We start from the raw sequence: 121,857 nt of genomic DNA on the forward strand, positions 1-121,857 counted from the left end.
GCTTTCTTTATGTATGTACATGTATTAGATTGGTGCAATATTTTTTAATGTGATCGCTTTTGAGACAAAATGGTATTTTGTTTTGGGGAAATTCTATGCATTGTTGTCCACTAGCTTCTGCTTATGTAAAGTTTTTTTTTTTAATGTGTATGTTGGTAAAGAAGAGTTCAGGAAAGCAAGAGTAAAATCATGACTCATCAACACAATAAGAGAGGCAAATGAAAGTTCATCCGACCCGGTCCCTATTTCTCTTGTGGGTATTGAATGGAAAATGTAGATTCATGCCTTGCCAAAGGACATTAGTGCCGTGTCAGGGATCGAACCACGACCCGGCCCTTGATAATGATGTGTATGTTGTTAATGGAAACCGTTGCTATCTTGTGTGGGATACATTACACTGCATGGAGATTCCATGTATTGAACAGATAAATTGTTTCCATTATCTGTTTCATTCAGAAGATAATGTTGAATACATGAAGCCAATAATCAGAATACATCCTGAATTATTATGAGCTTGGTAATTTTAATTTTACGAGAGGCTGCTAAATCATGGTAAAGTTAATTGATTATTGTAATAATGATGTGAGAGCCAAGCTTATTCAATAGACCGTTTTGGTAATATAATCAAACTTAATGCATAAATCTTTGTTAAGTGCCATGTAACAAATGATATAATTCACCTGTTACAAATAAATGTATTTCAATAGTCATGTGAATGTGAATTGCATACATAAATTGTTGCTAGTTAGGATAAATGTTATGGCTTGTCCTACCATGGACCTATTACTAATGGACATTCATCGTTTTGTTAAAGAATTCATTGTGATTGTCTCCGTCAATGTCGTCTCAATAACATTCCGTACATGTTTCTTACCTTTGATCTCATGATGGTCACTGCCAATAAGCCGGGACAGAATCAAGATAGTGATTTTAAACATGTTAATCTACATACGCAGGAGATAATAAACCGCTTAAATCATGGGAGATCGATGTGCAATTGTGGTTAATAATTGGAAATTGTTGTTCCGTGTACTGTGTTCTATTTTTGAAAAACATGTTGATATTACTAGATAGGTTTTGTTTGGATTGTTTGTGATTTAAAATCCTGTTTTCCCCAATTTCCGCATAATATTCGAGAGTTACAACGCACAGGGTTTATAAAGATCATGGCCTTCTAATTGTTTAATAAGGTCATGAGGGTGTGCGAAAGTGTGCGAATCAGTAATAATACATTTCATATCACCAAAATCATCTGCTTTTCAATTTTGCTGCTCCCCATTGGGGATGTTTTTATTTAAGACACTTACAGAGCACACCATCCAAACAAAACCCAAGAGAGGGAAACTGCTCCTTTGTCAATGCCCGAAAATGCTTACGCAGTCGTTATTGTTAAAACAGCTGAATGTTCTCATTAAGATGCACATAATCAGAAGGCGGCGACTATCATAGGATCAAAGAAAGAATCACGTTGAATGTCCATTCGTAATAGGTCCATGGTCCTACCTAACAACAAGTAATATATGTAACTCGCATTCTGACTATTGAAATACAATTATTCATAAAAGGTGAGCGAAATGATTTGTAACAAGGCACCAAACAAAGATTTATTCATTAAATGTTAATACATTACAAAAGGGTGTATCCCCAATCTGCTGTTTGAGTACCTTGTTTTGCATTCCAAGATTTTGATATTTATTTGCTATATGACCAACTTCAAAGAACTTTTTTTGTATATAAAGTAGGCTTCAAATGATTTTTTTTTTTTCATAAATATATTTTGTGACTCCACTGAAAGTTCTTCAAGTCAATACCATACCTTTTGTTATTAAAGCCATACTGTACTAGAAGCACTACCGCAAAATCTCTTCTAGGGTCATCTCAGGTCACCTGAAGCATTGTGGTCCCGCAACTTGCTGCTTCCCTAGCTGCACTGTTGGTTCTCGCATCGAGTCCTCGATCTGGCTGCGAAGTGGGAATTAGGTATTGGGGTACACACTTCTTGCAATTGACCATGAGATGGTGCTGTGGAATAAACAGTACACTAGAGCAGAAAGCTAAACAGTTCAGTATCGCTTTAATATCAGATGACGGCATTGTAAATTATGGATACCGGTACAATTAAGTAGCAGAAGGTCTTGTGAAATGGCAGTTGTGAAACATAATTTTTTTCTGTTCTAAATAAATTACTCTTACAAATATATATATACACATTTAGCATTTTATAGATTTTACAAAAAGTGGAAATCTATTTAATTCAAAACCTAAAGCCTAGCTCATACTATACATTGTTTTTTGTGATTTTTCCCCATCTAAGATCAGAATACTAGTTCATTATCGTTAATCTTGTTCAGAATATATGATTTTGAAAATGCAAGTATGAACATACACAGTCTCAGTGACAAAAGCACTAAGGATTTTTAATTGTAGAATCATGATACATTTACTTTGCTTTTATTTATGATGCGTAAGCATGTTGATTCATCGGTGTTAACACATCGTGGGTCAATAAAGTGTTTTGCAACTCTTATGTTCGTGTTTGATTGCCTCTGGTTCAATTATGTTTTTCTCTTAATTAATCTCCTTTCCTCTTCTTATATTCAGTTTCATTATAAAATGTTTCCAGGTACTTATTTCTTTTTATTCCCCCGTTTTATTAAACTCTTTACCTTTATATTCTCATGTTAATCTAAAGAGAGCATAGCGAGGGGAATACATCCTCCCCTTCTTCCCTTTTGAAAAAAAATATACTCCCCACTTAGTTTCTCTGTGTCTCTCCCTTTTGTCCTCCTTGTCACACAATCTTTTCCCACCTCTTCCTTTTTCCTTTCTCCTACTACCTCCCTTTCTGCTACTCCATTCACTCTCTTTCACCCTCTGTTCTTCCTTTTTCCTTCATCTCTGTTCCTCCTCTTTCCTTCATCTCACTCATCCCTTTTTACAACCTTTTCCTCTCTTCTCATCTCTCCCACTTTTCCTACCTCTCTTCATATTTTATTTCTCCTACTTTCTCCCCCTCTTCTCTGCTCCTCCCTGTCCTTTCGTCTTGTGTGTGTGTCTCTCTCTCTCTCTCTCTCTCTCTCTCTCTTTCTCTCTCTCTTTCTCTCTCTCTTTCTCTCTCTCTTTCTCTCTCTCTCTCTTTCTCTCTCTCTCTCTCCCTCTTTCACACACACACCCTCTCACTGTTCCTTTGTCACTTTCTTTTCCTCTCTTCCTCACCATCTTTTCTTAATTCTCTTTCTCCTACTTCTCCCCTTCCCCGTCTTTTCCTCCACCTCTTCTCTCAAATTCCAATTTTAAAAACTTAGTCCCATTTCAATGCCGTATTCACTATACACTTCATCTCATAACATGAATTCAGTATTGCTAAACAAACATTGACAAAATATCACATATTGGTTTCAAATTATTTATTCACAAAATACTTTTTACCACATATACATATCCATGTAAGCATAAACATGTACACATTAAAAATTGTTAACTTCTCACAAACACTCCAACAAAAGTATCTATTTGGGTTAAACAACTACGTCTTCAAATAATTATAAAAGTTTGCATATGAAATATAAATTTGCGGAGGTAAATGCAGCTATTAGTTTTATTCATTGGCAAAAATAAATATTTTAATTTGATTCTCCTATCCTGCTACAGTGCATATTCTTCCTTTCTTTTCCAACTTTCTCCTCTTTTCATTTTGCGTAATTTGAAAACTATCTGTGCATTATATAAAATTTCCCTACACCTTTGTTAATTCAATTACTAATATACCATATACCAGTTAGAAATAGATAGATTACTTTACTAATTTTTCCCCTGTAAACAAATTACCATTATAAACTAAATATGTGCATCAGAAGTATTAGACATACCACTAGTTTTATAAATATAATTCTATTTAATCTGCCAAATTTACATCAGAATTCTAAATACCGGTACATGTGCATAAATGCAGAGATCTTATAAATATGCACTGAGACTTTATAAATAATATTTTAGTATATGTATGTGCATCAGATTTAAGATTTATGACTATTCAATCTGCCAACTTACATTGAAATTATAACTATATATATATGCAGAGATCTTATCAATATGTGTTTAAGATAAATGCAAACTCATACAAATTGTATTTCAAGGCACGAGAAAAAAACTGCGTAAGAAGTAAAAGCCTGGCAGTGCTTTAATAGAAAATATTGATTTTGACACGACCACATTCCATTACCATTGTGCTGTGCACCCATTCATATAAAGTCCCAAAAGCATACAAAAACACTGTGCATTAATTTTTTTGAATAATTAAAATAGGAGAAGTATTTGAGGTACTGGCATAACCTAAAGTCAGTTTCATGAATCGACTAGCTTTATGCTGCAAAAAAAATAAGATCAATCAGCTTTTGGGTATAGATCCGTGTCCATCTCATTCATAATGAGATTGATGAAACCACAAAAATACCACACACTTTTTGGCGAAATGCAATATGCATACAAATAGAGGAAAATCATGAGAATTCACACACTTTGATATCAAATTATATCAATTATCAAGTCAATTATGAATTTGTAAAGACTAAGAACCTTCATCATCTACATGTATGTACATGTATCTTCTGTTTGGAGTCGGGGGTCAGGGTGTTACCTCTGTGCTAGAGTGTATAAGTTAATGCCCTAATTTGGGCTCCAAACAGACAAACATAGTAAGCGATTTTCAAATCATGCAGTTTCAAAATTCAAATTTGGCAGTTTCACATCAAACAAGGGAAATTCTCAACTCTCAAACACATACCGTGCTGCTTTTCATGTAAAATGACAATTATGATGCATGTATTTTGAAATTACATAGTAAACCATTATTGAATTGAATTGAATTGAATTGTGCACTAAAAAGCCTTTCCCAGAGCGTACAGAGAGAAATAGTTGTGACACCCTTAAACGTGTATGCTTGAATGCCGATTCGTGGAGCTCGAAACAATTCCCTCCCACATACAATATATATGGAAGGGAACCATTTCAGACAATCTAAGCAATTTACTCTCACTGGTGAGAGCAAGATGAAGAGCTTTAGTACGTCTGTATTCAATGCTATTCTTCAATTTTGTATTACCAATCATCTCTTTAGGAACTATTTCAATACTCCATGAATTTGACCTATGAACAAGCATGACTTCCTGTGTTGCAACTATCTCTACTCTGTGAGCTATGGCTAAAGCATTTCCATAGAAAGGTTGCACATTTTGAATGACAGAAAACACCACAGCCATTGAATAATTCACCCTTGTCATCTAGGGCAATTGAGGTATCTCAGTGGTTCAGTTGCCTATTATGTGACCCTTACAGTGCTGTGGGTAATTGCATGTAAATGGCCCATATATTTATAGTATCTAATATTTTTGACAAAGTAAAGTCAACGAAGTTTGCAAATCTAATGAAACTTCTAGAAATCCCAATTACTGAAAAGCACAACTCACATCTAAACATGGTGAGGATGAATTAGATCAAATATCTCATTTTCTTTCCTCACTATGTGCTATTCATACTCTTTGACAAAGCTTGATTGCTGGATTTCATTTATTTGTTCTCTAGAGCATGTTGTGATTCTATGAAAATTTGCAATGAACAGAACTCGAAATGAAGCCTGAGATACAAGTACATGTATTTTACTGTGATTATTAAGATACTTTAAAATGATTTATGAAAATAATGTTCATATCATATTCATTCTTGGGAACCTACAAAAAACAATCTGTATGCTTTCCAGTAGGTTCCCGTTTCATTTCATGATTTTCAACTTAATTTGTCAACTATGTTCTTTATGAAATGGAATAAATTTGAATCAATCAATCAATCAAGGCTGAGATAAGAGTATGAAAAATGCAAGATGTATTAAGATGAAATCCAACAGATTAAATACAAAAGTCAAAAGGGACTAAATGAGAGCACTGTTTTTTCTTTGCAACTCTACAACCTCTTTTCAAACAAACAATTGCACATTCCTTATTCAAGGTCAGATTTCCCAACGTGGGCAAGCACATTCTCAATGTCGCATATCCACATTAAATTTATGTTGTTTTATTGCGGACTCTCACTGGATAAAAATTCATCACTTCTAATAACTCTCCAAAAAGAACAATCAAATGAGATATTTGACTGCATTATATTTCCTCAATGCTTGCATTCCAAGCTCAAACTTCTGACTATGATCCATGTTTTGCTCTCCCGAGCTACCACTCTCCTGTCTGTCCATAACAGTGCACTTCTTGTCAAGTTCTTCATCCATTCTTTATCCACTGCAAGCTGACCTTTGACCCGACACTCGCTCAAAAATCATTTTCCATACTCTCACATGACACAAAGATTCACTACTTATGCTTGAAGACACCACGCTCCTATGTCGTATATACAGCAAGGTTCTAGTCGAGTTTGAGATCCAGCACAAGGTGACATTTGACCCACGACATTAGCTCAATAATGATCTTCTAAACTCTCAGCTGCCAAAAGACGATTTCACTTCTTCACCTTGAAGATACATATATCACACTCCTTTGTGTCAATCATATTCATAGCAGGATGATCAAGTTGCTCAGCTGGCGCAAGCCCACATTTGACGAAAACATTTGCTCAATAATCAACTTCTGAACTCTTTAATAGTTGACGATGACAATTCATTGAATGCTCTTCCACGATACCCCTCTCCATTGTGTCGAGTAAAGCCAGATTCTCGCTGAGTTGCTCATCCAGCACAAGCTAACCTTTGATCTCACGATATACACTCAATAATCGTCTTCCGAACTCTCCTCCAATGTAGACGATTCACTACTGCTACTCAAAGATACATGTATAACTGTTCTATCAGGATGAGTGTCCTGTAAAGCCCGATTCTCGCCGAGTTGCTCATCCAGCACATGCTAACATATGACCTATGACCTAACCTATGACCCACGACATTCGCTCAATAATCGTCTTCCGAACTCGACTCCGATGTAGACGATTCACTACTGCTACTACTCAAATCTGCCACTGTCCTATGAGGGCGAGTTCTCCTAAAATTTGTAATTCGCGGCAGGCTCGACCTCGCCGTGCCTGAAGAGTTTATTCGACGCCTCGACGCATCGCTGGGCGCCCTCTGCGAGTTGGCCTTGCTCAGACTCTCGGTGTGTATCTTGCGTACATGAGTCGTATCCTGCTCGCGTTGTAATCCGGTGAGACGTTGCGGACTGGTGTTTGTTTTGGCGTTTTGATCGGTCGCGTTGTTGTTGGTGTTCTCAGACGGCTCTGTGGATGACTTGGCAGCCTTTGATTCCATTTCAACGACCATTGCGTCCTATGATGGGAGAAAGGAAAGGTAGTGGATGAAAATGTAAACACAACCAATGTCTATGAAACGTGTAGAGGATGAAGGGAACAGCCAAAAGTCACAATCATATGAGCTAGCAGTATATTATTTAAATGTTACTGTAAGAAAAAGTTAGGAATTGATTAATAAACTGACCAGCTTCACTTCATTGTCCTTTATCACATCCTCCAGTGCTTTCTTCCAGCCGAGAACCCGGGCAAACTTCTGGACGCATTCCACCAGGTCGCCTGTCACGGCCAGGTCGTTGTGACGACTGGACGAGGGGCGCGAGAACGGCCCCACCACCTCCCGATTGATGAGGAGTCGGGGGACAAAGGGGCGCACAGAGTCTACTATACCAGCAAAGGGGTACACCTGTGACGATAGCGATACGAGAAGAAATATGTCAGGGGAGTTTGAACAAAATCCTTAACTGCAATTCAAATATTGAGAAATCTGAGCGAAGTGAACATAGTGAGCAGAAACAGTATTCAAAACCCTACTTTTAAAGCCGATCTGCACTAGTTTGGCCAGGAGGGATTAGACCTCCCTCCCTGCATGGTCACTAACAAATGGTTATCTCATCAAATAAGCTCTCAACTAACATAAGAAAAAGAGGATCATGGGGGACCAATGGTCACCGCTTAGGCATTGTTTGCTATATAGAGGGCGCAAGTAGCTACAAGTAGTGCAGTGGGGCTTTAAGGCTGTGATACGTACCTCTAATGATGTCCCCATGACGATAAGCAGATCACAGAGCGGCATGTCCTTCATGTAGTAGAAGAATCTCTTGGGTAAGTCCTCACCAAAGAAGACAATGTTGGGTTTGACCACACCCTGGTAAAAAGAAACAGAAGGAATTGTTGACAGATAGTGATTAATGAAAGACGTAGTTATGATAATCAGAGACAAATCTGAACTCTTTTTGTGCAATTTCATTGTGAAATAAACTGTTTGAGAGCTATTTGAAAAGGTTCAGTTTGTAATATGAAATAACTGATGTATCCTTAGAGGATTTTGAATCATCAAGATGACAAGAAATTGATTCAATATTGCTTAAAAAGTCAATTAAAAGCAAAGTAAACAATAAGCCAATCCTCTCTCTCTCTCTGCTTAATTCCCATCATCGCACCCTACCCTATCTGTTAAACCCCTTTTAGAGGGATTGGACAGTACTCCCAAAGACGAAGAATAAGTAGACTACTTGATGCATCTGAACAAGCTCGCATAGAATAGAACCCACATGGAACCAAAGTCTGCATTATGCTCCGTGCAGGGTGTTTTATGTTTATTTTTTTCTTCTTCGTACTCCTTGTCCCTTAACCCATATAATGCTGCATAAAACTTTTATTGAGGTTGATTTTATGCATTATAGCTGTTTACAAATTGTTTTTTAGGTGATTGGTACACTTTAAGGACTTTCCGATTAAAAATTGAAAATAGGATGCAACTAATACACATCAACGTTCAGCTCAGAAACTTACCGTACATCTTGGTCTTGAGCATCTTGGTATTCTATCACCCAAAATAGTCCCCTGTAAACAGACAGACATAAAGAGCAACATGAAAGAAGGAGATATATTAAAAAGGATAAAATGGAATGAAATGATGAAACAAACTACCAGTATGGAAGAATATATGTAGTCCATCATTTCTATGATATCAATGCAAGGGAAATGTCTTTCATAAATGGAAATTATAAAGTCGCTTTGTAAGCGTTCTGCAAAATTCAAGGTTTCTACACCGCCAAAGAAATGTCTACAATTTATCACTGACCAGTAATATCTTGCGTGGATTTCTTTAATTTGCATAAGAACACAAAACTTTTTAAGCAAGAGGGCTCTCAAAAGAAAGCATAAGTATTCACACACTATGCCAGGGTCAAAGGGAGGTGGTAGTCAGTTTCCATATGCGGTAGGTCATCATTCGCTGATTCTAGACTTGGTGGAAATACCATTGATGGGTGTACAAGTCTTGCACACAGCAAACATGTGATCCTATCAAGAGATACCTCTAATCTCTTAGAGAGTCTTCGGATGAGAGAATTGTAAGATAATGACTTTTTTCCATATGGGGGATGGGTGGAAAATGCAGAGCATTACACGAGGCCCGTTGGTCATAAAACAGAAGGCTAATCCTGGTGATTGAAAACACCTATTATGGGGTAAACACCAGAATGGTGTCAAATTTTCAATGAGAGTCCACTAATATGTGTCTTTAAAGCCCATCTGTACTAGTTTGGCTAGGAGGGATTAGACCTCCCAGGAAGGTCACTGACAGGTGGTTATCTCATCAACTCAGCTCTCAATTAACATAAGAAAAAGAGGATCATAGGGGACCAATGGTCACCGATTAGGCATTGTTTTCTATATAGAGGGAGCAAGTAGCTACAAGTAGTACAGTGGGGCTTAAATACTACAGCCACTACTGCCTTGTCTAAAGGTTTGTCCAGTCCTGACCTACCTTCACGTCTTCTCCTTCGTGCTGGTAGCCACACTTGGTGCAGGTACACCTTGTAAATGTCCCATGAGCCTCCACCAGCTTGTCACCGGGGATGCCAGCCACTGTTAAAAAGGGAGTCAAAATAAAATGAAACCCACATCAGAATAAATGGGAATTATGAACTAGGTGCAGACAAGACTATGGAAAACCCTTACCCTTTTTGTTAAAGGTAAAGACCAGTTATGGTCATGCGATTGCATTGTGAAAGAAACGTTGTGGAATCGATCAGAAAAGGTTGATCATCTAGCATCTAGCATCTGCAAGGTTCTGGAATCATCAAAATGATAAGAAATTTGGCCCATTCTTCGTGTTACAAGCACTATACACAGAAAGATGTATATGGGACTACCCTATATCTCTCACAGACCATGAGAGAAACAAATTTACCAAATATATGAATTAGTAGGCGGTTTCCCGGCAAATTTGTTATCATCATGTATTAGTCAAAACATATTCTTTCACATGATTGGTAATGAGAGCTTCCATTTCATTTTTTTGAAATTTGGGCGTTTCCAATACTGGTCTTTACCTTTAAAGGAATTGTCGCCGTAGTCTTTATAAAATGTAAAAAATGTTCATACACTGTAGCTTATATCTTTTAAGGCCATCTTTTTTTTTTGCCACAAATACTTCATTCAGAATTTTTCTTGGCAACTATTGTTGTGTAAAATACTGTATTACTGTATTTTTGCCATAGCCTTCATAAAATATCAAATATTTTTTATAGCTTACATCTCTCCAGACCGTCTATATTCTGCGTGTACATCCGTAGCAGGAGCCCCTTCTCATAGAGCATGCGTACAAAGTAATGAACGTAGTTGGGACGGTACTTCCCGGATGGATACAGCTCCTTGGCCAGGGTGAAGAAAGGCTTTGGGTTCTTGCGGAAAAAGTCGATATCGAAGATGGCTTCGGGATAAGGTATCCTGTATTGCTGAAGGTTGTCGTATAGCCCTGATCCTGGAGACCTACGGTGGAAACACAACAAAATTATGAATACATGGGACAAGTGTTAGTATTCTTTTCTTTTCTTTTTTTCTGAATGATAAAAGAATGTCTGGAAGACTTTGAGAAAGAAGTCAAGATCGAAGATGGCTTCGGGGTAAGGGATCATGTATTGCTGAAGGTTATCGTATAGCCCTGATCCTGGAGACCTATGGTGGGAAAACAAACACAATTTTGAATACATGGGACAAGGGTTAGGGTTGTTTTCTCTTTTTTTTCTTAACGATGAAAGAATGTCTTGAAGACTTTGAGAAAGAAGTCAATATCGAAGATGGCTTTGGGGTAAGGGATTCTGTATTGATGTAGGTTATCGTATAGCCCTGATCCTGGAGACCTAGACCCTTGGCAATCGAAAAAGGAACATTTGTATTTATTTATTGATTGATTTATTCAGTCTTCTTTAAAAACACAGGGTAGCCCCATTCAGTGCCACAAGGCCTGCTTTACAAGAGGACCCTGTATCAAGTGGATACTACAAATGAAGTTAAAACACAACATAAAAACAAACAGATAAGTACATAAAATACATGGCAATTAAAGCATAAATGAACATCAGAGATGTTAACATACTGTTGTGAAATTCAACTGTACAATAATTTTTTTTACATGTGGTCTAATCAAATACCGTCTGTAGTCACACATTATAAACACATTTGTCTTCCCCCTTTTAAATAGCAAAAACATTTTACTCTAATGCCTCAGTCAGTCACACCTTTGCTTGCGTATTGCTTCATATTTATGGCAATTTATTTAACATTCATTCCTATTTCTTGATATCAAGAAATGAATACTTGGTAACAAGAAATCAAACTCTTGATATCAAGAATTACCATTGCTTTAACAGAAAATCATTTCTTGATATCAAGAACACGGCTTGCCACAAATATGCAGCAATACGCAAGCCAAATACGCCAAGGTGTGACTGAGGCATGACATCACAAGAACCTTAAAATATTCTCACCTGAAGTCTGGGATGCCGCTAGGTGTGCTGATCCCTGCTCCAGCCATCACAACAATGTTCTTGCTCTTCTTCTGAAGAATCCGCCTTGCCACGTCTTCAATGGTCTTAAAGGTTGAACTGTTACCTGCTGACGATGACTGCCGTCTCTTGGGAGTTGCACTGTGAAATTGAAAACAACGCCAGAATTATAACAAAGTCTCTCAAAGTGTAGTATTATACATGACATAACAAGGGTATGGACTGGAGACCAGGTTTATCATCATCATTATCATCGTTAACTCACCATCATCATCGTCACCATCATCATCATCATCAACAACATCAACATCATCGTCGTCGTCCTCTGTCATCATCATCATCATCATCATCATCATCATCATCATCAACATCATCATCAGCATCATCATCATCATCAACATCATCATCATCAGCATCATCATCAACATCATCATCAACATCATCATCAACATCATCATCATCAGCATCATCATCAACATCATCATCATCAGCATCATCATCATCATCATCAACATCATCATCATCATCAGCATCATCATCATCATCATCATCATCAACATCATCATCATCAGCATCATCATCATCATCATCATCAGCATCATCATCATCATCATCGTCAACATCATCATCATCATCATCATCATCATCATCATCATCAACATCATCAGCATCATCATCATCATCAACATCATCATCATCATCAACATCATCAACATCATCATCAACATCATCATCATCATCATCAACATCATCATCATCATCAACATCATCATCATCAACATCATCATCATCATCAACATCATCATCATCATCATCATCAACATCATCATCATCATCAACATCATCATCAACATCATCATCATCATCATCAGTCACCACCATCACCCTCTTCATCATCATCATCACCATCACCATTATATTAAAGTCAGCATTTCCTCTTTAACGAGGGGTTACTGACTTTCACGCCATGATGACATTCCCTCCCAGGCTCCCCCACTACTTCTTGTTGTGAGCATCCTCTTCTTTTAGACCAACATTACTGATTTATCTTTCTTTTCCATATTACTCATGAAATCTTTGGTCTTCCTTTTCCTCTCATTTATGCCATCCATTTCTAGATCCCAACTCTTTTCACAGGTGCATCACCTTCCCTTCTCAACGCATGACCCATCCCTTTCAACCCACTTCTCTTTACCACTTCCACTGCAGCTTCATCCAGATGCACCCTTTCCATGGGCTGATATTTTCTTTCAAATGGACACCAAGTTTATCATGTTGCCACCATAATTACAAAAGTGAAATTTGATTTCTTATAACAGTCTAATACTAGTACCGGTATCAACAGGATATAGATCGTTTGGTTAAAAATTACCCACAAAAGAGAAAAAAGAAATATGTCGTATTAAGAAAAACATTAAGCCAATATGGCAACAATTTAATTTGACAACGATTTGATATGGGAAGAGGACCCATCAAAACAAACATTGCCTCCAACTCACTGAGGGGTAGTTGCTTAACCTCTAACTAGATCTATGGTCATTAAAAGGAATTAAAAAGAAATTGCATGCCAATGTCCAAAAAAACAATGATTCTAATTTCGTACCTTCTAGGTGCTTTCTTGTCATCTATAGTCAGTTTCTTGAACGAATTGTTGAAGGAGCGTTCCGAGGACGCACTCCCAGTTCTCAGGATGTTGCGATTCTTGTTAACATTGCCCGCGCTACTGGAAGCAGGGGTCTTTCTCGGTCCGGAGCCTCTGGTAGTAGCCCCATGGTTCTTGGGTGGTCTAGGGGGCGGTTGGGTCACTTGGGTGGAGTGATTGCGCAATCCTGTCTTTCCACCGGTGGAGTGGGCATTGGGGGCCGATGAGACGCCGTCTAAAAAGTGATCACAATTTTTAAATGAAGCATTAAGGGAACAAAAAGGGCCAAGTTACAAGCCTATTTTATATGGCAATGGTGAATAAACCAATAGCAGAAACATTAAGTGAGTATTAACATTATTTTTTTTATAAATCAATGATATGGAGCAACTGAAGAATATCCCACCACAAAACTTGACCAGATGTCAACGCTTCACCAATGAAGCTAAATCAGTTTCTTACATGTAGGTAACACCAAACCTAATACTAACCCTACATGTAACTCTTGAACGCTCATGTGCTCCGACAGACCGACACCCTGTCAGACTCTACGTCTTAGTCTTACAGTAACAGTTGCACACTCTCTCTCTCTGGAAGTGGAACAAGTCTCTTGCTTTCCTTTAATTTTTATTTATTTTGTAATTTGTATAGGCTACGGTCTACATCTACATCATCATGTATAGACCCTAGGCCTAACTTTAGATCTAACTGTTAGATCTAGATCTATTTGTATTTTTGTCTTTGTTATTTTCACTTGTTCACCTTAACAAACAAATTGCAATCTATCTTCAAAATTGGTCTAGTAATGTATCAACCTCCCTCCCCTTCATTTCAACTTTGGCTCTAAACTTTAAATCAAGTTTCAAATTTAAGTCACAAAAACTCCTTGAAAGTGAACTTGAAGTTAAAGAAATTAGGCATCCGAATTTAACTTTATTTAGGCTAATCATTATCTAGCCTCTAGGCTATATTGACTTGATTGAGGTTGCAGAAAATCATAAGGATAAGTGACATAAGAAAGCATTAGAAACGGTCGGTAGCAAATTTAGTAAGTTATGTTTACCTCGGGAGCTGGAGGCGACCACATCCTTATCCTTGAGTTTTGGCTTGGTTTCTCCCCGCAATTTTCCCGGAAAGTTTCGGCCGCTTGTTGCCATCATCAACCGGCGCAGCATCATTACCCGCAAAACTTCCACGGACCGAGTCTTCGAAACCACGACATCTCACGAATTTCCGCATATATTCATGCCGCTAAATATATGTCCAACTGCAGTTAGATGAGAAAATGACAATCTCATTCGGTATATACCATTTATTGCACTATTAAAGGCCAAAACACAAACATTTTCGTCAAGATTCAGCGTCGGCGACCTGCGAGCACCCAAGGTGGAATTTGTACCGTTCTTCAACGTAGATGGCGCGTGCAGTTTATCAACAGACTTTCGATTTTCAATGTTCAACAGTTATTTCCAAATGTCCAAAATGATAGCGCATTCTTTATTGATTTTTATTTTTTTAATCAAGATTTTGTAAAAGGATGAGACACGATTCTTAAGATTTCTGACTATAAGAAAATTAATCAAGGAAAATTATATGAGATGAAGATAATAACAATTTAATGTGCCTGGGGGGGGGGGGGGCAATTCGGGGGCCACTTTTTGTTTTTGTGTTACACCTGAATGGGTTTATAGGCATATGTGCCAATCCCCCCCCCCTCCTTCCCCTCCTTCCACCAAAGCTTTTGATATTGCATTTGGTGAAAGTAAAGACGGACGATTGTTTTTCTTCAAGCATTTATTAGAAAATAAAATGTAAGGTACACCAGGGGCACCTGGGTACACAAGGAACATATAATATTGAAACCTGCCATATGGAATTGGAATCTTCTTTCTGTTTTTTAATCAATGTAAGTCTTTCTTGATAGGTAATACGTGTAACATGTTTATAGTCGCCAATTTGCCCATAGAACGCGACACGTTCCTTAACTGAGAAAAAGAAAAAGAAATATACCTCATTTTTAGATAAAGATTATATGCTAAAAGACCGTTCAGTCTCAAAAGGCACAGAACGTGGACACATAACAAAAAATACAATACTACGTAATTCAGAATCACCTGGGGCCTATTGATAGGTTTTTATGTTAAACTGAAAATTGAAATGTTTTTTGGGGGACAACAGATCAGTTCGGTTTGATAAAGCTAAGATCACCAAAATAAACAAAACTAGAATCTCAACTTATGATAATGACAAAATTTAGACAAGTAAGTAAGCTCTTACAAAAAAAGTACCATGGTAACCATGGTTTTTTGTCAAAATCTAGATTAAATCGATATACCTGATTTGAATTGACTAAATGCAATCGACCCACAAAGATTACAAACTATTCTGACAACCGTCACCTCTTATAAATTCGGACGTTGGGGTGGTGACATGTGCTGTAGTTTTTACATCCTTCTTATCTAGTAATATTTGATGATGAAATTACATTCTGAGGAAAATATATAATTGAGGGTGTAAATTGATATTTGGGCAATAGCGACCGTCATTCCCCTCGTGGAATTATCCTCGTATTGCCCATTTTTGAAAGAATATATTATGATAAGAATAAAGCTGCAATGTCACTTTCTGTTGAAATTCGCTTGCATCTTCGGAATGTGATTTTTGTTAACTGAAGTCAGAAGAACATCGACAAAGAAAGCAAATATTGGTTTCATGAATCATAATAAAAGAAGAATTCAAGTAATGACAATATTTATTGAATCGAATTAAATTGACTTTAAAAGTTTTATTGATAGAAAATTCAAAGTCACAGCTAAAAGCTGACGCATCTTGAATTTACTGATAAAATTGCAATATAATGAAATAAATGCAAATAGTACATTGTAAAAATGGGCAAATATGAAATCAATACATTCAGTAATTCAATTGGTATGTTAAAAGGAATAAACACGAAAATGAAGATTCTGAAGAGAAAGAAGAAAAATAATAAGAAGGAAAAAACAAAATGAAATGGTAAAAAATGAAACAAGACAAAATATATATATTTGGGGTTTTGCATCACAAAACAAATGTACCCTTTGTTTTTTAACCTTGCGTGAGGTTTAATTGAGAAAATAATGCAACTCAAGAGTGATTTCACTGTAACTTAACAATATTGACTCCTAAAGTATGTAGTATCTTTAGCTAATATTCATATTTTCTAAAATAGGAAACTCCAAACTTGTTCCCTTCGAATGTATAAAGTGCAATCTGATATGTCTGAGCCCGGTGTCTGAGACTATGAGGCCATGGTAATGAATGTCTAATGACATTAACAGGTTTTTGCAGTTAGTTTAGGTTAATTTGGTTTGGAAAATGATAAGCAAACATTAGTTTTTAATGATAACCGAACATGTCATTTCATTTAAATTGGCTCAAAGAACATTATGATTCAGACATTCAATGAAAGTCACTTCAAGACGCTTACTAGCTGTCCTATGACTTAACAAGAGAGGGCGCTATACAGAAAGCAGCATTGCTGTAACAGTTGAGAGTGAAAAGCAGTAGTAAAATACCTTTTCATCGCAATGCTACTTTGGGATTGAGAATAAATCTGAAGCATATATTATTCTTTTTTTGGTCAACATTGCCCTGAGAGCCTCTTCAAAAAGAAGAGATACCGTGGAGTATAATAGAGAAAGGGGGTCGGATAGGGCTGGAGAGGGGAGGGGGGGGGGGGATGGTGGTCCTCGTCAAATATTAGTTTGCACTTGCTAACTTTTTTTAATATAAATCATATGAAAATGCTCATCTTATTTTTTTTATCACTAGTTTGATGCTGTCTTTTGGGATTATTACTTTGTTGACTTTGTTGTAGACCTATTTGTGTAAGAATGCAGGCTTGAAGCCCGGTGAGGGATGATTGTCTAAAGATGTATAATAATTAAGCTCCCAAATGAGTCCCAATTACTAGGCCCCCCTAAAAACCAAACCAAACCAAAATGAAACGTATATGAAACGAAACGAAAACAAAACAAAAATAGAAATAGCCCTGTAAATTTCCTTATTGACAGGTGCGAGTTCGGTAGGCCTTATTTCTTTACTTTACTAAAAATGTTAAACTCGACACTTTTTGAATGAAGTTCATGTCTTCCGGTGTACGGGTAACTCAAGACTTTTGGCTTCTCCTCCTGAATTTGTTGGCGAGACAGAAGCCCACAATAATATTGAACAGATTCTGTACAGGCATTCGAGGAGGAAAGGTTACTCCAATTCTGGAACGCCCGAAGACGACAAAACTTAGTTAATTCTAGTCACAATTATATACACCATCTACGGTTACAGTGCTAGTGGGTGAATGCTTAGGCATTGACAGAAAACTGTCAAGTATTTACTTGAGGGCAGAGAAATACTGACAGTTTTTCGACTTCTATCTTCATTCATTCATTTCTAAAGCTGCTGAACTTTTTTTTTTACTGAAGCACTAGCTGTATGCCTTTCTTTCGCGAATAATTTTTTCTTCTCTCTCTATTTTATTTCTCTCCTCGATCGTTCATCCTTCATGTTTAGATTGCTTGGAAAAACAAACAAGTCGACTCAGAATTTTTTTCCGCTTCACTACATTTCTTTCCACCCTGGCTTAACATCCTTTATGGGTTTAGGATCAGACAAGATTAACAAAAGCTTCAAAACTGTCAATCAACCCACAGAAGTTGGAGCTTGAAATCTTTAATTGACACATGACCCAATTACCTTTAATTCAATAATGCACGTGCGCAAGAAAAAACAATTTTTTTTTATGTTGGTGATTCAATTACAAATATGTTCAAAAAATGTGCAAATTTATACGAATCGCAATCGGCTAAGAGCAATATTTATAATTAAGTAAAGACTTTGGGGTGAAGTATTTAATTTAGAAGATTTGAAGCAGTTTAAAAATTACAATATCTAGAGAACACACAGCGCGGATGAATATCCAGTATTTGCTGAAAGTAGTCTTAAAGGATTTGACCCGAGTTCACGATATACATCTCTCACGGTATACGGCCCGAACATATACAACACATTACTAGCGAAGATATTGTCCGATTATATATATAGTTCGACGAGAAAATACCTAGAATTCAGGATTACAAGAGCCTAGAAATTATTCAGGCTGTAAGGATTCCGTGCACCATGGTGTGTTGTAGATGATATTCAGTCAACGGCAGAAATGGGCTGCCTTGAAACCTTTCTAGGAATACTCTGCCTCCTGGCGTTCGTACGCGGTAAGTTTTGGCGAAGCCTTTTCGTGCGAGCCCCGCTCCGTAGCTATATGAACGTGTATGGTGCTGATGTGTGTGTATACCAATGCGTGCATTTGGGATGGCTATGTACGCTTTGTACATGACCCGTGCGAAGTGAATCATATGATTTCAGTATATAGTCTAAAACCAATTTAGTAAAACACTATTACTAGGCGAATGGTGTACTGTTAAGACAGAACAAATACATACCCATACATTTTATTTATTAATTTATGTGTATTTTCTAGAATTTAGCTGTATGAATGAATCGAAATGAAGGATTTAAGCAGTTTAGATGGTGTGTTTTTGTTTTGATGGTGACGGTGCTCAACGGGAAAGATACGGGCGAGAGAATAAGGCTGTGCTGGTGTATGGTTGCCCGCCTGCGCACTTACATGTGTACTGTACGTGGGCCACTCATGTGTATGCATGCTTAATTTCTAGTGGTTGATGGAATGTTTTATAAAAACAAATAAGGAAAAGCTATATAAATTGTGTCAGTGATATGATCATAAATCTAAGTTGGGTTGTAAGTTATGTACTAAAAATCTCAGAAACACATTGAAAAATTGGTCCAAACGGTAACTACAGTCGTTGATATCAGGATTCTGTGTAGACCCTATATGATTGTAATTTGCTACAATTTTGTTGCCATTCATTTGAAATATCACTTCTCTGACTTTGTGGGAAGATATGTATGCCTACATATTGTACTAATTTAATTCTTACAGAGCTAATTCTTTACAGAGTGGAAGGTAATTTGTATTGTGGATGGCAGCGGTGGGATGTGAAAATGTTTTTGTGTCATTTTTACAAAAATTCGTAATTCCGAAGGTTAATTAATACAACGATTAGGTTTATTGAAGGATCCTACACATGTACAGTCAAACCTGTCTATAGCAACCGCTCAAGGGAAACACAAAATGTGGTCTTTGTAGACAGGTTCCTTACATGTTTCAATGAGAAACCATTTTTGAGGGAAATTAAAAAAACATGGTCTTTGTACACAAGTTGGCACTAAAGCAGGTTTGACTGTATATGTTATTCCAAAAGGGTTGTAGAAATTAATTCATAATATTCAAGCTGTGGCATGTGAGCCTTGGAAATGGTAGCCTACATATTGTAGCTACATTGTATAAACTATAATACATGTATACCTTTACCTTTACTTGAGATTCTGGAAGAATGCTGTGTTCTCAGCAGTCAGGCTTCCAGTTCAATTTCATTTTCTTCCTTCAATGTAGAGAAGAGGTATAACATAATGTACTGTACTACACTTTCCAGTGTGCCCTGAGCACCTCGCATCGATTGGTGGATATGAGCGCTATAGCAAAATCCAATACTTTTAGTTTAATAACCCGCTAATCAATACTTACCCGTACATGTACATGTATTTCCTGACATCAAGATGTGGCTTAAAATGTAGAATACCCCTCCAATAGGGTTTGGGAGCATCCAACACCTAGGGTTAGAATTGTTTAGGGTAAGAGTTAGTGCCAGGATTAGGGTCAGTGTTACCTAAGAAATGCTAGTCTTTTGATTTTGTGTTGGTTAAAGCTTATCTGCCATAGTTTACAGGAGGGATTAAAGTTAAACCACTCTACAAGGTCACTGGACAGGTGGTTATCTCATCAACTCAGCTCTTAGTTAACATAAGAAAAGAGGATCATGGGGGACCAATGGTCACCGATTAGGCATTGTTTGTTATATAGAGGGCACAAGTAGCTACCAGAAGTGCAGTGGGCCTTTAACCTACAAACGTCCAGGGTAAATTTTTGTGGTGTGTGGTATTCTAGAGTTGCTGCCAAGATGTTGATACAATACATAGCCCTGCTTTACCCTAGCATGGCTACCGTGATAAGGGCGCACAAGCGTTTAAGATATTTCATCCTACTGGATGGTGGGTACCCATTTACCACACCTGGGTGGAGAGTGGCAAACATACAGTAGATTAATATCTTGGCAAACGAGTCAGGACACTGGTACCCAAGTGAGACTTGAACAGCGAATCATAAGATTCACAGTCCAATGACTTATCCACGTCCACTAGAGTACGTCTAGACAGTAATTGTATACCGGTAGTCCGGTACGGTACCATATAATGATACACGTACATCAGCCACTTAAGAAATTGGTAAGTACAAATGGCCTTCACTTAACATGTACATGTAGTTATATGTCCAAGGTAAAGTACATTAATTAGCATCCGCATTTCCCTTGAAGACACTTCATAAAGGTTCGAAGTACGAATTTCATAATCGTTTCTTTGATGAGGGCCGCTGTTTATCTTGAATAGAACACACACAAGTACATGAGTGGGATATTGATGTTTTCAGAAAAGAAATCCTGCCGAGAAAGTGTACTTCAATTACCTGTACAAGTATACATGTACTCAGAACAGAATGTCTGAACCTCTTAGATTATCAAGTAAAGAACTAAAATTGATTCTTAGTTTCTTGTCCAGTTTTTCCAGTATTATACAGGCAGGAAATTGATTTCTTAGATGTTTACCGTAGTCTAATGTCTAGTGTCTAGTCCATCTTAAAATTGAAATACTGATTCACTTCCAGTTTCAAGAATAAAAGAGGGACTGGAGTCTGGAGTGGAGAATATGAGGGCTCTTAAAGAGTATGTTTAAAAAAGATTAGAACAAAACATACATGTATGATGTACATTTGAGCAGTATAATTGATTTCTAAATTGCTTTATAGTCAAGTGTCTACAGTCAAGTCCTTCTTGAAATGCTAATTCATTACCAGGTTAAAAAAATAGGATACTGTAGTGGAAAAAGATGAAATGATTTAGCTTTTGGAAAGTCATACACTAAAAACATGCACATGATATACAAGAAAGAAAAGAATGAAACATACTGTACATGATGTAAGTGACTAATTAATGCTATGGTCACATTACCCAAAAGTAGCCTGCTCGGTGAGTTGTGACCATACATGTACATGTAGTTGATTTCTAAATTGCTTAGCAGTAGTCAAGTGTCTACTTTTCATTTCTTGAAGAAATACTGATGCAAGAATTTTGTCATGTTTGCTACCAGTATTTTCAAACTGAATAAATTTGATATTTATAACTTAATAAATTTACATGTACATCTCTGCAGGTATATGTAGGTTTGTATGTGTAGCAAACAAGTCACCAACTGTATAAATACATGTATGTAATGTCAGTGGAGTATAGGAATCTTCCTGCCGATTATTTACGCTGCAATAAAACTTCTGAACTTGAAGGATATAACGATCATATAAAGTTATTGCAATTCCATAAAAAACCTGGAACGTCTATTGAAGAATATATTTTAAAGAGAGGTGGCAATAAATATGTTTGCCTCTTAATCCCCGAGGTTGTAAATAAATGTCACCGAACTGGCCTGTGGTCGTTAGAAATGTTCACGAGCCGGGACATTGGAATGTGTACTGTGTGACATACAGATGCTTAAATTCAGGAACCTGGGGGGTGTTTCACAAAGATCCTAAAGTCGAACTTGACTCTAAGTTGGACTTCAAATTATGAAGAACTACATGTATTTGTAGTTTAAATAAAATATATTCAAAAGTGAAAATTCAAGTTTTTAAGACTTTTTATACATTCTCCATCAAGAACATGAAATATCCTTGATAATAGAAAGTATGAATGATTTGAATCAACATTTGATGCCTAAAATAACTTTTACAAAATATTTTCATAAATGCTAAGGCTTTCCATAACTCAACTGTTAAGTCCAACTTAGAGATAAGTTTAACCTAGGATCTTTGTGAAAACACACCCCAGGAACGTGTCATACTCTTGCAGTTTTTTGTTTTGTTCTCAGATGCTCTGTAAATTATGAAGTAAAACTACTCTAGAAGAAAGCAAACAAATCAGAGAAGCACATTAGCACACTGGTGAAAGTTTTATTGAAACTGGACCAAATTTAAAAAAAGTTATGAATTAAAAAATAGATGTAATCACTATACATGTATGGGTTCTTCAAATTGGCTGAATCGGTAATGTCTCTGTGATGTAGTGGTGGACAACATTCCTATTTATTTTAACACACAAAATGACTAAAATCTGAATTTTTCAAAACTTGTATGACTCTAGATGGTCTTTTCTTTTGATAAGGGTCAGGGGTCAAATTGCCCTTCAAATTGTACATGCATCTTTTATCAAAGTCCAGCAGTAATATAGCATTCAGTACTGTATTTGGGTGGTAAAATAGTGTTGAAGACTGCCGGTACAAAGAAATCTGAATGATATCATTCTTATCAAAAAGTTGTAATATATTTACCTATTTTTGTTTTCAGTACAGCTTCATAAACATGAAGCAAACTACATTTATGATATCAAAGTGTGGTGTCACATCATAACACTTCTAAATTTTCATCAGGTTTCCCTCTTCTCTTCTCTTCTCTTCATTCCTTTTCTTTTCTTGAACACAAATGGAAATGAAATTGAACTTGTCTACTGCTAATGGAAGTCATCAGTGCACCTTCTTGACAGCATAGGCTCGGCACAAAAGACTTGTAATCAATAAGCCTTCGTCAATGCTAGTATTATTTGGCTTGAATGAGCATCAAAAGCGAAAAAAGAGAAACATTTGATTTATAGTCTCCCCGGGGAAAATGAAGCTCTTTAGGAGTATTGTTCTTCGATAACAAAGTGAAAATAGAGTTTGAGAGGAATGGGGAAAAGGTTGCAAAAAGGAAAATAGAAAGCCAAGTGAACTGGAATTTTTTTGACAGTGCATTTTTTGTATGGGACCTCTTGATTTATAGTTTTGTTTATAAATTCAGTTGGTTGTTCGGTAAGTTTGCGGGTAGGCCTGTAGGGGAATTTCAAAATATGTTAAGTGTAAAGTGTAAGGCTCTTTTAAAGGAGGTAGGAGAGAAATGTTCAACTTCATGAAATTAATCTTGTGCATTCCTTTTTCGGACTATAATGATTTTTTTTCTCTCTGGGAGTTTATGCTACAATGATGTGACTTGCACATGTGATTGATGACTCTAATGTACGTTTTGGCTTTGTTACTGAATTATTTTATTGAAAATCATCAAAATATTCAAATTGGCAACACAAGGTCATCCATTTGCTTTTGGCCTGTTTCTGGAACAGATGGTGTCAGATGCATTTGATGATTTATTTATTCTTGTCCACAAATGTGGAAATAAGCTTTCCACCAGCTAACAGGCAATACAAGAAATCAAGACTGCAAAATAAAGTACAATAAAACACATACAAACAACCAAGAAAATATCTGTTCACAGTAAACAAATCCCCATGGTCTTCTCATGATTGTTATTCACCTACTCAAACTTCTTTCTTTATTAAAACATTATTTTGCTTCTACTAGGTATATCTTCTCTTAGCTGATTTCTTTATCTTTCTATGCTCATTTCTCGGGCCCCTATACATTTTCTACCAAAATCGTTATAAAAGCACATGTCATTTATTTGTACCGGTAATCTTAATCATCCAGTGTAAGTTTTGTTGGATTCTGTGAGAATTTATTTTCTATCATAACCAGAACTCGTAAAAGTACCGTATGCTCACCTACAATTTGTCATCTCAAGCTCAAAGATTAAGAAAGAGAAATTATAGACATAACACGTAGGATGATAATTTGAACATCTACTCCTCAGGACTGTGTATACGTACACAACTATCATGTTTTCCTTTCTAGTTTTCAATTAACCTTCGTGTATCTTTGGTGTGTACATCTTGTAATGATCGTGCAAGATGCATTAGCCGTTAATGTGAAATAATGAGGAATCCATGCAGATAGTGCACTAGACCTCCAGACCTGTTCATCATCATTTCTTCCAGCGAGATGAGAGGGGGAGGGAGAGAGAGAGAGAGAGAGAGGGGGGGGGGGGGGAAGAGAGAGAGTGTGAGAGAGAGTGAGAGATATATATGTAGGGGAGGGGAGGGAGAATGAGAGAAAAGGAGATGAGAGAGGGAGGGAGAGAGAGAGAGATGGGGGGGGGGTTGGAAGAGGGAGAGAGAGAGTGTGAGAGAGAGTGAGAGAAATATATGTAGGGGAGGGGAGGGAGAATGAGAGAAAAGGAGATGAGAGAGGGAGGGAGAGAGAGAGAGAGAGAGAGAGAGAGATAGGGGGGATGTTGGAAGAGGGAGAGGGAGAAAGAGAGAGAGTGTGAGAGAGAGTGTGAGAGAAATATATGTAGGGGAGGGGGAGGGTTGGAGGGAGAATGAGAGAAAAGGAGATGAGAGAGGGAGAGAGAGAGAGAGAGAGAGATAGGGGGGGGGGGAGGTTGGAAGAGGGAGAGGGAGAAAGAGAGAGAGAGTGTGAGAGAGAGTGAGAGAAATATGTGTAGGGGAGGGGGAGAGTTGGAGGGAGAGGGAGAGAAAAGGAGTGGGAGAGACACAGACTCAGGTGGGTGGAGGAGAAAGAAATAGTGATACAGATGAGATGGGGAAATCAGGTAGTGAAAGAGAAGGACAGCGCTGGGGAGATGGAAAGAGATGCAGAGAGAGAGAGAGAATGAGAGAAATTGAGAGGCAGGCCTGTAAAGGAGCGATAAATACACATACAAGCATTTTTTGTGGGGGGGGGGTAGGGGTGGGATGGGATGGGGAGATTTAAAGGCTCATTTCAATTGTGTGTGTGCACATACTTTTGCTTTGAAGAACGAACTTAAAGACAGCTGATCATTTTGTTCTTTGGGAATTGCAACCACAGTAGATATCTTAAAAGCAATGAACATGATTCTGTACTAGTACATGTCTACTCTTTTTAATGCCATGGATAGTTTTTTTAAAATCAAAAATTGCCATCGTGGAATACATAAGCATTTTGCTTCTTTATTGCAGGCAGAGCCAGAGGAAAGATAACAAATGTACATACATGTACATCCGGTAGCTTTCTTTTTCGTAAATAAGGTACTTTGTATCAGGCTGGAGCTTCAGCATTTAAAATACATCTCTGGTAGAGAAGTCATCACTTTCTCAAAAGGACGAAGTCTGGCCAACAGACTACACGTAGGCTCCACGGCGCCTACCGTCTCGGCTCGCGATATCTGCGCCACACATGTGATGCCTGGCTAAATCATTGCCGGGACCGATCACGCATACATGCATTTTGCATACATGCATGCCTCGAAAAAACATACATACATGACTGTACCCGGTACATTTATGACGGGCTGTCCTGACAGGCAAGTTCAGAGTACTTTTTGAGGCTGGATTTTTACCTGTATTGTACCGGAGATGTCGTGTTTTAATAATCACATGCGAGGAGATGGTCGTTGGTAAGGGAGGGGTGGGGGGGGGGGGGGTTGTTAGAAGATGCAGACAAGTGGATACCCATTCTAGGTAGTCCATTATTCCAAGATTCTGATTTACTTGCTGACATAATGAAATTACATCCATGTATCTGTGCATACATACATGGACACTTACAAACATGAACAGGTTGTACATGTATCTTTGGTTTTGAACAACTGAAAAAAGGTGTTCTTTTGTGCTCATTCTGGATTATTAATGTAAACAAAAATGATATTCCCTTTGGCTATAACGTTGTCGCTGTTTTCACAAAGTGACGGTAGTGAAAAATAATTGCATTCACTTTGCGTTACGATTTTCCTCACTACCGTCACTTCGTGAAAACAAGGACGACATGTATGTTATCCTTCCACGTTATGTTATCAGGTGATCAGCTGGTAGAAGGTTCAAAATTATTAACATAGGCACACTAATCAATTTGAAATTCAATTGTGACATACAACACAAAAATACAAATGCATGTACATGTACATGTAGCATAGGAAAATTACAGTATTTAACCATTATATATGATTATTTGCCAACATTTATCTTTAAAAGGCATTACACTTAAGATAAAAAATTTGTACAAGCACAACTAAAAAACTAAACAGATTCATGTATGATATAAACTGAAGGGTCCTGTAGCCCATATTATATTCTACAGGATACCAATTTAAAGGTAAAGACCAGTATTGGAAACGCCCCAATTTCAAAAAATTAAATGGAAGCTCTCATTACCAATCATGTGAAAGAATATGTTTTGACTAATACATGATGATAACAAATTTGCCGGGAAACCGCCTACTACATGTAATTGATATATTTGGTAAATTGGTTTATCTATTGGACTGTGAGAGATAAACGCACGTGTCGCGCATGTGTGCGTATAGTCCCATATACATCTTTCTGTGTACAGTGCTTGTAAATTTACGAAGACTGGACCAAATTTCTTATCATTTTGATGATTCCAGAACCTTGCAGTACACACCAATACTTATATGCTAGATGATCAACATTTTCTGATCGATTTCACAACGTTTCTTTCACAATGCAATCGCATGACCAGAACTGGTCTTTATCTTTAAGCCAAATTATGTGCTTGCATTGTACATGGACAGTAACTCTTCTTGATGTACAGTTTTATGCATGCAATCATATTTTGTTTTACATCTTACTGACCAAACGGCCCCAGACAATATGAGTGGTTTTATATACCATTTTGATCAGGGATTCAGATGAATTTCATCCAGCTTCTCTCTCTCTCTCACTCTCTCTTTCTCTCCCCCTCTCCCTCTCTCCCCTCTCTTTCTCTCCCCTCTCTTTCTCTCCCCTCTCTTTCTCTCCCTCTCTCCCCTCTCGTTCTCTCCCTTTCTCCCCCTCTCTTTCTCTCCCTTTCTCCCCCTCTCTTTCTCTCCCTCTCTCCCCCTCTCTTTCTCTCCCTCTCCCCCTTCTCTCTCTCTCTCTCTCTCTCTATTAAACTCTATTACTCTATTCTCTCACTCTCTCTCTCCCTTTCTCTTGTTTTTTTTCTTCTCTCTCTCTCTCTCTCTCTCTCAAAACCGTTTCATTACCAGTAGTCGAGATTACCTTTTAGAAGCTGCAGACGTGGAGTAATGCGGGGTGGATTTGCGCTGGCGCCCGGAGGGGTAATGTGCGCTATACTCCTGCATTAGGGCTCGACGGAGGAGGACAGAGAATGAGATAGATGCGTGGCCTGGGGGGGACTTAGCGTCATGTCGTTTGTCATGTAATGTACGACGTACCTGGCACATTGCCGCCGTCGTCCTCGTCGCTGCGAACATTTGCCATCGTCGTTGCCGGGCGTCGTGCATCAGGCACGCTAATGCGCTGCCGTCCAAATCAATATTTATGGCAGCAAAAGACGAGCGTAATATTCTGCAAGAGAGAGAGATAAAGAGTTGAGATTTGGGGGGATGTGCAAAATGTACATCGTGGCCGAGCTGCTGACAGTGTGTATGTGTGGCATGGTGGGGTTCCAAATCTTCAGATATATTGTAGATGCACATAGTATTTCACATACATGTGAGAAATTTATGCACAGACAAAATTGTGAGCTTTCTCTACTTATACTTTACATACATGTATGGCTGTATAATGTAATGTTACTCTATCTCAAGATAATGTCACCGCCAGCCCCCTTCCCTTCCCCCAAAATATATATATAATAATTAAAGACGAACTTATATATATATATAAACACTACTTTGTTGACATGAAATTTTTGATAGAGTACTAACTTTTGATTGATACAGAAGCATACACATATTGTCTGTTTGGAGCCAGGGAGACGTTAACTCATATACTTTAACACAGAGTCGATGCTCTTCTGTTTCTGAACAGACGATAATAATAATATAATAATAATAATCTTTAATTTTTTATATAGCGTTTACGGTAATACAAATGTCTCTAAGTGCTTTACAAATATACTTTGTAGAAACAAACAGTTTGCTCCAGATGTTATTATTTTCATTAAGGCCATTTTAGGATTGAAAGCATCTTCATTTTTGTAGCTGATTTCATTTCGATCAGAAAAAATTGTGTATTTCACAATGTCACAATTTGATGATGAACACAAAACAGTGTAAAAGGTATAAGATTTACCTCTTTAAAAATAAATTGTGACTAGAAAGTGATTAGGTGTTTTGTACAAAAGAGGTACATATCATACATGTGTAGGTACATAATGTAAGGTACTAATGGATATTGTAAACATAACAAGTCTGAAAAGCAAAGGATCATTGAGCGATAAAGGGGGTTGCCCAAAACTGCAAAGAAAAGAGGAGGAGGATGAATGCGAAATTGGAGAAGAGATTAGAAAGAAAAGAGAGAAAAAGATGTGGTAATAGATCTTCAGGTACTTCAATCATTCTCTGTACGGCCTACATGTGTATGAATATTAAAAATCATTTTTACATCCAAGATTTAATTATCTCCAAAAGCTGTTATTATATCCCAGATCCTAATTTCATTGCATCTCCACATGTGCATTTTCTCAGCCTATGGGTGCGTTTAATCGACACTTTTTCACCCTAGAATCACGGTTTCTAAAGACGTTTAGTTTAAAACACGGTTGCGTTCAAGCGAATTTTCTTCGGTCGTAAAAATAAACGTGTTTGAAAACACAAACATGAAACGCTGAAAAAGATGCGTTTTGTATCATGATTCAAAAGAATCACGGTCGCTAAAATTCGATTGAACGGACGGAGTTCTCAATCATGATTGCATGACGAAGCCTCTTCCGGTTTGGGAAAAACCGCGCGCCCGCTTTGCATGCAATTTGCGTTCACTATACCATCGTGGCCTGTTCCGTTATGTTATTCCTTGTTTTTCCTTCTATCATTTTCTCTTTCTGTCTTTCCTTATGTTATTCTTTGTTTCTTCTTTCTATTCTTATGTTATTCTTTGTTTTTTCCCTTCTATCACCTTTTCTTATGTTATTCTTTGTTTTTATCATTCTATCATTTGCTCTTTCTGTCTTTCCTTATTTTATTCTTTGTTTCTTCCTTCTATCACCTTTTCTTATGTAATTCTTTGTTTTAAGCATTCTATCAATTTCTCTTTCTGTCTTTCCTTATGTTATTCTTTGTTTCTTCCTTCTATTTTTATGTTTAAGTTTGTTTTTTCCTTCTATTACCTTCTCTTTTGTTATTCTTTGTTTCTTCCTTCTATTCTTATGTTATGCTTTGTTTTTTCCTTCTATCACCTTTTATGTAATTCTTTGTTTTAAGCATTCTATCACTCTCTCTTTCTGTCTTTCTGTCTTTTCTTATGTTATTCTTCGATTCTTCCTTCTTTCACCTTCTCTTATGTTATTCTTAGTTTTAATCATTCTATCGACTTTATCTTTCTGTCTTTCCTTATGTTATTCTTTGTTTCTTCCTTCTATCACCTTCTCATTCTTTGTCTTATTATTGCGATCTATGCTCAAAACAGCAGTCGACAGTCGGCCGTAAACAATTCCAGAAAGCGCGCGCCGAAGTTCCTGGGCCATACTGCGCAGTGTGATGCGCAGTGGTTTGGCTCGCAATGAGCTAGAATCAGCGTTGATGAAAAATCGCTTGAACGCAAACCGCAGTGACCTTGCTTTTTGTAACGGCGTTTTGAATTGTGATTCATGTTTGTGATTCTAGCTTCGAAAATTCGATTGAACGCACCCTATATCTAAAGCATAACGCGTGATATTTAAAAGCAATTCATTTAGAAAGGCCGTCACTCTTATTATAAACAATAATTCATTAAAAAGCACTATGAAAATCCATATTATTCATTAGTCAATATGGTTACCTACTTATAAATATACATTTCCTCTCTCCTTTCCGAGTTCTACTGCCACAAATCACAGACCAGCTGAAAAATAATAAAGACATCTCTAGCATTAAAGGGAAGATGTAGTCCATTAGTTATCAGTTACGACCCACAAATCTCATAATACACACAATTTTCGTCTTTTGTTATGAATACATGTACATGTAAATACCGTACATGCTGTATTTGAAGTCACCTTTTTCAACGACTTCTAGGTTTATATGTGTTTGTTGATAGTTTCTTCCACTACACAATCGCATGGTCAGTTAGAACACAACATTCTCTTTAATTCAGTAGTATAATAGACTCCTGTGGAGAGCGTATGAAATTAATATGGCTTAATTTGAAGGAGTATCGTCTTACCAAGAAGGGCTGCGTAATTGATTGATTGCGAAGCAGTCAGGCTGGGAAAATGGGAAGTCCATTTGTGAAGGCCCATTAGGCATGCGTAATTGAGAAACATTCATCAACGACTTGTGATGAAGTACATTGTAGATGGAAGACTCTGTGTTATATATTTATTCATTTTTACAAGGAGTTGCCTTTTTTTCTCAGAAAAAATAATAATGATATTATGACAAATGTTTATGAATCTATCTTGTCTGCAGCAACAATTTGCAGAAAAAGACTTATTGCATGATATTAATTTTGTGGGGATGATTACCATTCATCAACGAGGTGGTTTAGAAGAACAGGAAAACCTTCGTTTTATGTTTATTGTTTATCTTCATTTTCATTTTTAGTTTTTCACATGAAAGATCATAACGACTAATGTTCAGGATGATTTACATCGATCAAAAAGTATTTTAGAAGTAATGAAAAAGCTTTTGTGTGCTTTTTTCTTCATTTTTTTTTGAGGAGTCACCTTCTTTGCTCATGCAGGAGAAATCATAATGAATAATGTTTACGAATCCATCTTTGTCTGCTACACCGATTTGCAGAAATATCTTGTCTCTGCTACTACTAGTACTAATGATTTTCATGATTACGTACATTCATTAATGAGTAAAACTTAGAAAGTACACGTACCTGGAAGGCTGCATAACATTTTTTTTCTTATCTTATGAACGGATTTGCCTTCATTTTCTTCAGAAAAATCTTAATGCCAATTTCGTTCATAATGTATTTGCTTCATCTCGCTCGCTTCAGTGATGCTGCACTCTGTCTATTGATTTTCATGTAGTTACATGTAGCATGTTTGTTGTATTTTTCATTGTTCAGAGTACCGATATCCACGCATGTAGGATGACCTTGCATTAATGATCATGAAATGAAATAATTTTCTCTTGAATACTTGTATCAAATTTTTGTAAATATTTTTATACGAAGATTAAAAGTAATTAATGTGATCTGTGACTGAAAATGCAACTGGAGATTTTTGTACAGTAATTGTAAAAGTTACGCTATCCTCCTGTACGTCATACAGTGTACATGTACATGTGAATGTGTATGTATTGTTGTACATGTATGTAGTTCTAATAGGCCTATATGATGGTTCTCTACTTTAGACATGTAAGCTTACAATGTATGTACCAAGTAAATCCAGGGATCTACATGTACAATGCCATTTCCTGCGTATTCTGTAAGAGTGTAAGAAGGCTATTGTTGTGTAGTATTTTCTTGAGAAAAAACTTGAAAGATTGAGTAGCCCCATGCAGAGAGCACGGTAAGCTGTCTTCCTTGTAATCCCTTACTAATGAGCCTGGGCTTTTTGGAAGTGTTCAGTTGCCCCCCTCTTGGGACCAAGGGGGGCTATTCAGCACCCCTATACCCTATAATCAGGCCCCCATTATGACCCATGTATTGTTATAGGCAAGAAGCCAGCCAAGATTTGTGGGGCATGTACTATAACACTGCAGCATGCACATCAACAAAATGGGGGAGATTGTATATATTGGGTCAGTGTTTCAGAGCCCATTGTGATAAAATGGACTCACTGTGTATACACACAAATACCATTCTGTGTGTGTCCCCTATTGAATCTGGTGTGTGTGTGTGGATATGGAGTACATAGAGTGAGTGCTTGTGATTTTGGTGGTGTGTATACATACATGCAAAGATTGGTGGAAGATTGGCCAATGCCATGTTCACATTCACCAGAGTTGATGTATTTATTTGGGTCAATCAATGGGTAGCCTATTACCGGTATCTTGAATTCCTTGTGTGAGATTCATGGGTGCTTTGTTTATGAAATTTAGGAAATGAACAGCCCTTTGATTGCAAAATATATGACACACAAATTGGTAAACCTGGACCTTTATTTACATGTAGATCTGACCAACTTTGCATGCATTTTATGTTGCATATTTTATTTTACTCATATTCTGACAGTGGCAAAACACATATGCTGGGACTATATACATGTATGTACATGCATGCTCAGATATTTAGACAATCTAAATTAAATTGTTTTGAATTAACTAAATGTCTGACTTTGTCATTATATACTTTTTTTTAATGATTTATCAAACTGTCATTCTCTGAATTCCGAAATTTTTGAGAAAAATGATACATGTACATGCATAAAGAAAAGATATTATATTTCTAGTGAACCTACATGTATTATATAATATAACATGTACGTGTAAGGTGCTTATTTGCTTATATTTGCATTTATAGGCGATAATGATTATAGTATTTCCATATCAGGTCCACATATATATAAAAGTAACAGTAACATTATCGGTACCTGTATAATCTTTAAAATCAAATACAATATATTCATCTTTGTTACTGGGACCACCAAGACAATCCCAATGATAAAATCACTCATCTTTGAAAATGTAAACACACCAAGACTTCTGCATTGAGATGCATTCATGCATTGTGGGCATCTTTGGTAGAGGGTTCAGTTTCTCAAGAAACAGTCACTTTTATTACGTTCATTCTAAGAAAATCTACTTCGTCTTGGAACTTGCATCCCCTGCATCTAACGCATGTACAGTACATGTACATTATATAGGCCTATTGTGTATTTACATTGTAGCTCTATTGTGTTTACAATGTACATAACTTGATTTCAAGAAAAGTCAATGGTGCATAGTCAATGTAAAATTTACCTTCAAGCTTTAGATGTACTTTTAACAATTTGACATTGCCATAAACTTAGCTGTTTTTTTTGGCAGTTTTGACTTCTGCAAAAGAAAGTAATCAGGTCCTTATGAATTATTAGAAAAATTGTCATTGCCATTGACAGTGTGTAGCAACGATTAGTCAGTGAATTAACCCTGTTCATGATAAGTAAAGCCATTTCAAGTTTAATAGAGGAATGATTAAAATAATAACAATAATAACGAAATTCCAGACTTCTGTTATCAGCCATGATTCTTTTGGAACGATTTCTATTTTCTAAACTGTCTCGGCTCTTAATACCTGTACATGTACATTTAGAATTTGGGAGATAAATGTGTGTGTCCACGAGTTGTTACAATGTCATGAAGTACACTTTGAAAAATCTTTATTCTGCTGACGTTCTCTCCTTTACTCTCCCTCTGCAGCAAATACACAACTCCTCTTCGCAAACCGGCGCGATGTACAACTCCTCACCGTGCCCGCTTCCAACTTCACGCAGGCGTCTTCCCTCCCGGTCGTCGAAGGTCTCAAAGATGCGGCGGCGGTCGACTTCCTCTTTTCCGAAAACCTCGTCTTCTGGACGGACGTTAGCTTGGAAGCGATCAAAAGAATGTTTTATAACGGCTCAGAGGTCGTGGAGGACGTTATTACGACGGGGCTCGTCGCCCCAGACGGACTTGCCTGTGATTGGGTGAGCCGGAAATTATATTGGACTGACGCAGATACAAACAGAATAGAAGTCAGTGAGATAGACGGCAGCTCAAGAACAGTCTTATTTTGGAAAGATTTACATCTGCCGAGAGCAATAGCGTTAGATCCAGAACATGGGTAAGTTATAAACAATTTACGTACTTAGTTTCAAGATTAAACAAACTCGGCAGTATTTCATGAAATCGTCATAAGTACAAGTTCGTGGACAACCTATTTAAATGCGTGTATTAAGTTTATCGTGCGTTTCAATGTATTCAATTTTTACCTTCTATTGATATTTCCTGGTGCGCTCAAATAAAAACCATAAAAGTGTACTTTCCCTTTAAAGTATGAGGCATCTGCATGATTCTAGATGTAAAAACTCAAGGATGACACGAGTTGTTGAGACCGTCCCTATTGCACAGGAAACATTTTCAATATTCCTCCCTTTTTATGCCTCCGTTACGAAGTAGCCGGAGGCATTATGTTTTCGGGTTGTCCGTCCGTCCGTCTGTACGTACGTCTGTACGTACGTACGTCTGTACGTACGTACGTCCCGTTCTCGTGATCGCGTTATCTGAAGAACCGATTGATGGATTCCTGCCAAACTTTGGTCATGTATGTATCTTGCAGAGCCGATGAACTGATTAGATTTTGGGGTTACGATGTCAAAGGTCAAAGGTCACAGGGCTCATTATGTATGCAAAAACAGCTCGTGATCGCGTTATCTGAAGAACCGATTGATGGATTCCTGCCAAACTTTGGTCATGTATGTATCTTGCAGAGTCAAAGAACTGATTAGATTTTGGGGTCATGAGGTTAAAGGTCAAAGGTCACAGGGCTCATTATGTATGCAAAAACAGCTCGTGATCGCGTTATCTCAAGAACCGAGTAATGGATTGCTGCCAAACTTAGGTCATGTATGTTACTTGCAGAACCGATGAAGTGATTAGATTTTGGGGTCACGAGGTCAAAGGTCAAAGGCTACAGCGCACATTATGTATGCAAAAACAGCTCGTGATTGCGTTATCTCAAGAACCGATTGATGGATTGCTGCTAAACTTAGGTCATGTATGTTACTTGCAGAGCAGATGAACTGATTAGATTTTGGGGTCATGAGGTCAAAGGTCAAAGGCCACAACGCACATTATGTATGCAAAAACAGCTCGTGATCGCGTTCTCAAGAACCGATTGATGGATTCCTGCCAAAATTAGGTCATGTATGTTACTTGCAGAGCCAATGAACTGAGTAGATTTTTGGTTCATAAGATCAAAGGTCAAAGGTCATGGGCTCATTATGTATGCAAAAATAGCTTGTGAACACATTCTCATTAGAACTGACAGATGGATTACTATTTAACTCAGGACATCTTGCAGAGCCAATGAACTGAGTAGATTTTAGGGTCATGAGGTCAAAGATCAAAGGGTCATATATGTATATGAGAAATTGCTTGTAATCACGATATTCTGAGAACCTGTTAATGGATTACAATTGAACTTGAATTCGAAAAATGTCTTCTGTTTTGGTTTGTAAAATTGCTCTATGACGGAGGCATCATTTTCGACTGCGCGCAGTCAAATTCCATCTAGTTTTTAATGTTTATCGATTCATATGTTCATATAATTGTTTTGCTGTGGTAAACTCAATACCAAAAGGGTGGACTTTCCCTTGAAACTCATGGGCCTATTTAATTTTATTATGCCTCCGTTACGAAGTAGCCGGAGGCATTATGTTTTCGGGTTGTCCGTCCGTCCGTCCGTACGTCCGTACGTCCGTACGTCCGTACGTCCGTACGTCCGTCCGTCCGTCCGTACGTCCCGTTCTCGTGATCGTGTTATCTGAAGAACCGATTGATGGATTTCTGCCAAACTTTGGTCATGTATGTTACTTGCAGAGCCGATGAACTGATTAGATTTTGGGTCACGAGGTCAAAGGTCAAAGGTCACAGGGCTCATTATGTATGCAAAAACAGCTCGTGATCGCGTTATCTGAAGAACCGATTGATGGATTCCTGCCAAACTTTGGTCTTGTATGTATCTTGCAGAGCCGATGAACTGATTAGATTTTGGGGTCACAAGGTCAAAGGTCACAGGTCACAGGGCTCATTAGGTATGCAAAAAGAGCTCGTGATCGCATTATCTCAAGAACCGATCAATGGATTCCTGCCAAACTTTGGTCATGTATGTATCTTGCAGAGCCGATGAACTGAATAGATTTTGGGGTCACGAGGTCAAAGGTCAAAGGTCACAGGGCTCATTATGTATGCAAAAATAGCTTGTGATCGCATTCTCATTAGAACAGATTGATGGATTCCTGCCAAATTTTGATCATGTATGTATCTTGCAGAGCCAATGAACTGAGTAGATTCATGGGTCATGAGGTTAAAGGTCATGGGCTCATTATGTATCCAAAAATAACTTGTGAACGCATTCTCATTAGAACTGACAGATGGATTACTATTTAACTCAGGACATCTTGCAGAGCCAATGAACTGAGTAGATTTTAGGGTCATCAGGTCAAAGATCAAAGGGTCATATATGTATATGAGAAATTGCTTGTAATCACGATATTCTGAGAACCTCTTAATGGATTACAATTGAACTTGAATTTGAAAAATTTCTTCTGTTTTGGTTTGTAAAATTGCTCTATGACGGAGGCATCATTTTCGACTGCGCGCAGTCGAAGTTCCATCTAGTTTATTTAACTGTAAAATCTGTAAGATGACCTGGGTTTTGTTTGGCCCATCCCTAATGCAGAGGAAACATTTATCAATATTCCTCACACTTTTACTGTTCATGGATACGTTCATCTCATTTTCCGCTGCGGTCACCTTGAAATCAAAAGGGTGGACTCTCCCTTTAAAGAATTTGGCCTCTCCATGATTCTACATGTATTGTACTCTGTATGTTAAAACTTGAAAATGACTCGAGTTTTGTTGAGACCATCCCTAATGCACAGGAAACATTTTTTACTGTTCATCGATATGTTCATCTAATTTTTATTCTGCGGTCACCTTGAAACCAAAAGGGTGGACTCTCCCTTTAACCAATATGGATGCAAAAACTTGGAGATGATAGAAGTTTTGTTGAGACCGTTCCTAATGCACAGGAAACATTTTCAATATTTCTCACATTTCTACTTTTCATTGATATGTCTTATAATTTTTCTTCTGCTGTCACTTTGAAACAGAAAGGGTGGTCTTTCCCTTTAAATAATATGGCCTCTGCATGATTCTAATGTATTCTGGATGCAAAAACTTGAAGATGATAAGAGTTTTGTTGAGACTGTCCCTAATGCACAGGAAACATTTTCATTATTCCTCACAGTTATACTGTTCATCGATATGTTCATCTTAATTTTTCTGCTGCGGTCACCTTGATACTAAAAGGGTGGACTTTCCCTTTAACCAATATGGCCTCTGCATGATTCTATTGTACTCTGGATGCATAAACTTGAAGATGACAGGAGTTTTGTTGAGACCATCCCTAATGCACATCAACCATTTTCTATATTCCTCACATTTTTACTCTCCATCGATATGTTCATCTAATTTTTCTGCTGCGGTCACCTTGAAACCAAAAGGGTGGACTTTCCCTTTAAAGAATAAGGCCTCTGCATGATTCTAATGAATTCTGGATGCATAAACTTGGAGATGACAGGAGTTTTGTTGAGACCGTCCCTAATGCACAGGCAGCATTTTCCATATTCCTCACACCATGAACCACCACAGGGTACAACCCAGTCGCCCTGGGAAGACCGCTGGTGCCTCTTCGTAGAAAAACACTTCCCCATCGGCTCCACGTCGGTCCACTCTGTGTACGGCAGATTGGATTGTAGATGATCACAGCTTCTTAAAACTGAGTATGACATGCATGTACTAGTATGATAATGAATAAGTAGATTGGATTCCTTCTTTGAAGGCATGTTCAGTTGTGCAGAAACAAATGTATGATGTGGTAAACTGGCAAAATTGACTCCAAAAGCTGCTGCGGTTTATCTAAAAACTCATTCATATAATGATGAGATAAACTTTTCCTTTCAACTTCTTCTAATAACCATGTTGTTTCAGTAGACACTTCTCTTAGTTCACTGTGTTATCGGCACTGAAGCCAACTACAGATTACCAGCAGTAGACAAAGCTGCCACAAAAGAAACTGCCACAGGTTCTTTTAAAGAGAAGGTTGAGTTCTGGGAAGAGGTGAAAAATAATTTGTGAACTTTATCATTCTTATTATGCAAGTTTGGAAGAAATTCAGATAAGACATGTTCCCTGAAAAGCATGGCTCTTCAAATGCCTTCATATTCTAAATATGTCATGTTCATCGTAAAACTCGGGGGGGGGGGGGGTAGGTTTTTACGCCACGTGTTCGTGTAGTCCCATATACATCTTTCTGTGTATAGTGCTTGGAACTTTACCAAGACTTGGCCAAATTTCTTATCATTTTGATGATTCCAGAACCTTGCAATACACACAAATTCTTATATGCTAGATGATCAACCTTTTCTGGTTGATTTCACACCGTTTCTTTCACAATGCAACTCAACTTCATCTTTAAATGTGCAACAAAGTCATGTACATTGTACCTGTACATGTTCATATACTGTACATGTAGCTACAGTACGTGTTTAAGATACAGAAATATGAAATGTATTAAACTTTTTTTAGTGAGAAGCAGAGTTTTATAAAATACTTGCCTTAAGTACGTGTACCCAAATGATTCATACCGGTAGTTAAAACTAATCTAAACTTCTAAAGTTTATGTTGAAATTGAATTCCATTTCAGGGCCAGTTGGCTTGAAGTTATGCTGAAATTGTCTGTTCATGGAATAGATTTGTGATAGGCTCATGAATGTAATTGTAAACAAATGATATGAACATGTATAGCAACAAAATCTTATCTGCAAATATACAACACGGACACTGTGGTTGCATACACTGTATAGGCCCGTCTTCACTATCTCAAGATTGCCAAATATCCAGCTATTTGAACTATCCCGATCGCAAACTATCCAGCTAATTGCGTCTTCATTAGAACGAAGTAGCAAATTAGCTGGATAGTTGGTCGGGATAATATCCCAAGATATCTTGGGATAGTTTGTAAAATATCCTACTATTTGGCAAACTATCAAGCTATTTGTCCCGTGCGTCTTCACTAGACCGAAGATTCGCAATATACGCTATGCTGAGCAAAATATCTCGAGCTAATTTCTCAAGGTCGAGTTTCAAGTTTCGAGGTCGAATCTCGAGATAGTGATGACGCGATTTGTTACTTCGGGATTATTTCCCAAATAGCGGGCTATTTGGCAATCTCGAGATGATGAAGACGCAGCTATTTTTGTCTTGGTATTTACTATGAGGTTTTGGAATCATCAAAATGATAAGGAATTTGCCCAATTCTATCTTGCTCAAATTCCCATGCACTGTACACAGAAATGGGACTGCACAAACGGGACAGCACAAACATGTGGCATAAATCCATGACTTTCAGCTGTTGTCTTACAGTATTTGAATTAGAGGGAATCGAAGAGCCATCTTAACACTTCAGGGGACATTATTTATGTAATACTCTTCTACACTAAGTCTAACATAAAAAGAATAAAAAGTTCGCAAATTAGATTCCACCCTTTCCCAGAACTCAAGCTTCTCTTTAATCCAGCTCTACACAGCCATACATATTCCTTTAATGCACATGTACTACTACATTGTAGTTCAGTAGTATTTTAACGACTTTATGACAACTAATTGCAAATTGTCCTCGGATGCTTTGCTGGTCATTCAACCGAGGAGTCTCATGAAGTAGACCATTCAACTCCCAGTTTTATGATATTGTCCTAGCAATGGGCCATATAAAATGGAGTGGTGAATTCTGTACTTGGTGTACTTTTAAAGGGGTATGTACATTGTTTACATGTAGATGTAGGTCCTACTACATGTATGTACATGTGCTAATCATTTGGGAGAGGGGGGCTGTTGTGAAAAACCTGTGTAAATGCCAGGGTAACATGTACTACAACACTTGGAAATGATACAATTTAACACTCTATAAAATTACAAATGTTACTACTGTATGTATATGGTGAGTAATTCAGGTACAGGTGTAGCCTGGATTTTGGATTCAAACAATAATTCAGATAATGTAAGACTAATTCGGCATACATGTGCAGTACAAACATGACAACAGGATATACACAGAATAAACATAGAATACAATGTATATCACATACATATTATTTAGTGCACTGCATGAGAGAGAGAGAACAATCCATTGAGTTTGAAGGTATGTTGAAACTTGGAACGGTAGATTTGTTTTGGTATTTTTTGTTTAATTTGCTTAAAGAGAAGGTTGAGTTCTGGGAAGAGGTGAAAAATAATTTGTGAACTTTATCATTCTTATTATGCAAGTGTGGAAGAACATCAGATAAGGCATGTTCCCTGAAAAGCATGGCTCTTCAAATGCCTTCATATTCTAAATATGTTATGTAACATCGTAAAACTCGGGGGGGGGGGGGGTAGGTTTTTTTACGCCACGTGTTCGTGTAGTCCCATATACATCTTTTTGTGTACATTGTTTGTAACTTTACCAAGACTTGGCCAAATTTCTTATCATTTTGATGATTCCAGAACCTTGCAATACACACACATTCTTATATGCTAGATGATCAACCTTTTCTGGTCGGTTCCACACCGTTTCTTTCATAATGCAATCACATCGGATTTATGTCTGCACAAATGCAGAAAAATTTTAGTGCTTGTATCGTGTAAGGTAGCAAATTGAGCGAAAAATGAACAATTCTTTGGAACTGCAATTGGAACACAATTCCGTTTCTAGAACTCTGCCTTTTCACATCACCAGGGGCCCGTTTCATAAAACTTTTTATCAATAACAAACGCTAAATTTCTATGACAAACTTGCTCTCAGCCAATCAAATGCCATGATTTCAGTAGCTTATAACAGACATTTTAACTTGTTATTGATAACAAGTTTTATGGAACAGGGCGCAGAGCTGTCCATCTCATGTGAAATGATGCACAAAGCCAAAGGTTGCTCTGCTCTAATGGGTAATGGCTGGAGGGAAAGACTAGCATTGACCTTTGACCTTGAGCTTGTCTGCCAGGCCTGTCAATCAAGCATTATTAATCTGTCAACCATTGTAATGTTGTTCTTGGCACATTCACTCTGGCCTCATTTTTATGCGCTTTCTTGACTCGGCATGTTCACACCGACCGACCGATCTCATTCCCACCGACCGCTCACGTTCAAATACAAGTATACAACGTTCTATAAAGTGGTTGCACTGTCCTCTACTACGTCTAAATCTTTGCTATACGTATAAGTAAATGCGTGACTAAGATTTTTTTTATAATCGTTGGCTGCTGAGAGCCTGTAAGGCATTCTTATGGGATTTTTTTTTTAATTATTGGAAATAATGAAGAGAAGAGCCTGTTTGAATTCTCATTCTTATGTGCTTTAAAAAATATATATACAAAAATCAGTGTAAAAAGAAATTTCATTCATAAAATGTTGTTCAAAAAAACTTCTCTTGGACATCGAGTAATTATATCCATGGGGCCCCACTACCCCGGCACACTTAAACTTTGCTCATGCATAATTGCATATGTAAGTTTTCTCTGCTTTTCACCCTTTTGAGAGAAACATTCTACATTTATAAGCATTCTGCATTTTCTTTTTTTCTTCAGATCCCTTAAAAAATGCTCAAGATGTAGGGAAGAAAGGCCCGAAATTTCAGCACATGTTGTGTCCATATTGTTGCATGACCAAATGTTTTTTTATCTCAGGAATTTATAAATGAAAAGAAGCTTTATAATTCTTAAATTAGCAGCAACTTGAAAGGTTCAAAATCACTGTTTTTTAAAAAACATAACTGTCATATTTTATACCTGACAACACAAATTTAGCTCATAACCATGCATACCGTTTTCAGAGACATAATATTTATTAGAACAGTAAAGGAAAATGTATAACTTCATGTTCATGTATTGCCAATTTGAACTAATTTTTGTGTCCTGAAAGGGTTAATGGTTCCTACAAACATCAAGTTTGATGGGACTGAACACACCTCAGTCCTTCACTCATTCTCTCGCTCCCATAACCTTCATAACTGTTGATGTATTTGTAATGTCAGGAATGCCGGAGTGTCACGACTCATTCTCTCCCCCATTCGTCACCTTCTCTCTCCCCCATCAGTAGCTATGTTTACACGGGACCCTAGTAGTTTTAATCTTAAGGTTGTGACTTGTTTTCTCACCCATTCGTAACCTTCTCTCTCTCCTTCATAACTAAAGTTCACACAGGAATCCTCATAGTTTTAAACTTAAAGTTTGCAACTTATTCTGTCCTCCATTCGTCACCTTCGCTCTCCCCTTGGTAGCTATATTTACATGGGACTCTCATAGTTTTAAACTTCAGTTTGTGAAAATTCCGAGATTTAAAATAGGTTCACATGGCAGTCCAAAAATCTGAAGTGTAGCTTGTGGTATTAAACTCTTTTGATGTTATCTTACGAATCATGCAGATACACTTCTTGTTTCGAAACTTGAAGTTTACTTGAAGTTATACACCATGAGTGATCTTATTAGCCATGTTCACAGGGGACCTCAGTACATGTAGGTTCTAAGTTTGCAAAATCCTTGTCGTAGTTTTTGCATTTACATGAGATGGCTCGTGGTTTATAACTTCGAGTAAACCAAAAGTTTTGAAACAACGTGCATCTACACAGGTACAAGACAACTTCAGTGTTTAAAACCACAAGCTAAACTTTAAGGTTACACTCTCTGATGCGAACCTAGCTAAAAAGAACATACTGGTAACTTTTTATTGATTTTATTGGCACATCACCCAATTCACTCTTCCTTCTTTCATCTGTCTGGTTTGCTCGCCATTAGCATAACTTCCACTTTCTACAGCTTGTCAACTAAAGTGAAATTAAAAGGCTATCCATCACTCCCAAATCTCTTGTCCTTAGAAGTTTGTGGTTCCATCCATGTATACTATATTAAAAACAAAAACCTTAAAGGTAAAGACCAGTATTGGAAACGCCCCAATTTCCAAAAATGAAATGGGAGCTCTTATTACCAATCATGTGAAAGAATATGTTTTGACCAACACATGATGATAAAAAATTTGCCAGGAAACCGCCTACTAATTCATATATTTGGTAAATTTGTTTCTCTCATGGTCTGTGAGAGATATAGGGTAGTCCCATATACATCTTTCTGTGTATGGTGCTTGTAACTTTACGAAGAATGGGCCAAATTTCTTATCATTTTGATGATTCCAGAACCTTGCAGATGCTAGATGCTAGATGATCAACCTTTTCTGATCGATTCCACAACGTTTCTTTCACAATGCAATCGCATGACCATAACTGGTCTTTACCTTTAAAGAGAAGGTTGAGTTCTGGGAAGAGGTGAAAAATAATTTGTGAGCATTACTCATTCTTATTATGCAAGTGTGGAAGAACATCAGTTAAGACATGTTCCCTGAAAAGCATGGCTCTTCAAATGCCTTCATATTCTAAATATGCATGTAACATCGTAAAAATCGGGGGGCCGGCTTTTTACGCCACGTGTTCGTGTAGTCCCATATACATCTTTCTGTGCAAGTGTTTGTAACTTTACCAAGACTTGGCCAAATTTCTTATCATGTTGATGATTCCAGAACCTTGCAATACACACAAATTCTTATATGCTAGATGATCAACCTTTTCTGGTCGGTTCCACACCGTTTCTTTCACAATGCAATCGCATGACCAGAACTCAACTTCATCTTTAAATGAGCTTACTGGTACTTTTGAAGAAAAATTATTTTAAGATAATTACCAAATTTTCACTGTAAGGTTAACACTACATGTCATCTGTCCAGAGATTGAAGGGCGTTAACTCTTTGCTAGAAAGTCAACTGAAAAAAGCAAATTATAAATTATATTAAAATTCTCTCTGAATTTTTAACTTTTATAATAGGCTATACTGTACATACTGTACACCTGTACATATATTGTACTTAACAAAAATAGTCAATACATATGTGACGTCAATTTGATAAATCTAATACATATATATATATATATATATATATATATATCTAAATCTAAATCGAAATGGATAACAAATTAACACTCCACCACATGTAACTGTGTATGTATAGCATTACCTGAGAGCCATTATATCCATCATTTCTGCCTACAGTGATTCTGAATTAGGTTTGGCATCCCAAGTTCAAATTAATTTTCTGAAATTAAGATGACGTCAGAAACACGTATGAATTCATTTGAAGCAGGACGACTCATCACTTCGCCCGTTGATTCTCACGGGTTGTCACAACAAATATTGATGCTGTCCTGCTATTAACTCTTTGGGAGACAGGATTTATTTTGGGGGCTAAATTTATCACATATTGTCCTTCAAATTGGCAACAATAATGCTCTTTTATTTTATTGCTAACATTGTTCTGATAAAATGTAATATGTCTAAAAAAAACAGCAGAAAACAATAGGTACATTGTGGAAAAGTTGCCAATTTTATTTGAAAAACGATTTTGGGAAGCAGGTATCGATTAAAGATTTTCAAGGATGTTCTGTTGCATGATTAGGATAGTGATGATGATAATGTTGATGATGCCAACATCCAAAATCTGTGATGTATGTACATGTACCTGTAGTTTATTGTCTTTATCTGGTCACTAATTCTTACAAGTACGTTTACGAATTGTACATGTAATTTAAAATGTAAACACTCATTTTTGAAAACATAACACTGCTGCTGAGTGCTGAATATTTTTCTGTCTTCAAATGAAGTAGACAGATAAACATTTTTATCTTTGAATTCGAGAGATTACGATTTTGGAAGCAGGTATTGATTGGAGAGTTTCAAGGATGTTCTGTCCCAAGATTAGGATGATGAGGATATTGATGATGCCAACATCCCGAAACCGTGGCGACCGCATCACATCGCATCGCCGCCTCCTCTCCACCTTTAATGTACTCTCAAACTGTCAGTCATGCGTAACTCAGTTAAACATAATTCCATTAGACCAGCAAGCCATGTGTAGCTGGCCCTCCCCTTACTGAAAATGGAAGCGTAATTAGATTAGGTCTGGACTCTGCGCTGAAGACTAGTCAGACTAGCTTCCGCAGTACAGAAGGGTGTTTATCCACCAACTCTGTGGTTGGGGTCTCTTTAGGCCTGTTTTCATCAGCTCGAGATTGCCAAATAGCCGGCTATTTCTGATTTGGGAAATAATCCTGAAGATACAAATTGCGCCTTCATCAGCTCGAGACTCGACCTCGAAACTTGAAACTCGAGCTCGAGATATAATCTCAAGATATTTGCTCAGTGTTCGTGCATAGTGCGAGTCTTCGGGGCCGGCGATGACGCACCGGACAAATGGCGGGATATTTTGCAAACTAGCCCAAGATATCTTGGGATGATTATCTCGACCAAATATCCCGCTAATTACAACTAGGGGCTGATGAATGAAGACGCAAATTAACTGGATAATTTGCGATCAGGATAGTTCAAATAGCGGGATATTTGGCAATCTCAAGCTGATGATGACAGTCCTTTTTTATGCCAGGATTTTTGTCAAGGTCGTGCTGATGAAGGTTGCCTGATTTATGTGGACATAAAATTTAATTTTGATGCCCTTCCCTTACTTGTCAAAGGGTATTACTTGTCACTGCATTTCAGGTTTTTAGGTGTAGCGTCCTTTACTTTTCCCTATCCCCTGAAGATCCTCTCTCGTTTTTCCCTATGGCTTGTTTGATGGTGTATCTCTTTTGTGAGGGAAATATAATAATCTGCTTGTTGTGAGGTAGAAAGGCCTTAAGGTAAAGACCAGTATTGGAAACGCCCCAATGTCAAAAAATGAAATGGAAGCTCTCATTACCAATCATGTGAAAGAATATGTTTTGACTAATACATGATGATACAAAATGTGCCGGGAAACCGCCTACTAATTCATATAATTGGTAAATTTGTTTCTCTCATGGTCTGTGAGAGATATAGGGTAGTCCCATATACATCTTTCTGTGTATAGTGCTTGTAACTTTATGAAGAATGGGCCAAATTTCTTATCATTTTGATGATTCCAGAACCTTGCAGATGCTGGATGCTAGATGATCAACCTTTTCTGATCGATTCCACAACGTTTCTTTCACAATGCAATCGCATGACCATAACTGGTCTTTACCTTTAAATCTCAGTAGATTTGTAGGGATTAATGGCAAACACCCTTATTGCTCTCAGCAGGTAACAAAAACGCTTGCATCATTCATATTCCTGTAATAGTGTAATGGAATTGGAACTCACTGGAAGAAGAGTAACATTGCTCGTAATATGTGTGTTGCTCCTTTTTTGGGGGGGGGGGGGAAATCTCTCTCTCATATTGTGCCTTTGGAGCAAGAAGGGCATTCATGCAGATACTTAAACACAGAGTTAATGCCCTTTTGGTTATAAACAGCTTTGTGTGTACAGAATCACAAGGATAACAAAGCTAGTATTGAAAGGTGAAAGAAAAATGTGAAAAAGAGGGGAAATGGATTTGATCAAAAAATTGAGTACCCTCTCAATCTGAAACATGAGAGAAAAAAATGGAGCGTAAAAGAGGGGAATTGATTTGTTAACAATTTGAGTACCCTCTGAGGGGTCCTGAAAAAAATCTGCTTTGCATTGTGCAACCTTGGCAGAATAAAAAACTCAAATTTGATCAGGCATGAACAAAATGGTATTTGTGCTCGGGATGTAGCCAGCCTTTTCGCCACCAATGCTCCACCATTGCCCCTCCCCCTTTCGCCATCTAATAACATTGCTAATCGGATTAAATCCGCCTGTCGTGTTTGTTTAATTTGGGTTTTGCAGGTTTGCACCGAATGTATCATCGTCATTATTGTGATTGCTGGCGACAAAAGTATACAGTATGATGGTTTTATTGTATGTCTTTTTCAATTCTGGGTTTTTTCTTGGTTGACTTCTTGTAATCCGCATGCCTGCGATATGGTATGAGGACAAGGTAATAATATAGCAACACACTCGCACTCGGTGGCCTGCATTGGAGGCTAAAAGACAGAGTAAACATGTATGGTATGGATAGAAATTGTGTTTTCAGAATCTAGTGCATTTTATTGTGTGCTCTGAATTAATATATTCCTGCATCTTGAACATGTACTTGTAGATTTGCTTCTGACACAAACAATAAGCAGTTTGCTGAATTTGGTCTGTTTAAAAAAAAGATAAATCATATGATAACCAAGGGCTTAATTGATTTAATTCAGAGATTAAACATTGGTTAAATATTCATTATTTGTAACCTAAAGCAGGGCTTTACACATCATGCATAACATTAAAATAATGTACCCCTGGCATATTATACATGTAATGTATTGTAGTCTTCTTGCAGCTTGCGTACTGTCTGCTCGTAATATTAAAATGTACTAGTTATCGTATTTAAACGTATTAGTAATCACATTGAAACGTGTAAGTAATCATATTTAAATGTATAAGTAATCGTATGAAAACGTTTTAGTAATCGTATTAAAACGTATTATTAATCGTATTAAAACGTATTAGTAATCGTATTAGTAATCGTATTAGTAATCGTATTAAAACGTATTGGTGATCGTAGGAAGACATTCATATTGTGAACACACCCTTAGGCTTAGGCTGAGCATGCATGTTCTAAAAAACGCACTTGAAGAATGTTGTCTCTTTGTCTCAGTGCATTCCAAGGATATGTCCACACACATCTTGACTGGCATTTACTTTGATTGGCAGGGAGGAATAGAAGCGAGAAATACTTTTAGTTTTAAAGGTGCTCCTTAAAGGTAATATAAAGTTTTGGTATGCGGTCATGAATTTGGTTCAAAATGAACATAATGGAAGCATATGCGATCCTACAATATTCATTGATCGTTGTCGCGGTTGAAATCGAGTCTAAAGTTATGAAATTATAGATAATAAACTCTTTATGTTGTATAGCTCCCTCTCAAGGTCAAGATATTTATCAAGCTATAAAACAATGTTTATTGACTAAAATCAACCAATTAGCTATTCCCGTTTGGAAATTATATATCTCAACTACATATTCTGAGATTTTCATGGTCGCAGCTACCATTGCGCGGCCGTAGGCGCTATTTGAAATATATCAAAATTTACCGGGAGCACCGGTAAATTTTTATATTAAATTTTTCTCGAAAGCAGAAGTGTTTTAGGGGCTAAATTTTCTAGTGCTTATAATACATACACAGGGGCATCTCAAAATTGTAAAGAATCACCATCCACTCAATTTTCAAATTTCCCAAAACTTTGTATTACCTTTAATACCGGTTTCGCAAGGAGATCCAAACATATTATTTGCTATTTAGCTACATGTACAGTACATGTACCCTTGTTTGCATGGGGCGGTTGGGACCAGCATACATTATGTAGCTTCAAACTTTGAACTGAATTGTTTTAATCAACCCACTAACAATGATGTGGGTTCACATAAGTCCAAAAACAAGTGTTCAAAGTTTCAAACCACTATCCAAGAACAAGGTCCCTCTAAACTACATGTAACTACGGACTACCGAATCCATAACGTGTGATTATCACTGCACAGAAGGTACTTGACTCCCCTCCACTCCCCTCCTCCTCCTCCCCTCAGCTCCCCTCCCCTTAGCCCCTCCCCTCAGCCCCTCCCCTCAGCCCCTTCCCTCCCCTTAGCCTTAGGTATAGTTTTTTTTTTTTTTTTTTTATTGTACATGAGAATTGCATGGGATTATGAAAGGGGGGGGGGAGGTGGATATAAGATGGCTCCTTAGACTCAGCGAGACGGAAATCTCCCCTGGCCCTGCCCCTCCCGCGCCCCTCTGCCCTATGTACATACCGGTATACATTCCTGGGTGTCATAATGCCTACATGCCATGCCAAGCACCGACTATGATTGACAGGTTTGATTGACAGCTCTTCGGGGAGCAGACAAACGCAAACAACATGAGTCACATTAATGTCTGGGTTAGGTACCGTGCCATGCTCAAAACATTCAAACAGCTCTCTTTCCATTTCATATGACGTGTACCGATTACCTGAAGAAAAATCTGCGTACATGCAGGGTCCGTTTTGGGAACATGAAGTGGAGTGGGGGAGGGGGGGGGGGGTACAGCGCTTACGGGAAAGGAGTATGAAGAAAATAAGGAATAGTGAATCCTGCACACGGAACCAAAGTCCAACTTGGTTTCTGTGCAGGCCCTTTTTTTATGCGAGCATGTACGTTTGCGTCCAGTAGGCTACTCGTTAGTCGCTTGTATGTTAATTGAGAGTGTATTTAAACTTGCAAAATCTCATTGCAGAAGTGATATTTGAAACTCAAATTACGACATGGAGTTGAAAACAATAAAAGACTTTTAAAAATTGTTGGACGATTTGGTACACTTTAAAGGCCCACTGCACTACTAGTAGCTACTTGCGCCCTCTATATAACAAACAATGCCTAATCGGTGACCATTGGTCCCCCATGATCCTCTTTTTCTTATCTTAACTGAGAGCTGAGTTGATGAGATAACCACCTGTCCAGTGACCTTGCAGAGCGGTCTAATCCCTCCTGTTAACTATGGCAGATAAGCTTTAAGCTTCTGGAAACAAGTGGAGAGACCAATCAGATTGTCCACATTCTTGAAACTGTTGAATAATTATTTTTTATTCTCGCATATTTTGTGTTTCAGACTATTCATAGCTCCTCGGGATACAGCAAAATTGCCCTTCAACATGTAAATCTTAATGTTTTTCCTCAAATATACAACTTTCGTTTTCATTTTGTCGTGCAGGTACATGTACTGGACCGACTGGGGGGAGGTTCCAAAGATCGAGAGGGCGGGCATGGACGGTCTCGACAGAGAGGCGATCGTGACGGACGATATTTACTGGCCCAATGGGCTGACGATCGATTACGAAAGCAAACGTCTTTACTGGGTGGACGCCAAGGAAAGTTTTATCAAAAGCAGCGACATGAACGGTTTACATCAAAAGGTAAGAGTCTGATGTTCCTAAAGGCATCAAATTTAAATTTATGTAATTGGTACTGTATTGATATGAATTGATATGAATATACAGTCAAACCTACTGTAGTGACAACCTGTATAGAAAGACCACCTGTCTACAAAGACTACATTTCTTGTTTCCCTTGGAAATGGTTTCTTATTGAAACAAACTAAAAGAACCTGTACATAAAGACCACCTGCTTTTAATATATAAAGACAACTTTAAGTGTCTCCCTTGGGTGGTCTTTACAGACAGGTTTCACTGTATATGTATTTACTGGTCCAGTGGGCTAACTATTGATTTACCCAAGTCGATGAATCTACCGAGAGGACGCCAGGGAATCAAAAGCAGTGATATGAACGGTTTACATAAAACTGTAAGAGATTATTATGGTTATAAAGTAACTATTACGTTCTAGATGTTAGAATGGGGAAGAGATGATTATTTTATTTATTGGATCTGTATTGATGCTAGTATATTTACTGGCCCATTGGGCTAGCAATTGCTTACGCAAACCAAGGACTGTACCCGGAGGACACCAGGAAAAGTCTTTTTCAAAATCAGTGATAGGAACGTCCTCGATCCAAATGAAGATTGGTAATGAGGATTAATGCTTCGACAAAGGGCACGAGCGTATTGACTTGGTATCAAACCTTGGACCTCCCGGTTACGAGACTACTGCTCTACCCCTGAGCCATCGCACCTCCTTCTCATTCATTTCAATTCAATTCAATTTCGGCTAATTTACAATGTACAATCAGGGACATGATGTCCCTGGTACAATGCAGTAGTCCAATGACCAATAATGCAATGTTTACATAAAATGTGCATAAAAACAGGAATGATCATCATGTCTTTGGTTGCTTCTTGTTCTTTTCCTGCAGGTTGTTTTAGAAGGGAAGGTGGAGCTGCAGCACCCTTTCGCCCTGACCGTTCAGGATGAGTGGTTATACTGGACCGACTGGGAGACCCACTCGATACACGCTTGCAATAAAACCAACGGTCTGGAGCGATGGGTCATCCATAGGGATATTTCGCCCATGGACATCCATGTGCTGAGCGCGGAGAGGCAACCTACCGATTGTGAGTAGTCATGATTTATTTATTTATTTATTTATTGGTCTAGAAGAACTGACCAGAAGCACAGGCTGGAGGGGTCAGTTAACATCTAGAATAATACAATACTATTATAAAACAAGAATGTACAAAATAGACTAGCAAAACGAAAAATACTATGATGATGATGATGAGGGGGGTGATGAGGATGATGGTGAGGCTAGTGATCTTGATGATGATGAACTTCATTGAAGATGGTTGTAATCAGGATGATGATGATGGTGATGATGATGATGATGATGATGATGATGATGATGATGATGATGATGATGATGATGATGATGATGATGATGATGATGATGATGATGACGACGACGAGGATGATGTTGCTGATGCCAGTGATGATGATGATGGTGATAAGGATTATGATGATTGATGATGATGATAGTGACAATGAGGATGACAATTGACGATGCTGGTGATAAAATGATGAGCGCTGAGTTATCGACAGGAGACGGTGGTATCTTGCCCTGAAAATTCACATACTGGTACTCAGTATGAGTAATAGTAATGATGGTGATTTTGATGATACTGATGATAATGTTGAATTGTTGATGATGATTATGATTAACCCAAGTCCGACTTGGGTTCCATGCACGCCCTGTTCTTTGCGAATGGGTACACGTTAGTTTACTAATCAAGATGTTTTACAGTTTTCTGAGAATATATTTAAATTGCAATATCTCTTTGCAGCAGTATTATTTAAATCTTATATTTTGAATACAGTATATAGCGACATGGAACCTCTTTACATCAAGAACAAAACGTGTTTTGGTGATTAGTACCTTTTAACGTCTTCTTTATTTTTGTTTAAATTCTGATTCAGTTCCCAACCCATGTGAGGAGGATAACGGGGGTTGTTCGCACCTGTGCCTGCTGTCTCCGTCTGAAAGGGGGTATTCCTGCGTCTGTCCTACCGGTGTCAAACTCTTGGAGGATGGCTTCAACTGCGCAAATGGTAAGACACCTAACAGAAATATCTTATAAATATTTCTGTGTTGAGGTTTTAGGTGAGGTGGGGTGATGTTTGGAGGGGCTATAGGCCTGCCCTCATCAGCTCGAGATTGCCAAATATCCCACTATTTGAACTATCCTGATTGCAAATTATCCAGTTAATTTGCATCTTCATCAGCTCTAAGTTTCAATTAGCGGGATATTTAGTCGAGATGATCATCCCAAGATATCTTGGGCTTGTTTGCAAAATATCCTGTTATTTGTCCGGTGCATCTTGCCAGCCCGAAGACTTGCACTATGCGCGGACGCGAGCTATCTCGAGCTCGAGGTCAAGTCTCACCTGATGAAGACTTGATTTGTAACTTCGGGATTATTTCCCAAATCGGAAATAGCGGGCTATTTGTCAATCTCGAGCTGATGAAGACAGGTCTTATGATGTCCCATCTAGAGCTTTTTTGCTCTTCTAGGATGGTATTGAATCTGGACATTGTTTTTTGAAACTGTCATGAGTACAAGTTCACCAACATTCCATTGAAACGCTTGGTGATTACGATACATGTGTTTCAATAGGTTGTCGGTTAATTTGTACTTATGATGATGTCTTGAAATCCTGCGCTGTTGATGATCATGATAATGATGTTGATGATAGAATTGATTATTATTATTGTTGTTATTATTATTTAATTTGATGATGATCATTGAGTACAATACTGTGAGTGACTTAAATGATGACTGTATGTTATGAGTCTGCACCCGGTTTGAAACTTTGGAATCACTATGGATTGCCTAAATCATTTTACAACCCAAACTCTACACCTGTGTTATGACCTCAATTTTTTTACTGCTCACATATTATTATTACACCCAGCACCCCCTAAACAAGGGAGCCATGTGATTTGTCATTGTCAGCAGCCACAGGTCAAAGGTCACGGCACCAGTAGCTGAGTGATGACCTAAACCCCAGTGTGCAGACAGGAGGCCCAATGTGGATTTAACCCTTGACCTCTGCTCTCAACCATAACCTCTCTCTGGAGCCCACTCTCCCCTGCTAGTCTAAGTTTCTCAGACCCGATTGTGGCCTAGTCTCCAAACAGACTCTAACTTAACACTTTACCAGAATTAATAAAGCCTTGAGCAGAGCCTAGATCTGTTAGTTTTCGGTCGCGTCAAAAACAGAACCTCCTGTACTCTGCAGTCTCATAGTGCAGACACTGTTACGCACAACAACTGACAACGGTCGTGTTAGTCTGCAAACACAAGCTCTAATTTGACGCTTTACCACAATTTCTAAATCCTTGAGCAGAGCCTAGATCTGTCAGTTTGTGGTTGTGTAGAATAACAGAACTCATTGTAGTCTCATTCTTGCAGACACTGATACGCACATCGACTGACAAGGGTATGTGCCTGCAAACTGATTGTGACCCTGTGGACAGGAGTCATTCAGTGAATTAAGTATTTGTCTTTTTGCTGCCATTATGCAACATTTATGCCTTTTAAACTTCAAATTTGTAGATTGGTGCTATTTTCAGTACTACTGTGGCCCAACACTGTTTCTGTTCAAAAAGATATTTCTCTTTTTACTGTGAACTTATTACCTGAATAAGTTTCAAAGGGCTTTGCAAGCAGACTACCACAATGCCAGCTTTGGGGGAAGTCATGTAGACTACATGTACATACCATTCCTCAATATCATTTCCCCCCATTTTTTCATAATTATTATTATTACCTCCACATAAATTAGAACACACATCTGTATGGTAACTTTGAATGAAAACTTTCTTCTTTTTTTGGGGGGGGGGGGGGGGATTAGTGCCCAGTGTATGTACCTGGTTAGCTCATTTTATCTCCATTTTGCAGAAAATAAGTATATATTTATTTAAATTTATTTAAATTAACAAAATTACCCCTGCTTTTCAATCAAAACAAGGAATTTGTAAAACCTTGATAATGATAATTATAGCAATTAGCAAATGCGTTTAGGAGAAAAACAAATTAATTGTATCTTTTACACAACAATCGGGAGAGTTATCTGCGAACTATGTCACTATCCATCGCCCAATTTTAGAATTGAGATTCGCATAGATTTATTATAGTAATCTAATATTTCAAACACTCATAATTCAAATTTTTCGCCATTCTGTTTCACTTTTTCTTTTCCACTTTCATGCAAATGAACTTATTACTACGATTGGATAGCACTTTAATTTGGGAGTAATGCCAGTTGCATGCAATTTTCAATTAATATTTAGCTCCTCACAAAGTACATCACCTTATTTGAAATGTGATTGCTTCGAAATGTTTACTGGTAAATCGATCATGGTTGTAAAATGTAGCATTGAATGGAACATTGGGACGTAAAGTGAATCGTCTTATCTTTAATGGTGCGAACTGTGCTTTGGGGCAAGCGTAATATTGATGGATAGCGTCATAAATCAAGTAGAGATGTAAATGAAAAGACATTTGTATCCATTAAGCTTTGTATAGAGACATTGTGTCTTAATGTGCAGGTGTGCGTCTCATAGAGGTTTATTCGTTGTTCATGTATGATATTCTTTCTCCTTCCCTCTCTTGCTCTCTCTTTCTCTCTCTCTCTCTCTCTTCTTCTTTCTTTCTTTCCCTCTCTCTCTTTCTTCTCTTCTCTTTCCTTTCTCCCTCCCTTTCTCCTCTCCCTCTCTCCTCTCCCTCCCTTTCTCCTCTCCCTCCCTTTCTCCTCTCCCTCCCTTTCTCCTCTCCCTCTCTTTCTCCTCTCCCTCCCTTTCTCCTCTCCCTCTCTTTCTCCTCTCCCTCCCTTTCTCCTCTCCCTCCCTTTCTCCTCTCCCTCTCTTTCTCCTCTCCCTCCCTTTCTCCTCTCCCTCTCTCCTCTCCCTCCCTTTCTCCTCTCCCTCCCTTTCTCCTCTCCCTCCCTTTCTCCTCTCCCTCTCTTTCTCCTCTCCCTCTCTTTCTCCTCTCCCTCCCTTTCTCCTCTCCCTCCCTTTCTCCTCTCCCTCTCTTTCTCCTCTCCCTCCCTTTCTCCTCTCCCTCTCTTTCTCCTCTCCCTCCCTTTCTCCTCTCCCTCCCTTTCTCCTCTCCCTTTCTCCTCTCCCTCCCTTTCTCCTCTCCCTCCCTTTCTCCTCTCCCTCCCTTTCTCCTCTCCCTCCCTTTCTCCTCTCCCTTTCTCCTCTCCCTCCCTTTCTCCTCTCCCTCCCTTTCTCCTCTCCCTCCCTTTCTCCTCTCCCTCCCTTTCTCCTCTCTCTCTCTTTCTCCTCTCCCTCCCTTTCTCCTCTCCCTCCCTTTCTCCTCTCCCTCTCTTTCTCCTCTCCCTCTCTTTCTCCTCTCCCTCTCTTTCTCCTCTCCCTCTCTTTCTCCTCTCCCTCTCTTTCTCCTCTCCCTTTCTCCTCTCCCTCTCTTTCTCCTCTCCCTCTCTTTCTCCTCTCCCTCTCTTTCTCCTCTCCCTCCCTTTCTCCTCTCCCTCTCTTTCTCCTCTCCCTCCCTTTCTCCTCTCCCTCCCTTTCTCCTCTCCCTCTCTTTCTCCTCTCCCTCTCTTTCTCCTCTCCCTCCCTTTCTCCTCTCCCTCTCTTTCTCCTCTCCCTCTCTATCTCTCACCACCCCATCTTTATCTCTCCTCTCTCTTTCTATCCTCCTTCTTGCTACACTTTCTCTGTAAGAGGAAGAAAATGGAAAGAGAAAGAGAGGGAGGGGGAGAGAGGGGGAAGAGACAGAGAGAGTGAATTGACAATAGAGAGAGAGAAAGGGGGATGCGAGAGACAGAGGGAGAGAGAGTAAGTTCGACAAGAAAGAGAGAGAGAGGTAGAGACCGAGAGAGAGAGAGAGAGAGAGAGAGAGAGAGACAGTAGTGTATGATGAATAACATAACAGAGCCAAGTTCTTTAAATCGTTACGATAGGGTGATTTCAGTAAAAGAAATCTCTGGCTTTGTCTGTCAAGTTAACAACCATCCATCATTTTTTAGACAGTAGAGACAATGCCTTCGAAAAAATAAAGAAGAACAAAAAAGCCGGCTCCATTCTGCTTTCCTCTGGTTGAATAAACCAAGGGCATTGTCAGAATTAGACAAATATTTTGCTGACAGGTTTATCCTCTTTACAATTTACAAAGAACGGTTTCAGTGATGATGTTTACGAAAAACCAATCAATGCCCATTTATTACTTCATAATCACAAATAGTGTTTTCAAATCATTTGACATTACTTTTGAAGGCAGTTGCTAAGTTGATCAGGTAAGATACTTACAGGGTCCTGCTTCATAAATCCTGTTTAATCAATAACAACTGCCACAATCTTATATGACAAACCTGCTTAGGCCTATATAGCCAATCAAAAGTGAAGGTTTCACTAGTTTCAACAATTCACAAAATACACAAAAATATAACTCTTCTGAAAATATCGGCCTATACAGTAGCTACATGTATACTGTAGATATACCCATAGCGGTTTAAGACCTATGGATATTTGTATTCTCACTTGTGATATAATGCTAATTATGAATGTCTGATGGCTAGTCCTGGCTTTTTTTGCTATGATAGATCAATTTGTTTTCATCCTTAGACGAAACACACCCACTAGTATGTATTTCTTGATCTTGCACCCCAAATTAGCACCTTGATAAATGCTACCCCAATTTTTCTTTCCTTTTTTCCTCTAAAAACCCCTCCAAAATAACCACCATCACCTCTCCAATGGGTTGAGCTCTTTCTCACAGTGTACTCTGGCACCCTGACCTTTGACCTGGGTGCTTTTGTCCCCTCTTTATAGGCATTGTCATCCCTGGCTCTATTGTGGGTATTGTCAGAAACAGTTTGATTGATGGCACCCGAGCCTCTGTCTACTACCATTCATCAGCCAGGGCATCAGCCTGTGAAAACGCACACAGTGGGGCTGTGTGTGGGGGTTCGCTGCTCTGCATAGGGCTACTGTGCGTGTGTGCAGGGGTGGATGATAACAATAGACGGAATTGCGTGTTGTGTGTATGTTTGTGTGTTGTGTACACATGGGGTGCATGTTTTCTGTACGACTCCCATTGCCTATGTCAAGAAAGCATATTTTGAAGAAATTATGTGATCGGATGTAGAATGAACTACATTTTTATTTCAAACCATGTTTGACAACCAGTTTGCATGTGCACCAAACGCTAATACAGCATTGATGTATCTCAAGTTATGTCACTCAAGAGTAAAAATAGAAGGCAAAATGTAATGAAAGATTTAGATCTTTCGCACCATTTGTAATCATTTATACAATTTTTCTTTATAGCATATTGCAGACAACAGGATATTCCAATTGAAAAATCAAGCTTTAAGTGCCTTTCCCATGAAATATCAAACATTGCAATCAATTCAGAATTTTGTAAAGATACACATTTTAAGAAATATCAAAGTAGATCTATGCCCGCTTCACCATTTTGTCAAAATGAATATTGTACATACATATTGTTTGAACTTTGACTTCCAAGAATATTAGTACTTAATTGTCTAACCTCAGTCTGCATTCACTGCAGATAAATTCCTAAAACAGGTTTAATTAGAAAATGATTTAGGCTTACAGGGTCAAATAGCATTTGTATACTTCCATGGTCCTACATGCAAAATAATATCTGTGAATGATGTTTATGTTTTTATTTTTTGTCTTTTGAATAATTTTGTTGTTTATTAGTATCTCTAGAAAACTGTCATGAAAATGATGAAATGAATATATCTATTTGCAAAAATTAAAGAGAGTTGCACTTACATATATGGGTCTTAGATTTGATTACAAACACAACATTGGAATGAATGCATGGGACTGAGATATTACTTGCAAACATGATATCCAGTTGCATATGTGGGACTGAACTTGAGTATAACAATGCCTATCTGTTGTTTTTTTTGTGTACAGGTGCTCAGGAAATGTTGCTTCTGGCTCGTCGTAAAGATATCAGGAGGATATCCCTCGACACGCCCGACTACACCGACATCATCCTCCCCCTCGAGGACATCGAACACGCCATCGCCATCGACTACGATCCCGTTGACGGGTATATCTACTGGACAGATGATGCAATCAGAGCAATTAGGAGATCCAAGCTTGATGGCTCAGGTAAGTGCTATTGGAGCCCATTTGTAATCTCTTTTTCCTCTTTTTTTATTTGAATCATATACCGGTAGTTCTTTCATCTTGTTTTAATATCTATCTAAGTATCTTTTCCCGGTTTGGAGGTGAATTGCTACACTCTATCTCCTGCCATTCTGGTGCACTCTTGCAGTTTTAGTCCACTCCAGTTCTTGACATTCTCTTCCTAGTTGATTCTGGGCACCCTTTTCAGTCTAGTTCCCTCCTTTCTTCCCCCAACACATCCTTTAAAAGGCTTCGGTGCCTTGTTTTTAATATATTTGTATCAAAATGATATTGATCCTATATATATATATAGCGAGCTTATCTAGTAAGGAAAAAAAGCCTATAATATGTTTCCAATGATCTATTGCTAAGATTGTTTCAACAACAAACAATTTGATGAACATTTTTATTGCAATGTTATCACATATCACAAAGGTAAATATGAATGAAAGCTGAATAAAGTACAAACAACCAGTCTCGGTAGAAGTGTAGTCAGTTTGTAAAGTTTAATGATCTTCGAAACCTACAGTGGCTTTTACCTATCAACTGAGAACAGTATCTTTCACTTAAAATCCCTTCAACATTTTGCCATCACTCCTATCTTACAGAGAGCGAGTACGTGATCACCAACGACATCCTGCACCCTGATGGTATCGCTGTGGACTGGATCGCCAGGAATCTCTACTGGACGGACACCGGGAACGATCGTATCGAGGTGGCGCGGCTCAACGGGACCTCCCGAAAGATGCTACACGCCGAGTACATGGACGAACCACGAGCAATCACAGTAGATCCAATAAATGGGTAAGTCACTTTTCAGATTTTTTTTTCTCCCAATCTCCAGTATTTTAAACATGAATTAAAGCCCCACTGCGCTATTTATAGCTACTTGCGCCCTCTATATAGCAGTTAATGCCTAGTCGGTGACTGTTAGTCCTCCATGATCCCCCTTTCTTATGTTAATTGAGAGCTGATTTGATAAGATAACCACCTGTCAGTGACCATGCAGGGAGGTCTTATCCCTCCTGGACAAACTAGTGCAGAGGGGTTTTAATACTTCTTGTTGAAGTAGGGAGGTTGTCTAGCATTACCAAGTTTCTATACTTTACTACTGCTAAGACCAGACACTTTTGCGTGCATGAAATGTTTGCAAACTTTGAAAAGTTAAAGATGTTCATGCGTGGGTATATAATTTAATTCATTGAATCATCTGTTACGTGCCAATATGTATGAATATAGCATGATATTCATGAATACTGTAGCAGCGTTGTATGCATGCGCAATTGCCCTTGGCAACCGTGTCTTATGTGAATAATGGAGTTCAGAGATTGAGAGTTGGCACAATCCACAATGGAGTGGATCTCTAGTCTTTTGTGTGATATTTCACCATTTAAATAGGACCGTTCGATTAGAACTGACAGCTACTGAAGCATGGTGGCAGCAGTGGGATATCCAAAAAATAATTCCCCCAAATTAATTCTCAAATACAAATTTCCCTTCAACAGCTACATGTACTGGACGGATTGGGGCATCGTGTCTAAGATTGAGCGTGCAAACCTTGACGGATCCAACCGCACTGTCCTCGTCAATACCTCCCTCTCTTGGCCGAACGGGATCGCTGTGGATTTCACGGATCAGAAGATATACTGGGGAGATGGGATGAAAGATAGAATCGAGATGATAAACGCGGATGGAACGAACCGAAGGGTGCTGGTCTCGGAGGATATCCCGCATATATTCGGCTTCAGTTTACTTGGTATGTTATCTGTTTACCATTATTTCCCTTGCTTTCATTTTTTTTATTCCTCCCTTTCTCTTCATTCTTTGTTTGGTTTAAAGTTCTGTATTTTGATCTTTCCTCTTTACTTCTTTTCCATACTCTTCTTCTTCCTTTCATCGTGTTTTCTTTTCCTTTCCTTCTAAAAGATTTTCTTTCCTACTCTTTTTTGTTGTTCTTTCATATTTCCCTGTCCATTTTTCCTTTGCCTTCCTCCTTTCTTATCTTTCTCTCTCTCAATTTGACCTCTTCTATTTCATGCACCGATTCTACCTCCTCTTTTGCATCTGGGCAAATTTTCATTACACTTTTCCTAATCTCCTATTTTCTCTTGTCTATCCTCTATTGAGACCCCATTTTGTTTTCCCTATGCTCTTCCATCATTTCACTCTGATTTCCATCTCTCTATTCATTCACAGGCGAATATATCTACTGGACGGACTGGCAGAAGAGAACCATCGAGAGAGTCAATAAAGCGGACGGCTCGGGAAGGGAAATCATCATCGAATCCTTGCCAGAACTCATGGGGCTTAAAGCAATCAGCATGGAAAAACAATTAGGTAAGATTTCTATCTTTCGTGACAATCATTCCACATTTTGTGGTTTGGCTCAATAACTGTTGATTCTGCAAATATTGTAACCGTTTTGGTTTCTTAAGTATATAATGTTTCATGCTCGGAAATTTTAAAACAAAAATAAGTTCAAAAATCTCTAAATTGGCAACACGTGAGATTCAAAATCGTTATTTAGCTTTAAAACTTTACGGCATAACTCTCATCCATGTATATTATTTTCAGAGACATTACAATTTATTTTAACAATATAGCAATGAAAGAAAAATATGATTGTTGCCAATTTGAAGAACATAATTTGATCCATTTAGCCTGAAAGTCACATGCATTACACACAGAAATGGGTATATGGGACTACAAACACATTTGGCATGAAGGTTAAATCCAGTTATATATACATTATATATATTTTATATAGTTGGTTCAAACATCTCAGCTATTTCTCTTCATTAATGCAAATATAGGGGCATTTGACAAGCAATCTTTTTCAAGGGACATATCTACATTGTAGGTCCACTGTTATATTCTTCCAAACTGTCATACATATTATAAAGCATAAGAAAGCTCACATATTGTCTTTCATCTTTACCACAACTCAAGCCCTATCTGAGAGAATGTTATTCAACATTTTTACACCTCTTTATCTGGCACACAGGCACAAACTCTTGCGGGAACAATAACGGAGGCTGCAGCCATTTATGCCTCTACCGCCCTCATGGTCAGATCTGTGCCTGTCCCATGGGTCACGAGCTTCTTGCCGACGGGAAGACCTGCATCGTCCCCGAAGCGTTCCTTCTCTTTCTTCGGACCGAGGACATCCGGCGCATCTCCCTGGAGACAACCTACAAGGACGTGGAGATCCCGCTGAGTGGGATCGAGGAGGCAACTGCGCTGGACTTTGATATCCTGGATAATAGAATATACTGGACTGACTCAAAAGCGAAGGTATGGGACTACAGGTGTCTTTTTATTGTTTTGTTGTTGCTTGTACATGTATTTATGGCTCATAATATGAACTAGAGGTTTATAAATCTTCACAAGTGTGTAAAAGAAAAAATCAATTTGACAAAGATTGTATATGTCATTTAAGTACAGTATGGCTGATTTTATCACTGTACAGTTTGTAATTTTTAAAGAATGCATTTACCTGAAATTTCTACCGTGGCCCCAAAGTGTGATAATGCTGATTCAGATAATCAGTCAAGAGACCAATTACTGTATCGACGGGGAAAAGTGATGGACCCTTGCTTAAATACCAATTTCTTATTCAAGATTACTTGAAATATAGTTTTGTTTGCCATACTGGTAATGTAAAACCTTTTGCCCCAGTTCAGGAAGGAGATACATCTGTTTAAACCTCCAAAGGCATCATGCATAAATGGCCTATTGTCCAATGATTTGGTAATCTACGCTTATTTCTGTAGTCATGACGGAGGTGGAGACAACGGTCAAATTCAAAGCTTGTTCGTTCATTCGGGATTCAGTTGATGTAGTTTATGGAATTTTAATTTATTTGCATAAAAGTGTGTTAGAAGCTTTAAAATTCTGTTCATCTTCAACTATTTTTCTTATCTCCCTTTTTTAAACAGAAAGTGACACGTGCCTTCATGAACGGCACGGACCTTCAAGACGTGATAGAGTTTGGTCTGCAGCAGCCGGAGGGGCTGGCAGTGGACTGGCTCGCCCACAACATCTACTTCGCGGACACGGGCAAGAGACGCATCGAGGTTGCTAGGCTGGACGGGAACTCTCGCAGGGTCATCATTTGGAAGGACATCGTCATGCCACGGTCACTGGCGCTTGACCCCATGGAGGGGTAAGTGAAGCATTCTGTCCTTTCTTTTTAGTTTAAATCCCCACTGCACTACTTTCGCCCTCTTTATAGCAAACAACGCTTAATCAGTGTTAATTGGTCCACCATTGTCCCCTTTTTCTTATGTTAATTGAGAACTGATTTGATGAGAAAACCACTTATCAGTGACCATGCAGGGAGGTCTAATCCCTCCTGGCAAAACTAGCGCAAAGGGGCTTTAACCATAACCATTAAAAATTAATCTTGAATCTTGAATCAAAAAATGTAATGTCAAAGTAAAATGTCCAGTTTTATTCGGTGCATTTGGATTCGGTTCAGATCATCTTAAATGCAATCTTATGCCTTATTTCATTTCATTTCATTTCATTTTATTTCATTTGTCATATAAAAACATACATGATTATAACATTGATATTTACAGATAAGTAAAGAACATATAAATAACATAATGAAAGATAAACATAAAATACAAAGTGTAACATACTAACCCTCCATTATCTCTGTATTTCCATCAGGTACATGTACTGGTGTGAGTGGGATGGCGAGTCTCACATTGAGCGTGCCTACATGGATGGATCTAACAGAGAGATACTCTACCAGGGTGGCAGGGCCAGCGGTCTCACTATTGACTACGAGGACAGGAGACTCTACTGGGCATCCTACGATACCAACGCAGTCGAATCCACCAACATGATCGGTAAGTAGTTTTTAATTTCATACAAATTCATGTATGTTAATTGTACGCATGAGCCGAAGAGTCGCTTGTGAAGGGGTGATTTTGATTAAATCCTATGACTGTGTTTGTCACAGGTATTTCATTATTTTGTTTTGTATTAACCCTATTTAGCCCGGGCTATTTTGAAACTGCATAGCCTGGGGGGGGGGGCTTCTCAGGCCCCCCCCTATGATCTCGGCCGTGAAACGCCCGATCGCCGCAAAAATTTGCGTACATGTCAAGTGAAGTGTATAGAATACTATGGTAATTTCAATTTTTTGAAAAATTCACTCATTTGCATATTTATGGTAATTTATGCAAATAAGGTCATAAAATTCACATTTTTGCCCATAAATCAGACATTATTCATATTTAAGCATTCTTTCTCACTGCATATATTTGTTAGACCATTTGGAATAATAATACAACACAAACAATTGAAAAACCAGGGTTATTCCTTATGTTATCTATTGTTTTGATAATTTCTTATGTATTTCTTTGTTTTTTTTACTTATGCATTTTATTGTTTTTGTTGTTTTATTTCATTTCCACCTATAATTCAACTATTTTGACCCCAAAATAAACACCTTAAACTATCAACAAGACCAAATAACCAATGTTTTATCTCTTTATTTGAAAAATGAGATTTCCATATGTTTTGTACACAAATCACAAAAATGAGCAATTTTCGGGCTGACATGCGAAGACAAAAGGACACGTGACTTTGTAATGGTAGGTCCGATTTTCGAAAAATTTCTTTCAAAAGATGCGCAAGACTCGAAAGAAAAAAGTCACAAAATTTCAGTGCAAAATTTTCTTGCGTTAAAAAATTATCGCGAAAAATGTCGAGGGGGGGCTTCTCAAGCCCCCCCCCCGGGCTAAATAGGGTTAATACTGTTGCTACTGGTACTGGTCCATGACAATGTCATGATGAACTAGAAACAGATATCCAAGCTCTCAAGATTCATTCTGACTTATTAATACAAATATGTTTAAATTATTGAAATTTCTCCCAGGAAGCATTACATTGATTGATTTGATTTGATTTAACTTGTTCTATTCAACAATTTAATCTTAATCCCCAGGCGAGGATCATCGCCACCTTGTCACGGACGAGCTACCCCACCCCTTTGGAGTAACGCAGTTCCGGGACTTTGTCTACTGGTCCGACTGGGAGTCCCAGACCATCGAGAGGTGTAACAAGACCAGCGGGGCCAACAGGACCAGGATCCAGGGGGGCTTGGACTATGTCATGGACATTTTGGTCTTTCACTCTTCAAGACAGGCTGGTGAGTTTTTATAATCGTCAGATTAGTTATGCCGTGTAACCAGTGTAAGAGTTCAAATTTTTCTTATTTCAGTTAATAAATTTCTTGCCTTCTTCCTATTCCACCATCACATACTCATTTATATATTTGCATTCTTCATTTTATTTTTTCCATCCTTCTTCGTGTGAGCTTTTCATTTTACTTTAGTTTAGGAGAGGATTGGATTGATTTGATGCAGCTTGTTGTAGCGATTGATTTTGGTCACCTTACTGTGTATCGCTTAAATAAACATAGATAGATAGATAGATTTAAAGATTGAGAAGAGAGAAAAAGGTCGGAAGGAGACTAGATTGAAGAGCAAAATAGTAAGGAGGGGAAAGAGGGGGAGAGAGACAGAGAGGGAGGGGGAGAGAGATAGAGAGAGAGAGAGAGAGAGAGAGAGAGAAAGAAATGTTATAATTGGTGGCAGCGGTGGGATTTGAAACTATGCCATCGAAATGACTGGTGTCTAAAACCAGTTACATTATGTAACGTTACACCAGTATAAAGACCATTGGGAGGAAAGAGATACAGTAAAATTGATGTTTATATCAGTAGAGGTGTCGTGGTATAGTGGATGCGTCACTGTACTCTTGATCACATGGTTCTCAGTTTGAATCCTGCCACAGCACTTATGTCCCTTTCCCAAGACATTAATCTCCATTTGCCACTCTCCACCCAGGTTTTAAATGGCTACCTGCTAAGATGTGAGCGCCAATGCGGTTGGATAGGCATGTGTGCCCTTGTAAAATGGCGCTCGGCCAGAATACTCCCCAGGGAGCGAAGCATGTGCACCACCATGTGCGGATGGGCAATTGAATCTAATGACTGGAGTAACAATGATTACATCGTAAAGCTCCTAGAAACGTAGTTATGCCCTTAAAAACGTAGTAAAGCACTTAGAAACATAGTATTAAGCGCTATACAAATGATGATACTCCTTGTATGTTGTAGGATTCAGTGCAGTTACTACAAGCACTTTGATCAGTTTTGCCATTTTAATTATTATTCATCATTATGCATATTTATCTTTACACATTCAACTATCAACCATTTTTCTCGAAACAAACGTTCAATTCCTTTCATCACATAATTAACCTTCTGGTGTTCACTTTTTTGCTACTCTATCGCAGGCTGGAACCCGTGTTCTGACGAGAACGGAGGTTGTGAGCAACTGTGTCTCTCTCATCCCAACGCGTCGAGCGATGAGTGGGACTACGTGTGTGGATGCAGTACTCACTACACTCTCAACTCAGACAACAGGACATGTTCACGTAAGCCAATCTTTATTTCTGAACTGCACCATGACAATTAGTTACGACTCTATAGAGTATTTTTCCGTCTTGTTAGTGCATCTAAGAAGGCAGCTACAATTAAAAACTATATTACCATACCATTACCAAGTTTTGTAATTTTTCGAAGAAGTGAAAAATTGATAGTCACGATTCATGTTTATTCAGAATGTGACATATTAAGGCTTACATCCAAAACTTTTTGTCAAAGGTCCCAATTCAACCACTTCACCTTCATTCTTGAGTTAAGAAAAATACACCAAACATCAAATTTAAAAGGGGTATGGATAATTCAGTTGTTAACTGAAGGTATATTGGTGCTCTATGAAAATCAGATGGGATTATAATCTGACTGCCTTTAACTTAACTTTCCAGTGTTAGGTCTTGAGGTACATGGATGACAGTTTGAAAAATGTTGGGCTTAAAGGTGTTATCAAAGAACAGTCAAAACTTTGGAATAAATTTTTCTCCAAATAAATATCCTTTTTGTGGGACATGCACACAAAGATCTGTTTCTTAAATCATGCTTTGTTCTGTCAAAAGGCTGCAATCTGATTTTTAGCCATTCTTTTCGCCAAACAGCTCCGGAAAAGTTTCTCTTGTTCAGCCAGCGCAACTCCATCAGTCGTATAACCTTTGACTTCAAGGACAGCCCGGACATCATTCTCCCGATCCATGGCGTGCGCAACATCCGACGAATTGCCTACGACTTTGACGAGAAGCGGGTTTACTGGATTGACAAGAGCAGTAACGACATCAAGAGGTCTTACGATAATGGAATTGAGGTACGTGTCAATTCAGTTATTTCTGTTTACACCGTTTAATCTGTTTGTTTTGGGGTGGCAGTTTATATTATCAGAACAAGCCATAAAGTGCAATCCAAAATTTGTAATAAGTCTATTTGAATGAAAGCAGAAAGATCAGAGAAACAGAATGGCGAAAGTTCAAAATAAATCGGACAAATAATAAGAATGTTTGAACTATGAGATCACAACATCTATGTGAATCTCAAATTGGCAATTTGTTCAGTGGATTGTGACATAGTCGCAGATAACTCTCCTGTTTGTAGTGTACAAAAATATCACTAATATCTGTATTTCTCCCAAGTGCCTTCACTCTTGGGGCACTTCTTAACAGTGATTATAATTGTACAGGTCCTCTACAAAGGAGAGATCATCTTAAGTCATACATATTGAGAACAAAATTACATTTGAGTCATCCCATTTATTTCCTATGCAGCAACGGACCTTCATAGCCAACCCTGGTGGAGGGGCGCCCTTCGAACCCACGGACATGGCCATTGACCCTTACAGCCGCCTTCTCTTCTGGACCTGCGCCAATCAGAGCACGATCAACGTCACGCGTCTCAATGGCTCCGCAGTGGGCGTGGTCATCAGCGACAAGCTGCAGAAGCCACGCCTCCTTGCCCTCATGCCAGAAAAAGGGTAAGATTAATGAAACTTCTTCAACTGGTATAGATACAGTATTATTCTATGTTGATAATAATAATAATAATATTCGGTTCTTGTATAGTTCATATCACATTATATAACGTCTCTATGCGCTTCTAAAGAGCTTTGGAAATTATTACCCTAGCTTTAGCTCCATCAGCCGTAATCAGCGCACAGTGCATTTCAAGGAATAATCCTACAAGTTACCCATTTACCTGTGGCAAATGTAAATTAATATCTTGGAAAAAGGACATTAGTGCCATGGGAATTCAATGCAGGCAAAACCTGAAAAATATTTTTAAAATTCCCTGTCCTGACTCCAACCTTGTCTTATATATAATTCCCTTTCGACCCTCTTAGATTAATGTTCTGGACCAACCATCGCCTGTTGCCGAAGATCGAGCGTGCTGCCCTCGACGGTGAGGATCACATGGTCATCGTGACGGAGGGCCTGGGCCGGCCGCGCACCCTGACCGCTGACCATCGGAGCGAGAGGATCTACTGGATCAGCCAAGAGCTGGACTATGTCATTAGCACCACAATCACAGGTGAGTTATCAGTTACAATTTCAAATTCAATTTCAAATTCAATTTCAATTTCAATTTTAGTTTCAATATTGATATTAATTTTCATTTGAATTTAAGTTTCAATTTCGAGTCAAGATATGGAGACCGACAGTTGGGCAAGCAGGTCTAGTCAGGTTAACCTTCTCCAAACTTTTCATTTTTCCATTTTCTTTTCTAATTTCCAATTTTTAACCAATGATACCAATTTTCTTTTAAAACACAATTTCATTTTTAATTATAATTTGTGGGAAAGGAGTCTAAACAGTTGGAATATACTGTACTAATTTGAAATTCAATCTTTACTTGAAATTCCAATTGGCTCAAAGACCGGTTCCAGTTCCAATTCCAATTCCAATTCCAATTTTTTTAATTTCCAGGCAGAGTTGTATTTAGACTTACCTACATGTATAATCGGTCTGCCCATCATGGATGGCTACCTCTACTTGAGAATTTCATTGTAATTTCAATTTAGTTTTGATTCCAATTTTAGTTTCAATTCCAATTTCAATTCCAATTTTTAATCTGCAGGGATGTACTGAGACTAACAGTTGAGTAAGCAGTCTAGTTGGTTTGAACATGACTGATGACCTCTACCTAGATGCTGATGTATTTTGTAAATCCATTCCCCATTCCAACTTCCTTTCCAATTTCAATTTTAAAAAATTCCAATTTCATTTTACAGGCAAGGATGTCCTCAGACTAACGGTGGAGCTCGCGAGTCCAGTTGGTTTAACCATCTTGGATGACCACCTCTACTGGGTTGACCGCAAGGCCGAGGCGGTCAAGCAAGCAGACAAGCTGGATGGAAGGAATCCGTACAAGGTCAAAGGTCAGATGGTGAGCTTGACCGATGTCCTGGCAGTGGATGGCAACTTGATAGGTGAGCACTTCTCCGTCCACTTTTTTTTATTTATTTATTTATTTTTTTTTTTTATAGGATATTATCATTAGATACAAAACATAATAATAATAATTATAGTCACATATGTATAGCGCTTAATACTATTAGACCGCGGGCCATGCCTCAAAAATGTGCCTAGAAATCAACTTTCGTGACCCATCTCTTGTATCTACCTTATTTTTTTCTCACTTATAGAGAAAAAATCACTGAAAAAGAATATACAACTCGTCAGTGCTATAAGTTGCACATTAATTAGTTATGCTAATTAAACAAAGTGATGGCGCCCTCTACAGTTCAAAAATGGCAATTGCATGTTATTGTATGGGTTTATTGGTGTATTCATCTACGTACATGAAATAACGTTGACTGTATATATATAAAATATATGTTTGCGGGCATAACGGGGGGGGGGGGGGGGGGGGGGGGGGGGGGGGGGGGGGGTGGATTACCTCATGTTTTTTTTATGGGGGGCAATGGTGGCTTCACCTAATCGTGAGGAAGGGTGTGGGGATGGTGAATTTACCTCATGGAGAGGAAGGTTTTTTATTTGTTATTTTTCATTATTATTATTATTGTTGGGGGGGGGGGGGTGGTGGATTCACGTCATGGGTGTTTTTTTCTTGGGGGGCGGGGGTGGGTGATGTATCCCCCTTTTTTCGTGTTTTTTTTTTTTTACGATGGGGGGTTCCCCTTATTGAAACGAAGGGTAATTGTTGCTTGGTGATTAAAATTAATTATACTTAATTAACGGCTGTGTGTCATTAGTTTGTATTTTTGTGTGTCTAGATGTGAATTTATGTGCAATTACTAGTTATGTGTGTGACACACATGTACATGTGTGTGCAATTCATTCATGGATCGTTGATGTACACACAATTCTCAAAGAGTTAAAATAAAAAAATAAAATAAAAATAGGATCTTCTAGTTGATGCTCCTCACCATCTCGGCAGCAGCCAACACCCCGCAACACATGCACAACATCAACCCCGCTCCCCCTCCCCTCCCCCTCCCCCTCCCACACACGCTCAATTTAGTTGTAGCAATACAGACACACAATCTCCCCCCCCTCCCCACTCGCCATTGTGACTTGCATGCACTGAATCATTCATGCGTTTCTGCAAACACATGCACAATCACATACTGAACACATAATCACACCCTGCCACACCCATTAGACAAATAAAAGAAATCTGCAAAATCAGTTGTCTTTTTTTTCTCATTTATTTAAGATTTCACATGTGGTCTCATAGATCCACGGATGTTTTGGTACATGTAATATATAAGACAAAAAATCTGATAATGAGTTAATGACAACAGTAATAATAATGATATAACTAGCAACATTGGTTATAATAATAATGCCAATAAAAAAGAAAAAATAAGAAGAACAAATAAATAATATAATACATATACTTGTAAAAATAATAACAATCAAGTACTTATTAACAGGGAAGCAGAGAGGGAGAGAAACACAAAAAGTTGTACTTCTAAGTTGTGAAAACCATACAGCAAATTAGCTGTAAATGATAATGGAATACATTTAGCAATCTTAATTCAATATTATGTGTAAAACTCTTCCTTACTAAGATCTGAAAAGTTCATTGTACAATAAATGCTTTCACTCTCTGACAGGCTGCTCGATCTCTGACTCCAAATATTATACATGCATTTTTGTTGGTATACACTGCAATGTGCACATATTCAGGATAGATATTATGCGTTAACGATTTGCCATACTTTTTGCTGTTGAAAAATCGACCTTTCATACCAGCATTCACGTTTTAAATAAAATTGTGAGAATCAATAAATCTGCATGCACCTCACAAGCACAATTAATCATCATGGGAAAACTTCATTACAAAAGAGACTGCTTTTAATTCAGAGAAATGTGATAAGTATGGATTGAAGTACCACAAATGTGTCTTTTGATATTTTTTCTTTCATTTACGTTCAGATATTATATTACCCTTTCCATTTAATTCTTCAAAGTGAAAAAGTAGGCATTACTTTCCAGTTACATTTGTATATTCCCATTCTCATATATTACCAGCAGCATGTATTCGATTCATGCAGGCAGGTTAACACAGAATAGTACACTAATAAGTCTATACACTTAAAGAACTTACTTCAGCCTATTTCAACAACAAAATGGAGCAATAACTAAAACCCTGAGAATTATAGACTTTGCTATCACCACATGTTCTCATGAAATATATTCATGTGTAGAGCTTGACCTCTAAAATACGATATAAGGGCGAGGCTTTGGTGACAATACATTCATTTCCACGGATAAACTGTACAGTCTTGGCATTTACCAATGTACATGTACCAGTACCTATACACACAACAATGTGTGTGTCTTTGAATTTCACGTACACAGAAACATGCAACATCTCTTTCCAGAATTGAGAATTCTAATTGTCATTACAATCACCATTGGCCCTCTCGTTCTTACAAACGCACTTAAAAAATATCTACATTCGTAGATATATATATATGTACTACTAATAACATCTTTGACTGATCCTCTCCTCTACTATCTTGCGACAGAAGCTGGAGTATGATCTCTCGTACATCTGTTGTGCAGTTTCTGTGTGAAGTTTTGAACCGAGTGCCACCTTTGTGTACCTGTAATAACAAGATTTGTGATATCTAACTTCAATCGCTACATGATCCTTACCCCTTAAATCCAACAACAGAGCTTCATCTTGCTTCATCAAAGCAGCCGTTAACAAATTCCCCCCATCTTTTCTTTCACACAAGACATATTTTTCTACTTTTCGTTTACCCGAAGATTGTTCACGAAAGTACTTCGTCCCTTTGCAAATGACACATTGGACTGGTAGCACATGCCGTCTGTCAGACCACTGGGGGGTAGAGGATTGCTGTCCGCACGATACTCCAGATCGTAACATTCTCTTGGGTGCTGGCCCTGCTGGGATATCTCCGTCTTCATTGGGGGGTGCTTCTTGAAGATGTTCCTTGGTTGAGGTCTTCTCAGCATCTATATCGGTTATAAAAAAGGCAGAAAGAAAAGAGGATAGGAGAAGGAAAGAGAAAAAGAGAAAACAAGAGGATATCAGAAACAAACAAAAACAATAAATTAGCAATCAAAATATGACTTTACAGAATGTTCAAAAGAATGAACACTTTACATCAATCAATTTTGGGCAAAACATGTGAAAAAAAAAGTTATTCTGGAACATAAAGTTACACTGTAGGCCTACCAATATTTAAATCTGAATATTATGCAAAAGCAATCAATATTTTAAACTTGAAACATGAATTGCTTCATTCTACGGTGACATGAACAATAGGATTCTACGGTGACATGAACAATAGGATACATTGGGATTTTTGCAAGAACAATAATTTTTTATTTTTTTTTAAATTCATACAAATATTGTCACAATGGAAAAGAAATTAAAACAAAACATGTTTAGATATACATGTAGTATGTAAATTACCTTTCTTCTTCTGGAATCTTGCTATCGCTCGATTGATTGTTGTCACGTTGCAGAAGTGTCGATAACATTCGGCATGATACCCTGCAGTTGACTCAAGTTTCCTAGTTAAAGATAACACAAAAGAAGAAATAATTGATTACTTTATTTATTCTGTGGAAGGCAGTAATAAATTACAAATAAAGACACCTTTCGGAAATAATATCGCTAGTGATATTCGTTTGTTTCGCAATGTATGGTCAACAAGGGATCTAAAAGTCCTTTAGATCCCTTGTTGACCATACATTGCGAGACAAACGAATATCACTAGCGATATTATTTTCGATACTATATCCGCAATGAGTAATATATTTAGCATTAAACTTAAAGACACCTTAAATAAATGAGCTAACAATATAATATTGTAGATCTAGACCTAATTATTGCAGGTATTGCATTTCATGACTTGGCTTTGCCTTGCTCTGGCAAAGTTTGGTGAGACCATACCATCTTTTAAAATTAGATTTAGAGTTTTGACTAGTAAGTAGTAATGCAGCATGACTAGCTGACAAGTCAAAATTAAAACAACCATCTTTTTACCATGCCATATCATATGCCTCATTCATAATGTCTGAAAACTCTGGTCTGGATGAACAAGGCCAGCGCTACTTCAATAATACTATGCAGTATGGCACTATGCATATGGGCCAGGCCAAGCAAATTATGGCAAACTCATTTAACTTAACTTAAGTCTTAGACTAGAGTTAGACAGCCAGGGCCCAAGCCAGTAGATCTATAAATTTGTCTTACTGCCTGGCTACTGCCCATGCCTGGGGCCCCTGCCCTAGTAAATTTCAGTTTCAATGCAATGCAATTATGCAAACCTAGAGATATAGTACAATATTTTACTTAATTAAAATGAGTTAAGTAGTTTTAAAGATCTACAGATCTAGAGAATAGTTGTATCTTACCTGCCAGTTCTTTGTTTATGTTCATGATCATCACCATCAGTGCAGTGCCAGTATCATCACCACCGCCTCTGCATTTGGACGGTCCCACTCCTTCACTTTCTTGTTGTTGCTGCAGGAACTTGGCAGCAACTCTGCTTTCCGAACTTTCTTTTACATTGATCCATTTCGCTGCACATTCTTGAAACTTCTTAAAACTTTTATCACCAAATGGGGTAACCTTTGTGTGAGTGTCGATAACATGCATTGCACAGAAGACGGATAAATCTGCCTCGGAATCTTCCGTAGTACTGGCATCTGACGACATAATTGCCGCCATGATGGCCAGTGTCGTCTGCGATCAGCACAGCGTAAAACGAAGCGCGTGATTGGTCATTAGCCCGTCAGTCCGAAGAACATGCAATGAGAAACGTATTTTGATTGGCCAACCATATCGGAAGAAAAATGCAAAATTGTTTTTTTTTCTTCATATTTTGAGAAAATGTGCAACTTTTATCCTTGACGAGTTTCAGATATGATTTCAATACTATTTTTACACATACTGACAAAAAAGAAGGTAGATACAGAGGGTGGGTCACGAAACGAAAGAAAAAAGCACCATGGCCCACGGCCTATATGTTTCAAGGAGCTTAAAGAGAAGGTTGAGTTCTGGGAAGAGGTGAAAAAATAATTTGTGAGCATTATCATTCTTATTATGCAAGTGTGGAAGAACATCAGATAAGACATGTTCCCTGAAAAGCATGGCTCTTCAAATGCCTTCATATTCTAAATATGTCATGTAACATCGTGGCGTAAAAATCCTACCCTGGATTTTTACGCCACGTGTTCGTGTAGTCCCATATACATCTTTCTGTGTACAGTGTTTGTAACTATACCAAGACTTGGCCAAATTTCTTATCATTTGATGATTCCAGAACCTTGCAATACACACAAATTCTTATATGCTAGATGATCAACCTTTTCTGGTCGATTCCACACTGTTTCTTTCACAGTGCAATCGCATGACCATAACTCAACTTCATCTTTAACATTGCACTAATCATTATTGCCCAGTGGTTGAATTCAGTTGCTAATCCGCATGTGATAGTGCACATGCTCCGCTCCCTTGGGAGTATTCTAGCCAGGCACCATTTTACAAGCGCACACATGCCAAATACATGTATGTGAAATAGACCAATGCAGGCTTATTGTGCTAATAGAAAGCAGATAGATGAAGGAGTAACACTGTAGATTACATTGGAAATACCATTAATGGGTGTACAAGTATCGCTCACAGCAAACCTTTGATCCCATCAAGAAATACTCCCTCGTTGACCCATAGAATTAATTTATTTTGTGATAATTGTTACTCTTCAGAGGACCACCCGTGTCTGATTGACAATGGCGGATGCTCCCATCTGTGTATCATCTCGCCCGACAACAGCGCCCGATGCTCCTGCCCGCTTAACCTGGTCTTGGACGTGGATGACGAGACGTGCGTTGAACCCCCGACCTGCGCACCCGATGCGTTCAGCTGTGTCTCGGGGAACATTGCTTGTATTCCCATTGGCTGGCGGTGTGACGGGTTCTCCGAGTGCGAGGATGCTAGCGACGAAATGGAATGTGGTATGTACATTTAACTATAACTTTTTCACATAGCTTGGAAGCAATGGGGCAACAATGAAATGGACATTGAGACACGAGTTTCCATAACTTTCTATTTTCAGCTATTTCAGTGAGCTGCTCAAATGACTTTCCGGTCCACTGTTTGATGTTATCTGTCCATGTCCTAGTTTGGTCTGCCCCTCTTTCTTCTCCCATCAGTTCCTTCTTTAATAGATTACATATATTTGTACTGCTAGAATATATCACCAACGTAATTATACCTGTATTTAAAGACGATACAAGGGAGACTAGAAAAGTTTGATATATACAGGTAAAGGTACATGTAGTCTGTGTTCTGTTTTTGATGCAGGTTCAATATCTTATAAAGTTGGGTTAAGAATCAAGTTATAGTATAGTCTGTTTTCTGAGATATTTGTTTCTTTTGTGTCTGTTTTTGTGCGTGCTTTTCAGAAATGCACAGGGCAAACAAGTTGAAAAATGGGCAAAAAATACCCACATGTTTAGCTTTTTTGTAAGAAAACAATTTTAGTTGATAGCTGCCATTATTGTCCATCATTTTGATGTCACAAACACGGTTGGTGGATATTTCATAGTCGCAACCAATTTTTTTAAATTTTTTTTTTAATGTATATTACCTTTATGTGATATTTAACATAAAACCCTGTAAGAAAATCTTGGAAAATTCTGAATTTAACAACTATAAGCCCTTATCTTATCCTCCCACTACAGTTGAGTGTGACGCCGGAGAATTCAAATGCAGCGGTATCCAGTGCATCGACCGCTCCCTGCGGTGCGACGGAAAGCCGGACTGTCTCTACGGGAACAGCGACGAAGAGCAATGTCCGCAGTGTTCCAACCCCCAGTCATTCCCGTGCCTGAACGGTCAGTGCGTGGTCAAGCAAGGAGCGGAGTGCGATGGGATCATCGACTGTGTGGACAGTAGCGATGAGCATGCTGGCTGTTGTAAGTCCCCTTTTTCTTCTCTTTGAATATACAATAAAAACCTGTCTATTATGGCCACTCAAAGGAAACAGAAAAAGTGGCCACTATAGCCAGGTGGCCCTTATACAGACGGTATCAGTATCTGCTTATTGTTTTTAACACAGTCAAACCTTCTTTAGTGACCACCTGTATAGGAAGACCACCTGTCTGTAAAAACCACATTTTTCATTTCCCTTTGAATAAGGTTTCTCATCAAAACCTGTACTAAAGGAACCTGTACGTTAAGACCTGCTCGTAAAGACTACTTCTCATGTTTTCCTTGAGAAGTCTCTACACACAGGGATCACTGTATTAGAAGTATGAAATTAAGTGCCTTGTGATTATCTGGAATACCACTTTGTTGACAGGAGCGATAACAATGCTGGCTGTTGCAAGTAGGGCCTAGTTGCAAGACTCTCCCCTGTAGAAAATACAAAAAGAATCTGATATCCAAATTTAAATATTCTCTTTTGATCCTCAATCACTACAGACCTGTCTCCCAGCGACATACCGCCCGGCTACACCCCTCACGGCGGCAGACGGATGAACACCGCCCTCGTGGGCACGCTCGTTGCAGCTTTCTCCCTGGCCATCATGGTCATAGGGACATTCTTCCTGTGCAGACGACGGTGCATCCAGCAGTCTGGAAGCCCGGAGGATTACGGCACCCCGGCGGACCAGAACTTCTCCACCGTTCTCATGCTCAACCAACTTGGCAAAGAACACATCACCCACAAATACCTCAGTAAGTTTTCTCAATTCTTAGTCATTGGACAATAAAACCATACTTGAATAAAACAAATTAATCCCCCAAAATACTATTGGTAAATGTGACATAAGATACATGTATGTTTCAACTGATAAAGATTTGAAGTTCAGTTAGTGTTCAAATTTGAAATTGGTTGCATTTGGGGAGACATTAATTTTCATGAACAAGGTAAAATGCGACTTGCTAGAGGCACCAACGATGAAAATAACCGACAAGTATCTGTGTATACATTTCTAATGGTGATTAGAATTATTTGAAGTTTGAAACTGCAAGTGCCTACAATTGTACATGTGCTTGGAAGAGAATGTTAGAATTTCGTAAAAACTGTTGATATCAGTAAATTGATCATCTTTTTATTAACCATTGGAAATAATTTGTATAGACCCTTTTTGTAATGTAACCAAATTGATACCTACGTGCCTCGATATAAAATATTTGATTCACCTGTTATGAATATTTGAATTTCAATAGTCAGATTGCAAATTGCATATTAATGTGTTGCTAGGTGAGGCAAGCCAACATCTTTGTCCTATCTAGCAACAATTAATGTATGTAATTCACATTCTGACTATTGAAATATGATTATCCTTAACCCTACGTTAACTGGGGGGGGGGGTCAATTTGACCCCCCCCCCTGTAGAAATTTCGCGACTACTCCGAAACCGCGGCAGATATAAAATTTTCCTTTCATGACTTTTTTCTTTCGAGTCTTACGCATCTTTTAAAACAACTTTTTCGAAAATCGGACGTATAGTTACGGAGTCACGTGACATTTTGTTGTTGCATGTCAGCCCGAAAATCGCTCATTTTTGTGATTTGTGTACAAAACATATGGAAATCTCATTTTTCCTAAAAAGAGATAAAACATTGGTTATTTAGTCTTGTTTAAAGTTTGGGTGTTTATTTTGGGGTCAAAATAGTTGAATTGTAGTTATAAATGAAATAAAACAACAAAAACAATAAAATACATAAGTTGAAAAAACAATGAAATACATAAGAAATTATCAAAACAAGAGATAACATAAGGAATAACCTGGCTCTTCTAATTTTTTGTGTTGTATTATTATTCCAAACGGTCTAACAAATATATGTAGTGAAAAAGAATGCTTAAATATCAATAATGTATGATTAATGGGCAAAAATGTGAATTTTATGACCTTATTTGCATAAATTACCATAAATATGTAAATGAGTGAATTTTTCAAAAAATTGAAATTATCATAGTATTCTATACACTTCACTTGACATGTATGCAAATTTTCGCGGCGATCGGCCGTCAAACGGCCGAGATCTTAAGGGGGGGTCAAATTGACCCCCCCCCCCCCCAGTAAAAGCCTGGTCTGAAATAGCCCAGTTAAAATAGGGTTAACAGGTAAATGAAATCATTTGTAACCAGGCACTTATTAACAAAGATTTGTGCAATAAATTGGATTACATTATGAAAATGGCCTATTTGGTATAAACACACATATACTGTAAAAGTAGAAATTTTCGTGCATGTCAAGCTAAGATCGGCAAGGGCGAAATTTAGAATTCGCGAAAATATAAGCATGACTTCTTATGCGTGTTTTGAATTGGCTGAATTGCTTGCAAAGCGAATTTAAGAACCCGCGAATATGTTTTGGGGTCGCTCAGCTCAAAGTTAATTACACAAAAATAACAGCGTTTACAGTGAATGTATTCCAGCCAGAGATATCTCATGATGCTTTTCTTCCCATCACCCTCATAGATTCCGGAAGACCGCATCCCAAGACCACCAACCTCAACTCCTGCTCCTCCAAGGTCTCCCCTAAGAGCGGGAGCGGAGGAGAGAGCAGCACCGGCTTCTACGAGCGCAACCTCCCCACGGGCGCGTCCTCCTGCTCCTCAGAGATGTTCAGCTCGACGGGGACCAGTAATTACCCCAAGGAGACCCTCAACCCCCCTCCCAGCCCCGCCACCGAGAGGTCACAGTGCACCACCGAGATATACTATGCCCCCGTCCAAAACCCATCACTCAGTAATTTCAGACCTTATAGGTAAGTGAATAATTAATAATAGTTAGATCAGTTTTTAAGTGCTTGCACAGTGCAAAAATAAAGAAAAGAAGATAATTAGATTAATTTATATAGCGCAGCTACTCTAAAACATTTACTGCGCTGTGATGAAGAAAAAAACTCCTAACAGTGTCAATTTACGGAAACAACCCAAAAGCTGTTATGGGTTACTGCCTCCCCCCCCCCCCTATCTTACGAATCTTAAAAGGAAAAGAACAAATCTGAGATTTGTTACACAGTGATTTTAGCAGTAACAGATGTTTGTAAATTCTAGAATTCTATTACGTAACTTTTGCACATCTGGGCCAGTGGCACTGTTGGAATTTGCAAAGTTTTGTCTTTGGGATAATTTCAGTTTTATTATCCTTTGAATGCCTTCTTTCCCCTTCCCTTGGTACTGACAACCAAAAGAAAGAAGTAGAGAAGAAGAAAAAGTTGGGGGGAGAAACGTCACAGCTGCAACGTAACTTGAGAAGGTTTGTTTTTATAGAATACTTATGTTCAAGGTAAACTATCAAATTTCATCTTGGTCCCATGTCTACTTCATATGGAAACATGATTGTGTTTTTCTCTGTTAAGCAGTTTCTTTTAACATTCATGTTTTGTTTTTGTCTCCCTTTGATCCCTCGCCTCCAGACATCACAAATTACGCTATATTCCGCCTCCGCCGACGCCGTGCTCGACGGACATCTGCGAAGACAGTGAGCCGTACTCCATGGGAGGGGCCGCCGCCGCACCGCCAGTGCCGCACCATAAATACACAAACATTTCAAAATCGCGGCGGAAAAAAGGCAAGTACAGCCACTCGAACATTGCCAATCCGGAGGCAGTGAACTATGATTCAGAACCTTACCCGCCTCCGCCAACGCCGCACAGTCAGTACTTAAGCGACAATTTCGACAGCTGTCCGCCGTCGCCGTCGACGGAGCGCAGCTTCTTCAACCCGTACCCGCCTCCCCCGTCACCCGCCACCGACTCGACGTAGCGAAGAAACGAAGAGCACAAAAGAGACGTTATATTTTCTTCTTCACGCATGCACTCGAGAGATTTGAATAAACGGGTTAACTCATTCGAGCGTGGACCAACCATATCGCACCTGGAAAGTCTTTGAACTATGACCTACTTCATTCAAGAAAAGCAGGTGAACTTCGACCTCCTTTCTTGCTAAAGGTCAAAGAACTTTGGTAGGCGATGGAAGGATATGAGATTTTATTGCACGGACTTGGAGACAGGTCACGTACATGACCGTTGTTTATATTGAAATTTATATCAGGGATATACATATATGATATATATATTTTTTTGTTTTATATATTGTTCGCTGTTGGAAAATGACCGTTTTCGGGAGCAGATAACCAGCAGAAAACGAAGCATCTCATCTCATGGCGTATTTATTTCTTATATGTGTTATACTAATTTGTGATGCACCGATGTCCACTGGAAACGACCCTTGACACAAGAAGCAAACGTGTGAAGCGCAAGGATACAAAAATTATTGTGGAACCGATTTGTCTGTCATTTGGAACTGCACATCTCGTATCTGTACTCTCCACTAAACTTTAGAGCAACCGTTTTTCTCCTTTTGTCAGCGTTTCATTTAACGATTCATTTAAAGTATTGGTTTACGGCTTGCCCGATTTAAAAGGAGATGTTGCGATGCTCTTTGAAATTATGCAAATATTTGTGTTGACAGTGTAGCTTACCTGAGTAACATGCCCACCTCTAATGAAAAGTAAAGGAGAAGAGTTGTCCATGTTCAAATTGTACTTTTAATTTCCTCCAGTACTTTAAAACCACCTTCATCTTGCTACTGTTGGTGCACACTTTGAGGAGTAATCAAGCCGTTTCCTTTAAGATACGGCAAGTTCTTTTGGTACTATGTTCTTTTGAACAATCTCTTTAAATTCCTTGACAACAACAAACCATAACCAAATTGTGAATCTTATTTTCAAACAAAATAATGACTATTAAAGTTATGATTTGTTAGGCAATGAAAGCACTGTGAAAACTAGTATAATATGCTGTCATTAGGAATTGAAGATTTGATGGTGCTGAAGTTTTCTGTTATTGTTTTTTATAAGAAAAGGCATTATGTCATTGAGAATTCAATAGTATGTAATCAAAAGAATGCCCCCTCATCACCCCCTCCCCTCTATAATATTCTGCCCTAGCATTGCCTACCGGTAGTACAAATAAATGATACTCTGAGGTTTTTGAAATATAAATCAAACATGAACATTTTGGTTAATTTATCATTTTAAATGCTAAAATGACAAACTCACTTTTAGAGCTACATGTTGGGGTCTAGCGCCATCTTGTGTTCAGAAATCAAGCATTTTATGTTGCTGATCAAGTTGTTGTTAATGAAAAGAACTTGTTAAAAACCATTCTGATTCTCCTCCCATGGTTTTCTATCAAGGTATTAGAACAAATATGTAACACTAATAACTTACCTAACTAGTCTAATTTTATTAGTAACTTGTTGCTTTATGGTTATATGCTTCCTTTTGTTCCAATTTTTTCTATATATTTGCAGAATAGCCAATTATTTTGCTTCTTTTGCCATTTTGTTTATTTTCAGTCTTCTTAGACGGTGAAAGAATTTTGTATTCTTCCCGTTAGCAATCTCCTTCTCTCCATTTTCATTTTGATAATTTGAGATTTAATGTATTTGTTTCTGTCTGTTTCTGTCTCTTCTCTTTCTCTGTCACTTTTACTACCTGTCTATTTATGTGTCAGTTTGCAGTCTTTCTCTCACTTTCCACTCCAGCCTTTCTCCATCTCTCTCTCTCTCTCTCTCTCTCTCCCTTCTCTCTCTATCTCTCTATCTCTATCTCTCTCCCCTCTCCCCCTTCCCCTCTCTCTCTCTATCTCTCTCACTGCCTCGGTCTCCCTCAACAAATCTGACTCTTTCCATCAGTATCTCTATCCTTTTTTTCTCTTTCTCTTACATTTTAATTAATTATTACCCACTCATTCTATAGGTTTCTTCCATTCACAAACCTTTTTGCATGTACTATGTATTCCTATAATAATTTGACAATCAGTCTGTTGTATGTATGTACTCTGAGAAAACAAGTTGCTCCCCTGAAATTCTGTATCACATCATCCAACCTTCTAGTACTTATTATAAAGATTCTTTTAGAGTCTTGACTTTTGAACAGTACATTTTAAAATGCCCTTTTGGTGATCTGTATAATGATATCTACATATCTGCTTTTATTTATTGTTTTGGGACCCATATGAAAGTAAATAATTGCAAGATAACAGAATGTGAAGAAGAAGCATGAAGTAGATAGACTATGAAAATAGGTCAATCTCATTAAGTTATTGAGGGAAGAAGCATGTATAAGGAATCTTTTGAAAGAGGCAAGACAGATGAATTCTTTGATGGAAAGCGAAAGATTGTTCCCTGTTTTCGAAGCAGCCACATAATAAAAACAAAGGCAGTATAAGTCCATTTGTAATTAAGAGTACTAGGGGGTAATCCTTACATAGTTAACCCCAAGTACTGATATGGAGTACTGAAGTGTTAGTGGTATACCTACAGTACAGTACAGATCATTTTTTCCTTGATTTGTCCCTCATATTTGTCTACCTCAGAATTTGCCGTTTTGTGATCATGATCGCCGTTGCAAACTCTATTTAAATTTGTTAATCTCCTTCAAGTATGAAGAATACACTTTTCGTTGGATGGATGGATTATTATTTATGTTTTAATTGAAACATTGCGGGTTATTCAGCATCGTTTATTTGATAAAAGATGTGAAAAACTGAAACGATCTGTTACAGATCACTTTAATTGAAAATATGTATCTCACATTTCAAGATCCTCTTTATCTTGTGTGTACTATTGATCTCTAATTTAAGGATCCTCTTTATCCTCAATGTGATAATTACGTGGAAGTTGAAGCGATTAGTGATTGTGTTTGTATTCATAAGATCAAGGAAAATTTTGCTGCATTGTATACACCTTTTTAAAAAGCAATCTTCAAAAATAGGATTTTAAATAGAAGAATTCCTTTCAGCGAAATACAGCTTAATGAATAAACATAATTAAATTAATATATAATTGAATAACGTGTATGGTTAGGATAATAGGACTTTTTAAACAGAATAAAATCTGGCTTATTTTATTGAGAAATTATAACACTAAGCAGCTACTTTTTTATCATGTAAAACAAAAAATCTAATCATGTAAAGAAAAATATATATTTTGATCGAAGATTTTAAATCTTTTCTTGTTAATGTTTTTGGTTCTGCTTTTCTACCATTTTCCAAAAAGTTTAAATGCTGTTACAGTTATTTGTAGTTTTTATACCACTTAATATGACAAAAAGAATTATGCACTGAAATTTGTACTTTAATAATTATTCATCTTTTAATCATGTATATTAGAATCCCAGTGAAAATTGTGAAACAAGACCCGGAATTAATGTGTAAAATTCTTCTTTATATTTTTGTATAATGACCAATGCTGTATAAGGACCTGTGGTCTTTAAAATCATAATTTTATCTCGCTTTTTACAATTATCTTCTCCACTTTATAATGTCTTTTACAGAGAAAATATGCTTCATTGTACACATGTATTCATGCCCGTTTTTCATTACTTTGTGTATTCATAATTTTGCAATGTGTATGGCGCCCTCTGTATTCGGTTCATATTTAGTTTTAACAGTACCGTTCATTTTATACTGAGGAAAGTGTCAACTGCCAAACTGTTAATTTTTATGTGTTTTTTTCATGAATTATGTTGTAAGATATTGAGAAAAGAGATGAATCGTACACCATAATCTAAGTATTATTAATATTATTCTCTTGTACATTGTTTATGTACGTAATATGTGATGATAACAAGAGTTTATACATTTTGTATGAAAGGAAATGAAAAAAGCAGTTTTAGGTAGCATTTTGTTGTGGTCTTTGCGAGAAGGTGATAAGATGGTGATGATGATTGATAATGATGGTATTATGATGGTGTTGGTGATGATGATGATGATGGTGATGATGATGATGATGAAGATGATGACGACGATGGTGATGTTGGTGACAGTGATGATGATGATATAGGTGATGATAATGATGTTGGTGATAATGGTGATTTTGATGATGATGACAATGATTATGTTGATGATAATGATGATGATGATGTTGGTGGTGATGATGATGATGTTGGTGGTGATGATGATGATGATGGTGGTGGTGATGATGATGATGTTGGTGGTGATGATGAAAATGATGATGATGTTGGCGATGATGATGTTGGTGATGATGATAATGATGACGATGTTAGCGATGATGATGATGATATCAAATTATGACGATGATGGTGATAATGATGATTAATGATGATAATTATGTTGGTGGTGATGATGATGATTGTGATTGTGATGATGATGATGGTGATGTCGGTGGTGGTGATGATGATGATGTCGGTAATGATGATGATTAGTGATAATGGTGAGGATGTTGGTAATGATGACGATGGTGGTGATATTAAATGATGACGATGATGATGATGATAATGATGATGTTGGTGGTGATGATGATGTTGGTGATGAATGTGATGGTAATGAGGATGATGATCGTCATATTTCATTTATTCATTTATTTTTGTATAGTTTTATTTTTTACAGAGTAGCATTGTCGGTTACAAAACTGCTTTCCACGTTGACCCTGTTGGCCTAGACGATATCATTAACAAAATATTTATAGACTAATTGATTGTCTATATACTGATTAAGTACCCCCCCCCCAAAAAAAAACAAAAAAAAATAAATAAATAAATAAATAAATGAAATAAAAAATAAAAATAAATAAATAAATAAATAAATAAATAAATAAAATAAATAAATAAAATAAATAAATAAATAAATAAATAAATAAATAAATAAATAAATAAATAAATAAAATAGATAAATAACTAAGAAACAGTATAAACTATCAATAATGAAGGCGACTTCAACGACTGAAGTTGAAAATAACAAAGACACCAGATACCAATAAACCAAAACTAAACGACAGACAAATATACCAACTAAAAGAATCTTAAAGGCCCACTGCACTACTTGTAGCTACTTGCGCCCTCTATATAACAAACCATGCCTAATCGGTGACCATTGGTCCCCCATGGTCCTCTTTTTCTTATGTTAACTGAGAGCTGAGTTGATGAGATAACCACCTGTTCAGTGACCTTGCAGGGCAGTCTAATCCCTCCTGTAAGTTATGGCAGATACGCTTTAAAACTAAAGCTAGCCATACTAATTAAACATCATTAAGGAAATAATAGTGATTGGAGGGGGAAAATGATTAGATTACAAAAGTAGCAACATTGGTGAAAATTTGGACATAATATTATCTAGGACAGTAAACATGGCAACTACATATGAGTTCGCGGATGTGCATCCAGTATCATTCTCGCCACTTTATTATCTAGTTTTGATAGGCTATGGTTCAATAGTTCAAATTTATTTCCACTTTATCATATTACATAAATTATACATGTGTATAATAAAACATAAGCAAAACAAAGCAGTGCATTACCAAAATCGGAGCAATAATAATGTTGCAATTATTAAATGATGTACATTACTTCTTAATTGAACATAATTTACATTGCACCATTAGAAAAGAATTGTAGAAAATATAATAATTCTTAATTGCATCATAATTTGAGAAAAAGTGGAGGAACCTATAAAAGAAGCAGAGCTTGTGAAGCTATAGGTCCCCTTTTAGGCAAAAAAACAAAAACAAAGTTATATTCTAGAATGAAAAAAAGGGGAAACAAGGAGTTTAGTGCAAGGACAAAGAGAAAAAAAGGGGAAAGAATAGGATAGACAAGTAAGAAGGAAAAGGTGTAAGAACAGAAAGGAGCAGGGAGAAGAGAGATAGAGAGAGAGAGAGAGAGAGAGAGCGAGCTCGGGGAGAAAAGGAAGAGAATAGGATTTACAAGGAAGAAGAAGGAAGAAATGAAAGAACAGAAAGGAGGAGGGGAGAGAAAGAAAGAGAGAGCGCAGCATCCTAAGTTCATAAGAGTTCAAGCAGGTTTTCATGAAGAGGTATTTAAACCATGCAACATCGTAGGGGAGTGTCGTGGTCTCGTGGATCATCGGACTGTGGACCACACGGTTCGCGGTTCGAGTCCCGCCACAGCACTAATGATCTTTGAAAAACATTTTATAATACATTCGCCACTTTTCACCCTGGTGTTAAAGGCCCACTGCACTGCTTGTAGCTACTTCCGCCCTCTATATAACAAACAATGCCTAATCGGTGACCATTGGTCCCCCATGATCCTCTTTTTCTTATGTTAACTGAGAGCTGAGTTGATGAGATAACCACCTGTCAGGTGACCTTGCAGGGCGCTCTAATCCATCCTGTAAACTATGGCAGATAAGCTTTAATACAAATTGGTCTACCCGTTGGGAAGAAATTTCTAGAATGCCAGAGCGCTTTATCAGGGGAGCTCGGCTAATGCTGGGGTAATAATAGTACAACGTGTACAAACAATAGTATCAAGCGATTAATAAATAATAACAATAACAATAAAATATATATATATATTTATAATACTAATAGTAATAATAATAATAATAACAATAATAACAACACTAATAATAATCATAATAATAATAATAATAATGATAATAATAATAATAATAATAATAATAATAATAATAATAACAATAATAATAATAATGATGATAATAATAATGATGATAATATTGATAATAACAATAACTAAACCAATATTGCTAATAATACATACAAGTTGTAAGGTGCTTAATCCCCTTAAAATCGATTGCTCAACGCGTAGTTGTGCAGTACATAGATAAATAAAATGTAATTATTATTATCGTTATTTTGGTGACAATCTCATCAATCAGTCTAACTGTTCTAATTATTCACGAAGATATTTCGTCATTGCTTTGAAACGATTCACACTGTTTCATCCATATTTTTAAACAGATCGGTGGGGAATAACGGAGCTTCAAGGAAACTTTAAGAACATTTTCTTTACATCCTTGGGTGAGGTATTGCACTAAGTCGTATGAAATCACCATAATTGCACATTAAACCGTTTGAAGAAGAAGTTAAGAAGTCAAATCCTGTTGATGATTCCGCGGCGAGCACTTTAATTCTTAGGAAAGATTCAACGCGCCCTTATTTAGGGATAGCCCCCACCCACTGAAATATATCTTTTTAGAAGATTACCAAGTATTTACTGAGGAGGACCTGTAAATTCTATCAATCTTGACGACTCGGCTTTTGTAAAGTTGAAATATATACAATAAGATTTTCCACACTTGTACTTCAGATGAAATCAGATCAAGGTAGGACTATTTTAGAAAACAATGTTTGTGTTACATCACACATAATAAACTGATACATACTACATAATTCCCTTTAGTACAGTATACATTTGCATAAAGTAAATGTTATAAGACAACAAATGAAATCCAGGTATTTATGTATTTTGGAGATACGTGTTTATTTATATTTAACGGGAATTCCATTCAGTTATTCTAGTGTTTGCTCTTAAAGAATTAATGACTTTTAGCCTACTTTCTTTTTAATCTTCCGCGAAACATTTGTAGTCTAATTATATTAAAGGTACTGCACAATATTTTGTTAAATGCAAATAGAAGTGGTTGAATCGTGCCAGACTCAACTTCAAACTGTTTTGACAATCATATTCCAAACAAAACTATTTATAGTCAATGTTTTACAACTAAAACCACACTTCTTTTGTATTACCTTGTTTGATTCACAAATCTCAAATCGTTGATTGCGAATTGTACTTGAAAATGAAAAGAAAAGATGAGATCATATTTCTGTTGCAACAATTTTCAAATCACTTTTCAAGTCTCGAAAATCCAATGACATTTTCTTATTCGGTCGAAAAACTCAAAATACAAAACAACAAAAATATAAAAATGACAAATATAAATTCAAAACCGGAGTAAAGAAAACCATCCGCCCAGCCCCCCCCCCAAATGATAATAATAATTAATTAATTAATTAATTAATTCTTTTCGGGTTTTTAGAAAAGTTGTCACGAAATTTCCCTGACCTTTTTTCCTCTAGCGACGCATCTGACCACAGTTAGGTGAAATCTATTTAAAGACACCATAGTAGTGGTCTCTCAATGTGGGATTGGACACCATACGGGTGCAGCACTCTTAAAGGTGGTCAAAAAACGTAACCACGTTTTAGTAGTCATACATGCACCTTACCACGTTAGGTGTCATAGTGACCACGTCACCACGGTGAACGTGGTATGCAAGACGACCACGTGTTGGGGTTGGAAAATGTAACCACGTCGGGGTCAAATACAACCCCAGTACGTGGTCGAAATCTAGTCACATCTCTGCCGTGGTCGCTTTTTCGGAGTTGCTATTCGGGGTTGTTTTTAAAAAAACATGGTCATAACATACGTGGCCATATTAGCAACCACGTATTAAAGTGGTCATTTCGACCCCATGAAAGAGTTATATTGAGCTTAAGATATGGAGGTGTTTCTGGAAAAGAATGGATTTGCGGACAAAATTGAGAAATTCAAAGGCAAGTTTTGATTCATAATGTCGATCGAAATGGTTTTGTACAGTGTGAACTTCAGGGTGGTGGTTAGTACCGTAGATCTATTATATAAATGGAGCGTAGCAATAGTAGATCTAAATGTAGCCTAACGTTAGATCTAGTGAGTATAATTACCCAATAAATATAATAACTCCGCTTTTATATAGCGCTTAATACATCTATGATGTCTATAAGCGCTTTACAGATATATTATTACCCCGGTCATTCAATACTTGCCCGCACACACTGTGTGCACAATCTCCACACCCTGGGGAGCGTTCCAGCCAGGCGTTACTTAACGTCGGATACCCATTTAACACCTGGGTGGAGAGTAGCAAGTACAGGTTAATATCTTGACAAAGGATATTATTAATATTAGTTCTTGAAGGGCCCACGGGTTTGCTATGTGCGAGACACTAGTAATTTGTACCCCAATTAATGGTATTTTCACCAACTCTGGTGCCGGCGAATAATAATAATAATAATAACTATTTCTTATATGGCGCTTTTCAGATATATATACTATTACCCCGGTCATCGGATTCAAGGCTTACCCGCACACAATGTATGCACATTCTCCACTCCCTGGGGAGCATTCCAGCCAGGCGTCATTTTTACAAGCGCACACTTGCTAATCTAAGCACATTAGCTTTCGCATCCTACCGGGTACCCATTTAACACCTGGGTGGAGAGTGGCAAATGTAGATCAATGTCTTGCCAAAGGACATTAGTGCCGCGGTGGGACTTGAACCGCTGACCTTGTGATCCACGGTCCGGTGACATATCCACTCGTCCACGACACCTCTATGACCTCTATGACCCGAATTATGACCTACTGCGCATGGAAACTGACTACCACCTCCCTTTAATAAAAGCATAATTGTTTAACAATGTTTCCAGTTTTACAAGTCTGAGATGCACCCGGCCCCCCACTCCGAGAACGAACGGACCCCATGCGTGTTGCCAAAATGTCCTTTTCGTAACAAAAGAAAAAGGTCGACCCGTATTGACTTTACACACCGGACTTTTGTTGAAAAGGGGGGGGGGGGGGGGGGTGCTGAAAAAGGCTCGTATACAAAAGAAAAAGGTCGAGCCGTATTGACTTTACACACCGGACTTTTGCTGAAAAGGGGGGGGGGGGGGGGTCGGTTGGAACACGCATATGCGTACCCTAAATAACACTGAGTGTGGGGGGGGGGGGGCGGGGAGATGCATGGCCTACGTGTTATCAGCGTCTATGATATGGTGTAATATTGAATCCCTGATAAAATCGCGCTTCAAAATGATCATGAAGTGCTTCAAAAAAGTAAAATTCTTTGAATGAACGGTTTTACCATAATCATTTCCCCCCAACAGACTGTAATTATAAAAACCGTTGGGAAAATGGATTTTGAAATTTCGAATTCCACTCATATCTTGATAATCAGACAGGCAATCGGCTTGTGAAAGTCATGGGATTCCTGACTGACCTAAAGGTTTATAATTATGATTGCAGCATGCTAAATCAAGGATTTTCCAAAAGAATCTGAGGCAAAGATACCCAATCCCTTTAAGTAAATCCCGAAATTAAATATTGGAAGAGGCATGATCTGGATTGAAAATAGGAAAACGAAAATGGAAGCTAGGCCTATGTTTTGATCGGTGCCGGATGGAATGAGGAAGTATTCCTGTATTCATGTAGTAATATCACGTGAGTTTGACATCATTAAGCCGTGGAGAGAGCCGTGATGTCATGATAAGTTTGGCATCGACATGTATACAGGGAAAAGACAACAAAGGTAGCGAAAGAGAAAGACACTAAACGGCAGAGAGAGAGAGAGAGAGAGAGAGAGAAGGGGGGTGAAATGTGTATAAGAGAGAGAGAGAGAGAGAGAGAGAGAGAGAGAGAGAGAGAGAGAAAGAGAAAGAGAAAGAAAGAGAGAGGAGGTAGGTGTGGAAGAACGGGGAAGGGGTGGAGGGGGGAGAGATAAGATGGGGTGTAGTGGATGAAGGCGAGATAGGAGACATACTGAAATCTATACGCAGCCAGCAATAGGGCGAATGGATAAGAGAAAAGGAAGGAGAAAAAAGAAAGATCGGTATATAACTAACTAACTAAGTTAATAACTAAATGAATAAATAAACGAAAATAATAATAATAATAAAGAGAGAGAGAGAGAGAGAGAGAGAGAGAGAGAGGGAGAGAGAGAGAGAAAGAGCGAGAGAGAGTGGCATAGGGGAATTTATGGTGACGACTGGAAATATATATAAAAAGAGACATTTATTTCTTAGAGTGCCTGGCTTTTGTTGAGCCACTCCATTTGAAGTATGATACAGTAGAACGCCACTTTCTCATCACGCTTACAGGGAAGTGATTAGTCTTCAGAAAAGTTGTGTTGATTTCCTTTGCATGACATCGGAAAACTACCAGAGAACATCAGATTGGCGAAAGTTCGAAATAAATCAGACCAGTAAATAGAAAGTTATGTGTGTTTGAGATATGAGATCTCTGAAGCTATCCGAATCTGTGATTGGCAATTTGGTCACTGGATGGTGACGTAATCACGGACTATTCTTATGGTCATCGCTCTTTCTGTAAAGCTTCTACTGAACTTTGGAACAAACTACCTTTCAATGTCAAAAGACTGTTAACCAATTCAAAACTTGTCTTAAAACACATTTATTAATTAATTATTATCATGCTTTGCTATCTATAATTTGAATTGAAATTGTATATGCCTACAACTTGTAATATATAAATAAAATCTTGAACCATAATTGTTGTATCATTATTTAAGAATGAATTATAATGTTTATCTATCTAGTTACTGTTATAATATTTTAGTTAAGATCTTGTCAGAATTTTTGTTTGAGGATAGTTCAATAGTAGATGCATGTAATTAATTAAGCTTGTAATACAATGTAAAGCGCATAGAGACATACCTTGTATAATGCGCTATAGAAATATAATTTATTATTATTATTATTATTATTTATTCAAAATTGCTTTTGATGATTAACTTACTCTGTTCACATTGATGTATATTTCATATGTATTGTTACTTGTAGGTTTATTTGCATTTTATTTTTGTTTTGTTTGATATGTAATTGTTTATCATTGTATTTTGTTTGTTAAAGCGCTTAGAGACTGAGGTGGTAAGCGGTTTATAAGCACCATTTTTATTATTGTTTTTATTATTCTCCCGTAGTTGTCGTGTACAAAAATATCGTACATTTTTGCTGAGCGACGTCTCCCTCGGGGCATTACTCAAAATACTAAAGGTTTCCTAAAAAGGGAAGACACCCCAGTGTCATAGATTTGTGACAAATTGACATTTTAGTCAGGTTGTGTATTGGAACATGATGTGATAGTTGCTGGCACTATGTCACAGTGACACTGCCGACTCAGCCAATGTGTCGCCTTTTGACAAGGCCTCGTGACTCTGGCTAAGCGGCTGAGATGAGTCTAGATACCCGGAGTGAACGCGCGACCGAGTGACGAATGCTTCTCGCTTTCTCGTTCACTCGGGTTTTCGCGATTAGTCTCGTTTTAGTCGCTCAGCGTCTATCAGACAAGTGGCCTTGTTTAAAGGCTAGCCAATGTGCGATTCTCTACGTATTGTGATTGCAACTTTCGAATATTCATAACTTTCTTATTCTTATGTCCGATTTCGTATAAACTTTCACCAGGTTCTTTTGGTGTTTTTAAAGAGTAGTTTACTATTAAGGTTGGATTTCCCTTTAAGAACAGATTATAATGAGTTGACAATGAGATTTTGTATATTCGTCGGGGGAGAAAACACAAATGGGGGGAGGGGAGGGGCGGGATAGAGAGAGAGAGAGAGAGAGAGAGAGAGAGCATTGAAATGAATAAAGATTATATTTAGTGATACTTAAAATAGACGAGGACACTGAATTGTGTTCTGACACTACACAGTCAATCACACTTACCAAGACAGGAAAGTGGTACCCAAGTGGCCAGATCTACTACAGGAAATCGAAAAACAAACACGTTCAGTATTGCCACTTACAAATTGAGAGTAGGGAGAAAGGGGGAGTGTGAGGGAGGGGGAGTGCGAGAGAGTGGGAGGGGAGGGGGAGGGAGAGAGGGGAATGGGAGGGGAGGGGGTAGGAGTGTGTGCTTAAACGAACTATAATCTTCTATCATCTTCTTTCCCCCCTCATCTTGTTTTATCCTCCCCCTCCCCTTTATTTCAAGGGCTCGTGTAGAATGAAGAGCAGGGCTGATTATCCCCTTAAAAGAATGTTATTAAAAGAATGTTATTAAAAGAATGTTAATAAAAGAATGTTATTACTAGACTGTTATTACTAGAATGTTATTGAAATAGAGACACAGGAAGTTGGGCAAGTTATTTATGAAGAACCAACAGGAAAAGTGATTGTGACGTCACGCACAAGTAAGACAATGACATCAAAGTGTAAGAGTGGGAGAGAGAGTGAACTTGTGAATAGAAGGAGGAAATGAGGAAATAGATAAATTCAAGTGTAGTAGAAGAATGCAGAGGAGGAGATCAGAATGGACGGATAGGATGGAGGGATGGATGGATAGATAGATAGAGATAGATGATAAGGAAATAAATGAATAGATAAATACATGATTGGATAAACAAATAAATAAAGAAAGAGAGAAATGAGTAAAGAAATACATGAATGAATGAATGAATAAATTCATAAATAAATGAGTTAATAAATTAATTAATTAATTAATAAATGAATAAAAAAACGAACGACTAAATCAATATAGATAAATAGTTAGAAAAGACAGACAGAGAGAGAGAGAAGTGGAGAGCGAGAGAGAGGGAGGGAGAGAGGGAGAGAAAGGGAGAGAGAGAGAGAGAGAGAGAGAGGGAGATGGAGAAGGGGTGGGAAGAGGAAGAGCGATAATGTAGACGGGGGGGGGCAAACATGTCGGAGGTGGCTCGATGCGGAAGGAAATCGATGAGGAGCAAAACAAATAAAAGAGATTTAAAAAAAGGAGCGAGACTCGAAGATAAACAGCATGGACATCTGAGAACCTAAAGATATGATGTCAAAATGATGAAGATAATAAACAACAGTATTGTGGGAGAATCAAGATCTTAAATAAATACTGAAAAAGCGTTGATCTATACATTTAAAATAACAACTAGATTTTTTCTGGAGCCATCACTTGATTATAGAGCCTTTTAGAAATTATTATTATAATGATAATAATATAGAATATTTAGCAGCGCTAAAAACAATAAGTACCAAGACATTAATTCACATTCCCCCCTCTCCGCTTAGGGGGTGTTTCACAAAGATCTTAAGTTGAACTTAACTCTAAGTTGGACTTAAAAACTTTGGAGAGCCATTTGTGAAAATTCAAGTATTTTTTTGACTTTTTTTAAATGCCACACCAAGGGCATGAAATCTCCTTGATAATAAAAAAATATGAACGATTTGAATCAACATTTTATGCCTTTTAAAGCTTATCTGCCGTAGTTTACAGGAGGGATTAGACCGCTCTTCAAGGTCACTGGACAGGTGGTTATCTCATCAACTCAGCTCTCAGTTAACATAAGAAAAAGAGGATCATGGGGGACCAATGGTCACCGATTAGGCATTGTTTGTTATATAGAGGGCACAAGTAGCTACCAGTAGTGCAGTGGGCCTTTAAAATAACTTTTACAAAATATTTTCATAGATGCTAACGCCTTTCCATAAGTATTAAGTCCAACTTGAGATACGTTCAACTTCTTTGTGAAAAAACCCCTGGTGTGGTAAATGAGTATCTGGTGGGAACTTATTAATTAAATTCTTTTGGCGCCTTAGGGCAGCTGTGCTAAAGCCAGGGTAATAATACTAGTTTGTAGGCGCCTTTAACATTTGAATTAAATTGAATTCAATTAAATTTACAATCAATACAATTAACTCTTGAAGAGGGGTTGAAGATCTATTTGTTTAAGCCTTTTGCACTGGCATCATGTGGGAGAAGGTTGCGCTACTTCTAGATGGATAAAATGCAACGGAACAAGTCCAATTAACATTTTAAGGATGATGTGGGGGGTGGGCTCTAACATCTTCATCCCATATTGTGGCACGCTCTCTTTCCAATTTATTTCTGTCATGTTTTGTTATTTTTAAAGGAGGAGGGGGGGGGGGGGTGGTTCCATTGTCGAGTAAGAGTGTGGGAGGGGTCGCATTAACTCCTTTTCCACATCATGACTTTCCCACGCTCCACCCCCACCCTCTCTCTCTCTCTCTCTCTCTCTCTCTCTCTCTCTCTCTCTCTTTCTCCTGCAATTGAATGAAACATACGCCCTCCGTGCCCCCGTATAACTACGCCTCTGTAATACTATAATACACGATACAAAGATATAAACATATGAGAATGAAAACAAAATGCAAACAATACAAAATATTAAGGAGGAGGAAAGAGGAAACAAAACTCGCGTAATGATAACAAAACCGGGCTCTTTAAGGAGGGGGCCGGTGAACATGAATTATTACACGATTTCTTCTCTCTTCCACTGCGTGGGAGGGGACACGTTATTCTCTCTTACACTACATTGTCTGTAAAATGTAATCAGCAAGGAATTATGTTTCGACATTGTGAAATTATTATTTTCTGATTAATGCTCTCGAGCAACACGGCATGATCGTAGCTGGTACGCATTCCAGGATGAAACATGGAGGTATCGTGGAACCGTGGTTCAGTCACTTGACTCTCAATCCTCGGGTTGAGGGTTCGAATCCCAACCCGTCACTAACATCCTTTGGCAAGACACTGATCCACATTTCCCACTCTCCATTCAGGTGTAAAAGGCTACCTGCCAGTTGCTAGGGTAATAATATATTGCAGCGCCCTCAGGAATAACAGCATTGATGCTGATGAAACTTTCCTGAGTAAACACATTTATTATTATTATTATTATTATTATCATTATTATTATTATAATAATTATTATTATCATTATCATTAATATTGTTATTGTTAATAGTAGTATCATCATTATTAATATCAATATCATTATTATTATTAATAGTAGTGCTAGCAGCAGCAGCAGCAGCAGTAGTAGCAGTAGTAGTAGTAGTAGTAGTAGTAGTAGTAGTAGTAGTAGTAAAAGTAGTAGTAGTAGTAGTAGTAGTAGTAGTAGTAGTAGTAGTAGTAGTAGTAGTAGTAGTAGTAGTAGTAGTAGTAGTAGTAGTAGTAGAAGTAAGAGTAGTAGTTGTTGTAGTAGTAGTAGTAATAGTAGTATTAGTAGTAGTAGTAGAAGTAAGAGTAGTAGTAGTAGTAGTAGTAGTAGTAGTAGTAGTAATAGTAGGAGTAGTCGTAGTAGTCGTAGTAGTAGTAGTAGTAGTAGTAGTAGTAGTAGTAGTAGTAGTAGTAATAGTAGTAGTAGTAGTCGTAGTAGTCGTAGTAGTAGTAGTAGTAGTAGTAGTAGTAGTAGAAGTAAGAGTAGTAGTAGTAGTAGTAGTAGTAGTAGTAAGAGTAGTAGTAGTAGTAGTAGTAGTAGTAGTAGTAGTAGTGGTAGTAGTCGTAGTAGTAGTAGTAGTAGTAGTAGTAGTAGTAGAAGTAAGAGTAGTAGTAGTAGTAGTAGTAGTAGTAGTAATAGTAGTAGTAGTAGTAGTAGTAGTAGTAGTAGTAGTAGTAGTAAGAGTAGTAGTTGTTGTAGTAGTAGTAGTGGTAAGAGTAGTAGTTGTTGTAGTAGTAGTAGTAGTAGTAGTAAAAGTAGTAGTAGTAGTAGTAGTAGTAGTAGTAGTAGTAGTAGTAGAAGTAAGAGTAGTAGTAGTAGTAGTAGTAGTAGTAGTAGTAAGAGTAGTAGTAGTAGTAGTAGTAGTAGTAGTAGTAGTAGTAGTAAGAGTAGTAGTAGTGGTAGTAGTAGTAGTAGTAGTAGTAGTAGTAATAGTAGTAGTAGTAGTAATAGTAGTAGTAGTAGTCGTAGTAGTCGTAGTAGTAGTAGTAGTAGTAGTAGTAGTAGTAGTAGAAGTAAGAGTAGTAGTAGTAGTAGTAGTAGTAGTAGTAGTAGTAGTAAGAGTAGTAGTTGTTGTAGTAGTAGTAGTAGTAAGAGTAGTAGTTGTTGTAGTCGTAGTAGTAGTAGTAGTAGTAGTAGTAGTAGTAGTAGTAGTAGTAGTAGTAGAAGTGAGAGTAGTAGTAGTAGTAGTAGTAGTAGTAGTAGTAGTAGTAGTAGTAGTAGTAGAAGTAAGAGTAGTAGTAGTAGTAGTAGTAGTAGTAGTAGTAGTAGTAGTAGTAAGAGTAGTAGTTGTAGTGGTAGTGGTAGTAGTAAGAGTAGTAGTTGTAGTGGTAGTAGTAGTAGTAAGAGTAGTAGTAGTAGTAGTAGTAGTAGTAGTAAGAGTAGTAGTTGTAGTGGTAGTGGTAGTAGTAGAAGTAAGAGTAGTAGTAGTAGTAGTAGTAGTAGTAAGAGTAGTAGTAGTAGTAGTAGTAGTAGTAGTAGTAGTAAGAGTAGTAGTTGTAGTGGTAGTGGTAGTAGTAAGAGTAGTAGTTGTAGTGGTAGTAGTAGTAGTAGTAGTAGTAGTAGTAGTAGTGCAGTAGTAGTAGTAGTAGTAGTAGTAGTAGTAGTAAGAGTAGTAGTAGTAGTAGTAGTAGTAGTAGTAGTAGTAGTAGTAGTGCAGTAGTAGTAGTAGTAGTAGTAGTAGTAGTAGTAAGAGTAGTAGTAGTAGTAGTAGTAGTAAGAGTAGTAGTAAGAGTAGTAGTTGTAGTGGTAGTGGTAGTAGTAAGAGTAGTAGTTGTAGTGGTAGTAGTAGTAGTAAGAGTAGTAGTTGTAGTGGTAGTAGTAGTAGTAAGAGTAGTAGTAGTAGTAGTAGTAGTAAGAGTAGTAGTAGTAGTAGTAGTAGTAGTAGTAGTAAGAGTAGTAGTTGTAGTGGTAGTGGTAGTAGTAGAAGTAAGAGTAGTAGTAGTAGTAGTAGTAGTAGTAGTAGTAGTAGTAGTAGTAAGAGTAGTAGTAGTAGTAGTAGTAGTAGTAGTAAGAGTAGTAGTTGTAGTGGTAGTGGTAGTAGTAGAAGTAAGAGTAGTAGTAGTAGTAGTAGTAGTAGTAAGAGTAGTAGTAGTAGTAGTAGTAGTAGTAGTAGTAGAAGTAAGAGTAGTAGTAGTAAGAGTAGTAGTAAGAGTAGTAGTTGTAGTGGTAGTGGTAGTAGTAAGAGTAGTAGTTGTAGTGGTAGTAGTAGTAGTAAGAGTAGTAGTAGTAGTAGTAGTAGTAGTAGTAGTAGTAGTAGTAGTAGTAAGAGTAGTAGTTGTAGTGGTAGTAGTAGTAGTAAGAGTAGTAGTAGTAGTAGTAGTAGTAGTAGTAAGAGTAGTAGTTGTAGTGGTAGTGGTAGTAGTAGAAGTAAGAGTAGTAGTAGTAGTAGTAGTAGTAGTAAGAGTAGTAGTAGTAGTAGTAGTAGTAGTAGTAGTAAGAGTAGTAGTTGTAGTGGTAGTGGTAGTAGTAAGAGTAGTAGTTGTAGTGGTAGTAGTAGTAGTAAGAGTAGTAGTAGTAGTAGTAGTAGTAGTAGAAGTAAGAGTAGTAGTAGTAGTAGTAGTAGTAGTGCAGTAGTAGTAGTAGTAGTAGTAGTAGTAGTAGTAAGAGTAGTAGTAGTAGTAGTAGTAGTAGTAGTAGTAGTAGTAGTAGTAGTAGTGCAGTAGTAGTAGTAGTAGTAGTAGTAGTAGTAGTAGTAGTAGTAAGAGTAGTAGTAGTAGTAGTAGAAGTAAGAGTAGTAGTAGTAAGAGTAGTAGTAAGAGTAGTAGTTGTAGTGGTAGTGGTAGTAGTAAGAGTAGTAGTTGTAGTGGTAGTAGTAGTAGTAAGAGTAGTAGTAGTAGTAGTAGTAGTAGTAGAAGTAAGAGTAGTAGTAGTAGTAGTAGTAGTAGTAGTGCAGTAGTAGTAGTAGTAGTAGTAGTAGTAGTAGTAGTAAGAGTAGTAGTAGTAGTAGTAGTAGTAGTAGTAGTAGTAGTAGTAGTAGTAGTAGTAGTGCAGTAGTAGTAGTAGTAGTAGTAGTAGTAGTAGTAGTAGTAGTAGTAGTAGTGCAGTAGTAGTAGTAGTAGTAGTAGTAGTAGTAGTAGTAGTTGTAGTGGTAGTGGTAGTAGTAAGAGTAGTAGTTGTAGTGGTAGTAGTAGTAGTAGTAGTAAGAGTAGTAGTAGTAAGAGTAGTAGTAGTAAGAGTAGTAGTAAGAGTAGTAGTTGTAGTGGTAGTAGTAGTAGTAAGAGTAGTAGTAGTAGTAGTAGTAGTAAGAGTAGTAGTAGTAGTAGTAGTAGTAGTAGTAAGAGTAGTAGTTGTAGTGGTAGTGGTAGTAGTAGAAGTAAGAGTAGTAGTAGTAGTAGTAGTAGTAGTAGTAGTAGTAGTAGTAAGAGTAGTAGTAGTAGTAGTAGTAGTAGTAGTAGTAAGAGTAGTAGTTGTAGTGGTAGTGGTAGTAGTAGAAGTAAGAGTAGTAGTAGTAGTAGTAGTAGTAGTAGTAGTAAGAGTAGTAGTAGTAGTAGTAGTAGTAGTAGTAGTAGTAGTAGTAGTAGTAGAAGTAAGAGTAGTAGTAGTAAGAGTAGTAGTAAGAGTAGTAGTTGTAGTGGTAGTGGTAGTAGTAAGAGTAGTAGTTGTAGTGGTAGTAGTAGTAGTAAGAGTAGTAGTAGTAGTAGTAGTAGTAGTAGTAGTAGTAGTAGTAGTAAGAGTAGTAGTTGTAGTGGTAGTAGTAGTAGTAAGAGTAGTAGTAGTAGTAGTAGTAGTAGTAGTAGTAAGAGTAGTAGTTGTAGTGGTAGTGGTAGTAGTAGAAGTAAGAGTAGTAGTAGTAGTAGTAGTAGTAGTAAGAGTAGTAGTAGTAGTAGTAGTAGTAGTAGTAGTAAGAGTAGTAGTTGTAGTGGTAGTGGTAGTAGTAAGAGTAGTAGTTGTAGTGGTAGTAGTAGTAGTAGTAGTAGTAGTAGTAGTAGTGCAGTAGTAGTAGTAGTAGTAGTAGTAGTAGTAGTAGTAGTAGTAAGAGTAGTAGTAGTAGTAGTAGTAGTAGTAGTAGTAGTAGTAGTAGTAGTAGTAGTAGTAGTAGTAGTGCAGTAGTAGTAGTAGTAGTAGTAGTAGTAGTAGTAGTAGTAGTAGTAGTAGTAGTAGTAAGAGTAGTAGTAGTAGTAGTAGAAGTAAGAGTAGTAGTAGTAAGAGTAGTAGTAAGAGTAGTAGTTGTAGTGGTAGTGGTAGTAGTAAGAGTAGTAGTTGTAGTGGTAGTGGTAGTAGTAAGAGTAGTAGTTGTAGTGGTAGTAGTAGTAGTAAGAGTAGTAGTAGTAGTAGTAGTAGTAGTAGTAGTAGTAGTAGTAGTAGTAGGAAGAGTAGTAGTAGTAGTAGTAGTAGTAGTAGTAGGAAGAGTAGTAGTTGTAGTGGTAGTGGTAGTAGTAAGAGTAGTAGTTGTAGTGGTAGTAGTAGTAGTAAGAGTAGTAGTTGTTGTAGTATGATTATCATTACATTTCTTTTTGTTTCGTTCTGCCCTCTTGAAGAAAGGAATAAGGGGGCAGGTGACTCCTGACCCCCGATCTCGATCTCGAAGCTATACCTTTGCGTATCAGCTTCGTGTATATATCAGCTTCGTGTATAAATGCAATAATAAGGAATTATGTTTTCACACGCTGATTAAATTTTATGTAAAGAGATGATTGATACTAAAAATAATTTTCGTTTTCCTTGAATTTAAAAATGAATCCGCCACTTACAAGTACTATATTCCACCCGTACAAACATGTTTCTTGGAAGAAAAAAAAAAGATCTCGCTGTGACAGTCAAATGGCACGTATTCGAGTAAGGGGCGATAGTTGTCGGGGAGTGGGGATGGGGGAAGGGGGTGTAGTTGTGCATGAATATAGATTGTAGATTCATCGTGGTCTAGTGGTTGTGTCACCGGTTCGAGTCCCACCGCGGCACTACCGTCCTTTTGCATTTTGCCGCTCTCCACACAGGTGTTAAATGGGTACCCGGTGGTAGGATGCGAACGTTAATGTGGTTGGATTGACATTATTGTGCGCGCTTGTAAAATGGCGCCTGACCGGTATACTCCACAGGGAGCGGAGCGTGTGCACTATCATGAGTTGATTAGCTATTGAATCCAAACACCGGGGTAATAACGATTACAATGTAAAGCGCCTGGAAACGTAGTACATGTATTTTATCATTTTGGTATAGTTGCCAGGTTATAGAGTACAATTGAGTTGAAATGAGAATCCCTCATCGCTCTATAGCCTGTGCTTAAATCCTGTTCAGTGCAACGCCATCAAACAAAAAGGAAATTACGACCTGGGTAATGTCATCTGGAGCTAAATTTGACGAACGTTGTGCATGCGGTGTGGTAGGGGTGGAAGGGGGGGGGGGGCGGGATGGGTATAATTCGTTGGTTATCTGTCTATTGTATAATGCTTGAATAGAGATCTCCATCCTCCTTTACAATGAGATGGGGGGGGGGTATCATCCATAGGTTTGGTATAGTTGCCTGTCTATAGAACTATATTTGAATTGAAATAAATATTCCTCCATTATCCGAGCCCCCACTCCAATCCTATTCAGTGTTTAGAATTCAAATATATTTGAAGAAAGTAGGGCAGGGCGATCATCAGTGCGTATGGAGGCTTGGCTAACAGTGTCTATAGAATAATTTTGTTTGAATTCAACAACAAAACGTTCTACATCACCCTGTTTGCCCGTAAACTCCATTCCTTGTTAAAGTCACAAAATAAATGTGGCTTTTGAATTTTGGCAGAGGGGCGGTCCTCGCAACCAATACAGCACCCCCTCTATTAAAAAATTCCGGTCTACGCCATTTTCAACAGATTGTGAAATTCTTAGCTGGGTATTTACCATTAAGAGCTTTGTTTTGCACAATTATTGTTTAATGAATAGAAATCAGGATTTTGTGCAGCCCCTCCCACACATTTCCAAGTAATGCAATGGCGGCTACGCCCTTTCAATGAATTTTCAATATGCAGATTGGTATTGTATCAGCTGAATACAATATACACATATAAATGTGCAACAGGTTGAAGCCCGTCTGTACTAGTTTGGCCAGGGAGGGGGATAAGACCTCCCTGCAAGGTCACTGAAAGGTGGTTATTTCATCAAATCAGCTTCCAATTAACATTAGAAAAAGAGGATCACGGGGGACCAACAGGCGCCGATTAGGCAGTGTTTGCTATATAACGGGCGCAAGTAGCTATAAGTAGTGCAGTAGGGCTTTAACTTTATATCTTAACACAAAATACAAAATATTACCCTAAGACAATATACAATTTGTTTGCATTATACCTGGAAACAACATACACAATCGAGATCAAATACCTGAATCAAATACAATATTAGGATTGCATGAGTATAAAAAAAGTGTTTTTAATCAAGTAAAAAAAAATACGTATTACATAATTCATAATGATCTATTGCGCTGAAAAGTTTGTTTTGGCTATGTAGTATCATCGAATAATATAAAACATTTCTTTTTAAAAATACTTTCCAATGTTAACGAGAGAAAGTATGTTGAGCATATCTCACTCTTCTTATGTTACTCTATCCACTTTTCCTTCTTACACTTTCTTACAGCGCATAGAGACATAATATACAAGTGCGGCATATTATTTAAGGTCTGCGCTGAACAAACCGAAACAAACCGAGACATTTACGTCAATGACATTTATCACATTTTCACATTTTTTTTGTCACGAAGACAAGAAAAGGACAATCAACGCAAAAATATGGATACATAAATAAACTATAATTATAATGATAATAAGGTAAATTGCATGAATTGAATTTAACCCACAAAAAATGAATCTGAATTGATCGCATTCTACTTAAATAAACTCGGGATGTTCTGCCTTCATAAATCTGTTTACGAAATTGTGCTAAAAGATTATTTTTACGAAAGGAAAATCAACAAGCTCTATCGGCGTGCTTTATGTCGTAATTTATAACCAGGGGAAACTTTGAAAATGTATCTAAATAAACAGTTCTCTCGAAAAACACATCCCTGTTTTCCCAGGGTATTTTTCTCAATTTTATTTTAAGATACCTCGATCCGGGACCTAGTTTAGTTTCTACTACACAAAGCACAGTTATAGCTTTCCATGTGGTTTCAATGATTTTTTTAGGAAGTTTTGAACGAAACTTTTGAAAGTCTTGGAAAGAAATCAAAACACATACCTGCTTGTTTCGTAAAGTTGACAACTAACATTTTCAACTATTTTGTTATATTTAGTGCGTATTCGTGACACTGAAACTTGTGAAAGATCAAAATAGTAATTCAACTGAAAGAGAATAGAACAAAGTCAACCCCTTTAAGTACAATAATAAGGATGTCTCAAAACACGTTTCATTTTAAAGAGGTATAACACTTCAGGCTTCAATCATAAGTATTATTTTTTATTACATCACATTATTGGGTTACGGGTCATGCTTTTGCATTGCAAAATAAACCGTCATCAAGTTGATCTTCAAGGTAGCATTTACTGTAAATATGAGCATGATGTTTTGGAATCATGAAATGTTACAGCTTGTCTGTTATGATGAAAATTACAGCAAAATGCAGATATATATATATATATATATATATAATATATAATATATATTTAGAGAGAGAGAGAGAGGGAGAGAGGGGGGTTGTGTGTGTGTGTGTGAGAGAGAGAGAGAGAGAGAGAGAGAGGGGGAGAGAGAGAGAGACAGAGACAGAGACAGAGAGAGAGACAGAGAGAAATGGAGAAAAAGAGAGAGAGAGATAGAGAGAAAGAGAGAGAGAGAGAGAGAGAGAGGGAGAGGGGAGAGAGGAAGAGAGAGAGAGGTATATGGGAGAAAGAAAGGGCGGGTACATGCTGTACAAGAGAAACAGCAAAAAACATTCCATTATTGTTCTCGCCTTATTTGTAATCGTTCAAGTTTGCATCGATCCACCAGGGAGTGGAGAATGTGCACTATATTGAGAATAGTAATCGGGTCCACTGACCGGGGTGACAATAATACTGTTAGCGCTTTGGTCAGTGATGGCTAAGCACTTTATAATAAATTGGTGTTATAATTATTTATTAATACCATTACTATTATCATCATTATTGTCATCATTATTACCGTTATTTTTATCATTATAATTATTATTATTACTATTAATATTATTATCATATTTAATACTATAATTAGCATTATCATTGTTATTGTTTTTATTATTATTATCATTATAACTAATTAAATTGATAATAATAATAATAATATTATTATTGTTATCAAGACCAAAAACAAAACACGAAACTACCTTGAAGATATTGCAATTAAGGAGAGGGGAAAATAATTATAACTGGATATAGGTTCTATATATTTCTCACGAGCTATTTTCATAGTATTGAAACACCGACTTCATAATTATACCTGGTCGTGTATGACTGGTTTCGTTCATGTTTCTACACTCCAACTATATATAAGCTAAATTGTGTCTATCTTAACCACTATTTCATTATGGATAGTTCCTTTATGTACATAATTATATTTTCGTCCCGAGATGCGCCTAAAAAGGTGATACCCCTTTTTTGTTTATCAGATATTTTGAAAAAAAGCTTATTGGTAGAAAATATAATCGTGTTTTTGCTGGCTCGTCCGAAAATGTTTGGAAATGGGAAAACTTTTTGTTGTGTGGCGTGTCAGAAATTTTTTCACTGCTCCTTTATACAGTACCATATACGCCCCTTGCTATAAAACATCTATACTTGCATGGTTTTCATAATTCAAGCATTTTCCTTAGCTAAATTTTTTTAACATGCACGCCTCTCATTGAAATGAAGATATTTATTTAAAAAAATGTAGACGGATGCTAGTTTTATTGGAATTTTTCGGTTTGTCTTATTCCGCCTCGTTGGATAAATACCACCTTCAGAAAACTCAATGATGGATCGAGTGAGCACTTGGGAATGATTAAAAATATCGCTTTGATTTTCATGATAATAGTTTTTAATATTTCTTTCATCAACGCCTCCTATATAAATTATGTAGGCTTTTGCCCATATTAATGTAGTATAAACTTGAATGACACCTTCAGAAACTCGTTGATTAATCAAGTGAGCACTTGGAACAAATAAACATTTCACTTAAAGATATGTATAATTGCTCACACATCGTTTGACCAAAAACAATGTTTTATTTAACTTGACTACAAAGTTTCGCTATGGCGAGAACAAAACAGATAGCGCAACAAGCATTCGCGATATATTGGTTTCGATATCGACAGCCTTGCGGAATCGACCATATCGATTTCTTTGTCGTCTGCTACACAATTTGACACTGGTTATATATACGGATCGCGTAGGCACATTAATCGTGTTTCAGGCAATTGAAATGCCACGTGCACTGATTTTGGTTTCAATGTTTCGTCATTTTTCCCCCGCCAAAATAGATTTGGGGGGGAGAAATCTTGTAGGAAAGTGTTTTGTTTGTTGAAAAATGTGATGGTATGTATAACAAGGGCACCGGATAGTAATGGCAATATTTGGCAGCTTTTTCGAAGAATGGGGCGGTAACTTGGTTTGAATTCCGGTCAGTAGGCCGCTATTTCATAATCATTATACAGTGAAACCTGTCTATAAAGGCCACCCAAGGGAGACAAGAAAAGTGATCTTTGTAGGCAGGTGCATTGTCTTTTTGTACAGGTTTATTTAGTACATGTTTCAATGAGAAACTATTTTCAAAGGAAACACAAAATGTGGTCTTTGTAGCCAAGTGGTCTTTCTATACAGGTGGTCACTAAAGCAGGTTTGACTATAATTATAAAAGCATATCCTAAACACGTTTCAGTCTACTCTTTTTCAAATAGCTCCCTATTACATGAATTCCATAAACAAAAACAATGCGATTCTCGGTAGTTTTAACACGGTATTTTTTTTTAAACGTGCACAAACACTATTCAAAGCAATTCGAATTCGTTTTATTAATATCAATATATACAATGTACAATACAGCAGTCCATGGGCCAATAATCGTTCGTTCGTTCGTTCGTGCAAAGAATATCAGGGAGTATCTTGAATACTGGAATGTTTACATAAAATGTGCTTAAAAACAGGAATGACCATAATTATGCATGTACAATTAAAATGATAAAAAAATAAATTTATCATAATTGTTCATACCTCAAGCTATATACATATTTTGCTAATTGATAGTATATAGATTAATAACTATAAAAGTAACTTGAAAGCTATTTAATAATGTACAAAGTACGGAGGCAAAAGATGTTTGTTTTGATTGAAAATTCAAATAATAATAACCCTAATAGCAACATTTATATCGCACATATTATATACATCCCATATATCAGGGCTTCTCATCCGGTCTGCATCCGGATTATTATGTAGGCATACTGTACAAAATTCAGGATTGTCACTTCGCAGATATGTGAATGGTACTGCTAATTGGTAATCATTCAAAAACCGTTTGAGATATAGTTATGAAACTCAATGGACTTATTCTTTATGAAGTATTCTATCAAAATGCCAAGTTTAAGAATTTTTCGTCCTACTTTATTCCTTGGCCGAGATCCCAAGGGGGCACAATCCAGCTCATATATTTCTTGTCCATTTATCAATTGAAATACGTATTATTTACATGATATATTCACTGTTGCAGCAGCTAAGGAGTGGAATAAACTTCCCTCCAGTATAAAAGCTGCTCCATCAGTGGATGTTTTTAAGAAACCCTTAAAACCAACTTATTTCCTACTTGATTCGCTATTATTTTTGTTTGTTCAATGTTATGTTAAGATTTGTGGTTATATTTTTATATTGCATATTATTGTAAGCGCTGTGATATAGTGTACTATGGATAGCGTAGCCAAATGCCTTATAATAATAATAATGATATATGGATATACAAATAGACATATACATTCATTAAAAAAGAAATATTCAATAAAATAATTTTGAGTTGACAGAAAACAAAAATGGATGCATCAAAAATAATTTCAAAGTAAGGTAACGTGAAAGACGGTTAGTTTTTATAGGTATCAATAACATTATTAATGTTATTATTATTAGTAGAAGTAGAAGTAGAATTATTATTATTATTATTATTGTTATCATAATTTCTATTATCAATATTACCATTATTGTTATTATTATTATTATATCAAAAAGGAGGAAATAAATTTAAAAACGCAGGATATAGTCACTTTATATTGGAACTGTCAAGTGACCCCCAAATTAAAACATTTTTAGAATTCGGTTCGAGAGGTGAAATAACAACCATTGGCCTGTCTGTGTTTAGATGACTGTTAAATGGTTTATTTTAAAATGAATATCATTTGTCTGTATCTTAAAGACGCATAATAGTGGGCTGTCATGAGGAATTTGACACCATTCGGGTGTTTAGCCTTTAACAGGTGTTGTCAATCACCAGGGTTAGCCTTCAGTTTTATGACCAACAGGCCTTCTGCAATGCTCTGCATTTTCCACCAATCGACTTATACATAAAACATTTCCTTTGCCCAAAGACTACTATTGATGGGACCACGGGTTTGCTGCGCGCGAGACTTGTACACCCATTCATGGTATTGCCACTAAGTCTGGAGTCAGCGAATTGTGATCTTATATAACGAAAGAAATCTTGTAACTCATCCTCAAACACTATGAAGAAAATGTTTGTTTTCACTCTGATAATGCCTTCCACCTACTGGATCCGTTTATTCACGAAAATCCAAGGCGGTCAGTGACCGAATTGCGAAATATTGGCAAAAAAGAAAATGTACCGGAATTAAACAATAATAAAAATAAATGTAGAAAGACGGGTTAACACAGAAAAAAAGGGAAACAATCAGCATACAAGGATACGCAAAGATTTATATTTCATACCTAACTGCGGAATTAAAGGCATTGTTTAACAATGTTTTCAGTTTTACAAATCTGAGATGCATAGCCCTACATGTTATCAGTGTCTGTGATATAGTGAAGCCCTAAAAATATGGCGCTTCAAAATGATCATGAAGTGCCTTCAAAAAGTAAAAAAACTGAGTGACCGGTTTTACCATACTCATTTCCCCAAATAGACTGTAGTGTTATAAAAACCATTGGGAAAACGGTTTTTGAAATTTCGAATTCCAATCACAAATATCTTGATAATCAGACAGGCGATCGGCTGGTAAAAGTCATGGGATTCCTGATTGACCTAAAGGTTTATTATTATGATTGCAGCATGAGCTAAATCCAGGATTTTGTTTAGAATATTAGCAAAAGATACCGAATCTCTTTAATGACAATGGTCTTATTTTCAATTGGGAACACGTCAATTAGCATGTTATAGATTCAAAGATTCAAGACTTAAATGATGTTAGTTTCTCAATCAAAACATAATACATATACATAATATATATACATATATTACACAAAATATACAATGAAACAAGACAAATATAATAGTAATGGCACGAAAAGAGAGGAACTAACTAGAAGCAGAGCGTGTTGAAGTATTAGTTCCCCAGAGGCTGTTTTACAATACGTCTTGTAAACAAAGTATGAATAGAAGATCAATAAGTTTAAAAAAATGTGTAACCATAAAGAAATTATGAATTTGGGGAAGGAGATAATGAAAAAGAGGAAAAGATAGAGGAAATAGAGGAAGGCAGAGAAAAGGGGATTGAGTCGAGAGTCAAACAAACCGAGATTCATACATACCACGTGTCAACAATGTCATAATGCCGTGGTTCTAAAGTTCATCGACCCTCAATTAGGCCTGTTTTCATCAGACCAAAGTTGCAAAATAACCCACTATTTTAAATAGCCCGATCCCAAACTAGCCAGCTAATTTGCGTTTTCATCAGCCCGCAAATATCCTGAGAAATCTTGGTCTTGTTTCCAAAATAGCCCGTTATTTGGGAAAAAGCGGACAAATTTCCGCCGGTCCGAGCTAGTTTTTGATGAGCCCATCGGTTTCGTGAAGGTGCAATTTCGAGCTTCGGGAAGGTATCCCGAGACTGAAAATAGCGGGTTATTGTGCAACTTCGGTCTGATGAAAACAGGCCTAATTTATGGCTCCCGAGTAAACTTGGTGGTTAAGCCAGAGATATTGTTTGTTGTAAGATTCATAATCGAGTCGTTCTTAGGGCTTGATCCTGTTTTTCGTTATACTTGAGTTTTAATGCCGGATTTATTTATAGATTGTGGTCGTGTCAATCAGAGGCACGAGCGTGACCAATGTAACATAATCTTGGGCTGAAATAGAAATCTTGCCCCATTAATCAATTAAGTTAATGCCTCTGTGGCAGCACTTTAAGAGCGTCAAATAGACACTTGAAGATTTAAAAAAAAATGTACTTTGTCAGAGAATTTTGGAGTGAAAGCATCGTATAAATCTTACCTCCCCCTTTGAATAGAGTATTAAGATTCGTGGAACCCAATTTTCAGGTCCAGCAAACTCAATTTTGAATCTGGTCAAATCCCAGCGCGAGCCTCGACCATGAAGCCACAACAGTACATCAACCTTTATTATACGACATATTGTTACCATGGTTACACCACCCCCTCCATATTTCGAATGACCTTCTACTTAGTGGTACTTAGTGTAAAGGGAACAGATGAATTTTATTTAGAAAGAAATAATCGAACTTTACTCTTTATAGCTTTGAAGACGTTAGAACATAATCTGCTAAATCTTCAGCGGGGCGAATTAATGGCATTTATTGTTGTCTTATGGATTATCTGGGAAAGGATGAGTCAATCGTTTTCCTGTAAAAAGGCCCTCGATGTGCAAATAAAACCGGCTACAGCGTCAACACGGAACTAGAGATTTTGCTCTCTCTATTGCGAACACGTTGCGAGCTCGGCTGGGAATTTTGAAAAGGGAAATTCCCCACCGGCGAGTGTGGGCGTGTAGGTGCTTACGGACGCGCATGCGTTTCTGTACAAAGAGTAGTAAAATATTTATCGGAATAGTGAGGACGCGGGCAATGTTGTGATTGCGGGGGGGGGGGGGGATATGGTAGCTGAAAGCTGTTGTATTTTTCTGACCGAAAGTAAACTATATTTATGCATTCATTGAGGGGAGTTGCGTAAGAAGTGACTGGAAATGAAAGAGAAAGACGCATAGAGAGAGAGAGAGAGAGAGAGATAGCGCCTTGAAAAGAAACTTCGAGATGAGCGCGTGTTTGAATGGCCATTTTCCATGTCAGAATCTTGATCGAGATTCTCAAAAGCGTTAAACAGTGTAGAGGAAAGCGCAACCAAAAAAATATAATCAAACTGATTAAGAGGCTAATGAAATAGGCATTAGTCGAGTTTCAACCAAAAAAATGAGGAAGAAAATGGAAATAAAATAGATATAATATAAGAAGGGGGCACGTGGATGACAAATGACACACAGATACTTTGGAGGAGGGGGCAGCGGGGCATAGAAAGATTGAGGGAAATATGAGATTAGTAACTGAAGAGAAAAAGACCGAAATTGAAGGAAAGATGAAAAAAAGCTGAAAACGAAAACAAGAGGCTTAAAAACTCGAGGAATATAGGGAAAAAGCATGGAAGCCGAAATGCATATAATATATGCCTATAACAATAATGATTATTAAGGAATACATGTGCCATGTACATTCCCCAGTTCTCTTTAATACAACTTAAGTCATTTTCATATTGTGTTGTTTGCAAATAAAGCAGTGATCAAAACATTCCTTTCTATTTTCCCTCCCCGTTTCGAAAATGAAATACAACTTCGTCTCTCTCTCGTTGGCTCTTCCGATTAATGCGAGGAAGATTACGCGTACGCCTACGTAAAAGGATACAACGTAGTAATTACCACGAGAGTGTCCATAATGCAGTACTGTTGGTATGGGGCTTTATATGCCCGCACGCACGTGCGCCCTGTACAACAGCCGTGCCAAATGACAATACATGTATACAGAAAGAGAACATCTTTCACGGTCGTGTGGAATAAAATTCCCTGAACAGATCCGGGTCTAGAGACATTCGTTTGAAAAATATCATCCAAAAATACACTAAAATCCACAGAACATTACTAACCAACTCGACCAAAGGCACCAACATGACTTTTACGTCCTAGCTATTTTATCAAAATTACGCACAATTCTGAATTACTCTTGTTTAGCGGTTGAGCTCGAAAACCTCAATATTTGTTTTTTCCTAGAATATCTCCTACCGCCATTTCGCCGATTTCATAGGCCTGGCATTTTTAAATCACGCGTGCTATCGTCTGCAAAGTTTAATTTTGTTGGATTTTCGTTCATTAACCATCGCGCCAAAAACTTTGAAAAATCGGGAGTCGGGCAGTGATCGCTATGACGCAATCGTATCGGATAGGTTTCTGGGAATAAAACTGTTATTTGAAATTCCGTAGGAGTTCGAAAGGGCGTCACCTGCCCCATTGCATATCAACATTTATTTCTTTTCTTTATTCAACTGAAAGTAGGGAAGTTTTAAGATCGCATCTATAGTTAGATATTGATCCTTAAAACAGGAGAACATTTTTAACGATAGTCTTTCTTCGGATGAACGTTGCTATCGAACGACCTGTAGCGCAGTGAATTTCTCGCAAAACAATTCTCAATTCTGGATCACTTTTATCCACGGAATATACGAACTTAGTTGACGAAATATGGATCGTAAAGGGAGAAGGTGGTTTCAATCTTCGGCGACCGGACCGACTGGACCGGCTGGACCAGGTGGAGTTAGTCCGGACGATACTTCCGTCAATTCCGAGGACCAAATTTCTAGACTAACTTCCACTGTGACCACGCTACCCAGTGAATTAGGAGCTCCACCCACCGGGCCTCCAACTTTGTCCGCCGCCCAAACCACCCGGGTGCAGATCAAACCCGAGCCCATGGACGTAGACGACAAACCCTCCTGCCGGTTTGCCCGAAAAGGGGACGGTGTTAATATGTTTAAACTCCCCGGACCTTCAGGCGAAGGTGCTACCTCAGCTTCCGTACCTGTAGCTACATCTATGTGGCAGGGGCCCGCCTCGAATCTGACGAATACGGATGTTGGATCTAAATTTCCCAGTTATGAGGGTGAGTAAGATCTTTATGTTTGTCACAAAAATATCTATGTCGAATGGACATGACATTGAGGAATGGAAACTAATAAACTGGACAAAATGAATCCGGATTGATTTTTCAAGTCGGACAAATACTTATAGTTGTGGAAAATACATTCATGTAATTGTTGTCTATCATAAAAGCCGCAACAGTTAAAAAAGTATAAGCCCCTTTTCTCCAAAGGGGAAGGAAGCGACATCTTAACATAAAACATTAATGGTTATTGGAATATAATGGAGGGTGTTACCGGGAGAGGTATGAGTTTTCATTTAGAAATGGCACGAAAACTCTTCTAATCAGCGTTTTATGAAAATGTCCACAGTCGTCGTAAATAAACACAGATTTGAGAGAAATGGTGGAAAAGAAAAATATGTGAAAACAAATTATGTGAAATGTGTCATCGTTAAATGTTATGGTTTATAAAGAATACCACAGCTGCACTTCTTGTGTTGAACTGCCTTTTATTTGGTAAAAATATGCCAAACATAAGTCTATAACTTGTCAGAGTAAATTGATCTAAAATAATAATCATACTGGTAGGTTTTCCATGAAATGTTGTCCTTGACAATTCGTCAGCTGGTGCAAATTTTGTCACTAAAAAATTACAGAATTGACGACAGGATGTAGTGTAAAAAGTTCTTGATATTCCCCCAGCCTAAATTTTCAGTGGCTTTGTAATTTTGTTGGCAGGATTAAATCCTTGGCAAGTTCTTATATACCAAGCATGGAATCACAGCAGCAGTCAACCCATTATGAAACAAAATAGTTCAGGACGTTTTTGTTACAACCACAAGAAACCCAAAACGCCACTGCATGCAAGTCTTGCAGTTCTGTCAGCATTACCAAACCTTTACTCATTTAGGTAGCTTGGAACCAATGATCTGGTTCTATATTAACCCTGACATTTCATGGTTCTTCTATAATTATATTCTTTGTATAGTCAGGATAGTTACAGCATGGTTATTTATCTCTCTTAAAGGTCGGGTCTTGTGAGAGTACAGTGATCTAAAATGATAATGATACTGATTAGTTCTCCACGAAATGTCCTTGAGAATTCCTCAGTTGGTGCAAATTTTGTTTATTATTCATGCCTTATCATTTTACAGAACTACCATTATATATTTATTTTCAACAGCTAAACAGAAGTGAAAATGATTGTATGAAAAGGAAAAAGGTTAAAGAAATGATGCCACTATGATATTCTTCCAGCTCAAAATGCCACTGCATCCGGTGGCATATGCAGTACCAAAACTTAGGCAAGCCGTTCTTGTCGAACACGAAGTCTTAAGTTTCAGAATTCTTGTGCAATGTATACTTGGTTAACCTGCTCTTACACAAGTCAAAAACATTCTTGCTGTACCCACACGAGCCTAAAATGTCACTGAAATAATGCAAAATATTCATGATATTCTTCCAGCCCAAAATGCCACTGGTCTTGTAATTCCGGTGGCATCCAGTACCAAAACTTGGGCAAGCCGTGCTTGTCAAACACCAAGCCTGAAGATTTAGAATTCTTGTGCAATGTACCTGGTTAACTCGCTCTTACACAAGTAAAAACATTCTTGTTGTACCCACACGAGCCTAAAATGTCACTGAAATAATGCAAAATATTCATGATATTCTTCCAGCCCAAAATGCCAGTGGTCTTGTAATTCCGGTGGCATGCAGTACCAAAACTTGGGCAAGCCGTGCTTGTCAAACACCAAGTCTGAAGATTCAGAATTCTTGTGCAATGTACCTGGTTAACTCGCTCTTACACAAGTAAAAACATTCTTGTTGTACCCACACGAGCCTACAACGTCACTGGTCTTGTGGTTCTTCTCATACACGTATTTCTTAAGCAAGCTTGAACAAATGTGATTGTTTAACACTAACCCTTAAATTTCACGGTTCCTGCAATAATTCTATATGTTGACCCTAAGTAGACAATGTAGTACTCAAGTTGGATAACAAAAACGCCCCAAAGTTGGTTGGATACATTATTAACCTGGTGCTGGGTAAATATTTACCCGATATCTTTTAATTTTATGAGTGATGGATTTCCCTCTCTTATACACATGATACAATAAACCTAATATGCCACTAACCATGTATTTTTGGTGGGAGAAGCAAATCCCTATACAAATCCGTTAGTTAATTGGTTAATTATATCTCTTAAATGTCTAGACTGTTCTTGCTATTCCTCCATCCTGAATTCCCACTGGTCTTGTAATTCCGGTGACAAAACCTTGGCAAACCCTTCTTGTCACACACCAAGCCTTTATGGCTTCAGGACGCTTGGTAAAGTGTTATAGTTCTTCTACCGGTATATAGTTTCTGTACTGTCAGGATAGTTACAGCGTGGTTAATTATCTTTCTCATGCTTAAAGGTCTAGACAATTCTTGCTATTTCTCCAGCCTTAATCTCCACTGGTCTTGTAATTCTGGTGGCAGGACCAAAACTTGGGCAAGCCCATCTTGACGCCCACCAAGTCTAACATCGCATAGTTCTTGTATTATTATGTTTGCATTTACAAGAGGGTTACCACTCTCTTATACAAGTCAGTTTATACAACAAACCTGAAATACCAATGTTGGTGGTACCAGAACCTATAGGCCTACAGTTATCTTAATCAGTGTTCTTGTGCCACACCAAACCTAGAATGTCGTGGTTCTTGTATTCCTATCTGCAACAGGGCTAAACACACACACTAACCCAAGCCTAGAATGTCTTAGTTTTACCCAAAAACTGGTCTTGTAATTCTGTACGAAACCTTTCGCAATCCGTTCTTGTTCCCCCAAGCCTGAAATTTCACGATTCTTGTATTAACTTCATAAAGTTACAGCAGGGGTTTACCCTACCCTACAAATCTAGAAAGATCTTGAAATTTCTCCAGCCTGTCATACATGGTCGAGCAGTTCTGTTGACAGCAACTATGTCTTGTAGGCCTGAACCAATTAAGACTAACTCAATTTGTGGTGAGACAATGCTATTATTTCACGGCCCTTGTATTTTTGTCTGAAGTTACAACAGGAGTGAACCCTACCACACAAGTCTAGAAAGTTGTTGATATTCCTCCAGCAGAAGAATGACACACATCTTGTTAGTCTGTGGGTAGTACCAAACCCTTCGCAAGCCGTTCTAGTTAGACCTGACTGAAATCCCATAGTTTACAAAGGTTAACCCTCTCTTAAACAAGCCTAGAATGCCACTGGTCTTGAAATCTCATCTCCAGTTGGGTACCCTAAGTTGAAAGCAACCCTAAACCAATGTTTATGTTCATGTACACCAATTCTGAAGTGTTATGATTGTTGTGTTTTACAGTCCGCAGTTACAACTGTTAAACTTATACAGAACGTGTAGAATGTTCTTGTATACCACAATCCTAAAATGTGACTTGTCTTGAAGTTCTCTAAACCTTGGTTGACACTCTCTTATCACTTTATGATATTGATATACGCCCAACCTATAAACACCACTGGTATTTTATTTCTGGAGTATCAGTGGGGCCAACAGTCTCAAATACAAGCCTTAAATCGTTAACCACTCTTTGTTTCTCAAATAAAAATGGCAAAGATAATTATACTGGATATACACACTTTCTTGAAGGCACTATGATATGCCACTGGTCTTGCAATTTCGCAGGCAGGAGCTTCATTGTAAGCCCTGGCGTTGAGAGCTCGCATTTTCCTTTCAGGTTAGCTCCCTTGTTGTTATCTCTTATTCCATGAAAAACATTATTGATACTGTGAAGTCATTCATGTATTTCTGGAAGTAGGATATGCACATTGTCATGTGTTTTTTAACTACCGTCATGACTTTGTGAACTCTTTCGCTTTACAACGACATAAACATGATTAGGAATATGATTACATGTATATGTTTTTAAAATAGGGACTGGAAAAGATTTCCCCCATAATTATTTTGCCTAACTGAACTAAATATCAATATGATGAATCGTTTATAATCGAGGTAAGTCCTGACTTGGTTCAAAGAAACGAGGATTTGAGCAATCAATATTGAAAAGTAACTGTAACATAAGTAAACTTGCACATAATATATATATAGTCAAACCTCTCCGAAGTTCACTATGTTCTTGTATTATCAAAACCGCATTGTTCGGATAGTATCTGGCGTCTATATTGCTATGTCAGGCAAACATCGACCTCATGACGGTAGATAATGGAAATGTCCCAATGATATTTGTATATTATAATGACTTTAGCAAGGTATGTACCCTTTTTTAAGGACGTGCCTGTGTCCTCACGCATCCGTTACACGGGTTGCTTTTTGGACCAGAGGGACCGATTCAACCCCCGTAGTTCCCCGGCCAAAGCGTCGGCTCACGCCCTTTCTTGTTAAAGTTAGAAAGCCCTCGTCACTGATTCGCAAGCTAGCTACCCGTAATCACTGTTTTGAACAAATGGTTTCTTACAATTCTGGTCTTGTATGGTTCTATTTTTTCATTGTATATTGCTATGTCAGGTAAACCTCGACTCCATGAGGGTAGATAATGTAAAATATCCTAGGGTATATCTATATTATAATGATTTTTTAGCAAGTTATGTACCTTTTTAGGACGTGCCTGTGTCCTCACGCATCCGTTACACGGGTTGCTTTTTGGACCAGAGGGACCGATTCGACCCCCGTAGTCCGCCGGGCCAAAGCCTCGGTTCACACCCTTTCTTGTAAAGTTAGAAAACCCTTGTCACTGATTCGCAAGCTACCCGTAATCACTGTTTTGAACAAAAGATTGCTAACATTTCTGGTCTTGCAAGGTTTTTAATTTTTTTTTATTGTATATTACTATGTCAGGCAAACCTCGGACTCATGACGGTAGGAAGTGAAAATGTCACAAGGGTTTATCTATATAATTATCCGTTACGCACGGATTGCTTTTTAGAACCCGAGGGACGGATTCGACCCCTGTAGTTCCCCGGGCCAAAGCTTCGGCTTCTTGTTAAAGTTAAAAAGCCCCGGTCATTGATTCGCAAGCTACCCGTTATCACTGTTTTAAACAAATGCTGCTAACAACCATGGTCTTGTAAGATTTTAATTTTGTCATTGTAATTTGCTTTTAATTCTGAAAAACAACAACAACAACATATTTTAATGATAAGATTCAATTTGACGTGATAAGGGCTGTCATATTTTCAAGCAATTTGCTTTAATACAATGACAGTCCTTCCCAAAATGTTTTTATAAAGTTTGATAAACTATTATAATTTGACAATTTAAACAACAAAATGAGAATTGTTATGTGTATTTGCTTATTTATGATTCATTGTCAGAAGGTACTGTTGAGTATTTCATGTTTGTTATGTTACCGAAGTTTATATATATTTCCAGAATGCAACGGGTTAATTGTTACCCGTTGACCACCCCCAGTATCACAATATCACTCTTATTATTTCCATCACCATTCGTAGAGTTTTTATCAATACCATTATCAATATACAAGCTACAAACACCATCATTACCGACATCTATGCTCGGAGACCTTAGCAGTAGCAGGAGGTATAGAAAAAATCAGGAACGATGGGTCGTTCATCATCAAAATAAACCTTGCCATTTCCATCTTTACCATCGTCATCACCAAGAGTACTAGCTTACGTAACATCGAGGAACACTATCACGAAGAAAGAACAGAACAAAATCACCACCGCCGCCGCCACCATCAATGCTACCAGCACTACCAACAACAACAATAATAACAATAACAACAATATAAACAACATCATACATAAAATAAAATGAAAGTTCGAACTGGCATCCCTATTGGTATATCAGCACTCCGAAGAAAAGGGTGGTTTCTTGAACCTTGACAAAAGTATACACTGGACGAGATTGGTGCACCCCTGATGATCACGAGAGATTAACAAAGTAGAGTTTGTTTTGACTGCTCTTGAAGCAGTTTAGGGCGCAAAATTGAAACCAAGATGAACACATTTTGCCCATGAAGGAGATGGTTGCATCATCCATTGAACATCAAGAGGGGCAATGATGCACCTTTGAAGGCGCAGGTAAGGTGCAGGAAGAAGGGATCAATTTCTACACCAATGCCTTTAGCATCACTACAATGATCATTAACAATACCACCATCACCACCATCATCACCGTCGCCGCCACCACAAACACCACTATCACCACCACCTCCACCATTTCTTACGAATACCATCGCAACCTCTACCCCTATCTACTAAAAATTACCATCACTATTCAAAATGTTGACCAACCACCTTCATTCATCGGCCACCACACGTGATCACTGAAAGCACCAACACCATCAGCACCTTTGATACCGTCCCTACCACCAACACCTTCATTATCACCGTCGGGTACCCAAGGCCGCTCCACCAATACCTCAACCACTGTCTTTGCCACCACCACCACCACCACCACCACCACCACCACCAATAACATTGTAACAGCACTGTGGTCATGATCGGTACCACTAAAGCCATCACCGAGTTTAACACCCAAACCACCTGAGCCATGAGTATGTTTTCCACTACCACCACATGTCGTCATGCCATTGACATTTTGACCACACCAACATTACCCTGATCGCTACCACCACCACCACCAGCACCACTGAAATTGTCACATCACTGTTGTCATGATCGCTACCATTAAAGCCATCACCGAGTCCAACACCAAAACCAGCCAAACCAGGAGCATGTTTTTCACCACCAACACCATCATCGTTACCATTATTACCATCGTTTTGATCGTTACTTTGTTATCACGTCATTGACTTGTTACCGCACTGACGTCAGCGTGATCGCTACCACCAACACCTTTACCTCGTTCCACACAACACCTTCGGAACCCAGAGCATCACACCAAATATAACTTGCATCACCATTACCAACATCATCGCTACCTTGGTTACAATATTGTTACTTCGACAGGCTCTGTTAAGATCAAGGCCTTTAAACTACACCACCAGCAGGGATTATGTACATGAACGTCCGACAACCAGGGTTAGAGTTAGGGAAAGGGTTAGGGTTAGAGATATTTTTGGTAATGATTAAGGTTAGGGCTAGGATTAGGTAAACTGTTGCCTGAGAAACCTAAGTCTTTAAATTTAGCTTTATTTGTGAAGCGTTGGTTAACCTACGAACATCTGGTCAATTTTGTTGTGGTGGGGTATTCTACAGTTGATGCACGATCGACAAGAACCCAAACATCATCATAATCACTTATGATGATGTTTGGGTTCTTGTCGATCTTACATCAAATTTAGAATACCTCACCACAACAAAATTGACCAGATGTTCGTAGGTTAACCAACGCTTCACAAATGAAGCTAAATCTTGTGTGGCATGGTGGTGCTTGAAGTTGGTGTCGAAGATGGAAGAGGATCCTCCTCCATCTTCGACACCAACTTCAAGCACCACCATGCCGTCTAAAAGCCACACAAGTCAGGTAAAGTAACATCTGGGGGAGGTGTGTTTCAAGGACTAATATCGACTTTCAGTTGGACTTAACTATGTCAGACAATTCATGGCAATTTTTGCTCTCACCATTTTACTGGCATTGGTCTCTCAAGAGTCTTACAAATCATCTTCACAAATCTACATAACTTACGTTTCTTGATAATATATTATTGAAGGAAAAAATATTATCCAAAGATCTTAATGGTGAGAGAAACCTTTGGCATGAATGGCCTGCCATAGTTAAGTTCACCTTAAAGTCGATCTTAGTCTCTGTGAAATACCCCCAGGTGTGCGATAGGCATAATGCCACGATGAATTCATAAGCAGATTAAAATATTTTTTTCAATAAAAAAAGAAAGAAAAGAAGGACATTTTCCTGGAATTCCGCCTGTAGTGAAACTAATTTCCCCACACTTTGTGGAAGAATAATGTCATCTGACTGAGAAATGGCAAAAAAGTTAAATCTAAACAATAAGACGATTATAAATTTCAATTATTATTTAAATGTGGACCTTAAGTGAAAACGTCATCAAACGATAATATGACATAAAGAGCAGGTGTCTTAAACTCTAACATACATATCGGAGTTCCACATTTATGATAAATATAATATTTTCTTTGAACCGGTTTAGAAATTAATGAAATATATATTTATTTTCAGGTATCTTAATCTGAATAGGGAATTGAAAACGGGAATTGAAACCCCGATTGTAGGCAAAACAAGGAGTGCCTTAATATGGCTGCAATAATGACTGGACACATTTAAAACATCTCTGTTGCACAGACCAGACCAGATTTTCTTTACAGCTTACATATTCACAATGCAAGGTTCTCAAGATGCTCAAATATTTCCACGGCTCTTAGACTACCGATTTCGGTACTCACAGCATTCAAGGAATTCTTTCCTTCTGGTATCCATTTAACACCTGGGTGGAGAAGTGGCAAATGTGGGTTCATGCCTTGCCAAAGGACATTAGTGCCGCAGACGGACTCGAACCGCGGACCTCGTGGTCCATAGCCAAGATCCAAGATATTTTATTTAACCATAATCATAAAAACATACAAAATATAGTATGAAATAGGGAAAAGCAAATGCTTGTAAGAATGGCCCTTCAAGATCGTGAGAAAAAAACCCAAGTAAATACAGAGTAAAATAAATAAATAATAGAAAGTAAATACACAACCAAACACATACACACACAGTATTTTAAAGGCAGACACATTTTTGTTAATAGTTTTTTTTTTTATTGATTCCAAACAATACAAATTAATTTTTTAGAAATAAAGTACTTTTTTTTTTCTTGACATAAATTCAAAACATTTACATTACATACATTGTACAATTGATGAAAACAAAAATGAAATCAGTTGTATCATGAAACAAATAACCCCATCCAAACAAACACACTACTACTACTACCCCCCCCCCCTCCCCATCATGCGACACACACTCCACCCGACCACACTTCCACCACACACTGTTCCTAGCCCCCTCAGAATACCCCCAAATTGGAGTGACAGACAAAACCGAAACAATCTATTTAAAACATTTAAAACGAGGCTACAAAAGTCCAGTGTAAAAAGCTCATACCACGCACATACCACGCACACAACATCACGCTCACCCACCCACCCACACACACAAATACATACGCAGACATTTACAGGTCTAAGTAACTACACAATTTGATGAACTCCGAATTGAACGTGATATAATTTGTTCATCTAATTGATTCCAAAAAGCTTTATCCTAGCATAAAATAATTAGTTCAAAGATGAAGTCTATTTCACTTTACTAGACCTCGATACCGATACCCACAAATGGGCTAGTTATCGGTCGAACACGACAGCTCACACTTTGAAGAAATCAACAGAGGGGCACTTTCGACGCCTTATTGGACAGCCCCTGGTGTAGAAATATTCGGATTCGTACGTAATATTACCCATGTATATAAATCTTTCTTTTCAATCATCATTATCATCATCCGGTATCTCAATTCTAGAGTTAAACGAATTTATCTCACCTTCCCCCTACTTTCGGAAACCCTAAAACGAATTGGCAATGGTAACACAAAAGTCCTTAGTGCATGTAGTTGATTCGAAATCAGCTTTTCATTGCATTTCCCTATTCCTGTATCTATTTCTTTCTTTACAATCTTCATCATCTTCATCATCATCATCTTCATCATCTTCATCATCAACATCATCTTCATCATCTTCATCATCTTCATCATCTTCATCATCTTCATCATCTTCATCATCAACATCATCTTCATCATCTTCATCATCTTCATCATCTTCATCATCAACATCATCATCTTCATCATCTTCATCATCTTCATCATCTTCATCATCAACATCATCATCTTCATCATCTTCATCATCTTCATCATCTTCATCATCAACATCATCATCTTCATCATCTTCATCATCTTCATCATCTTCATCATCAACATCATCAACATCATCATCTTCATCATCTTCATCATCTTCATCATCTTCATCATCTTCATCATCATCATCATCATCATCATCATCATCTTCATCATCATCATCATCATCTTTATCCCTATATTTCACATATGCCTTTAATAAATTTTTTTTTTTTCTTCGATAACACAACAAACATTAAATACTAAAAAGTACTTTCTGACAACAAATCATGAATAAGCAAATGTACATTACAATTATTAAATAAAAATGAAAATATATAAATTGTCAAGGTATGATAGTTCATCAAACTTTATGAAATTGTTTACGGAAGAAGAACTGCCATTGTAAAGCAAAATGCTTGAAAATATGACAGCCCATTACAAATCTTGTGAAGTAGATGAAAAAAATTATGAAGCAGAATGATTCAAGATTCAAGATTCAAATCGGATTTATATTTCTCTTGCAAAACATGATACAATGAATAATTATATTATACAAAAAATATACAATGAAGCAACACTAATATAAAAGTAATGGCACGAGAAAAGAGGAACTAACTTGAAGCAGAGCTGGCTGAAGTATTAGTTCCTCAGAGGATGTTTTACAATACGTCTTGAAAACAAAGTATACATTAAAATACAATAAAGTACAAAATATGTAACAAAGAAATTATATGATTTTTTTTTTGGGGGGGGGGGGGGAAGAGGGAAAAAGGGGTAAAAAAGTAGAAGGCAAAAAAGACAGAAAGATTGAACAAAAAAAAATTATGATCGTAAAAGCTCTAGAAAAAGGAGGTTAGATCAGCAGAAACAGAATGGACAAATAATTGAAAGCATATGTAATTAAACTAAAATGATAATGATGATGATCTTGACGATGATGATGATGATACTGACAGTGATAATGATGATTGTAATGAAAGAAATATATACAGGGATGAAAAACGGGCTATGACAAAGTCCGACAATTTGACGCAGAAA

At 37.7% G+C, this 121,857-nt stretch overlaps 2 protein-coding genes and 1 long non-coding RNA gene across 3 annotated transcripts; 1 reads left to right on the forward strand and 2 right to left on the reverse strand.

Annotated features, from left to right (window-relative positions):
* Positions 1-5,974: 5,974 nt before the first annotated feature.
* On the reverse strand, positions 5,975-14,852 carry LOC579834 (NAD-dependent protein deacetylase sirtuin-3). The gene is made up of 9 exons (XM_030989261.1): positions 14,522-14,852; positions 13,420-13,693; positions 11,799-11,957; positions 10,565-10,800; positions 9,794-9,894; positions 8,815-8,865; positions 8,051-8,167; positions 7,487-7,705; positions 5,975-7,318 (listed from the first exon to the last, which is right to left on the reverse strand). The coding sequence occupies exons 1-9, from the start codon at positions 14,634-14,636 to the stop codon at positions 6,947-6,949; spliced, it is 1,644 nt and encodes a 547-aa protein (XP_030845121.1). The 5' UTR covers positions 14,637-14,852; the 3' UTR covers positions 5,975-6,946.
* A 3,597-nt stretch (positions 14,853-18,449) lies between these two features.
* Positions 18,450-81,170, forward strand: LOC590395 (low-density lipoprotein receptor-related protein 6). Its single transcript, XM_030989263.1, has 23 exons — positions 18,450-18,704; positions 33,824-34,226; positions 49,909-50,110; positions 51,007-51,205; positions 52,065-52,196; positions 58,063-58,263; positions 58,890-59,085; positions 59,787-60,037; positions 60,478-60,618; positions 61,286-61,575; positions 62,220-62,446; positions 62,959-63,140; positions 64,244-64,447; positions 65,599-65,739; positions 66,340-66,542; positions 66,997-67,202; positions 67,569-67,756; positions 68,457-68,654; positions 74,443-74,691; positions 75,421-75,654; positions 76,163-76,417; positions 78,171-78,459; positions 79,114-81,170. Exons 1-23 carry the CDS (start codon positions 18,650-18,652, stop codon positions 79,460-79,462), a joined length of 4,995 nt encoding a protein of 1,664 aa, XP_030845123.1. The 5' UTR covers positions 18,450-18,649; the 3' UTR covers positions 79,463-81,170.
* Positions 71,263-73,224, reverse strand: LOC105440714. Its single transcript, XR_004064720.1, has 3 exons — positions 73,090-73,224; positions 72,143-72,243; positions 71,263-71,679 (listed from the first exon to the last, which is right to left on the reverse strand). It is a non-coding gene; the product is annotated as an uncharacterized LOC105440714 (long non-coding RNA).
* Positions 81,171-121,857: the final 40,687 nt, after the last annotated feature.

Source organism: Strongylocentrotus purpuratus, unplaced genomic scaffold (assembly GCF_000002235.5).
Source record: "Strongylocentrotus purpuratus isolate Spur 01 unplaced genomic scaffold, Spur_5.0 spur5_scaffold_18, whole genome shotgun sequence".
In the NCBI taxonomy this organism is placed as follows: domain Eukaryota; kingdom Metazoa; phylum Echinodermata; class Echinoidea; order Camarodonta; family Strongylocentrotidae; genus Strongylocentrotus; species Strongylocentrotus purpuratus.

Excerpts from the sequence above, each read along its gene's own strand:
- LOC579834 (XM_030989261.1), bottom strand. The coding sequence starts at position 14,636 with ATGATGCTGCGCCGGTTGATGATGGCAACAAGCGGCCGAAACTTTCCG. Across the intron at positions 7,706-8,050 it reads TCATGGGGACATCATTAGAG|GTGTACCCCTTTGCTGGTAT; the intron begins GTACGTATCACA and ends CTATCGTCACAG. Across the intron at positions 7,319-7,486 it reads AGGACAATGAAGTGAAGCTG|GACGCAATGGTCGTTGAAAT; the intron begins GTCAGTTTATTA and ends CTCCCATCATAG.
- LOC590395 (XM_030989263.1), top strand. The coding sequence starts at position 18,650 with ATGGGCTGCCTTGAAACCTTTCTAGGAATACTCTGCCTCCTGGCGTTC. Across the intron at positions 64,448-65,598 it reads TCACTCTTCAAGACAGGCTG|GCTGGAACCCGTGTTCTGAC; the intron begins GTGAGTTTTTAT and ends ACTCTATCGCAG. Across the intron at positions 75,655-76,162 it reads CGATGAGCATGCTGGCTGTT|ACCTGTCTCCCAGCGACATA; the intron begins GTAAGTCCCCTT and ends CAATCACTACAG.